This window comes from Lycorma delicatula, chromosome 1 (assembly GCF_047948215.1).
Source record: "Lycorma delicatula isolate Av1 chromosome 1, ASM4794821v1, whole genome shotgun sequence".
Classification (NCBI taxonomy): domain Eukaryota; kingdom Metazoa; phylum Arthropoda; class Insecta; order Hemiptera; family Fulgoridae; genus Lycorma; species Lycorma delicatula.
The window spans coordinates 396,386,964-396,531,142 of NC_134455.1; the positions used below are offsets into that span (position 1 = coordinate 396,386,964).

General features: G+C 29.8%; 3 protein-coding genes and 1 pseudogene across 9 annotated transcripts; 2 read left to right on the top strand and 2 right to left on the bottom strand.

Moving 5' to 3' along the window:
• The first annotated feature begins 639 nt into the window (after nucleotides 1-639).
• On the top strand, nucleotides 640-88,031 carry LOC142317382 (methyl farnesoate epoxidase-like). The gene is made up of 5 exons (XM_075353896.1): nucleotides 640-838; nucleotides 78,267-78,447; nucleotides 82,252-82,369; nucleotides 85,621-85,762; nucleotides 87,710-88,031. Exons 1-5 carry the CDS (start codon nucleotides 655-657, stop codon nucleotides 87,889-87,891), a joined length of 807 nt encoding a protein of 268 aa, XP_075210011.1. The 5' UTR covers nucleotides 640-654; the 3' UTR covers nucleotides 87,892-88,031.
• Nucleotides 6,334-33,757, bottom strand: LOC142317383 (DNA polymerase delta subunit 2-like). The gene is made up of 9 exons (XM_075353897.1): nucleotides 33,279-33,757; nucleotides 32,475-32,602; nucleotides 26,463-26,704; nucleotides 22,746-22,891; nucleotides 14,768-14,892; nucleotides 13,106-13,198; nucleotides 12,503-12,695; nucleotides 9,630-9,740; nucleotides 6,334-6,579 (listed from the first exon to the last, which is right to left on the bottom strand). Exons 1-9 carry the CDS (start codon nucleotides 33,490-33,492, stop codon nucleotides 6,431-6,433), a joined length of 1,401 nt encoding a protein of 466 aa, XP_075210012.1. The 5' UTR covers nucleotides 33,493-33,757; the 3' UTR covers nucleotides 6,334-6,430.
• Nucleotides 34,277-55,434, top strand: LOC142317380 (uncharacterized). Of its 7 annotated transcripts, none has more exons than XM_075353888.1 (4): nucleotides 34,277-34,356; nucleotides 43,993-44,160; nucleotides 46,883-47,005; nucleotides 54,149-55,434. In XM_075353888.1, the coding sequence occupies exons 1-4, from the start codon at nucleotides 34,303-34,305 to the stop codon at nucleotides 55,415-55,417; spliced, it is 1,614 nt and encodes a 537-aa protein (XP_075210003.1). In that variant the 5' UTR covers nucleotides 34,277-34,302; the 3' UTR covers nucleotides 55,418-55,434. The 7 variants fall into 7 exon arrangements, with proteins under 7 accessions (XP_075210003.1, XP_075210005.1, XP_075210004.1 ...); XM_075353890.1 differs by having other exon boundaries at nucleotides 34,349-34,465; XM_075353889.1 differs by lacking the exon at nucleotides 34,277-34,356 and adding an exon at nucleotides 34,474-34,902.
• A 15,577-nt stretch (nucleotides 88,032-103,608) lies between the features above and the next one.
• On the bottom strand, nucleotides 103,609-142,499 carry LOC142317384 (neurocalcin homolog; annotated as a pseudogene).
• Between the last annotated feature and the right edge of the window lie 1,680 nt (nucleotides 142,500-144,179).

Below are 144,179 nucleotides of genomic sequence, written 5' to 3' on the forward strand. Positions count from 1 at the left end.
AATTATATTGACTCTCCTGTTTGTTAGATGATCGATAAAAATAAAGATTATAAACTAAATGAATCATTTTAATTAGGGAAAACATAATGACTTATTAAATTTGGAAATATTCCTCTTCACTAACCTAACTACGGAATGAATTCTATTATAAATTTTACTACAGTTATATTTACCTGCTGAAAATCGTAAATGTTTATTGATGAAATATATATATATATATAAAAGAATTAAATATATATAAGAGGTTGATAATTGCTTTAGAAAATATATGCTTTTATTAAGTTAATAATTTAAGAATACTGATATAAAAACTAAATGTTTAAAAATTAAGATTTTTTTCTTTCTTCAGTGGATGTGGAGTGAAGTCTGCTTTATTTTTTATTAGAAGTGAATGAACTAAATATGTTAGAATAACTATTACTAGAACTTGGTAACTGTATTTTCGTAAATGAAAATATGTTGATTCTTGAGAAATTGAGTAAAGGTGCGAGTAAGGATGAGATATTTAAATTTAGAAATAAGTAATGCATTTTTAATGATGTACTTTTATGAAATTTAAAAAGTGAATAAATAAATAAGTAATGATTACTCAGAATATTTAAATTAATAATATTTTTTACAGTACATTTTTAAAACTTGATAGCAGAGTACAAGATGTTAATAGTAGTTGTAAAAAAATGGATGACTCTTACAAATTTCATTAGTTCAGATAAACTATCTGGATATGCTGTAACATGGATGGTATTATTTTATTTAATGCAAGATGAAAACCCCATCATACCTCCAGTTATTGTTTTACGAACAAATAATGATGCTAATAACAAAACATTTATAACAGGTAATTAAAAAAATATACAGGCTGATTCAGGAACAAAGAGAAATAATTTGGAAACTGATTCTAGAGCTTGAAATAAGAAAAAATGTTCATACATACATTTGTCCGAAAACACTTTATTATCAAGTTATGGCTAGCAAGACTTTGCCAGTGAATCAGTTCTCTGGTGAAATAAGATTGTACTGAAATTTGTAAGTCATTTCAAGGGATAAACTTGAAAAACACATTTTTTTAGGTTTCAAGTATAATAACTTTGTTAAATGACTAATAAATTTGTAAATTCTATTTATCAAAACTTGTAGACAATTTCATTCTGAGAAAATTGTTGTACTATAGTCTAAAAAAAACAAAAAAAAGTAATTAACTTTTATTATTAAAAACAACAGAGAACAAAATGTTATGTTATAAAGAAAAATGTTATGAATTTGTAAGAATTATAAACAGCTGTTTTTAGTTCAATAAATTTAGATCTTTGAAAAATTAAGTTGGCAACACTAACTGTACGCTTCAAAATTAATTTGAATTCAACTCGTTGTCATAAAATTGTGGTTACTTATTAATCAACACTAGGCGGTTTAGTTGTTTTTGATATAATTTTGAATATGTTTAATTACTTTTCAGAAAAACGTTGTGGAGTTTTTGTGTTTGTTGTTCTCTAAATTGAATTCACATTTTCACAATTGAATCTGAATTTAAAAAATTGGAATTCAGCTTTGAATTCTTTGATTTGAAAAATACTGTATCTTTTCAGTCATACAGAATAAGTTTTAATTGAATAATTTTTGTGTACAGCTTTTGTGACAGAAGTGCTCCAGCTGTGGTGGAGCAATACCGATGAAGTTATCCTGGATGAGAAGTTCCAAACTATAAAGTATTACGCTTCCCAGTGCTCTTGTTTCATTTGAACATCAGCTGTTACTTGGTGATGAAAGAGAAAATATTCTTCTGGTGGTACAGCATAGTCCTATAACAAGCTTGCACAGAATTCTACATGACTCAACATACCACAAAGTAGAGTATGAAGGACTTTACATGGTCACAAACTGTGTCTTTATCATGTTCAGAACGTTCTACACCTCCAGCTTGGTGACCATGCCAAACAACTGCAGCTTTGTCAATGGGTTAACAATAATTACCTCTTAATTCTGTTCATACTATTTTCGGAGTAAACTACCCATAATGGCATAAAAACATAGAGAATTCACATCAGTGGTCTGAAGAAAACCCACATACTGTAGTCGAATCAAATTTTCAGCAACAATTTTCGGTGAACATTTGGTGTGATATGATCAACCACCAAATAATAGGTTCTTCCATACTAGAAAAATGTGTCATGGGGAGAAATTATCTGAAATTTTTAACAATGAATTTCTTGCAGTGCTTGAAAATTTGTCATTGGTGAAACAAATTGAAATGTATTATCAATTGATACTATAGCAAACATATTTCATGAATGAAGAAAACAATTCTTAGATAAAAAAATTTACTGGTAAATGGATTGGATTTTGAGGACCAGAAGATTGGCCACCTAGATCTCTGGACCGTACTCCCTTAGATTACTGTTTAAGGGGATAGATGAAATACGATGTATACAAAAAAAGAGTAGACACAAGTGATGAACTGATTGCTTGCATTTTCATTGCTGCTGAAGATATCACATTCCTTGTTGTCGACAGAAAATGTAAAGAAAAAGTTGAAAAGTACATCGATATCAGTGGTGGAATTTTCTAATATTTATTGCAAATTAATATAGTATAAACCAGTGAGTGAGTTTTTCTTAAAAAAGTATTTTAAGTTTTCAAACATCTAAATTTGTTGTACTGAAAACAGCTGTTTTTAATTTTTACAAATTCATAACAATTTTGTTTTTTTTTTAATAGACTCTTAAATCAGTTTTCTCAGAATTAATTTTCTACAAGTTCTGATAATAAAATTTACAATTTATTAATCATTTAACAACAAAGTTATTGTAATTCAAACGTGTTTTTGTCATAGAATTTTTCTATTTTATGTTGGATATCTTGAAAATTATGTGAGCTACTGTTCTGGGACCTGTTTTGTTCAATTTTTCAGGTCAATAAGCATATGAAACTTCAAGTTTAACCCTTATATAATGCTAAAAAAACCTCACTATGACCTCATTTCACCAGGGGAACTAAAATCCAGGTGAAATGTTTAGTTAACCATAACTTGATAATGAAGCATTTTCAGACATATGTTTGTATGAAATATTTTCCTCATTTTAAGCTCTAGAATCAGTTCCCAAATTATTTCCCTTTCCTCCTAACTTATACTATATATACTAGTATATATGTACACTATACTTGTATATACATTATATTATATATATATATATATATATATATATATATATATATGTGTGTGTGTGTGTATAATATATTGCAATGTAATTATCTTGTTATATCATAATACCGTAAAATAACGCCTTTAAAAATTTTCCATATATTTAGGCTTGATAACTTCACAAAATAAAGGCTTATATAAATTATCCAACTTAGTCAGGTCAACCATCAAACCAAATTGTATTGTATGTAGGTCTTTAATACAACTGGAGTAGTTGTCCTTCTACATCAAGGCAGTAAGTAGATAGAATCACCCACCAATTCTCCCTATTGTTAAAGCGATGTTAGTAAGAGTTGTCTGACGAACCGGCCAACTTCACTCAATATTGAAACATCAATGTGTTCATGTCATTCAGAAAATTTGAATTTAATTTTCAATTTTAGTTTTCAAATCATTAATCGGAAAGTGATAAAATGAGTATGACAGCAACAAATTTTTGCAACTTTTGAACTGTAATAAAACTTATATACATCTGTGAAATATATCTTCACTTACTGAGATGTACTGACAACAGAGATCTAATGAAAGATGCTTAACAAAATTTACTTAATTTTTTTTTTAGATTAATAAAAATGCCAACTCAAAATATTCAGAAGAAACTTTAGCTATATATTTCCCTTATGATCCAAGATATTAGCTGTGATGACATAGCTACTCTTAATTTTGTTTTAATAAACGGTCAAGCTAAGTAATTTCCTGAAACACTCATTGTCCATTTTTAGAATTATTCTAAAATTGCTTGCTACTAACTCTGGCAATAAATTTGTGTAGCTGAAACTCTTCCCATTTAACCACTTTTTGTCCAAATTGATAGTTTCTTCCTTGAAAGTGAAATAAAGTTTAAAGTAGTAGATGCGACTCCAATCTTTTGTAATGTAGACAGAGCCAGAGGTATAGTGAACATCTAATAAACACACACACTGCAAGTACTTATTGTCATTATCGATCCATTGCAAAATCTCAGTTGCAAAGGCAGCACGACGAGGGCCATCATCTGTCTGTAGATATTGTAATATCTGAACTTTATACACATGCAACCTTAGTTTCTTGTGTAAAACTTTTTGCACGTTGCCCAGGGAATCCCTGGTTCACGAGATGCACAATGATTAGATTCAGAAAAGTTATGTAGAAATGCTTGCTGCACAACCTCAACCTTCTCTTCACTAATGGATGACTGCCCTGTTCACAGAACGTCGACTAGACTTCCATTCTGCTTAAATTTTGCATACCATGCAAATGATACTCTTACTATCAGGTGCTGGTCTTCCATATTCCCTTCTAAAATCGGTGATTTCAACTCGTGATACCACAACACATATTGCACTTTCTCCTGGATTGACACCACTTTATAAAAAAATTGATCACAGTACCCTCTACTATGCCTTTACCTGTAACAAACTAATGTAAAAAAAAAAAATTGATAATTTTTGTCTTTCTTCTGCCACAAACCGCAAAACTGTTACTGTAATAGTTTTTTTGTAATAAATTTTTATATTCATGGAAAGACTTTATGGACATCCTGTATTTTAAAGTATTCATCAAAACTATTTTATATTATATTAAGTGTGTTATCTCATATTTGGTATGTTCAATTTATTAATTTTTTTCTAATTACACATAAAGCCAAGATATCCAGCTCAGGCAGATTTTTGTTTTTATTGGTGCCTAAATATTTTGATCTCAATTGTGCATTGTTTTTTCTTCACTTTGCTCTTATGACCTGTCATACATGCACAAGTGAATACATTTTTATAACTTTTTCCATACTCCTTTAAAGTTCTATCTTCAGTACTTCCTTTATCCACTAACCTGGATTAGGCACTGGGGATCACATCCCTTAGGAAAAGGGAACTTTTCCTAAGATCTATAGATTCTTCTAACTCTGCCTGTTACCTTCCCTCGACTAATCTTTGTTCTTTTCAATTTCTGATGGTATTAGAGGACTCTAGGGATCAGTAATTCATTTCACTGGCATAATAGAAAAGCATTTTCTCTCTACTGGCAAAAAATTTTAGTAATTTTAGGAGTTGGTGCCTTCATCGTATGTAAAGCCTAAAATGAATGTTTTTCCTTCATTTAATTCAAGTGTGTTAATTTTTCTTTGATTTTATTGTCAATATGTTTCAAAGTTAACACTTTGGTACAGAATTTATGAGTAAAAGTAATTAAACAGAATTAAGTTAACACTAACTAGAATAGGGTTTGCACCCTACAAGAATAAAAAAATAGATAAAAGACGGTGAAAAGAAAATTCTTGTTGACAAGTAAAAAAACAAGAGAATATATACGATTACCAATTTTTTTAAAAATGTCAGGATTCTATTTACTTTTTTTTAATGCATGAGGTAATGAAGAATATCCTGAGCTTTATTCTGATAAAAATATGGAAAACTCATTTTTAAAATTAAGTTTTCTGCTAGTAAGGATAATTTTTTTACTTATCCCATCAAAAGCTGTTAAGTATAATTATTTAATTTATAACTATTTTTGTAATTATCTAATAACAGAATCTGTTTACTTAAATCAAGAACTAATCTTTACAATTCGCTGCATAAATTGGATAATTTATTAAAATTGAGTTGTTCCATGCATGCATACAAATTGCTTACAATGTGCATCACGAAAAGGTTCACTAACAAGGGTCAGTAGGAAGCAGATTACGAATGTAATTATATAATATTTGGCCCAAAAATTGTGTAAAAATGACTTAACAGTTTCTTTTAAGTATAATAATGTAAGCATCAATATTCTTCATCTGATTTCTTGAATTTAACCGATGAAAATAGACTGATGATTCTCCAAAATACTTGCATAACAATACATAGAAAAGTAACTACTTACAGTTCATCAATAAATCGTCTCTATATATAAATGGTGAGACAATCAGAGAAGTATCACCTATAAGGTACGGTATGTGGCCATTAATATATTGTTCTGTTTGATCGTATGTGTGTTTGGCATGCCAGTTATTTACTAAAAACTATGTAAATAAAAATTTGTTTCTCCAACAAAAACTAAGTGAACATTTGTGCCTACATAAAATTTAATCATAAATAAATCACATTGTGCAGTATATAGATTTTTTCATGGCAGGTAACCAAAGGATTAAATGAATTCAACACTTCAACTTTACTGTGGAATAAAGTATATTTAAAAGTAAAATTATTGACTGATAGTTACACTTAACATAAAATAGTAACATAAATTGTATAGCCTGTAAAATAATTATTTCTACTTATCAGGTTCTGAACCACTTCCATCAAAGACACCAAATGAAACAGGGTAACAATCTAATGAGGATAAATTAATCACAGCTAATGTCTTTGAGTCTGCAAATCGAGGCACACATACCAGTCTAGTTTTATGAACACTACCATCATCTATAAAAATAGAATTAATACAGTTACAAAAACTAAAATATTACAATTTTTTTGGTTTACAATCCATAATCGCCAAATACTTTCTATATATGTTTAGAGTTTTAGTATTTCTCTGTAATGGTTCTCTTCAACATCTTGGCTATCCACTTTTGTTCTCAAATTCCTTAGATTACATGATGTGACCAATAAATGGATCTCTTAATTTTATAATATTTTTCCTAATAGAGATACTGTAAAATATATGAAAAACACATAATAGATAATGATAAAGAAAAAGATCAAAATAAAATAGGTCAATTGAAAAAGAAAAATATAGAACTAATCTTGTAATGAATCAGATTGATTACTTTGTTGGAAATAACTGAAAAAGTAATTAATATAATGTAACCATGTTAAAAAGGAATTATGGAAAAATAAAGATGAAACATGATGAGGCAAAGCCCAGGAAGAACCAAAAAGAAGACAAACCAATATGGAAATTAATAATGAGGATTACTTCTGTATATGGGGCGTTGATGCCATTAAATTTTCATTTTAAAATGTCAAGGGGGTGAGACTGTAGAGCAAGGTCACCCTAAGTATATTGAGATTTCACCTATTTAACAACATATTTTTCTTAGGCACATTTGTTAACAATTAAAAAATAACACTGCAAAAAAATATTTTGCAAGATCACACCACACCAAAAAATGCTGTTGAAGTCATCTGCTATGCTTTGACGTCACAGATGAGCAGTAGAATTAAATAAATGAATAATATTTACAACCTTAAGGGGATTCATTCAGCCTGGCTGGATCTACTCTAACCTGGTGTGTTTAGTCTCGCAGCTATACCAGCCTGCCAACTGTACAAGTGAAATTTATTCTTTGTAAGATGAAAATTTACATTAGTTTGGTTAATACAACCACACCTGCATGAATTAAGTACAGTATGCACGCATACTTTAGTTAGAATCACTGAATTAAATAAATGAAAAAATATTACATTTAAATAAAATTATAATTTTAAATTAAGTTGTGTGTGCAAGCCATGCATCAGAAACAATCCACAGTTGTAGGGCTTTTCCAGAATGCATCTTTAGCCATATGATGGGAAAGCCCTATAAGTGCTAACAGTTTTTTTTTTTTTAATTTAATTGACAATAACGAACTAGTAATCGATTTAAATTTTAGTAAAAGAAAAATACTTTTCCAACAGGGTTCACATTCCCTCCAGAACTCCACTTAAAAATCACTTCTTAAAATTTACCAAAGATCATCCAGAAAGCAAGTTCCAAAGGGCTAATTAAAAGATCAAGAACATTCTATAATGTAAAATTTTTATTGCTCTGAAGTACAAATCTTATTTTACTTTTTCACATAGTTCCCTTCATTATTGAGGCACTTACTACAGCAGGACACCAGAAGTTACATCCCTTTATCATAAAATGATGCCACCTGTGATGCAAGTCACGTACTGACAACTTGTTTGACATCATAGTGATGGAACTGTTGGCTAGGAAGGAAAGGAAGGTTTTAAGATACAAGAATGGGTGATAGTCACTTCGTGTAAGGTTCAGATTGTAAGGGGAATAAAATTATTGAACTATTCCTAGTCGAAGGCCATGAGAAACTTATGTTGTAGCAGCAAGGTAAAGATAATTTACTCTAATATAAGCAGTTACTTTAATACAGATTTGAATATTATATAGTGGATACCAGTGTTCATTGGTGGTTCTTTCTTTCTGTTTCCTGTTTAGGTTTTAAGATACAAGAATGGGTGATAGTCACTTCGTGTAAGGTTCAGATTGTAAGGGGAATAAAATTATTGAACTATTCCTAGTCGAAGGCCATGAGAAACTTATGTTGTAGCAGCAAGGTAAAGATAATTTACTCTAATATAAGCAGTTACTTTAATACAGATTTGAATATTATATAGTGGATACCAGTGTTCATTGGTGGTTCTTTCTTTCTTTTTCCTGTTTAGCCTCTGGTACCTACCGTTTAGATAATTCTTTAGAGGATGAATGAGGATGATATGTAATGAGTGTAAGTGAAGTGTAGTCTTGTACATTCTCAGGTCGACCATTCCTGAGATGTGTGGTTAATTGAAACCCAACCACCAAAGAACACCGGTATCCACATCTAGTATTCAAATCCATGTAAAAATAACTGGGCTTTACTAGGACTTGAACGCTGTAACTCTCGACTTCCAAATCAGCTGATTTGGGAAGACGCATTAACCACTAGACCAACCCGGTGGGTTCATTGGTGGTTGGGTTTCAATTAACCACACATCTCAGGAATGGTCGACCTGAGACTGTACAAGACTAAACTATTTACATTCATTCATACATATCATCCTTTGAAGTAATACCTTACGGTAGTTTTGGAGGCTAAACAGAAAAATAGAGCAAGGTGAAGTTGTGTTGTCATGAAGTAAGCTACATTACTTGGCCAGAATAGCATTGAAATTTTTTCAGTGTTAAGCAATGGACATCACTATTGATTGTGCAGCCTTGAGGCAAGAATTCAACAAGCTAAACCTCTTTATTGCCCCAAAACAATATACATATGATCTTCCAAGTGGAAAACAATGAGTTTGTCTTTCTGGGTAATAAAGTGTGTTGCCACATTCCGTAGAATGTAGTTTCATTTCAGGTGTAATGTGTGACAACCATGTTTCTTCCCTAGTTAACACTTGAATAAATTGTTCTGTATAAAGTTAAAAATTCCAACATGTTGCCCAACTATTTCATTTTGTGATTTTCCGTGACCATCTTAGACACCTAAAATGCACATAGTTAACTAGATTTCCTGAAACATTATAAAAACATAGTAAGAAGTGTACAGATTAGACAACTGAATAAAAATGGCATCAATCCCTTCATAACATATCAGGTGACTCAGCACGCATGTGATTGTAGAATCATGATCACAGCACTGAAGCATCTATATTTAGAAATGGAACTTACTTTCTGGATATAACTTGTATAATTTTACATTGTATCACAAAATTAAAATTGTTAGAATTAACATTAAAACAACAGTTGGGTTCTAAAATATACTTACTACAATTAACATCAATGATTTTAGTCTCAAACTTAGGTTGATTTCCAGCAAAATAAATATCAGGTTGGGAATCCAATATAAAAGGATCATCATCATAGTACGGATAACAACCTACAAAAAATAATTCACAATTTACAAATATATAATACAAATAAACTTGAACCAAAAAGTATTTTCAACAAAATGATTAATGTATTTAAGTAATAAAAGTCAATGTAATAATAGTAGGGTCAATGCAGTAGTTTTACTTTGGGCAGGATAATGGTAAACAATGGTTTCAGCCGACAAAGGGTAGATGAACCTCCAGAGATGGCTGGACAATAAACGCAGGAAATTGGGGTATGAATTGATAAAGTTCCTTACCAGTCACAGTTGTTTTAAAGCATATGTGTGAGCATGGATGTAGAGACCCTCTGCAGTATGAGATTATTGTAGGGAAAGGACACTGCAGAACACACGTGTTCATGTACTACCAGTTCCTGGAGGATAAAAAAGCATTCTGGAGAGAATTCAGGGTAGTTACCCCATAAAACATCATGGGAACTATGTTATAGATTGTACGGGATAGCACATATGGTATCCATAATATAGGTCAAGATCATCTGTACAACAATGGCAGAGAAAGTACAGGGGTGAATAATTTCCCTGGAATCTCCTTGAGGCTGCGTTTATATTAAAGCAGGTCCAGCCCCAAGAAGTAACTAAGAAAAAAAGGGGTAGGTAAACAGCATGATGATTTTGCTCTATACCTCAAATATTTCAAGTAGCAAAATGGAAAATAAAGTGACAATTGCTGATGTTTAAAAAAACAATTCCAATAAATCACTGAAGCTAAACAACATTGGTTTTAGTTTTGTTGCACGATGCTATTAACATTTATTGATGAAAGATGCTCAAACAGTTAGCAACCTGTCAACTTCTGCAAATCGTTACAGAGTCTGTACACTTAAAAATCAAGAACCACTGAGATAATCTGAATGGTACTTCATTGGATGTCAGTAAAACTTAAACAGAATGTTACATTTACAGCTATTTTTCATGTTTCAATATTTTGAGTTACTAATAAAATAATGCTCTATAAGAAATAGTTAAGCTGTATAGGACGAATGAGTAAAATTATAAAGATTATTTATTTTAATATCTCATTCATCAAAACTAAGTTCACTGTTATTAGGAATTAGCTATTTAATATAAAATTTTATTGTTCAATGATTTTTGTAAATAAATGAGTATGGTAATTCTTCTAAGTACTTGCAAGGTTTAATAATAAAAAAATATGGAACATTTTTAAATTTTCCATGCTGTTTAAGTCCAATTGTCAGGTTTTTTTTTGTTGGTATACTTGTCCCTAACTAATATTTACATTGGTAGCCATACTGGATGCTTAGTTTATTTTTGGCTTTTGAAAAGGCTACACATCTTTTTCTAAGGTCAGCGTTTTTTAACTTGTGGAAAAATTGAGCAAAGAATTTAGGTTAAAGTTTGCTTTAAGAATGGAATAAAGTACAGCATCAGATTGGAAATGCTGAATGCTACTTTCACCAATTATTCTATGAATAAAACAAGTGGTAAAAACATTTCCAAGAGGGCCTTGAAGACGTTGAAGATGACGAGCACACCCTGTATGTCTCAGCACATCAGCAATCAATGATAACGTCAACAAAGTAAAGAAAACGATTATGGACAATCACCAAATCATTAACAGATGCTGATGATGCTGGCATATCATTTGACTCATGCCAAGCAACTTTCTCAGGTGTTTTGGACATGAAACATGTGGCAGCAAAATTTGTTCCAAAATTGGCAAATTACCAAAAGCAGTGGTGACTGAACATTGCACAGGAGAGTTGCTGAATGAAGTCAACGACAACCCAGCACTGCTCAAACATGTCGTAACTGGTAATGCATCATGAGTGTATAGGTATGCTGTTGAAACTAAGGCCCAAGGGTTCAAACGGAAGGTTCCTGAAGAGCCATGACCAAAAAACGCTTGTCACGTTCGATCCGCAGTGTTCTTCAATTTAAAAGTTTAGTGTATCATGAATTCTTGCCGGCACGTCATTCGGTCAGTCAGGAGTAATAACTGGTAGTTCTACGCAGTTTGCATGAAGCAATCCAAAGAAAATGCCCAGATTTGTGCCGAAACAATTCATGGCAATTGTACCATGGTAATATAATCCACCTGTTTACACTTCACTGCTTGTTCGTGAATTTTTTACGAAAAACACCATTATGATGCCTCAGCCTCTGTTTTCATCAGACATAGCCTCCTGACTTCTTCCTATTTCCCATGCTAAAAAGGACCATGAAAAGATAACAGAGGAGCTCGAAGATTGGAAAAAGTCGCTGGCACAAATGTATTATATCTGAAGGAGAGTACTTCGAAAGGGACAATAATAATGATGAATAAATTAAGATTTTTTGTGAAAAAAATCAGGTAGATATTTTTTCATGTTTTCTACCTGTTCCATACTAAAATAATGAAAAAGGATTTTTGCTTCAGAGTCGCTGTTTATTTCAATTCTTTTCTTTTACTGTTTTTTGGGGATAACTTATGAACATAACTTGTTTTAATGAGACTGAAATTTGACAAATACACTTATTTTCAATTAAACATGTATAATGTATATGAGTGAAAGCTCAGGAATAACTTGCTACTTCCTTTATTTGGAATATTTACCAGTGGTCGCTCCTTGACAAAAAAATGTATGCTCAGAATACACTACCAAAAAAAGACCGTTGTGACTGACTGAAATGTAAGTGGCCATTAAACAAAAGAAAAATTTACACCACACACACAATCAATCAAATATATTAACCATAAAGTAATCATTAGATAAAGACTACTTTAATTTAATATAAACAAATCTTACTTAGAGTATCTGGTGCTGTAGGAGCTAGGTGACCCCATTTTAGTGTACTCTCCAATATATTCAATGAGTCAGTAAGATCACTATAAAGTGAAATATCAGTAATCGGTTGGCCAGATGTTCCTATCACCAAACGGTCTTCTATTTGAAAACAATATGGATTTGTAACACCATTCAGTGAATTAAACTTAGAAGCCTGAAAAGATAAAAATAAATGTTCAATACCATCGACATAAAAAAAATATAAAATAAAATACTCTAATATTTATGAGACATTATGTAACACTAGAATTGGTTCTTTATCTTTATTTTTAAATGGTCAGTAATACTCATGGTAAACTAAATCCTAAATATTCAACTTGTTCTGCCTACATATATTTTACTAGTTTTCTGTGTGAGTCCATATGTCTGACTTGTCATATAGATCATTATTACTCATTTAAATTGTTTAGAAGTTATTTATTAACGAATTAATTATTCTATATAAAACTATCAATTTTTTAATCAATAAATATAATGTCATTACATTATTTTAAATAAAGAGGTAAAAGAATTTTAACAAACATATAAGGTAAATAATCTACAATATTTTACTCAAATACAAACCTTAGGAAACATGCAATAATGTAATGGCTGTTGAGGAATACTGTGATTTGTTGGATCAAATTGACCAGGCATGAGATCAACTGTAATAAATTCCTGTAAAAACCAAAAATGTCAATAAACAAAAACTGTATATATTACATAGCTAACTGTATTAGTTGGATAGTTCAGTAATATAGTGAACAATAAGTAAAAATTAAACAAAAATATATTACTGCAGACCATTTATGTAACGCTTCAATACTCCAAGGATAAACAACAAAACTATAGCATTAACCTTTTTTTTTTCTTGTGTAGTTACTCTGTAATGGTAGTTCTTCCTTTAATAGTATAGAAACAAAAATATCATCAGTATCCCTAAAAATAAGAGTATAGTTCTTAATACAAATATCAGTAAATTTTGATTTTAAACGATTCCCTAATGAAGCCAGTTTCCATTCAGTCTTCAAGTAGTATGTCTGAAATTCCGTAGATTGATAAATCAGAAAATTTACCAGAAATAATCAACTTGAAGTAAAATGGAAACAACAGAGAGTTAGTAAATTTTATACTGCTTAAGTTAAAGAATTTTGGCAAAATTCTCTTTAACAGTATTTTGATAACAAAATTACTGTATTTACTGACAAAGAAATGAGTCACATGATAATGGTTAATGAATTATAAGTCTTTTACTCTTTGTATGGTGTGTGTGTGTATGGGAAGGAGGGAGAGAGACAGTGTGTGTTGTGTGGAGGCATCATGTGTCTATGCCTCCACACAAGTGTTATCTTAAGTGTGTTCTTAGTTTTGTGATTCAAAATTTCACATACAACAAAATGCCTGTATTTAAACATCTTTTCTTAGTTTAAGTGTTAAAATAATTTAAAAAATAGCATAATTTAAAAAAAAAAAAATGGTTTATAATATAAGAAAGGAAAAATCATGGCTTATGATATATGAAAAAAATTTTTTAATTAACCTTGAAAGGGAAATTTCATTCAGAAAAAACATTACAACTAGCCAAAGATATTAGGGCTAGGAACAAGAGTAAAGGAATTTTTTTGGCAGAATTTATGAAGCCAGATACAACAATATCTGCATATGTTTATTGTAAAACATTAACAAAGCTTAGGAAAGCGATACACAATAAACTGTGAGGGATGCTAACAAGCAGACTGTTTATTTGCATGATCATGTAGTCTCACACCGCCACTAGCACTAGGGATGCAGTAAACAAGTTTAAGGAGCAGATTTTTTACCACTTCCCCTTATAGCCCTGATTTGTCATCACCTGATTTTCATCTGTTCCCAAAATTCAAGAACTGACTGGCTACTTAACACTTCAAAAGCAATCAACTCAAAGACTGAGTCGACGAATGAAATAGGTACTTTGTTGGCACTGTTCTTAGAAAAGGGAATAGACAAGCTGAAATTACAAAAAGTACTTATTTTGGCAGGGACTGTCAAAAATTTATAAAAGTATGCATGTATAACTTTTATATAAAGTTTCAATTTACTTTTACTTTTTCAAATTATTTTGTTTATTTTTATTACTTGACAAATATTAATTTATACATAACCTTTATATACTTTTGTATTGCATAGAAGTAGTACCACTGAAGTAAATCTAACTTAATTTACTATAAAATTTTTTTTCATTTAATTCTATAGTAGAAAACTACTTACAACAAGCTGTTCCAAAAATTCATCAAGTTGTTCAACTGCAGACAATGTACTGCTGGATTCTTCAATAGTCAATGTTTGTATTACTTTATTATTTTTCGCTTCAGGAGTCGATCGAACAGAATTTCCTGCATTATAAAAATTAAACATTCTATAAAACTTCAGTTATTTTTAAATTCACACGTAGTTTCTTTTAATTATGTATCAGAGTGAACATCATATTCACTTTTTAGCTAGCAAGACTGCATATCATTAAGCATTAGCTTGTAAGATTTGATTCCTAAAATGTCTTCATTTTACACAAATGCAGAATCTCAATTATACATGGACACCTACCAAAGTGATATAAATATTAATAATGAACACAAATAAATAAATTTCAATATGTATCCCATGTTACCAATGTTCTTTGTAGTAATATTTCAATAACACAAATAGTAACAAGAGATGGTTATGACATTACTCAGGAACTGTTACCCCTTCCTGGATAAAACCAACTATTGATCAGTAATTTAACTAACAATCTTTTGTGAGACCAGTATAATCTTAAAGAAATTTTCTTTGTAAAATTGAGTTGTACATAAAATTGAGAATCAATTTGATTAACTCATAGTTTTGTCATGTAAAGTTAGTATCATTGCTATTGTTTGATGATTAATAAGCTTTCTACAGTAAAAGAAAACAACTACAGGTGATTTTATTTTATTAATTTTTTCTCTTACAAAAACAGATAACCCTAGTTATCTGTTGTAAAATAAAGTCTAGTTATAGTTGTAAAGTAGTGAAAGTTTTTTAGAATTTTCTTTTTTAAAGAAATTATAAAATGCTGTCTTACTAACAATTCTAAAATAATGTCCTACTACAATAACAAATCTTTACTTACACACTGGTAATTTTTTTCTCCAAATAAAACTTGTTTAAGTCACGGTACCTCCTCTATGAATCATGAGACCTTGCCGTTGGTGAGGGGGCTTGAGTGCTCAGGGATACAGAGTAGCTGGACCGAAGGTGCAACCATATCGGAGAGGTATCTGTTGAGAGCCAGACTAAGGAATGATTCCTGAAAGAGGGCAGCAGCTCTTTCAGTAGTTGTTAGGGGCGTGAGTCACAATGACTTAAACGGCCATATCAACATCACTCAGTCCTCTGAGTACTGCGCAGCTGAAAACAATGGAAAACTACAGCTGTTTTTTTCCAAGAAAATGTAGCTCTCTGCATTTTCATTTAAAAAAAATGGAGGCGCCTTCCTTGGTAAAATATTCTGGAGGCAAAATAGTACCCCGTTCGGATCTCCGGGTGGGGACTACTAAGGAAGGGGTCACCAGAAAACTAAAAAATAACATTCTACGAGTCGGAGCGTGGAACGTTAGAAGCTTAAATAGGGTTGGTAGGCTAGAAAATTTAAAAAGGGAAATTGATAGGGTGAATGTGGATATAGTAGGAATTAGTGAGGTTCGGTGGGGAGAGGAAGGCGACTTTTGGTCAGGCAATTTTAGAGTAATTAACTCAGCGTCAAATAATGGGCAGGCAGGAGTAGGTTTCATGTGAACAAGAAGATAGGGAGGAGAGTGGAGTATTTCAAGACGCATAGCGATAGATTCATTGTAATAAGGATAAAATCAAAACCTAAACCGACAACGATTGTTAACGTCTATATGCCTACAAGCGCCCATGATGATGATGAAGTAGAGTGTGTATACGAAGTGATTGATGAAGCAATTAAACATGTAAAAGGAGGTGAAAATTTAATTGGAATGCTAGCATTGGAAAAGGCAAGGAAGGAAATATAGTGGGTGAATACGGGCTGGGCAAAAGGAATGAAAGAGGGGACCGACTTATAGAGTTTTGCACGAAGTATAATTTAGTAATTGCCAACACCCAATTTAAAAATCATAATAGAAGAATATACACTTGGAAAAAGCCAGGCGATACTGCAAGGTATCAGATAGATTATATCATGGTTAAGCAAAGATTTAGAAATCAACTCGTTGACTGCAAAACTTACCCTGGAACAGACATTGATAGCGACCATAATTTGGTGATAATGAAATGTAGATTGGGGTTTAAAAACCTGAAGAAAAGGTGTTAGATGAATCGGTGGAATTTAGAGAAGCTTGAGGAAGAGGAGGTAAAGAAGATTTTTGAGGAGGACATCACAAGAGGTCTGAGTAAAAAAGATAAGGTAGAAAATGTAGAAGAAGAATGGGAGAATGTTAAAAAGGAAATTCTTAAATCAGCAGAAGCAAACTTAAGCGGAATAAAGAGAACTGGTAGAAAACCTTGGGTTTCAGACTATATATTGCATCTGATGAATGAACGTAGAAAATATAAGAATGCTAGTGATGAAGAAAGTAAAAGGAACTATCGGCAATTAAGAAATGCTATAAACAGGAAGTGCAAACTGGCGAAAGAAGAGTGGATTAAAGAAAAGTGTTCAGAAGTGGAAAGAGAAAGAACATTGGTAAAATAGATGGAGCATACAGGAAAGTTAAGGAAAATTTTGGGGTACATAAATTAAAATCTAATAATGTGTTAAACAAAGATGGTACACCAATATATAATACGAAAGGTGAAGTCGATAGATGGGTGGAATATATTGAAGAGTTATACGGAGGAAATGAATTAGAAAATGGTGTTATAGAGGAAGAAGAGGAAGTTGAGGAGGATGAAATGGGAGAAACAATACTGAGATCTGAATTTAAGAGAGCATTAAAAGATTTAAATGGCAGAAAGGCTCCTGGAATAGACAGAATACCTGTAGAATTACTGCGCAGTGCAGGTGAGGAAGCGATTGATAGATTATACAAACTGGTGTGTAATATTTATGAAAAAGGGGAATTTCCGTCAGACTTCAAAAAAAGTGTTATTGTAATGATACCAAAGAAAGCAGGGGCAGATAAATGTGAAGAATACAGAACAATTAGTTTAACTAGTCATGCATCAAAAATTGTAATGAGAATTCTATACAGAAGAATTGAGAGGGAGTGGAAGAAGTGTTAGGAGAAGACCAATTTGGTTTCAGGAAAAGTATAGGGACAAGGTAAGCAATTTTAGGCCTCAGATTAATAGTAGAAGGAAGATTAAAGAAAAAAAAACCAACATACTTGGCATTTATAGACCTTGAAAAGGCATTCGATAACGTAGACTGGAATAAAATGTTCAGCATTTTAAAAAAATTATGGTTCAAATACAGAGATAGAAGAACAATTTCTAACATGTACAGGAACCAAACAGCAACAGTAACAATTGAAGAACATAAGAAAGAAGCCGTAATAAGAAAGGGAGTCCGACAAGGATGTTCCCTATCTCCGTTACTTTTTAATCTTTACATGGAACTAGCAATTAATGATGTTAAAGAACAATTTAGATTTGGGGTAATAGTACAAGGTGAAAAGATAAAGATGCTACGATTTGCTGATGATATAGTAATTCTAGCCGAGTGTAAAAAGGATTTAGAAGGAACAATGAACGGCATAGATGAAGTCCTATGCAAGAACTATCGCATGAAAATAAACAAGAACAAAACAAAAGTAATGAAATGTAGTAGAAATAACAAAGATGGACAGCTGAATGTGAAAATAGGAGGAGAAAAGATTATGGAGGTAGAAGAATTTTGTTATTTGGGAAGTAGAATTACTAAAGATGGACGAAGCAGGAGCGATATAAAATTCTGAATAGCACAAGCGAAACGAGCCTTCAGTAAGAAATATAATTTGTTTACATCAAAAATTAATTTAAATGTCAGGAAAAGATTTTTGAAAGTGTATGTTTGGAGTGTCGATTTATATGGAAGTGAAACTTGGACGATCGGAGTATCTGAGAAGAAAAGATTAGAAGCTTTTGAAATGTGGTGCTATAGGAGAATGTTAAAAATCAGATGAGTGGATAAAGTGACAAATGAAGAGGTATTGCAGCAAATAGATGGAAGAAGCATTTGGAAAAATATAGTTAAACGAAGAGACAGATTTATAGGCCCCATACTAAGGCATCCTGGAATAGTCGCTTTAATATTGGAAGGACAGGTAGAAGGGAAAAATTGTGTAGGCAGGCCACATTTGGAATATGTAAAACAAATTGTTAGGGATGTAGGATGTAGAGGGTATACTGAAATGAAACGACTAGCACTAGATAGGGAATCTTGGAGAGCTGCATTAAACCAGTCAAATGACTGAAGACAAAAAAAAAGTTACGGTACTTATTAATAATGGAATGGTTTTATTTTAAAACAAAAAAAAATTATTCCAGTACTGATGTCTGAGAAAGTAAATGTATATTTATACTCCTAAATTACCCACCAGCAATAACTAATCTTGCAATTTTTGCTTGTCTTTGCTGATCATCTGCATCTCCCAACCATCCTGTAATCCAATCAATCATTAACTGAAGTGAAAATAAATCACCATTCTGACTCATATCCAAACCACTCAGTATGACCAAATACCTGAAATCAATAAAATTACAATGCTTATTTAAAAAAAATGTAATATACGTATTTTACGAATTTTAATCCAGATAGTTACATTGTGATTCTGCCATAACATAGCCATAAATTAAACTTCTCAAAATAGCATAAAATAAATTAAGTAGAAAATAAATTAATTACTTTCAGAATTACAAATTTTTTATTTTTTTTAGTTGAAAGAGTGATGCCAACAGTATTCTATAGGAACTAGTCAAATGAGAACGACATCAACCACTAGGATAAATCCTTACTTCATATCATTTTCAATTACAAGATACTACCCACTTGAGATATACCATTTCTTCAGTAATGACTACAGTAAGGGATGAAATTATCATCCTTCCTCTAATATAAAAATAATTAATAACTAGTAAAATAATATAATACTAATATATTAATTTATTTAATTTACATTTTTTATAATCCGTTTTTTTCTTTATTTTTCCTCTGTACGTTTAAACAACTACATATAATAAAATATTTTTTCAGCCTCTGTAAAGTACACAATTAGAGAACACACTTACCTTTAATTCTTCATGTTCAAAATGTTTTCAGGTCTACTAAGCCCATCTTCAGTGATTTTTTCTAATAATTCTTATTTTTGTACATTTACACATTAAATTATAGCTTTTTACTTTTATTTTGTTACTTTTATTAATAAAAAAATTTAAAAACATTTTAAAAATTCAGAACAAATATTTGTTCAGTCAAGAGAATGAAAAGTATTGCAATAACTATTAATTTATCAATATCTTATCTTTGTATATCAAATAAATTAATTTGAATAAGAATGTTCCCATCAAATTTTGTTTGCAGATTTAAAAGGCTAATAACAAATTTATCCTTAAAATAAGCATAAATTATTAGGTTTCTTATTATTATTATTATTATTAAAAAATAGGTTTCTCATTGACCTTGAAAAACCTATTTTTTATTTTTAAATGATTAAAATGTTCATTAAATCTACCTTTAAAGGACCTATTCGTTTTAGTATATATTTATTAAAAATTGTTGCATTTTATTTTATAAATATCGAAAGAATCATATTTATTTTTTACTTTTTTATCATTATATGTGTTAATCAATTTATCTATAATTTCATTTGTATAAGAGTATTTTAAATAAATATTTTAACTATTTTTATATTTGGGTATTAATGTAGTAATATTTGTTATTGAAAAATTCTGGATTATATTTTTTATGTATATTATATTTTATCAATCAATGGCGTATGATACCCATTTTTTATAGCTATATTTTTTTATATTTTTATTTCATTATACAATTCCTGTTTATTGTTTATGTATTTTATTTCTCTATTTATCATGTTTTTAAAAATATTATTTTTTTTTAAATGTAAATTCACCCTTATAAATTTGCAAACAGAATTTGATGGGGACAACCTTACTAAATTATTTAAATTGGCATACAAAGATTAGATTAGAAATTAATAGTTATTGTAATAATTTTCATTCTCTTGACTAACATATATTTGTTCTGAATTTTTAAAATGTTTTAAAATTTTTTTATTAATAAACAATTTTTACAAAATAAAAGTAAAAAGCTATAATTTAATGTGTAAATGTTTTTTTTTTATCTTCAGTCATTTGACTGGTTTGATGCAGCTCTCCAAGACTCCCTATCTAGTGCTAGTAAATGTAAAAAATAAAAATTATTAAAAAAACATCACTGCAGACTTAAGGGCAGGGACTTAAAGGGGTTTAGGCCTGAAAATATTTTAAACATGAAAAATTAAAGGTAACAGTCTCTAATTCTGTACTTTGCAGAGGCTGAAAAAATATATTATATATAATACTAATATTGAAGAGTTATACGGAGGAAATGAATTAGAAAATGGTGTTATAGAGGAAGAAGAGGAAGATGAGGAGGATGAAATAGGAGAAACAATACTGAGATCTGAATTTAAGAGAGCATTAAACGATTTAAATGGCAGAAATGCTCCTGGAATAGACGGAATACCTGTAGAATTACTGCGCAGTGCAGGCGAGGAAGCGATTGATAGATTATACAAACTGGTGTGTAATATTTTTGAAAAAGGGGAATTTCCGTCAGACTTCAAAAAAAGTATTATAGTCATGATACCAAAGAAAGCAGGAGCAGATAAATGTGAAGAATACAGAACAATTAGTTTAACTAGTCATGCATAAAAAATCTTAACTAGAATTCTATACAGAAGAATTGGGAGGAGAGTGGAGGAAGTGTTAGGAGAAGGCCAATTTGGTTTCAGGAAAAGTATAGGGACAAGGTAAGCAATTTTAGGCCTCAGATTAATAGTAGAAGGAAGATTAAAGAAAAAAAACCGACATACTTGGCGTTTATAGACCTTGAAAAGGCATTCGATAACGTAGACTGGAATAAAATGTTCAGCATTTTAAAAAAATTAGGGCTCAAATACAGAGATAGAAGAACAATTGCTAACATGTACAAGAACCAAACAGCAACAGTAACAATTGAAGAACATAAGAAAGAAGCCGTAATAAGAAAGGGAGTCCGACAAGGATGTTCCCTATCTCCGTTACTTTTTAATCTTTACATGGAACTAGCAATTAATGATGTTAAAGAACAATTTCGATTCGGGTAACAGTACAAGGTGAAAAGATAAAGATGCTACGATTTGCTGATGATATAGTAATTCTAGCCTAGAGTAAAAAGAATTTAGAAGAAACAATGAACGGCATAGATGAAGTCCTACGCAAGAACTATCGCATGAAAATAAACAAGAACAAAACAAAAGTAATGAAGTGTAGTAGAAATAACAAAGATGGACCGCTGAATGTGAAAATAGGAGAAGAAAAGATTATGGAAGTAGAAGAATTTTGTTATTTGGGAAGTAGAATTACTAAAGATGAACGAAGCAGGAGCGATATAAAATGCCGAATAGCACAAGCGAAACGAGCCTTCAGTAAGAAATATAATTTGTTTACATCAAAAATTAATTTAAATGTCAGGAAAAGATTTCTGAAAGTATATGTTTGGAGTGTCGTTTTATATGGAAGTGAAACTTGGACGATCGGAGTATCTGAGAAGAAAAGATTAGAAGCTTTTGAAATGTGGTGCTATAGGAGAATGTTAAAAATCAGATGAGTGGATAAAGTGACAAATGAAGAGGTATTGCAGCAAATAGATGGAAGAAGCATTTGGAAAAATATAGTTAAACGAAGAGACAGATTTATAGGCCCCATACTAAGGCATCCTGGAATAGTCGCTTTAATATTGGAAGGACAGGTAGAAGGGAAAAATTGTGTAGGCAGGCCACATTTGGAATATGTAAAACAAATTGTTAGGGATGTAGGATGTAGAGGGTATACTGAAATGAAACGACTAGCACTAGATAGGGAATCTTGGAGAGCTGCATTAAACCAGTCAAATGACTGAAGACAAAAAAAAAGTTACGGTACTTATTAATAATGGAATGGTTTTATTTTAAAACAAAAAAAAATTATTCCAGTACTGATGTCTGAGAAAGTAAATGTATATTTATACTCCTAAATTACCCACCAGCAATAACTAATCTTGCAATTTTTGCTTGTCTTTGCTGATCATCTGCATCTCCCAACCATCCTGTAATCCAATCAATCATTAACTGAAGTGAAAATAAATCACCATTCTGACTCATATCCAAACCACTCAGTATGACCAAATACCTGAAATCAATAAAATTACAATGCTTATTTAAAAAAAATGTAATATACGTATTTTACGAATTTTAATCCAGATAGTTACATTGTGATTCTGCCATAACATAGCCATAAATTAAACTTCTCAAAATAGCATAAAATAAATTAAGTAGAAAATAAATTAATTACTTTCAGAATTACAAATTTTTTATTTTTTTTAGTTGAAAGAGTGATGCCAACAGTATTCTATAGGAACTAGTCAAATGAGAACGACATCAACCACTAGGATAAATCCTTACTTCATATCATTTTCAATTACAAGATACTACCCACTTGAGATATACCATTTCTTCAGTAATGACTACAGTAAGGGATGAAATTATCATCCTTCCTCTAATATAAAAATAATTAATAACTAGTAAAATAATATAATACTAATATATTAATTTATTTAATTTACATTTTTTATAATCCGTTTTTTTCTTTATTTTTCCTCTGTACGTTTAAACAACTACATATAATAAAATATTTTTTCAGCCTCTGTAAAGTACACAATTAGAGAACACACTTACCTTTAATTCTTCATGTTCAAAATGTTTTCAGGTCTACTAAGCCCATCTTCAGTGATTTTTTCTAATAATTCCTATTTTTGTACATTTACACATTAAATTATAGCTTTTTACTTTTATTTTGTTACTTTTATTAATAAAAAAATTTAAAAACATTTTAAAAATTCAGAACAAATATTTGTTCAGTCAAGAGAATGAAAAGTATTGCAATAACTATTAATTTATCAATATCTTATCTTTGTATATCAAATAAATTAATTTGAATAAGAATGTTCCCATCAAATTTTGTTTGCAGATTTAAAAGGCTAATAACAAATTTATCCTTAAAATAAGCATAAATTATTAGGTTTCTTATTATTATTATTATTATTATTATTATTAAAAAATAGGTTTCTCATTGACCTTGAAAAACCTATTTTTTATTTTTAAATGATTAAAATGTTCATTAAATCTACCTTTAAAGGACCTATTCGTTTTAGTATATATTTATTAAAAATTGTTGCATTTTATTTTATAAATATCGAAAGAATCATATTTATTTTTTACTTTTTTATCATTATATGTGTTAATCAATTTATCTATAATTTCATTTGTATAAGAGTATTTTAAATAAATATTTTAACTATTTTTATATTTGGGTATTAATGTAGTAATATTTGTTATTGAAAAATTCTGGATTATATTTTTTATGTATATTATATTTTATCAATCAATGGCGTATGATACCCATTTTTTATAGCTATATTTTTTTATATTTTTATTTCATTATACAATTCCTGTTTATTGTTTATGTATTTTATTTCTCTATTTATCATGTTTTTAAAAATATTATTTTTTTTTAAATGTAAATTCACCCTTATAAATTTGCAAACAGAATTTGATGGGGACAACCTTACTAAATTATTTAAATTGGCATACAAAGATTAGATTAGAAATTAATAGTTATTGTAATAATTTTCATTCTCTTGACTAACATATATTTGTTCTGAATTTTTAAAATGTTTTAAAATTTTTTTATTAATAAACAATTTTTACAAAATAAAAGTAAAAAGCTATAATTTAATGTGTAAATGTTTTTTTTTTTATCTTCAGTCATTTGACTGGTTTGATGCAGCTCTCCAAGACTCCCTATCTAGTGCTAGTAAATGTAAAAAATAAAAATTATTAAAAAAACATCACTGCAGACTTAAGGGCAGGGACTTAAAGGGGTTTAGGCCTGAAAATATTTTAAACATGAAAAATTAAAGGTAACAGTCTCTAATTCTGTACTTTGCAGAGGCTGAAAAAATATATTATATATAATACTAATATTGAAGAGTTATACGGAGGAAATGAATTAGAAAATGGTGTTATAGAGGAAGAAGAGGAAGATGAGGAGGATGAAATAGGAGAAACAATACTGAGATCTGAATTTAAGAGAGCATTAAACGATTTAAATGGCAGAAATGCTCCTGGAATAGACGGAATACCTGTAGAATTACTGCGCAGTGCAGGCGAGGAAGCGATTGATAGATTATACAAACTGGTGTGTAATATTTTTGAAAAAGGGGAATTTCCGTCAGACTTCAAAAAAAGTATTATAGTCATGATACCAAAGAAAGCAGGAGCAGATAAATGTGAAGAATACAGAACAATTAGTTTAACTAGTCATGCATAAAAAATCTTAACTAGAATTCTATACAGAAGAATTGGGAGGAGAGTGGAGGAAGTGTTAGGAGAAGGCCAATTTGGTTTCAGGAAAAGTATAGGGACAAGGTAAGCAATTTTAGGCCTCAGATTAATAGTAGAAGGAAGATTAAAGAAAAAAAACCGACATACTTGGCGTTTATAGACCTTGAAAAGGCATTCGATAACGTAGACTGGAATAAAATGTTCAGCATTTTAAAAAAATTAGGGCTCAAATACAGAGATAGAAGAACAATTGCTAACATGTACAAGAACCAAACAGCAACAGTAACAATTGAAGAACATAAGAAAGAAGCCGTAATAAGAAAGGGAGTCCGACAAGGATGTTCCCTATCTCCGTTACTTTTTAATCTTTACATGGAACTAGCAATTAATGATGTTAAAGAACAATTTCGATTCGGGTAACAGTACAAGGTGAAAAGATAAAGATGCTACGATTTGCTGATGATATAGTAATTCTAGCCTAGAGTAAAAAGAATTTAGAAGAAACAATGAACGGCATAGATGAAGTCCTACGCAAGAACTATCGCATGAAAATAAACAAGAACAAAACAAAAGTAATGAAGTGTAGTAGAAATAACAAAGATGGACCGCTGAATGTGAAAATAGGAGGAGAAAAGATTATGGAAGTAGAAGAATTTTGTTATTTGGGAAGTAGAATTACTAAAGATGAACGAAGCAGGAGCGATATAAAATGCCGAATAGCACAAGCGAAACGAGCCTTCAGTAAGAAATATAATTTGTTTACATCAAAAATTAATTTAAATGTCAGGAAAAGATTTCTGAAAGTATATGTTTGGAGTGTCGTTTTATATGGAAGTGAAACTTGGACGATCGGAGTATCTGAGAAGAAAAGATTAGAAGCTTTTAAAATGTGGTGCTATAGGAGAATCTTAAAAATCAGATGGGTGGATAAAGTGACAAATGAAGAGGCAAATAGATGAAGAAAGAAGCATTTGGAAAAATAAAGTTAAAAGAAGAGACAGACTTATAGGCCACATACTAAGGCATCCTGGAATAAGCTTTAATATTGGAAGGACAGGTAGAAGGGAAAAGTTGTGTAGGCAGGCCACGTTTGGAATATGTAAAACAAACTGTTAGGGATGTAGGATGTAGAGGGTATACTGAAATGAAAAGACTAGTACTAGATAGGGAATCTTGGAGAGCTGCATCAATCCAGTCAAATGACTGAAGACAAAAAAAAAAAAAAAAATACTAATATAGCATATATTAGTATAACTAACAGTAATATAATATAATACACACAGGTATAAAATATATTTATAATAATAATTTAACAATAACAAGATGACATCTGTTAGGTTTATCACAAATAAAACTACCTATCAGATTCTACACAAGACAAAGTTCTTGTAGGAGCAGGTGCACCAACCCAGCAAACATCTTCAACATGAAATTTCCCTGATTGATCTTCATTTCCCATAACAGCACATATAATACCAGTAACAACTGAATGAATATCTATATTACCCAGTAACATAATACGCTGTAATTCATCTTCAAGAATTAATTTATCAGAATCTGATGTAAAATGCGATCTTGGGGGCTGTGGTACTAGCTGTAACTAAGAAAAAAAAAAAAAGAAAATAATCTGAATTATTTTGATAACATATATATTTTATATTACCACTTTGGTAAGACTGAGTAATTTACTTGATCAATGAATGTCAATTTTTTTCATACTGACATATGATGTTTACAATAGAAAAAGTGAAGATAACAAATTGTCAGAAATTCAAAATAAACCATAATCTAATCTTAGTAGTCATCAGAGTCAGACTCTTAGACAGCTGTTGAAGATGAATGTGCATCTTGTAAGGTGATTCTCTGCCATACATATTACTAATAGCATAGAATATGTGGGGTGGTTTGTCTCTGTTGTGACTATATTTCAGAGTAAATATAAATTTGGCCAAATGTCCTACAACGTGGGGTTTGGTATTGCAATACCTTGGTGCTTTACCCCTAACCTCTTTTCACAAAATTCTAACCTTAACCTCTCTCTGGATTAGTATCTGGACAGATCCCCATAACTTGCAAAACTGATTGCTAATTGAGTAGAATAGAAATAATGGGGCGCTCAGACTTTGATCTTGCAAGCCACCAGGTTGGTCTAGTGGTGAATGTGTCTTCGCAAATCAGCTGATTTTGAAGTCAAGAGTTCTAAGTTCAAATCCTTTACTAGGATTTGAACCTTAAGATTTTTATACAGATTTGAATTAAAGATCGTGGACACCGGTGTTCTTTGGTGGTTGGGTTTCAATTAACCACACATCTTAGAAATGGTTGACTTGAGAATGTACAAGGTCTACACTTCATTTAAACTCATACATATCATTTTTCAGCGAGTCCTACCAATGTACACCAACTGTCTGTATTAATGTTTCTCTATTATTACCAGAGATGCATTTTGAAAGGCGAATTACTGTCTGCTTTGGCTTCTGAAGTTTTTTTCTTTTGGTGACAGTGTAAATCCATCACTATTTTTGCCGAGTACAAGTAAGCATTATAAAAGTACAAGTGGGCATTAGTAAGGCAAAGCATTTTTATGCTGCATCTGCCAGCTATTTAGACATATACATGCGAAATTCAAATCTTCCTCTAGACAGAATTAGAATTTCATCTAAGGATACGTGGGAACTAGTTGAATAAATTATTTATTGCTGCAGCAGGATCAGTTTTCCGGCGCTCTTCATGAATTGATGAATCATCAAAATGTAATCCCAATAACAGTGTTTCATAACGCTTTAATGGCACTGTTCCTCGAAAAATAAGATGCCCAGTTGTGTCAGTGGAAAAACAGAAGACAAACATTCATGGTTTGATTTGAAAACACAACACAGAATTAGGAAACCAAAAAGAGCCTTGATTTCATCTTTATCTCTGTTTTTGTAACTAGATAAATTTTCATTTTTTATTTTTCTTCAAGTGCTTCAAGTTTTTTGTTTGTCTTTGTAACAATTTCCTGCATGATACAAGTAAAAAAAAAACATACGCCAAACAGTTGACTTGATCCATATTTTTTTTAGCACCTAAACATGTTAACATTTTATTTTTACCATTTTTCTTTGGCTTCAGTGGGTGATTCAGATTACCAGATAAAAAAATTCCTTTTACCATAGTAAATTATATTTGTTTGTAGTGAATCTTTAACACTACAACCGAATTTAGGATGTTTTCAGTGGAGACCTCTAATGCCTGGAATGGTTCAGGAGGTTCTTCAATTGCTGGGGCGTCGTTAGTTTGAACCAGGCATCAAGTAGTTATATTGTCAACATCTATTTCTGAATCAGAATCGTGATCAGATTTGGATAATTCAGATAAATGGTCTTTATCGGGAATATAAGAGTTGTCAAATTGATAATCATCGTCACTTATCACCTGAAGAAACAGCCATTTTGAAATTTTTCTTTGTCCTTTCAGATACATCAAGAATTTTTTTAGACTAACTCATTGTAACCTAAAAAAAAAAAAATAGAGAATAAAATAAATAATTAATAAGAAGAAAACAGGTAGAAAATATGACAGTAACTAGAAGTTTCACAAAGAAAGTAATATCCATCTGTGAGACGAGGCTAGTACATACCTCTTAGAGTTTTACCTATCTGGGAGATGGTGGTATTCTTTGTTCAACAAAATACAAAGCAATAAGCAACAGAACAATGCAATCAGAATAAACAGCCAAGAAAATGGAACATGTAACTGAGACCCCAGCAAAAAATAACTAATATTACCAATTCCTTATGCAAAAACGGAAAATGTACCCACCCGCCTGAGAGATGGATAATACTTGCAGAGGGTAAATGCAAATTCAAACTGACAAAAAACAAAACAAATTCAATAGTATGTATATATGTCAAGTAAATTAGTCATCATATTAGTAAGCAAAAACCACTCTATAAGAGATCTGCAAATTTTAGTTGAATCAATGTATAGATCTCTGATTTTTTGTAATTCTGATCAAAAAATCTAATGGGACACCACATAACTTCCTTCTACGCCTATTAAATTATATATACACATTTTTTTTTAAATAGAAAGTACAATAAATTTTATTTCATTAACTACTTCTGATATTTTTTTATATATATTTTTTATTGTTATTATATTATTATTATGTATTGTATATATTTTTTTTTTAATCAGAGGTTAATAATAATTATTAATTTTTTTTTTGTCTTCAGTCATTTGACTGGTTTAATGCAGCTCTCCAAGATTCCCTATCTAGTGCTAGTCGTTTCATTTCAGTATACCCTCTACATCCTACATCCCTAACAATTTGTTTTACATATTCCAAATGTGGCCTGCCTACACAATTTTTCCCTTCTACCTGTCCTTCCAATATTAAAGCGACTATTCCAGGATGCCTTAGTATGGGGCCTATAAATCTGTCTCTTCGTTTAACTATATTTTTCCAAATGCTTCTTCCATCTATTTGCTGCAATACCGCTTCATTTGTCACTTTATCCACTCATCTGATTTTTAACATTCTCCTATAGCACCACATTTCAAAAGCTTCTAATCTTTTCTTCTCAGATACTCCGATCGTCCAAGTTTCACTTCCATATAAAGCGACGCTCCAAACATACACTTTCAAAAATCTTTTCCTGACATTTAAATTAATTTTTTATGTAAACAAATTATATTTCTTACTGAAGGCTCGTTTCGCTTGTGCTATTCAGAATTTTATATCGCTCCTGCTTCGTCCATCTGTAGTAATTCTACTTCCCAAATAAGAAAATTCTTCTACCTTCATAATCTTTTCTCTTCCTATTTTCACATTCAGTGGTCCATCTTTGTTATTTCTACTACATTTCATTACTTTTCTTTTGTTCTTGTTTATTTTTATGCGATAGTTCTTGCGTAGGACTTCATCTATGCCGTTCATTGTTTCTTCTAAATTCTTTTTACTCTCGGCTAGAATTACTATATCATCAGCAAATCGTAGCATCTTTATCTTTTCACCTTGTACTGTTACCCCGAATCTAAATTGTTCTTTAACATCATTAACTGCTAGTTCCATGTAAAGATTAAAAAGTAATGGAGATAGGGAACAGGTCTATAAAAGCCAAGTATGTTGGTTAGTTTTTCATTAATCTTCCTTCTACTATTAATCTGAGGCCTAAAATTGCTTCCCTTGTCCCTATACTTTTCCTGAAACCAAATTGGTCTTCTCCTAACACTTCCTCCACTCTCCTCTCCATTCTTCTGTATAGAATTCTAGTTAAGATTTTTGATGCATGACTAGTTAAACTAATTGTTCTGTATTCTTCACATTTATCTGCCCCTGCTTTTTTTGGTATATCATTACTATAACACTTTTTTTGAAGTCTGACGGAAATTCCCCTTTTTCATAAATATTACACACCAGTTTGTATAATCTATCAACCGCTTCCTCACCTGCACTGCGCAGTAATTCTACAGGTATTCCGTCTATTCCAGGAGCCTTTCTGCCATTTAAATCTTTTAATGCTCTCTTAAATTCAGATCTTAGTATTGTTTCTCCCATTTCATCCTCCTCAACTTCCTCTTCTTCCTCTATAACACCATTTTCTAATTCATTTCCTCCGTATAACTCTTCAATATATTCCACCCATCTATCGACTTCACCTTTCGTATTATATATTGGTGTACCATCTTTGTTTAACACATTATTAGATTTTAATTTATGTACCCCAAAATTTTCCTTAACTTTCCTGTATGCTCCGTCTATTTTACCAATGTTCTTTCTCTTTCCACTTCTGAACACTTTTCTTTAATCCACTCTTCTTTCGCCAGTTTGCACTTCCTGTTTATAGCATTTCTTAATTGCCGATAGTTCCTTTTACTTTCTTCATCACTAGCATTCTTATATTTTCTACGTTCATTCATCAGATGCAATATATAGTCTGAAACCCAAGGTTTTCTACCAGTTCTCTTTATTCCGCCTAAGTTTGCTTCTGCTGATTTAAGAATTTCCTTTTTAACATTCTCCCATTCTTCTTCTACATTTTCTACCTTATCTTTTTTACTCAGACCTCTTGTGATGTCCTCCTCAAAAATCTTCTTTACCTCCTCTTCCTCAATCTTCTCTAAATTCCACCGATTCATCTGACACCTTTTCTTCAGGTTTTTAAACCCCAATCTACATTTCATTATCACCAAATTATGGTCGCTATCAATGTCTGTTCCAGGGTAAGTTTTGCAGTCAACGAGTTGATTTCTAAATCTTTGCTTAACCATGATATAATCTATCTGATACCTTGCAGTATCGCCTGGCTTTTTCCAAGTGTATATTCTTCTATTATGATTTTTAAATTGGGTATTGGCAATTACTAAATTATACTTCGTGCAAAACTCTATAAGTCGGTCCCCTCTTTCATTCCTTTTGCCCAGCCCGTATTCACCCACTATATTTCCTTCCTTGCCTTTTCCAATGCTTGCATTCCAATCTCCAACTATTATTAAATTTTCATCTCCTTTTACGTGTTTAATTGCTTCATCAATCTCTTCGTATACACACTCTACCACATCATCATCATGGGCACTTGTAGGCATATAGACTTTAACAATCGTTGTCGGTTTAGGTTTTGATTTTATCCTTATTACAATGATTCTATCGCTATGCGTCTTGAAATACTCCACTCTCCTCCATATCTTCTTGTTCATCACGAAACCTACTCCTGCCTGCCCATTATTTGACACTGAGTTCTAAAGTCACCTGTCCAAAAGTCGCCTTCCTCCTAATTATTAAGAAATCAATATATTTAATAAAAAAAAAAAAAGATGAAGTCTGATTCGAACCGATGTGCCTTTGTAAGATCCAAATATTTCATAATTGAAATTTTATTATGCTATAACTCTGGAACAAATGAAAATAAGAACCGCTTATGATATATCGTTGAAAAGCTCTCAATGAAGGCTTATTACTGCAGTTAAGAAAAAGCCCATAATCCAAATTTTTTGGGCTTTTCTGGGCACTTTTGGTCCAGTCGATTGCAATCAAAGGGGGAGATGCACAAACTAGATGTTACAACAGTCCAAAATCAACTTATCCTATTCAACAGACTCAGTTTTATTTCAACTTTCTACGGCTAATTGTTTTTTTAGTTATGCAAGATACACATGTGTGTATCTTGCATACACACATGCAGAACTACACATACATGCCAGAATTAGTCAAAATGGATTCAGGAATAATCAAAATGGATATTTCCGTTGAAATCTGAAATTTAATATGTCCTCACATTGGACAAATAGCGATTTTTTCAATAATTACTTTACATATACAAAGAATAAATTAGAACCTAATAGTGTAACTAACACCAATTATGTATATAATTTATATTACTTACCTCTTCACTAATTTCCTTTAGAATGCTTGGTTTCAATTCTTGATGTTTAAACAAAGTTCCAATGACAACACATTTCTCACCATTTATATCAGGAAGATCCATTAAACGTGCTATCCTCACATTTGAACCTATAATATAATTTACACATTATAATAAAAAATAAATATCGTAACATATTGTAAAAAATAACAAAACAAGTAATACTAATGCCAAATTATAATAAGGACTATAATTAAATAACAATAGCTACACTTACAAGCAAAACTCTGTATTAAAAACCAGAAACAGAATATGCTTCAAGATGAAAATAACCGTGTTACAAGTAGTTTACACATATCACTGGCAATTCTTTTTCAGGTAAAGCCAAAGGAAGGATGTATTGCATTAGAAGCAGATCAAAAAAAAACTTCTTTATTCTAATTTATGTAAAAAGTACAGTTAGTTCCAGAATTATCTTACTGTTTTTTTACTTGTTACTGTTATTGTACATAAGATTCTATCAGGAATGTGTAGCTGTGCTACACCAAGCATAGAAAAAGAATTACATCAGCCTCTTTCTGGCAGGATCAAGGGAAACCATGAGAAAATCTTAAGTGTTATCACAAGATATAAACAATAATAAAATAATCAAAATCAGTGTAAAACAAGTGTATAAATTGAAACTATAAAAGTACTTTCTATTTATACATGTTAAATGAAGTGGAAACACGGGTTTTGTTTCTTTGATTTTTTTAAATTAGTATTAATACATTATTAGAATGAAATCTCATCAAAGTAGTAATAATGATAATCAAGCAAACTTACCCCATTTTTGACCAATACATTTAATAAGATTGTCACGCATCTTACTAAGTCTAGCTGCATATATGTGAGCAAATTGTCGGGTGAAGTCTTTAGACTGATGGCGATACTTAAACGATAAGTTGTTATACGAACATTGAACTCGAGAAAAAACTTCATCCACCGATATTTTATCGGCTGAATTGGGCAAATTTCCCTTTTTATCGCTTACCTTCATGATATCACCTAGTCAAAAATGTTCCCCCACCTTGATTTCAAATATTGTAGTTTTACAACAAAAAACTTCCACGAACAAACGTCATTTATATACTTTGTGATGTAATTTGGAGGTTAAGCAAACAAGTAATACTCAGATAAAGACCAAATTCAATTACTAACAAACACATCATCAAAATTAGCACTTCTGAAGACAATTAATTAATACACGAACAACTACCCGCCAACTTAAGTTTGACAATCAATGTCGCAAACATACCCAACCATACCGAACCACAAACTCTGAAAGAGCCACAAAAATTAATTATGTTTAAAAAGTGAAAATAGAGAAAATCTAAATAAAAAACTATCCAAAGTAAAACTTCCAGATTAAATATGTTATTTTTCAAAACGATTTTTTTTGCACATATGATTTATCATAAAAATAATGGCAAGAAGTTTAAATTCGATACTAAACAATTAATAAATACTGACTATGACTTCAATTTGTTCTTAAGAAATTATCTTTAGGTTAAGATACTACTTGTAATAAAAAGTTATAAGAATCTTATAATACACATGACTGAATTTATGTTTTTTTGCCATTAATATACTCCTTATCAACATTATAATTCTCGATTCTCTTTCAGAATATCAAATAAATTTTTCACTGTACTTGCACAAACTGAAAAAATTATAATCTGTTGTATTTTATAATAATTTAAAATGTCGTAAAGCTAATTACATAAATTTTAACAAGTCTGAATTATTATATTATGTTGACTTGTTAGGTTGGCCCCATTAACGTTGGCTGGTGTGAGTGTTTACGTTAATGTGTAAAACTCTTACTAATATAAAGTTTATTTCTCCTGTATCAATTTTTATTGTACATATTTTTATTATTTATTTATTAAATAATAAACATTATCGTTTTAAGTATTTGCTTCCACTCAAACAGATAGATAAATTTTGGAGGGCTTCGTTAATTATATTTTGTTAGTAAATATAATTTTTAACACAATTTGGGTATAGCTGTTTAATTTACGAGAGGGTTTATTTTAATGACTAGCCATCTTATTGTTGTTTATTACAGTTCTTGTATTAGTATATATTAATTCCTGCTCCAGCTTCTCGGCATTTGTTAAGTGAAAGAAAAAAATACTTTATCAACTATTGAATTGTTTGTTATGCATACGCCCTTAAGTTAATGTTAATTTAATTAAAAACTATCGACGTTGGTTGTTCAAAACTGACTGTTTGAAAATATTCTTTACTATATAACATTTAATATTATACCAAAAATATGTTACATTAAATGAGGAAGGTGTTGAAATTAATAGGGCATGCTAGTACTATTACTCTGAATTATCCTAATTCATTTTCAATTCCTAAGGCTCTTGAAAGAATGATAACTGATTAGTAGTATAATAATGTAAGTAATCTAGTTTTTATTACTGATATCAAATTCTTCCCCTTTCCACTAGGTTACTGTTCATACAAGATACATATAGAGATCACATAAAATTTATGTGAAGTTAACTTTATAAAATATCTTAATCATTTACAAACATAAAATTGATGGTGATTTAAACTGTTAAATGCAACTATTTGAGAAAAGTATGCTTTTGATTTAATTAAATTGATTTTGGCTTATATCATCAAAATTTTGGTTTTTAATGATAAAAATCTTAGTTTTATTGTAACTAGAAAAATTACTACACTTTGCATTCTGCATAGACTGTAGCTAGTTGTAAGAGGCTTTTATTTTTGTTGGCTTGTTTACTGTTGTTAATTAAATCACAAAAAAGAACTTAAAAGTGGTGGCAGTGAGAATATTTAATAAAAAGACATGTGTAGTTCGTGTACAACAATGTTAGTTATTGTATTAACTGTAGGAGATGCTTCAGCGTTTAAAAACTACTGGAAATTTTAATGGCTGTAGGTTGGCCCATTAATAATAAAATACAAGATTATGAGAAGTTACTTAATCAGCTGACTAACTAGCAATAACACTGGTTTTTACAGATTGTGATTATTTTACATTTTTGATGAATCTGCTTAGAATTTCCCAAAGTTCAACGTGCTACGTTATTATTGTTTATGAGGCTTTAGTGAAGTCTGTCTTAAAAGAAGTGAATGTAAGAAAAAAAATTTTAAGTAATTATTTTTAAGAGAATTTAAAAATTTTCCTATATTCAATTAATTATTATAGTTTTACTTTATCTTAATTGTTGTGATTGTAACAAGAAAAATAATTTGTTACGTTGTAAGTTTTTCCTGATGTATTGGTGTCTAAATCAACATTAGAAATTTCAAGTTTATAGATTTGCTGTGAGATTATGATAATGATTATGGAGTTGATGAATCAGGTGAGGTTTCAAATCTATGTGGAAATACAGTTACACTATGTATTTTTATGTGCTCCATTTCTGCACATTGTAAGGCCACAGTAATTTTTGTTTTGCCACTCCCAATTTCATTGCACACTTCAGGTAATTTTCTGTGTTCACGTATTTACAAAATATTTGAAATTCATCCTGTGGTGATGTATCTGCAGTACTCACTCCTACTGCAGATATTTGTGTGACCATTATCTCAGATAATGGTCACTAATGACCATTTTTTTTTTTTTGTCTTCAGTCATTTGACTGGTTTGATGCAGCTCTCCAAGATTCCCTATCTAGTGCTAGTCGTTTCATTTCAGTATACCCTCTACATCCTACATCCCCAACAATTTGTTTTACATACTCCAAACGTGGCCTGCCTACACAATTTTTCCCTTCTACCTGTCCTTCCAATATTAAAGCGACTATTCCAGGATGCCTTAGTACGTGGCCTATAAGTCTGTCTCTTCTTTTAACTATATTTTTCCAAATGCTACTTTCTTCACCTATTTGCCGCAATACCTCTTCATTTGTCACTTTATCCACCCATCTGATTTTTAACATTCTCCTATAGCACCACATTTCAAAAGCTTCTAATCTTTTCTTCTCAGATACTCCGATTGTCCAAGTTTCACTTCCATATAAAGCGACACTCCAAACATACACTTTCAAAAATCTTTTCCTGACATTTAAATTCATTTTTGATGTAAACAAATTATATTTCTTACTGAAGGCTCGTTTAGCTTGTGCTATTCGGCATTTTATATCGCTCCTGCTTCGTCCATCTTTAGTAATTTTACTTCCCAAATAACAAAATTCTTCTACCTCCATAATCTTTTCTCCTCCTATTTTCACATTCAGCGGTCCATCTTTGTTAATGACCATTAGATAATTGATACTGATAATCATATCTGTATCCCAAACACTATTACAGTGCCTTTCTATGTAATAGAAAAGATCTAAAGGCATACAGTGGTGGTCTATGCACAATCAGTGAACTTGTCATCAGGCAAGATTGTTTTTAACCAAGATATGTATAATGTTCAACATGTATCCAAGAAAATTGAAGTAATTTCTGAAGTACATTAAGTAAAAATAATAATTTTGGAATTAAATTAAGGGTTAGTAAATTTTTCTTTTCCCTTTTATATATATGTATATATATTTAGATTTTAAGAGTTTAAATATTTATTTTTACTGTATTTTTTAAATGTTCATTTAATAACATTAGTAAAAAACATTACTAATGAATGTAGAAATGTTTGTTTAGTTAGCTTTCATTGTGTTGCCTGCAACATTAATAATATTTAATGACAAGTAATTAGATTATTCACTGGAAATAAATAAATAGATCTCTGTATGAGATGTAGCCATAAAAACATGCCCGTATTCAAGATTTGAAAATCCAGTAGCGTGAATTTATCAGAGATTCTAAAACTGAATAATGAAGAATAACTGAAGAATCTAAAACTGAATAAGTTTAAACAACTTATTCAGTTTTAGATTTTTCTTCCTTTTCTTATCATAGTTCCTGCCTAGAGGTGGAGTCTGCTGATATGTAATGCGCCTGTCATTTTGTTTGGTTTGCCATGTTCTCTGGCTGGACATTGACATCTAATCAGCCTTTTAGGTTGTCCTGACTCCAGATGGAATGTAGTTTTAGCCACTGATTGGTTGTCACTGCGCAAAGCATAGCCAAACTGTCGCATTCACGCTTCTCTCATTTTCTCGGGTATTGGTGCAACACCAGTTGCCTTTATTGTACATTCGGGTTTGTGATGCGGTCAAATCGTGTGGTCAAGTGACCACCACAGCATGTGCATTTCCATGGTGTGCCTTGTTCATGTATTTTTGTCATAGGTCAGCACTCAGCTCTATACAGCATTACCAGTCTTACTCTCACAAACTTTTAATTTCAAGAATTCTAGAATTCAAGGCACAAAGAATGCCGGTGACCGGGTGTCGCTTCATCCATGCTACGTTTACTCTCATCCACGTGACCTGCAATGCATGATTTGTGACCCCAGATACTTGAATTTGTTAAGCAGCTGTTCATTGATCATTATGGATCTGTTGGTTTATTTGTGTGTGTGCTGATTTTGAGAGATCAAGCAGTCCAAAATGCATGCAACTTCTATGACTTCGTCACGTAGCTGATGGCCATGCCATTTATTGTGCTCTTTGTCTGTAGTAGTAGAGTTTATAACCCTTGCATATGGCACATGCTTTGGCCCCAGTCTACTTTGTCCTGTATGCAGAGTTCAACATGCAATGTGAACTAGGGTGGTTGAGGTTGTTAGGTGCTGAAAAATTTATTTATTATTCAGTTTTTTGTTTGTTTTTAAAAAGTTTCTTAACAGGATTCATTAGTAAGGGATTGGATTTTGGTTTTGTATAGTTTTTTTAAGTGATTAGTATATATATATATTGATATATAATTTCTCAATTTTTGGTTGTGAAGGTACCCTTTATTAGGCCACTTGTATAAGTAATAGTTTGTTTGGACTTTTTGTGACTGGGACTGACATGGACGGTTTAATATTTAGATATATTAAAATTATAAATATTTAGTTGATTTAAATCGTTTAAATCATTATGTTTATTATAATATTTATTTTGGTATTTATTAAAAGTTATTGTTTATTGGCAACCATTTTGTTTATGTTGTTTCTTATTGGTTGTCATCTTTGTTTACTTGTTTTTTAAGGTGTTTCACCATTGCCTGTTGTTTATTTATAACATCAGTGTGCTTTTTGTGTTTAGGAGTTTTTTTGTTGTGTTTGTGATTTCGAAAATGTCTAAAACTAAGGGAAAATGGGTAAGTCCAAGAGGGCTAAACCTCACAAGGAGATTGAGGTTACTCTCGATACTCTTCATCCTCTGGGGATGAGAAGTAACAAGCAAGTGTTTCTAGTTCTTTATGGGCTGGAAAGAGTAAAAATTGTTAATGATTGGGTAGTTTTCTAAAGGTAATGGGAGGGCTGGAAGTTCAGTCCCATTAGTACAGGCGTTTGAATTCAATTTTTGAAAAACCCAAGAAGTACTAAGCTAATGTGCAGGGTAAGATTCTTTTTCAAGTCAGTCAACTCAAACCCATTGTTGAGGTTCCTGCTCAAGGATATGAAAAATTGTGGCTACTAAGCCTGAGGTGAGAGAGGTGCAGGAGAAAGTTTCCTCCCCTCCCTTGGTTCCACAGCAGGGATTGCCTCAGCATAAACAGTACGCAAAGGTGCTGAAAGACAGACGGAAGGCTAGTCTGTCCCGTAAGCAGCTAGAGGTTGTGTTCTTCAACCTAAGGGAGGGGGCAACTACTAAAACAACTAAGGAGATAGGCGAGTTTCAGGTCATCCTTCGACAAAAGAGGCAGGACCTGAGAATTGGTAATAATAGAGACAAAGAAGGAGTTAGTCATCATTGCTGACGACAAAGAAACTGTGAAGGTCATCTGTGACTCCTTTCAAATCAAAAAATCTGACTTGAAAGTCAACTCTAAAGGGGTGTTATAAAGTGACTGTCTGCAACGTAGATCGACGACTTTCTGAAGAAGAATTAATGGCTCTCATTATAAAATAAAATATTTTGATGGATGAGGCTGTATTCAAGTCTTGAGTGTTTATATTTTCAGCATAGAGATCCTGCTGATCATAATCTTGAGGTCTGGGATAAAATCCTACAATTATCTGGCACTGGTCGAATCCTTATTGGTGTGGATGTGAATGCTAAGTCACTTTTGTGGCATAACGATTTCACTGATGGCCATGAATTAATAGAGGGCTTTTTAGCTCAGTATGATCTACAGGTATATAACATACCTTGTGAGTTACCCATCTATGTAGGTATGGTAGATGAGCGTCAATTGTTTGGTGGAACAAACATCGATGTTACCATTGGTAAGTTTATCCCTGCCAATGTTTGTAATGTGAAGGTGTTGATGATTGTTCAAGTGATCAACGATTGATTGCCTATGAGATTGCTAATCCGGATTATAATTCTATGAGATTGTAGCATTCTGGTACAGCAGGATCGTTTCCTGCACAGGCATGCAGACTGGAAAAAATTTGTGGAGTTTCTTTCAGCCAGGCTTCGAGTTTTGGATCAGAGTCTTTATTGTGAGTGGTGGAGTTTGATTCTCTCCTGCGGCTGAGGTTGCCCAGCAGTTGTAGCATCCAGGCTTATGCTGTGGCGGTGGGCTCCTGCTGGTCAAAGGATGTTCACGGAGGGAGGTTGAACTCTAATCCACTCAAGCTGTAGCATCAACTCAAAGATGATGTTTAGCCCAGAAAAGACCATGATGATGCTTCTCAAAGGCTGTTTTGCAGTGAGTTGGCAAGTCCATGTTTCAATGGCAGGCCAGCATATAAAATATGTTCCGGTTCAAAAGTACCTCAGGATATTTCTTGATGAGAAACTGCCATTTAAGAAGCACCTTCAGTATGTCACAGAGAAGACCTGTAGTACCTTCTTTGGTATTCAATGTGCGGTTAATCCTGATTGGGGTCTTAATTCTAAGACCGTGAGCATACTGTATAAAGCATGTGCGAGGCTATTATGCTATATGCAGCGTTAGTTTGGGTGGACAGGCTAAAATATTAAAGCTCAGGTCATATTATTAAGGCAATATCGTTAATGGTAATTGGTGGTTACGGTACTACTTCCTGAGAGGCAATCTTGGTGATTGCAGGTGTGAAACTGATAGACTTGATTGCGTCTGAGAAGCAGCAGCGATACCTTGCTAAGAAGTCCAGTGAGTTGACTTCAGATGCAGTTTGAGAAATTGAACAACATTATAATTCCTTATGGCAGGCCAGATGGGATGAGACAGAGGGTGGGTGTTTACGTATGATCTCTTTCCAAATGTTGTTGGTTTGCAGAACGCCTCTTTGGTACACCGTAATAAATATATAACATAATTTCTTTTCAGCCGTTTGATGACACTTACCATGTTCTTTATGAATGCTCAAAGTATGAGTTAATGCACACGGAGACCACCTGTCTGCTTGTTCTTATCAGGTCGACATTGGATCTTTGTGTAAACTGGAGGAGCCAGGCTGAATGGGCAATAATGGAGAGTTTTATAGTGTACTTATTAAATGCTGCTGATTGCTGTGGGGATCTAGAGCCCTGCTTGAATTTCTCTAGTATTATGTTTTTGTTACTGTTTTGTCTTATAATTTTGTGTTTTCCTTTGTTTTGTTTCAATGTTATTGTTCCATGTAATATTTTTGTTTCGTGTTGTATGTATAACTCACTCTTACTTTCTATGGATAGGTAGTTCAGTTCCTTTGTTTAATTAAGTCCTTTCAGTCTTACGTAAGACTCGGTAAGATGTGTTTTGTTTTGAGCTCATTAAATAGTAGTACACCAAAGGGAATATCACTCATTGCATTTACATTGATGGCATCGTGGCCGAGGCAGACTGAAATATGTCAAAAGCTGAGGTTTTGTAGATGACCTCTGCTAAAGTCCATAAGGGCTAAGAACAGAGGGGGCGGCAGAGAGGGTGTCTTTCCCTATTGTGGGGAGGGGGTCAGAATGTCTTTTATACAAGCGCCTTTGTCAACACACCATTGTTTTAAGACGTCTGCAAGTTCACAGCTGCAACCAATTAGCATACCAGTATTGATACTGGCTAGGCAAATTCAGGGGACTTGTTTATTTAGCCTGGCCTGCCCTTGTTCAGGTACCTCTTGCCCACTGTTTGCATCGTTCAGGCGAAGATGGTGTAAGTCACGTACAGGGTACATCCTAGCACGCCACATGAAATTTTAAGGCAGTCTGCATTGAGAACAACGTTCAACATCCAGCTTGTCCCGCTACATGATGTTAAGGGCAGTTATGAGCTACTGTTAGCAAAAAGAGGCCACCACCAGCCATGAGACTTTGTTCTAGGGGCGGCTCACACTCACCCCCATCATGATCTTTTATCAGCTTTGTGGTATTTTATAGTGGCACAAATGCCACCAAGTACCCCATCATGTCTGAAGATCACCGATCCTTATTTGGGTCACCCCTTATTCACAGATAACCATCATACTGATCCACAGCCTAGGGTTGCATCCTCTTGTCCACAGGTAGGCTCCCAATCCATAGGGAAGGAAATTTTAGATTGTATGCTTAAAATATTCTTAAAAGAAAGATTTTTTTAAATTATTTAATTTAAAAAAAAGACGATCTTGACAAATCCGAACAAAACAGTCAATTACATATTCTATTAAAAATAAAAATATCATTTATTTATCTTATATTTTTAACAATCTTTGTATAGATTAAAAGAATAATAGTAACAACTGAAAAAGTATTATTTATATTTAATCCCCATTCAAACAAATTTATTTCTTTTAAAAGATTAAGCCTACATAATTTTATTCAAAAGATTATTGATTTTCTTTATTCCTTTATCTTATTAATTTTTAAAATGTAATAAAATCTGAAATAAATAAATCAATAAGAAGAGAAAACTATCAAGATCTTAACTGTTATTACTAATATGGCAACTTAAATTTGTTTTCATCTTAAACCTTGAAAGATTACTTTCAAGAAATTTACAATGAAAAAAGTCACACACTACATTATTAGGAAAAAAGCGCTTAAAAATTGCCAAAGTTAATGTTATTTATAAGAAAGTGTTTTCAAAATAGATCAATGTTTACTTATCTGATATTTCACAGATTCCTAAAATACAAGAAGAATGAAAAAATTTGTATAAAATATTTTTGATTCAAATTTGAAATTAAAAACTAACGTGATTAAATATCAAAGCGAAATAAATAATAATTTTGTATATTATAAATTATTGTTTTTTTTTTATACTTATAGAGAAAACGTAGGAAAAAAACAGTTAAAAAAGTATCTATTTATTTTTAAATAAAATATTCTTGTTTTGTATTAAAAAAAAAAATGTTAAAGAAATGTAAAAACATGATAATATTACAAAAGTAATTCGTAGCAAAATTTTGAAATTGTTTATTTTTTTTTAATTTCATGCAGTTGAGATGTTTTAGTTAGTTTGTATCATTAAGACTAAACATTTGATTTTATGGGAAAAGGAGATTTGAATTACACCTAACGTCATTTGACTTGAGTAATCTATTATAATTGATCTTTTAAGTGTAACTCCACCCATTAGCAGTTTATTCTTACTTCACACACTTTAATTTCCAAGTAGTTGTCAAAAAAATCAGTTCATGAAGGACACAGTTTATATTGTTAGTAGGAACCAGTTATTTATTCCCCTTGATGTAACATACAAAAATAGTCTACATGTGTGTAGGTTAATTTACAGCTTACAGTTAAATTAAAATCAGCTGACAATAGAATTATATCATTTATATATGTCAAACAAACAGTTCGTCATTTAAGAGCCTAATCATAAATGAAAGAATTTTTCAAATTTTAAGTTTAACAATAGCAAATATTACACTAACCTAGAAATATTATAAATTTTTTATTTAGACTAAATATTAAGAAAAGCATTTTATAAATGCAAACATAACCACATTTTTATGAATGAGCAGATAATTTGAATATGATAACTCTTTTAAATTGCAACACCTCTTTAATAGCTTAATAATAATTAATATTTAATTCATTGATCATATAGTAAACTTATAATTGAGCATGATAGAACCTGTTCTAACAAGTAATGAAGCTAATGCATTACCTGATATATTATTTTATAACAAATAATGAATCCGTGGATTCAAAGATTTTATGTATTGGTAAGATTATATTTAGCATGCCATTTTGTAGTATGCACAGGTGATTTGTATTGATGATTATTAATTGCAATACTCTAGACAACATATTTAAAAATTATATCTTTAGTTGCACATTTTATACAAATTCAATTGGCTATTACATAATACAATTTACAAAACACTAAGAGTGTAACAAATTTATCTTATCTTTCATGTAAAGTTAGAACATTAACAGAAATTTCTCTTGTATAGTATTATAGAAGGACAAGTTAGACTACTGCCTCAAATCATTTAACCTGTTATCATATTATTGGTTGAACTATGTTCATAAATGCTGAGGTGGACAATTTAACACAGGCTGGGGTCTTAAAAATTACTTTTAATAGTAGTAAATTTTTCATTATTTTCAAAATATTTTTTTAATTTTGTTAACCATTACAGAAAATGAGTGCAACAGATGATGTCTTAATTGCAGATGAGACACTTCCATGCAAGTATCTGAAAGTAGAAATTGCTGATAAAGAAGAAGAGTTTGATATTGGAGAAAATGAAATAGATTGTTTATCATCAAACAACATTAAAATGGAAGATGATGTTTTATTTGAGAATGTAAGTAAAATATTATAACATGATCTATTTTAAAAAAAGTTTTTGTAACAAGGGGTGGGGGATACTCCCACAATTCTCTCTGTAGAGGTTTATAATAGAAAAGACCAAAATGATAAATGTTTTTTTGGTCAAATGGGTAAAAAATACAGTATTCTAATCATAATATTTTTTTCTATAACCAATTATTTTGTAATATAAATATAAAAACTTTTATTGAAAAATCATTAATAATGTAAAAAAATAATAATGTAAAAATACTTTTTCCAATAGAAAAGGACAACGGATTTTAAAAATAAACATTTAATTTTATTGTGAGTATACACTACAGTGGCTTCGTTTGTTTATATTAGATTTAATTGCAAAATTTCTGTACAATTATTTATTCAATATATATATAAAATATAATTAATTACAATTAATATAAAAATACACAGAATTTTAGTTTTTCTCAAAAACCCTTTATTTATTCATCAATATGGATTTTGTTTTCTTCAAAGTACTCCCTTTCAGATATAATATATTTGTACAAGCGCTTTTTACAATTTTCGAAGCAAATCTGGAATGCAATTTTCAGTACAACGTTTAAGCTCCTCAGCTATTTTGTCTTTATCTCTTCAGTGTTGGTAAAACTTCATCCTATCATGGTTCTTTTCAGCTTGATGAATAGGGTGAAGTCACAGGGAGCCATGTCAAGTGAATATAGAGGTTGAGGCATCACAACAGTATTGTTTTTGGCCAAAAGTTCATGAACGAGCAGTGAAGTATGTGGACTGGTGCATTATCGTGGTGCAGTTACCATGAATTGTTTCACCACAAATCTGGGTGTTTTCTTCGGATTCCTTCATTCAAACAGCGTACAACTTCACTTAGCCGTTGAATTCAAAGAACACAGTAATCAGAACCTTCACATTCGATCTAACTTGACAAGCTTTTTTCAGTCTTGGCTCTTCAGGAAGCTTCCATTAGAACAATTGGGCGTAAGTTTTGACATCATGCCCATACGCATACATGTTTCATCACCAGTTATGACCCTTTTGGGCAGTTCTGGATTGTCTTTCACTTCATTCCTAAGCAATGTTCATTCACCATTACTTTTGTTCAAAATTCAATAATTTTGGAACAAATTTTGCAGCCACATGTTTCATGCCCAAAACATCCGAAAAAATTTCTTTGAATGAGCCAAATGATATGCCAACGTCATCTGCAACCTCCTGATAATGATTTGGCTATTGTCCATAATAATTTTTTTTTACTTTTTCAACATTATCATCGGTTGTTGATGTGCTGGGATGTACAGAGTGCTCGTCATCTTCATCTTCATGGCCCTCTTGGAAACATTTTTACTACTCATAAACGTTTGTTTTATTCATAGAAGAATCGCCAAAAGTAACATTCAACATTTCCAGTGCACTGCTGCACTTTATTCCATTCTTAAATCAAAATTTAATGCAAATTCTTTGTTCCATTTTTTCCATGAGTTAAAAATAGCTAACATATAACACCTTTTTACCTTTGGCACCGACATATCACCTTTGTTTTGTAACATGTCAACACATGTAATGTTATCAACAGCCAATAATAAACTAAAAATCCAATATGGCTACCAATGTAAACACACAGTAGGGATAAGTGTACCAACACAACAACAAAAAAATTATACAGAAATAAAAAAAATTCTGCATATTTTAACTTTGTACATTATAATTTGTATATATATATATATATATATATATATATATATATATTACACACACACACACACACAGTTAGAAGCATTACAAAATTAAAATGATATCTGTAATATGCAGTTCTGCTAGAGAACTAACTGTCAAGTGTATGAATGGTTCTCACTTTCAAAAAAAGTGAAATGTCAACTGATTCTAATTTCATTCTGAATATTCTTCAACTTGCCAAAAGGATGAAAATGTCAAAAAAATTCATGCAATTGTGCTTCTTTTCCAAGATCATTACTGGTGATTCATCATGATTTTATGGTTAAAAACCAAACAGCAGTGAAGACAGTGGAAGGCTGCAGTGTCACCTTGCCCAAAAGCTCATCAAGTGAAGTCAAACTTCAAGGCAGCAGTCATTTGTTTCTTTCAATGTGAGAGGGGTGGTGCATTTGGAATTCATTTTACCAGGTTGGACTTTTAGCCGGGGTTTCTATTTGGAGATTCTGAGAAGATTGCCCAACAATTTGTGGCAAAAATGTCCAGTTTGTGGCAGGTGGGTGGTGACTGGTCTTTTCACCGTGACAATAATCTGCTCACACAGCTCTCTCATTACACTAATTTTTAATTTTAAAAAAAACACATGATTCCCTTGCCCCTCCTTTAGTCACCTGATTTAGCTCTATGTGATTTTATTTTTTCTTTCAAATGAATAGGGACTTGAAAGAAAAGTGTCTTGCTGATTTCTAACACATTGCTAGAAATTAAATTAAAAATATATACCTGGCTTAAATAAAATGCTGTAAAAGATAAAAAGTAATACTTTAAATTATTGAGATTTCTACTTTTAAAGTAAGTAGCTAATAGAAAACAACATTCAACTACTTATAAACTTTGTTTGGTTTTTTTAAACTATTAATGAATGGCTATTTTATATATGCACATTTAAAGATTTGTAGATGTGTATACGTTTATAAAAATATTGTATCTTGTTTATTTACTTGAACTAAATCAAATTATTTTTGTTTTACCATATTTATTCACTTTTACAGGAAATTGATGATAACTCACAGTCATCTTTTCTTACGGAAGAAGACCCGCTGCGTATAGAAATTGGTGATATTAAGTCAGATCCTGACTGTAATGGAAAATTGTCAGTTAAACATGAAGAATTGGTAAGATATTTTTAGTTGTTTTATCATTTTGAATACATACTGGAAATTGTACTACTTGGTTTTTAGTTTATAAGATTTTTAGTTTTATACTGGATTCTCATGTGATTGTTTATGAAAAAACAAGCTTAAATGCTACTGAACTCCAAAAACTTTTTTTTTTTAGTGTTATTAATTCATTTTATTGAAGTAACTTTTTATAATACTATTAAATAATTATTTTACTCTTAGTAATTTTGAAAGATGGTTAAATTAATATTATGGTAAACCTTCTTTTCTCTGTATACTTTGTGTTTATGTGTTCTTGTCAGTAGTTTTTGAATGAATTTACTCTTTCCCAATAAAGCCTCATTAAAAAAAAATATTATACTGTCAAAGCACTATATAACAAAATTGAGAATCCCATTAAATAGAGGTAGTGCAATTTAAGATTTTTGTTACCCTCTGATCCGTAGGTTGTATAATTGACAATATACGACTTTTGGAGGATGTGCCATACAATTATCAGTAAAAAGTATAATTTTTTTTTTGTCTGGTAATCTCTTTGTTCAGCTTTTTTACCCAGTCTGTAAAAATGTTCATAGTCATCCACACCTTTTTGTTAAATATGTAGCCTACCTATAGAGATTTAACTCCTCAAAAACAATGCAGAGTTTTACTTTTGCTCATTACCAATATTTAAGTTTTTCAGTCCCTAGCATTGATGCAGCCAATAACACCGTAATTTTTAGCGTACTCTGTTTACCAAAAAAAAGCATGGATAATTTTTAAAAGTTAATGTTTTGTTGGGTAAACAAAATAGATCCGTTTCGTCTATGATGAAAATGTCTTTTTGCAGATATTCTTCTAAAATCGGTTTCTACACAGTATGCTTCCAAGTTTCACAGTCACTTATGGTGGCACTTGTACTTTCTCCAGAAATTATTACTGTATGACTAATACAATGACTTTCTTAAATTTCTCTAACCACCCATTGGTGCCTGGAAATCTTTTTATCTTAATGCAGCTCCAAATTTCAGGGCTTTTACTTTAATTAATGTCCCAGATAATGAAAGCTTTATTTTGCACATCACTGTCATCAATTTTAAAATGGCTTTGTTGATATCACCATATGTGCTACTTTTTAATTTTCTCTATATTTTCTTTATTCTTGTCTAGTTCTTGTAGTACAGTATCACGACCCATTTATTGAAATTGTTAACAATGAACTTAGTGGGATTCCAAATTTTTGCACAATATTTTTTTTTTAACACCTTTGTCAACTTCATGTATAACAGTAATTTTTTCTGAAACACTAAGGCACTTCCGTTTTGACATTGCGTATGGCACTCTTAAGAAACAGTGCAGTACAGTACTGTATAACATGAGTAATGTAATCCAAAGATAGAAACCAATTGAATTAATCCCAGGAAAAGTTATTGTTGAACTGTATGTATGCACTGAACAATGGAGGGTGTGTGTGTTAAATGTTTTCTAGGAATTCTATTTATTATGTCAACGTTCTGTAAGTAAATGAATAAAAGTTTGCACAGTAATTTTAGTGCTCTGTGTTAGTTAATGGATTCCAGGAAATTCCGCTACTTAATGTAAAGGCAGACAATAACACGTGTTAAAATCATTTATTCAAATTTTATTGTTAATGGGTTAAGAATCTTGGAAATTTTTCCATTATCAGTTCTAAAAATAACCTGTAATTTTTTAATGTTGTCAAAAATACTTGGTTTTTATATACAGGTGCAATTTACCTTATTAGTGTTAAAAAAACATTCATAAAAATTACTATATATTATGTTACTACGCAGTATGTCTCAGTTTCATTATATAGAGGTATAAATACGTTAAATAGAGGTAAATTTTTACATTGATTTATTAAAATATCATGGTGCAATAAAAAAATTTTATAAAATTGAGGTTTGACTATTAGTATTATTATTACTTCTAATTGTAATTTAAAAAAAAAAAAAATAATAAAGAAAAATGTAAAACAAAAATTATGCCATTCTAACATATATTATTTATAGCAATATCTATTTCTAGTTGATCTGCAGCAGAAATTTCAAAAAGCTGTAACACGTGCAGAATTTTTGTTATAAGTAATATTGAACTTATTCCTAATAATTAATATTACTAATTGATTAAGAAACACTTTTTTATCATGAAATATTTTATTCGACTAAATAAGCATATGTTAGGCTATATAAAATGAAGATTACAAATAATGTTAACATACCCTAAACACTGTCATATTAATTTAAATATATATTTTCTCATTTTTGCATTTATGTGGAGTCCAGTCTTTTTTTATAGAAACCAGCATGAGTCATCAATTATTGCTGGATCCCAGCACCATTGGTATCTGGTCTCCATAGTTCTATGTCCTTATGAAACCTCTCTTATTGTTCATCTCTAATTATGCCAAGATTTTCCATTAAGAAATTGATTTGGAAAATGTATTTTTAGCAACATTCAACATCCCACAATTTGGTGACTTGAGAAGCTTTGTAGTTCGTTTTTTTAATTTTCCTTTAAAAGCAGATTTTACAAGGTAAGTCAGTCTTAAATATATAAGGCAGATCACTCAGGCCCATTAAATATACCTAGTTCGGCATCGCTTAACTGTAAAAAAAATTATCTAAAGCCTTCACTTTCTTTATTCACAGCCTTAAAAATAATTTTCATCAATTTTAGCTTTATTTGAACTAGAAGAAGAAGAATTTTGGGTTGAACAGGAGGGGCATCTTGATCAGTTTAAAAAAATCTGTTTTTTTTAAAGAACACTGCGATTTTGCTTTACTATTTTATAAACATAAAATACCACAATATTTTCTAAACCATGTTGAAGGCCCATTTGTATAGTTATGACTGTCTAATCGCCTAAACTGCTTATATTAAATTGCATTCCATAGAATGACCATTCTATCATCAAAACCTAGTAAGTGACTTCTTGTTTTTATTGTGGATTAAAACTCCTTGTAGGCTATACTTAGTTGAATCAATTAAAACATGCTATTCTGTAAGTTTTTGGTCTTCATGGTTCAGTCATTAATTCATCAGTATCAAAACATACACAAAAAGAACCCTCCATTTCATAAAACACTAAAAGCAGCACTTGTTTTGTAGAAATTTTCAGCCTTCTGTTTTGATAAGCTGAAGTCGCACACCAAATTGTTTAATTAAATTCATTTTGATGGATAAGATGTCTTCACTGTATATCTGAGAAGTGGTATCTAAGTGGGATAACAAGTGTTCTCAGAAAGATATGCATTTTTGTCAGTTGATATCATCACAGTCACTATGTTCTAAGAGTAGGTGGCACATTCAGTTATTTAATCTTATGTTTTTTTTTTTAAATCCTTTTGTGTTACATCAAAATAATTGAAAGGCTCACGTGGCACTAAGGACAGCTAATGACATAGAGTTTCTGTTGTCTCATTCACTGAGCTAAAGGCACGTTACAGCTTACACAACAAATCTGTGAAGCCCAATTTTTATTTTTATTCTATTATTACAAATAAAAAATAATTTTTCTTATTTTTTTTGTTGTTATTGATCTAACTTTAATATTAAACTTCCACATATATAACAAAATTTATCTGGTGAATTTTTACATGATCTGCTATGAAAACTTGACATTTTGGGAGTAAAAAGCACACAACTGCACTAAATGAATGCCATTTCTCTACTGAGAATAAATACAGACCAAGACACCGTTACATTGCCCCCACCACTATACTGCACTTGTCAACTGCAACATAGTGAAAACTCTAAATTATGGTAAAGAGTGGTAATTAATGATAGGGTAATACAGAAATGTAATCTGCTGGACTTTATTAATTGTTAATATTTAAATTACAAAGTGAAAAATAAAAATGATAATTTGTTCTTTGCTGACAAGTGTTTTCATTGAAATTAGTGGCTTGTGGCATGATGCAGGAAAATTTGTAAAGTTTTATGTGGCTTCTCTTTATCAGTGAGTAAAAGTCTAAGTGTGGGTCAGTTTCTTTTGAATGATGTTAGACATTATATAAAAGAATCTTGTTACCAGAATTGCTACAGAAAAACTCACAACATTGCTAAGAATGAGGTCTCTTCAGAAAATAACCAAACTTTAATTTTTTAATCTTTATTATTAATTTTTACAGATTATTGGTCCTTGTCCCCTTCAGAGTACTCTCCTCCCCTACTCACACTTTTCCCAGTGATGTTTCCACTTTGCGAATCAGTCTTGGATAGCTTCATTTGAAATGGCCTTTAAGATGTGTAACAAATTTGCCTTTAATTTTGGAAATAAGAAAAAATTGCAAGAAGTCAGGTCTGGTGAGTAGGGAGGCTGAGGGAGGACAGTCATCTGATCTTTGGTACAAAACTGACAAATTGACAATGTTGAGTATGCAACTGCATTCTCGTGGCGAAGGAACCATGAGTTGTCTCACCACAAATCCGGTCTCTTTTTGCAGATTTTTTCACGTAACCATTGTAAAACACCTTGATAGTATGCATGGTTCATTGTTTCACCTTGAGGCAAGAATTCAAAATGCACAATTCCATTAAAATCAGAAAGCACTTTGACATCGGATCAAGACTGACGTGCTTTCTTGGGGCGTGGAGATCCTTTGCCACTCCATTGTGATGATCGAACTTTTGTCTCGATGTAGCCGTAAACCCAGCTTTCGTTTCTTCTTATGACCCTTTGCATGAATGTTTCATCATCATCGTGTTGTTCAAGAATTACCAACAAACATCCACTCGATGTTCTTTCCGCTGTTTGGTTATCAAATGAGAAACAAACTTTGCTGCAACTTGATGCACGTTCAATTTTTCAGTCAAAATATCTTGGCGTGATCCAGTTGAGTTGCTAACCTCTTCTGCAAGTTCTCTGACAGTCAGTGATTTGCATGCACCAGGTTGTTGATTTTCTGATCGTGGGAGTAATCAGTTGAAGTCAAAGGCCTTCCTGATCGAGGATCTCTTCAATTGACTGACGACCACTTCTAAATTGTGAAAACCATTGTATCATTGTGTATGACCCAGAGCATCATCTCCATAAGCTTGTTACAAAAGTTGAAATGTTTCTGTTAAAGTTTTCCCCAGTTTCACGTAAAATTTTATGTTGTATCCTTGCTTCTGAAAATCAGTTACACAAGCAGGACACAATGCTGCCAACCACACTTCAATAAATATCTGTTGGTGCATAATTAAAAATGTTCAGTTACTTTACCTCATATACAGCAGTTTTGTAAAAAATTAATCTTCTAAATGATTATTTCTTCAATTTTGTTTATCTCTGTTTAGAAATCTGTGTTGATATGAGAAACATACTCTAACACTGTCCTAACTGATTGATGCAAATCTCAGTTGCAAAAATTACCATACACATTATAAAAAAGGAGATTATCGGACATTTGGGAAATAGCCGCTTTATATTCATATAAATGAAGTCACTTAATTGAAATTTTGTACCATAAGGATTTGGATGATTGTTCGAAACAGCTTCAACATTCTCTTAACTGACTGATAGTCTCCATGTTGATTTCGTTTAGGTTAAGGAAATGTGTTTAAGGATGATGAGCCTGGCATACCAAGTTAATTATCCTGTTACTACCAGGTGATTGCAAACCTATCTATATTTTATCCTGTATGTGTGTACCTCCAAAAATTGTTTTGCATATTTTTTCTAGTAATTTTGTTATTTAATGAGGGAAAGACTTCATGAACAATCTTCATAATTCATTTAATATAATGAACAGTTATTTAATCATTACCTGAAAATGATAGATTTATATATAAAACTATTTGGACAAAAAGGAAAGTCCATGATATTGCTAACAACTAAGTTATTTATTGCTTTAGTATTGAGTAGAAATAAGCTCCCAGCATATGGAATAGAAAATACCATTCACTATCTTTGAAACAAAAAAATTAATATACAAATTCTTTGTAATTTAATCACACCATGACTGAATTATTTCCAAATAAATCATTTTAAATAAGTGATTTCTTGTTTACTTTTTCTATATCCTGATAAATTTAGAAGTTAAACTGTAAAAACAGTTTTTCTAGAATTTTGCTTCAAGTGTTTTTTCGTAGTAATAAAGTTAATTTCAAATATTAATATACAAAATATTTCACTGAGGGAAGATCAAAAAATACAAAAAGAGTGTGATAAAAGATAACTTATTTTTTATCACAAGTAATGTATAAGCAATTGTTGGCAAAACAAAAAAAAAAAAATGTGCAGAATTTTTTAATCTTTAAAAAGGTATAACTTTTTTTTTGGTAGATCAGTAGTTTTTGAGATAGTTTGCAAAAAAAAAAAGATTTTACCTGATTTCCCATTACTACAGATATCTTATTAATTCTGGAATCTTAATGAGTAAAATGAAAAATCTCACCAAAAAAGTTGTCAGTGGCCCCTAATTATTTCCTTTTTCAATATACTATTTTACTTTACTATTAATTTAATTTTTTTAAAAGATAATTTTTCTTAGAGACTGATTATTGCTAATTTTACAATTACATGTGTACAAAACAATCCTTCGTAGTTCAAACATGCCAAACCAGAATTTTTTTTCATTTTCCCTTGGTCTCAATTTTACAAAGGTGTTACTATAATAAATTAATACATATTGTTCCTGAAGAGTAAACCTTGTGTAATAAATAATTAAATTTAAAATTGCAGGTAGTATTGAAAGATATTCATGTACGAAAAAATGTAATGTGGTCTGTTTGTTCTGAAATATGTATAATCGGTCATGAGTAATCAGATATAAACAAATTTAGCTCATCAAACTGCTGGTTTGCTTCTTTCCTTAGCCACCTATTAAATACCCAAAGGAAGTCTTTCAAAATGATAGGGCATTTGAAAGACAATTACACGGGTAACATTTGCATGTTAGAACAAGTTGTTATGCTGTACTTTTACATTTATAAGCCAGCAAATGCATGTAGCCACTAGATTGAGAAGATGTAGATAAAAATAGAATAAGTTTTAAGACTGATTGACAAGTAGCATAGTTTTTTGATAGAACTATCTTCTGCATTAGTAATAATCTGATATCAAATTTTATAATTCGATCTACTTCCTTGTTGTTGAGGCTTTAAATTGTAATAAAATTAAAATCAATTACTTTGTATTTTCTGTTGCAGGATCTTGGTGTAGAGACAGTGTGTGATGTTGATACAGTCGATGAAAATGTAGACCATTTTCTAATGAAGTGTCTTACATTTAGTAATGATATAATGTTAAATGAAAGTTATTGTGAGAATATTGCAAGTGAAAATGAGTTTGCTCAACAGAACCAAAGTTATACAAAATTTAAATGTGAACTTTGTAAAAAAATCTATAAACATGAACGTAGTTTGAAGACTCATTATATAAATGCACATTCTAATACATTTTTTTCATGTTCTTATTGTAAAAAGTCTTTTAAAAGTAAACAGTATTTAATCAAACATCTAAATATTCATACCAATGAGAAATTATATGATTGCAGTTATTGTCCAAAGACATTTAATCGGAAAGATGCCTTAACGATACATCTTAATATTCACACCAGTGAGAAGAAATTTGTGTGCAGTGTTTGTCTTAAATCATTCAATAATAAAGGTTCTTTATTACGACATATCAGACTTCATACAGACCAGAATGAGATATTTTCTTGTAATTTTTGTCATTACACATTTAATCGAAAGGTTGCTTTAATATCACATCTTAAAACTCACACTGATGAGAAGAATTTGGTATGTAATGTTTGTTTAGAACCTTTTGATGACAAACATAGTTTAATAAAACATTTAAACAGTCATTATGATCAGGAAACAAGTTTGCTTAATTCTTATCAAAATTCTTTTCCTGGAGAAAGTGAGTTAACACGTATTCCTAAAGATATTATTAGTGCCGATGAAAAAAAATACACATGTGGTTTTTGTCGTAAGTCATTTGGTCACAGAGATAGTTTAATTCTACATATTAAAACTCATTCCAGTGATAAAAGACATGTTTGCCATTTTTGTCAAAAATCTTGTATTCAAAGAAGTTCCTTGATAGCACATCTTAACAGTCATACATTAGAAACAAAGATTGTGTGTAGATTTTGTCAAAAATCTTTTAACCGTAACTTCAGTTTAGTAAGACATCTTAGTATTCACACTAAAGAAAAAAACTATGTTTGTAATTTTTGTCAAAAAACATTTATTTCTAGTGGTGATTTAGTGAGACACGTTAATATTCACACAAATGAGAAATCATTTAAGTGTAATTATTGTGGAAAATCATTTCGTGATAAACGTAACTTAAATAGGCATATAAATTTGCATACTAAGGAGAAAACATTTTCATGTAATTATTGTAACAAGGTATATTATATGAGTGAGAGTTTGTTAGACCATGTAAAAAGTAAGCATAAAAATATATAATAGCCTGTATGAGTTAATTTTTTTTTTCTAATCAGACCAATACAGCTGGAATCTAATCAAGAAAAAAACTTCATCTTATATCAACTAAAAATCAGACATTCCCTGAACACGGTTCCCACACTGTTATTATGGATATCTAGCATTTACCAGTCTCCAATCCGAAGGATCCAATGTTTCCCACGAGTCACTGGCAGATAGCAACCCAAGGGTGCCCCTGCTGCCCACCCATGAAGACATACACAGGACCAGATGCCCAACATCTGAAGCATCACTCCTCCTCAACTCTTAACATGACTCTACAGACCACCCACTGATCCAACCTGTTACAACATTGATACAATTATTAGTAAGTTGTAACACAGATACTGTTACAACTGATACAACCTTGTTTTTTCCTAACTGTCTCACTTAATACATTGCATACCAACGTGACGAATCCGATACATTCGTCTGTTTATATTAGGGGTCACTGTATCGATCCCAAACATCAGACAGATGTTTTTTCTATCGTCTGTCAAAAGAGCAGCATTTCTCGGATATTTTCATTTTACTAGTGGTTATTTGTCATAGTTTATAGAGTGTTTATTATCCTGATTTCTAAATCAGACTTCATTTTGTCCATGTCATTCTTGAACGTTTTTCACAATCTCTTCCCATTTTTCCTCAATGATATTTATGAGTGTAGTGTTGTACAGTGTAATTTTAACCATTCCTGAGATATGTGGTTAATTGAAACCCAACCATCAAAGAACACCAGTATTCACGATCTAATATTCAAATATGTATAAAAGTAACTGGCTTTACTAGGATTTAAACACTGGAACTCTCGATTTCCAGATCAGCTGATTTGGGAAGACATGTTCACCACTAGACCAACCCATGGATTAAGCTGCACCTATCCTTTCCTTTCTTTTTCCTGTTTAGCCTCTGGTAATTACAAAATTAATTACAACAAAATTATTTTCTTATTTCTGTACAAATGAAAATTCGCCCATAAATAAAAATTTTGATGTATTCGCGTACATTATTCTGAACTGTAAAACCCAGTTTCAAATAATAATATTAACAAAAACCGGGTTACGTGATAATAACGATTCTGATTGTAATTTAAATGGATACTAAATAATAATAAGCCGGGTAATTTAAATAAAATAATAAAGTATATTTTATAAAGACGAGTAGAAAATAAATAGATTAGATTAAACTATGAAATTCTTGGAACTAATTCGACAGTCATAAACGCGATGATACAGGAAAATGTTGACATCGCTTGAAACACACTTTATCGTTTTCCTTCAGCTTCTATTGATATTTTATTAAATTTTCTCAACGAGTGCTTACAAAATTTTGAAAGATGTAATAATACTCTCCTGATTGGCAGCTGAACATTAAATTTGCGATAGGATTCAAATATCGCGAATTTATATTCCTGTACAATGTCCTCACAAGCTTCAAATCATACATTAATAAACCTATCAGAATTTGAAATGATTGAATGGTTTCGGAGGCTAAACAGAAAAAGAGAGATCTTTGATCTGGAAGTAATATAGAATATCTTGCATTGTCTTATGTAGACCTTAGGTACACTTAGGTAGACTTAGGTACACCGGGAACAAAATTTTAAAAAAACTTTGTTATTTTCAAATTTTAATGATGGTATTCTGGAAAATGACTGAAAAATGTCAACAGAAAAACTTTAAAAATTAAAAACAAGTACCATAATACATTTGATTTTTTTTAAAATCATCTATTAATTGAATAAAAAATAATTATTGTTGTCTCCATATTAATAGGAAAAAAGTTTACTTTCCTTTAAAATTCCTGCAACAGTTAATTCATAACTTTATGAGAAAACAGCAATACTCCAACAATGACAGCATCAGGGTCAACTTAAAAAAAAACAAGTGTGTCAAAATCAAGGTATCTTCAAAATAATGACCTTAAAACTTAAAAGATCGGGATTTTCATTGGTACAAAACCTGTCACTACATTTATTTTGTCAACAAAAAATTTGTTTAATTCTATTCTTTATATGAATCATTACAAGGTGGACAAGACTTCTCTCATCTACATGTGTGAATTTTGATTATTATCTCCAGACTAGCCCAACATAAATTCTTTGAAAATGATGATGGATTAATAATATGATATTAATTGTTAAATATGATTTTATAAATGGCATTAAATTTTGGGAAAAGTTAAAAAAAGAGGGAATGGTTGTTTTCATCACTTTGAATCTTTGAATAGTGGTCACAGAAAATTGATCTTTAGTATGATGAAAATACTTCAGTTATTTAGAATTCCAAAAAGTGTAAGTCAATCAGAATTAGTGGTAGGAGAATAATTCAATATTATTCCTTAACAGTTTTCACCTTATCTTAAAACCAGTTCATTAAAACGTTGAAATTTGTCACAAATAATTGTCTAAATTTATACATATATCCTCCAATTTTGGCCTTATTTTTTGACCACATTGGACAGGGGGCATGAAATTACCAATTTTCCCCTGAAAGGATATCTAGGAGGTGTTGGCCAAATTAAGGGACTGATTTAGGACATAAAAAACTTCATGTAGATAAATGCCCATTCTTGATTTATTTTACATCTGTTCACCTCAATTTGTAATTTTCTAATAGCTCAGTAAATATTAGTTTTATCGAATGCTTTATTTAGATAAATTGCGTTTCCTTTTCTTTTGAACAAAATGACATCTAATTTACTCAAACAGATTGAGAAACAGCAGATATGACTGAAATTGTTTAAGAAGTGGAATGCAAAAAGTATGAGTGAAAACAGCCACAAAATTATCAGACTGCATAATTTACAGTCTGAATTTTTACAAATGAGTACTTGATTTCACAATTATTAGTTTCTTCTAATATAATTAAACTGATTTTATATTATTACTGCATGAAAATAACTACAAAGGATACCTATGAATGATCATAATCATTCATTATAATCAATCTATATGCTTCCTTAATTTTATTTTATATTTTTACTTTTATTATTATGACTTTGGCATATTCTTTTATAAGTATTACAATGAAAAATAACATATGAAAAAAATGTCAGACTCTTGTCATAAATTTATGGGTAATAAGTAAAAAAATAAAGATAAGAAAAGAAAGAAGATGAAAAATACAAAAAATTTAAAGAATAACAAAACTTACTTTCTCTCATAAACTTTTCCTTGTAAATTTAATTCAGTGAATCCAAACAGTGTATAAAATGCAAACTGAACAAGAGGTCAGGTACCATCCATATGCTTGATAACTATCAATCTCTATTGTAAACAACAGTTCCTGCAATAAATAAAACAACTTCACAATTTTTAACTCTATTTTTTTATCACAAACTGCAAACTGCACAAGGGTTGCACATGGGAATGTAATATTTATAGATAATGAATAATGACAAACCTTAGTAAGATTTGAATCCAGAACATCTTTAATTCAAGAAAATAGGATGAACAGGATCCACAAACTTCTAAGGAAGTCAAACTTTCTAAGGAAATAGGAGCCTGAAACTAGATTTCAAAAAAATATGTCTGTATGTTAAATAAACAATATCAATGTAACATTTTGACATGAAACAGTTAGTAGTTAAGTATAAAAAAAAACTTAAGTAATGAGGTTATTTTCCAGGTTTAAGAACAAATTCTGTAGCAAAAATTTAATCTAAGGAATAACTGCTGCTATTTAATTTCAAGGCATTGCGGTACTGAATCACATTAAATTTCTGAAATATTAAACTGTTTTCCTACTGCAGATGAGTGTATGTACAGTTTACTAATTTTATCTATTAGATAGATCTAGAAAACATTTAAAAATGTTATGCTGATGCCACTGTAGTATTACCTGACATTCATTATATTTTTTACGAAGTTTACAATAAAATAAGCCAATTAATTATTTCACAGAAGTGTAAGAAAAAAATGAATAAAGGAAATAAAAGTTAACTTTACTGAAATCCTTAACTACAAGTTTGGGTAATTATTTTTTTAAATATTCTGTTTTCTTATGCACAAAGAAGAAAGATAAGCAAAATAAATATTATTTGGAATTAAAAGGTACATGGAGATATCACTGACTGTCACAATTTCAACAGACCTATCAAGGAGTATTGAATGAAGTATAAGAAAAATGGGATGGCAGAGGAAAATGATGTCCAACTCTCTAACTATTTATATCTGTCTACTTTTTTAAATTAACCTGAACTTTGTGATAATATAATTTTTTTTCACAAATGAAGTAAGCTATAGTAGTAACTTTTTAACTTCTATATTAGACAATCATCCAAGGGAATTGTCTGAGCACTCTATTTCATATCCATTATGAACTAGACTGAGATGCCTATCTTCTAAAACTTGACCTCCTACTCCTAACTATTAAAACCAAATGAAATTTCAAGTAAATTCTCTGGAGAAATTAAAATATATAAACTGTTTTACATCACAATATAAATAAACACTGGCACCTATACACATATGATTTGTCATAGGAATAATTATCAATAATGAAAACACTTTCTTATCACTGAACATATTCACAAGCACAATGTTAGGGATTTGGACCACAAAAATTCATATGAATTTATTGAACCAGCAACAAGATAATGTCATTTTTCCAAAGGTTATGCTCCTTCATGCATATGGTATTAAAAATTTCCTCAATAATAAATCACAACAGGAGGATGGAAGTAATGATCTTTCGGTCCTACGATTATAATAAAAGGGACAATGGTGTCGTGCTGGAGGTGGTAAATGAGCAGCAGGTGAGCCGCTGCTGGAGGCCGACGTTCTGAAAAGGAACGAGTTGAAGGCTCAGTTGCTGGCCGAGCGGCGGCCACAAGTATTGGTATATGATCAGCCAAGAGTGAGAAGGGTAGAAGAGCCCAAAATCCTCAAGTCTGCGCACAGTCAAAATCCGTTATTGGATATGGCCGTTGAATATTTCCTTCGGGAAACCAAGGAAGTTCGGCAGCCCCAAAGAGTCACTGGGTGTTGGAGACCACGCCAAAGATCCGGCAGGTCTTTGTGGCCGGTGGACGTTTGTTTTTCAGCTGGACCTCATGTAAGGTCGTCGACCAAACAGAGGTTGCCCGATGTTTTAAGTGTCAGGGCTTTGGTCACGCCTCTATCCACTGCAGAGGGCAGTCGGAGATGTGTGGTCACTGTGCTCTTCCGGAGCACAAGGCACCCAATTGCCCTGCTAAGTACGCCGCCTGTGCCTTGGTGAAAGGAAGCAATGCTGGACACCGGGTAGGCAGTGCAGGGCGTATGATACTGCTCGGGGGAGAGCTGTGAAAAATACAGCTTATGGTGACGCCTGAATTGAGGAAAGCCTTTGAGGACGCTTGCGCCTGGGGCAGTTTAAAGCTGCATCATTCCCGGGCGGCCACCAGTGAAACCATGAAGCTCCTTGAGGATACAACCTCGAGGCCTCTTGGTGCAGGAACCGTACGCGGTCACGGATAGGTGGTCGGCTTCCGCGGGGTGGATGTTATTCATTCTCATGGGGAACGGCCGCTCTCCGCGATCGTGGTTGGCTCAGATTCGTTGGGTGTCTTCTGGATGTCCCATTGTTCTGATGAGCAATTTACTGTTCTGTGAATAACGAGGGGTACACTCCGTGTCGTACTGGTGTCTGGATACTTCCAGATTGGATGGAGTATCGATGGCTTGCTGGCGAAATTGGGCAGAATTCTGAACGGCCTTCCGGGCACCAGAATGCTGGTTGTTCTGAACTCTAATTCCAAGTCTCCGACCTGAGATTCACCACTCACAGACTCCAGAGGCGCTGGTCTCGAACAGTTTGTGGAAGCCAAGAACCTCTACTTGATTAATGATGCAGAACCGCCAACTTTCTCTTGCGAACTCTGAAAGTTTCATAGACGTCACTTTGGTGACAGGCGACTTGCTGCGAAGTACAAGAGTTGGATTGTCTGGTCTGAGGACAGTGTGAGCGATCATAAGCTTATACCCTATGAGATCGTTTATAGAAGCGGTTTACAGACCATCAGGTTACATGATCCTTTGGTTCACGTCAAGCCATAGGTACACCAAATGGCAAAGCCTTCCGTATACCTTTCATCCATCCTCTTAAATATACAGAACAATTAGTGCATACTATATAAGGAGCCTATGTTGTATCTTGATCAATTTTACACTGAAAATACAAATGATATGCTTTTTTAATTAAAGGTGTAATGTTTTTTCAATTTAATTTTACAGTAAACTCGCCACATACATAAAAAAAGGCATCCACATCATTTGCACAATTTTGAATCATTATGACACTGCATTATTAACAAACTTAAGACAGCAATAAAACTGAACAAAATTAATTCATTCCTAAATCCAATGCTTTATACAAACAACATAACAGTGCTTTCAGCTACATATTTTGACCAGCACAGACGTGATTAAGCTTGTCCATGACGGCTCACTTTTCAGTATTAGATATGATGTCATAGTATGCGATTATTATATGATTTAATTCTTTGTCTAGTATTGTTTATTTACGGCTTAAAAATTATGTTAATAAAGTTAAACAATAAAAAATGAGCTAACAAAATACAATATAGGAGCTAAAAAATGCTAACTATATGTTGAAAAAATGAAAAAAATGTTTAATTAAAATTTAAATTTTTTTCAAAAATTGTAGGTGATATAAAGATTCTGAGTTCATATCCGTTTTCAGTATAAAAAAACAGATTAAAATCATGAATCACATGTTTGGAAACAAAAATTATGTTTATCAGTGTAATTGGATGATAGTTTATTGTTTTTTTTTTTTTCAGTAGAAATGATTGTTTCTATACTTCTCATATTTTGTATACTAATAGGAATCGGTGAGTCAAAAACGGAAATACAGTATGTTGCTATATATTTCATTTCTTAATAAAATAGTGATTAATATAAAATTTTTGAGAAACTAAATTTTCTTGGCTAACATTACAAATAATTAAAATATCTGCCAATAGTATATATATCATTGTAAAAAGTGATCTCCAATAAATCCAAAAAAATAATAAAAAAAGTTCTGTAAGAAAGTAGGGTAAAAAGGTTGATAGGTTAGAAAATTTAAAGAGGGAAATAGATAGGTTAGATGTAGTTGGAGTAGGAATTAGCGAGGTTCGGTGGGAAGACGAAAACACCTTTTGGTAGGTGATTTTAGAGTAATTAACTCAGCGGCAAATAAAGGGCAGGCAAGAGTAGGCTTCATAATGAACAAGAAGAGAGTAGAGCATTTCAGAAAGCTTAGAGAGAGAATCATTGTAATCAGGATAAAATCAAAACCTAAGCCGACAACGATTGTAACGTCTATGTGCCTACAAGTAAGTGCCCATTATGATGATGAGGTTCAGTGTGTATACGACTGAAAGAGGGGAACAACTTATTGAGAATTACAGGAAGTATAATTTAGTAATTGCCAATACCCAGTTTAAAAATCATACAGCATACATACGTGAGAAAAGCCTGGTAATACTGCAAGTTATCAGATAGATTATAAAATGGTTAAACAAAGAGCATATCCAGGAGCAGACATTGATAGCGACCACAATTTAATGATGATGAAATGTAGATTGGGGTTTAAAAACCAAAAGAAAAGGTGTCAGATGAATCTGTGGAATTTAGAGATTCTTGAGGAAAAGAAGGTAAAAAAGAATTTTGAGCAGGACATCGCAAGAGGTCTGAGTAAAACTCATATGGTAGAAAAAGTAGAAGAAGAATGGGAGAATGTTAAAAGTAAATAATTAAATCAGCAGAAGTGAACCTAAGCGGAACAAAGAGAACTGATAGAAAACCTTGGTTATCAGAGGATATATTGCAGTTGATGTATGAACGTAAAAAGTATAAGAATGCTGGTGATGAAGAATGTATTTACTTTATAAAATTTGCTTTTGAACACTCAGAATTGAAATTAAAAAAAAAATTATTTTTATAACAATATAGATATTATGCTTATGTTCAGGATTTTAAAAAAATTAAGGTTCAAATACAGAGATAGAAGAACAATTGCTTGCATTTACAGGAACCAAACAGCAACAGTAATAATTGAAGAACATAAGAAAGAAGCCATAATAAGAAAGGGAGGCTGACAAGGATGTTCCCTATCCCCATTACTTTTTAATCTTTATATAGAACTAGCAATTAATGATGTTAAAGAACAATTTAGATTCGGAGTAACAGTACAAGTTGAAAAGATAAAGATGTTACGATTTGCTGATGATATAGTAATTCTAGCCGAGAGTAAAAAGGATTTAGAAGAAACAATGAACTGCACAGATGAAGTCCTACGCAAGAACTATCGCATGAAAATAAACAAGAACAAAACAAAAGTAATGAAATGTAGTAGAAATAACAAAGATAGACCACTGAATGTGAAAATAGGAGGAGAAAAGATTATGGAGGTAGAGGAATTTTGTTATTTGGGAAGTAGAATTACTAAAGATGGAAGAAGCAGGAGCGATATAAAATGCCAAATATCGCAGGCGAAACAACCCTTTCAGTCAGAAATATAATTTCTTTACATCAAAAACTAACTTAAATGTCGGGAAAAGATTGCTGAAAGTATATGTTTGGAGCGTTGCTTTATATGGAAGTGAAACTTGGATGATTGGAGTACCTGAGAAGAAAAGATTAGAAACTTTTGACATGTGGTGCTATAGGAGAATGTTAAAAATCAGATGGGTGGATAAAGTGACAAATGAAGAGGTGTTGCGGCAAATAGATGAAGAAAGAAGCATTTGGAAAAATATAACTAAAAGAAGGGACAGACTTATAGGCCACATATTAAGCCATCCTGGAATAGTCATTTTAATATTGGAGGGACAGGTAGAAGGAAAAAGTTGTGTAGGCAGGCAACATTGGGAATATGTAAAAAAAAATTGTTAGGGATGTAGGATGTAGGGGGTATACCTAAATGAAATGAGTAGCACTAGATAGGAAATCTTGGAGAGCTGCATCAAACCAGTCAAATGACTGAAAAGAAAGATAATAAAAATATGAAACTTTTAGAGTCATCAATTCCACCCAGAATCACAGGCCAACCAATTAATCTATCTTCAATCGACAACAACCAATCATAAATTGATGGTGAAAACCATCACGTATTTACTCTTCTATGGATTTAAATTCCCTTGGTAACTGATTAAATATTTTTAGACCTAAGAAAGAACATTTAGATAACTCAATTCTTGTCCTAGCAGGAACTACATTATCCGCTTCCTGCAAAGGATTCGTAATCAAAGTACCAAGAATCCTTTCCTGTTTACAGCCTTCATAATATGTCTTTGGTATTCTATAGAAATACATATGATGCAGTGGCAAGATCTTAGGCCTCTGAATAATGGGAAGGATTCATGTCATCTACTTTTAACCAATATTATACGTACTACATGCTTCTGAGCAATACAAACAGATCTAAAAACACTGTAGTGAGCTCCACCACATAATTTAATCTTGACTCTACAAAAGCGTAATACAGTGATAACTAAACTCTGTATTACTGGTGAGAGCACTAAATCTCACAAACTTACTGAACTCGAACTTCTTCAAAAGGAGCACTACCATATCAGTCACCAAAACGTTTTCCTTACACGATAATGTAGTAGCCCATACGGTGATGATAGAAATTCTTTGTTGAATTCACTAGAGCACCATAATCCTTAAACCATTATATTACACCTATATCTCGGTTATACTTACTGCTTTGTTTTATGCAACTGAGCTTATACTTCATTCCCCTCTTATATTTCTAATTTCAACGTACACTTTACTCTCTTTTTTCTGTTTAGTCTCCAGAACCAATGTAAGGAGGTATTAGTTCAGAGGATGAATGTAAATGAAGTGTACTCTTGTATAGTCTCAGGTTGATATTTTCTGAGATGTGTACTTAATTGAAACCCTACCACCAAAGAACACCAGTATCCATGATGTAGTATTCAAATCCATATAAAACTAAGTGCCTTTACTAGAAAAATTCTTCCTAATTTGTAACTTTTACAATTTTTTTTTTTAATAAAAATACTTTTTATTTTAAATTAATACATTCTTTCTTTACTTTAAACCTGTTCATTACATAACTTACTTCTAAAATACAAACCTGTCTATAAAACTATAGTATGGTTGTGCTGGTTCATATCAACATGCAGAGCCTGTAGATATACATGGACTTGTCAATTGAAGATTTAGGATTACGTAAACTTTTAATAAGTGGCAAACCAGATTTTAGTCATTTTTGGAGCCATCTTCAGCAATTGGTGATTTTGTTTATCAATTTAGATGCACGGTTTGCATTTGAAACTAGAGTTGTAAGGGGTTCTGCAATCCCTTACACCTCTTTTGTACTGCAGAGAGCATAGTGTGTGAAAATGTATCATATGCTTGTTCAAAGATGATGCTCTCACAGTGAATATTATGCAAGTAGACCAAATTACAAGGAGCATGTATACATAAAGTTGTAAACTGTAATTTGCTCATATTTATACACTATATACATGCATGTCCATGCCCATCATATCAACACAGCTAAAATATTTTTAACTAGGTTTCATCGAGTTGTGGTTGGGGGGGTTGCAAAATATTCATCATATATATTTTTTTTTTACTTTTTGGAGGTTGTGGAGATGAAAACATATAGAATCACTGGTTTAAATGATTTAAACTGGTTTAAATGATTTAAATTGGTTTAAATAGGCAATAATAACTCATTAGCTCATTAGGGATTTTAAAACGAAAGTAAAGAGCATTTTTTTTAGTGACCATGTCAAAGCAAAGTTTATTAGAAAATACTTTTATTATAAAACAACAGATTATAAAACTCCAATAAATTTGAATGTGGTATAAACAGGATACAGCTGGATTCATCAGATGGTAGTTGTGCAAATTATAAGCAGATGTTTGTATTCTAGTATTTATTCTAATAAATATAGATTAATAAACCATTTCTTCTAATTTGTATTTAATAATGCATTATACACATCACATTTGAAATGCATAGATATACTACTTCATGGATAAAAAAGGAACTGTGCAGGCATTTGGCTGGATTGATCAAGGGAAACCATGGTAACACTTTGATAATAAACAATAATAAGAGTAACATAAAATAATAATAATAATAGCATCACAAAATTTACAGTTAATTATACATATATAGTTATACATTTTCAGCACCACAACTTAATCCATTTTTCTAATATATCCTACACTGATAAATAAGGAATTCTTCCAGATTTTGGCTGGATAGATTAAGAGAAACCATGGTAAAATTTTGATCAGAGCAGCATCATCAGTTTATTATGAAGATTTTATATCAATCTGACAATAATTTGAGTTCATTTTTCTATTAAACAACAGAAATATATATAAAACAGTAATACATTAAAACTAACAGTTGAGGATTAAGGCAATCAAATACACAAATAATAATTAGTTAAGTATTTAATAATATTTTATTGTTTAAAATATAAGGAAATTTATTTAAGTCAGGGAATGGAAAACTAATTGTTCTGGCATTTACTCTACTGGACCAAGGGAAACCATGGTAAAACCTTGGTCAGAAGAGCTTACAATATTTTATATCTGTAATATGCTGCAGTATTAAAGGCATATAAATAATAAAAGAAATTTATTGGTGATACATTCATTGTATGTTATTTATATATTTAATTAGCTTTTAAACAATAAAATTTGATGAATTTTAATTGTTACTTCTTGAATATCATCATCATAATCCTTTAAGTCCTGTAACAAAAAAAATAAATTTTAATATGAAACATTTAATAAAATACTGTATTATGATAGCCTGACATACTACACACAAACTCAAGGATTTAAATGACAGATAAAAGGATACTAGGTCTTGGCAAGAATCGAACTAGGGATCACAAGAGAAAAAATAACAAATATCTAATTCAAATCCATTTAAAAAAATAAGAAAATTTACTTTTTATCAAGCATTAATATCACTTTACTAATATAAATTAATCTCATTCAATTTGGAACTGTCTTGCATTGATTAATATAAGATTGGTTGATTAAGAGCAATTATCAGAAGAATAACTTTGTTTTGTAACTCAACTTGTAATTTATTAAGAGACAGTACAAATCAAACAAATTCCACTAAAGATTTTATTATAACCGTTTTAGTTACACTTCAAAAACTTGTTTTTGTGGAAAATAAAGAGTTGAAAATTTACAGCTGGGAGTAAAAAAAAATGTTAATTAATTCTGTTGATAATAAATACAGAATTTTCATGTTGACATTAATTAGTTCCTTTTTTGAGCTTAGTGAACTGAAAACAAAAAATAAATCTTTGACATCATAGAAGGTGATAAAAAAGTCACCACTGTTATGATGTTACCTATCTTAAAAGTGGTCTGGAAACCCCTTAATATGTAGTCAAATAGTTTATTTAGTCCGCATGATGTCACATTGTATATGTTGCATTTGTCAAATTTAGTGCAAATTTAAATTCCATTCTGTTCCATCATATTTGCAATTACAATAACATGCTGTATGTTAAGTTTCCTGTTATCGTAATAACATTGTTCATTAGTTTTAAACCTGTAATAGGTGATTTACAAAGTTTGATCCTGATGTTAATTGTAATGGTTTTTAAACAAGAAACTTGGGCATCCCACTATGTTTGCTACACATGGGTTTAAGGACTTAGATGGTGTTCATATTTCGAGTTCCAGTGGTATGGCAGGAGCCATGAAATCACACCAATGATTGTTACTTCTGTTCGATTGGTGTTCACAGCTTTAATTTGAAGAATAAAAAAAGAATCATCTATCCAAATTTGCCATTTGCTTTACACCCGGTTCCTTATGGTCTAGACGTACCAGAGCCAATTCCACCAGAAAATTAACCTGAAATAGATGGTTCCATAAGTGAGATTTAAATGAAGATAACATTGATCTGATCAAAGAAAATTCCGAATTGCTTGGTTTGATGCTTAAAGAGAAGAACCTGCTAGCAGTCAGCACCTCATTTTCCTGGTTCATGTACAGAAAAAACGGATAGGGACAAGTATACCAACAAAAAAAAAACCTGACAATTGGACTTAAACAGCATGGAAAATTTAAAAATGTTCCATATTTTTTTTTATTAAACCTTGCAAGTACTTAGAAGAATTACCATACTCATTTATTTACAAAAATCATTGAACAATAAAATTTTATGTTAAATAGCTAATTCCTAATAACAGTGAACTTAGTTTTGATGAATGAGATATTAAAATAAATAATCTTTATAATTTTACTCATTCGTCCTATACAGCTTAACTATTTCTCATAGAGCATTATTTTATTAGTAACTCAAAATATTGAAACATGAAAAATAGCTGTAAATGTAACATTCTGTTTAAGTTTTACTGACATCCAATGAAGTTATCTTGATAAATTTACATTTTAAAAGACCACTAAGTTCAATGATATAAGTACCATTCAGATTATCCCAGTGGTTCTTGATTTTTAAGTGTACAGACTCTGTAACGATTTGCAGAAGTTGACAGGTTGCTAACTGTTTGAGCATCTTTCATCAATAAATGTTAATAGCATCGTGCAACAAAACTAAAACCAATGTTGTTTAGCTTCAGTGATTTATTGGAATTGTTTTTTTAAATGTGGTTTCAGCAATTGTCACTTTATTTTCCATTTTGCTACTTGAAATATTTGAGGTATAGAGCAAAATCATCATGCTGTTTACCTACCCCTTTTTTTCTTAGTTACTTCTTGGGGCTGGACCTGCTTTAATATAAACGCAGCCACAAGGAGATTCCAGGGAAATTATTCACCCCTGTACTTTCTCTGCCATTGTTGTACAGATGATCTTGACCTATATTATGGATACCATATGTGCTATCCCGTACAATCTATAACATAGTTCCCATGATGTTTTATGGGGTAACTACCCTGAATTCTCTCCAGAATGCTTTTTTATCCTCCAGGAACTGGTAGTACATGAACACGTGTGTTCTGCAGTGTCCTTTCCCTACAATAATCTCATACTGCAGAGGGTCTCTACATCCATGCTCACACATATGCTTTAAAACAACTGTGACTGGTAAGGAACTTTATCAATTCATACCCCAATTTCCTGCGTTTATTGTCCAGCCATCTCTGGAGGTTCATCTACCCTTTGTCGGCTGAAACCATTGTTTACCATTATCCTGCCCAAAGTAAAACTACTGCATTGACCCCTACTATTATTACATTGACTTTTATTACTTAAATACATTAATCATTTTGTTGAAAATACTTTTTGGTTCAAGTTTATTTGTATTATATATTTGTAAATTGTGAATTATTTTTTGTAGGTTGTTATCCGTACTATGATGATGATCCTTTTATATTGGATTCCCAACCTGATTACAACCCAGCACTGCTCAAACATGTCGTAACTGGTAATGCATCATGAGTGTATAGGTATGCTGTTGAAACTAAGGCCCAAGGGTTCAAACGGAAGGTTCCTGAAGAGCCAAGACCAAAAAACGCTTGTCACGTTCAATCCGCAGTGTTCTTCAATTTAAAAGTTTAGTGTATCATGAATTCTTGCCAGCACGTCATATGGTCAGTCAGGAGTAATAACTGGTAGTTCTACGCAGTTTGCATGAAGCAATCCAAAGAAAACACCCAGATTTGTGCCAAAACAATTCATGGCAATTGTACCATGGTAATATAATCCACCTGTTTGAATTTTTATTTTATTCTATTTAATTAATGCACACTTATCATTAGAAAAATTACTTTTATTTAAAAGCTACTGTGTTAATATTAATAAATCAGAGAGTTTTAAATATTAAATTCATGTGAAATTTCTCTTTTCAAAATGTAAATAATGTTTTAGGTTTGTATAACAGGCAGTATGTAATTTTGATATCTTATTATTACAAAACTGCCCAAAAAGGAGTGTGATGTATTTAGGGTATATGTACGAGGGTTATTTTTTATTCAAGATCCGTTCGGTCACAAAATTAAAACCACAGTGAAAATAAAAAAAATTTTTATTTGTAACAAGTACTTACATAGTTACGCTATTTCTCTACATAGTCACCACTCCGATTTAGAAATTTGTTGTAGCATAGTACCAACTTTCCAATACCCTAGTCATAGAACGGAGCCGCCTGTGTTTTCAGCCATGTTTATACGCTGGTCTGCAGCTCGATATCTGTGCCAAAATGTTGAAACGCTGGCTAGGAGAGAACTTTGTGAAAAAGCCACAATTCAGAATAAGTGGAGAGGAATGTTGTCTTCAGGCATTGTCTTTCTCCATGACAATGCTTGGCCGCACACTGCAGCTGTAACAAAGAAGCTTCTGCAGCGTTTTTGTTGGGAAGTGTTTAATCACCCATCATACAGCCCAGACTTGGCTCCATCTGATTTTCACCTCTTTGCTCACATGAAATGCCGGCTAGGAGGACAACATTTTGGCACAGACATCGAGCTGCAGACCAATGTAGAAACACGGCTGAAAACACAGGCGGCTCTGTTCTACGATGAGGGTATTGGAAAGTTGTACCGATACCCTCATGAAAAAATGAGGGTACATTTGTTGTTCCATGCTACAACAAATGTCTACCACAACAAATGTTGTACCACTGTACAAGCCCAATGGAACAGAATTAAATGTATGACTCCGCATTGGAATCCTTACATTATAAAAAGTGTCACAGGCTATGTAAATATGTATATATATTTATACATATGTATATATATAAATATATATGTAGTAGTGAAGATTTTCCGGTTGAAGCACAAACTTTAATGAATTGACTTAATGAACTCTGAGTCTCTATCACTGTGTTTGCTGGGTTTGAACTGAATAACTCAAATCAATAGAATGAATAATATTATAAAAATAATAGAATTAAATTGATAAGTAAAATAAGACAATATTAAATAAATTAAAAGAATTTCTGTTTAATAATAATCGGCTCCCGTGAGGACTGCGTGTGAGGCTACAGTGGTAAGGTGATCTGAGCACCTCTTGAGAGGCTGACTGATCATCATCATCAACTGGTAACAAATGAGTTGCCTCTGAGGCGCTATTTTGGTAGGTGCTCTTATAATATCTCTGCAGTCACCTAATTTTCAAAATTTGAATGGTGTTTTTGCTAGTATAATACAAAATCATGATGGAACCAAACCAGAACAAAAATTAACTGATATACTCAGAGAATTTGGCCCTCACTATGTCAAGACCAGCATGACATTGATGAGCTCACACAAATGATCTGTGTAGAGTTTGATGACAGTAAGATTAGAGGTAATGCTGTTGTCATCGGATTGAGCCCATATTGTTGAATTTGATGCTTTAGGGAGACAGGGCAAAGTAGAATGGCATATGTGCCACTAATATTGTGCTGGGCTGTGACTGTGTATAAACTAAAAGGGACTACCTTAGATAGAGCTGTCGTAGATCTGAGCACTCGCATCTTTTTGCCACGGGCCAGCCTACATACCTACATAGCACAGAGTTGCATGAGACAATTGGAGATTTTAGCCATTAGTTATTTGGATTCCAGAAAATTGCTGTGTAATCCACATGGTAAAAGATTTCTCAATGAACTCACTCATTTGAGAAATCTGTAAGTTTAAATTGGTATATGTCAATTAAATAAATAAAGTGAAATGTTTACAATTCTCTTATTTTGCTCAGAATGTTAATACATTATATCCAAAAGTTTTTAAACTGTAAATTTTTCTCTATGATAACTAAACAGTATTAAATAATAAAAACAATTATAAAAATTAAAAAACACAACTACCAAAAAATAAAAAATAGAGCTATAAAAACAACAATAAATTGAACTAAAAAAATAAAACAAGGTGTGAAAATAAAGGACTAAATATTATCATAACCAGGATTGCTTCAGAGGATGAGATCAATGATATGTAGCATCTGAAAATGCCATGCCTGACTGGGATTCGAAGTCCCGGGTTTGAATCCTGATCAGGCATGGCATTTTTACATGCTACATATCATTCATCTCATTCTCTGAAGCAATACCTAAAATGGTGGTTCTGGAGGTTAAAAAAAAAATCATCATGCAGTATTTAATTAAATAAAATAATGGGTAATCAATCAACATTCACACAGTTTTAATTTGTTTAAATATATTTTTCATGTTGTAGAAATAGCAGGTTTTAAGGTTGTCTAATGATTAAGTTTTCACCAGGTCTTACATCGATAAGAAAATTCTTTCCTTCAACAAAAATGCAGTTGGTAGGCTCTAAATAATAATTTTAAAGAGCTCTAAATAGTTGTTGTAAAGAGTTCTGAATAGTCATTATTTTATATTAAAGAGCCCCCTGACTACATTTAAATATTTTCATTGAAAGACAAAATTTTCTTATTGATGTAAGACCTGGTGAAAACTTAATCGTAAGACAACTTAAATGACTGCTATTTCTACAACATGAAAAATATATTTAAACAAATTAAAACTGTTTGAAAGTTGATTGGTCACCCATTATCTTATTTAATTAAATACTCCATAACAATTTTTAGTTCTTTATTTCCACATCTTGTTTTCTTTTTTTTAGTTCAATTTATTGTTGTTTTTTAGTCCTATTTTTTTTTTTTTGGCAGTCGTGTTTTTTATTTTTATAATTTTATTTGCATAAAATAAATATGAATTTGCTTAATACAAGTCACGGTCATGGAATAAGTAAGTTTGATGTAGAAATCTATTATTTCTTTATCCTTTCTTCTTTTGATGTAATCTATTCTAAATCAGAAAATGAAAGCTTATTCTATAGCCGAGTTGAAATCCCATAGCTGTGAATGTACTCATTTATATTAAAGTATATAATTGATTACTTGTCCCAAGATCATGATTTCTGATATTTGTCCCATGATCTTATGTTTTTGTTTGCCTCATATCAAAAACACTCCTTTGCATACTCGGTTTATTTGGGTAATATACACCATTATTTATATGTACTATGTTATATAAGATAACAGTCTGGATTCAGTCTGTAAAGATACTGCTCAGAACTAGTTAGACATGTCCAACATTGGAAAACATCTCTGAAAATAAAAAATTTGATGTAACAGATAATTCCCAGGTAACCAGTGCATGAATTACCGACAATTGACATCTTTTCATGGAGATGATCCAGATTTTCAGAAATTGTATGATGTACAATTAATAATATTTTACATCATGCAATTTTTGCTAACATCTTTTAACTGATAAATCTAATAATTCTAGTACACTGTTTGAATTCTTTAAGCCAGTAATTCTTGTGTCATGTTTATAATACAGATTAATAAAATAAAATACGCCAAAAGAAATGTTGACAGGAATTTATTGTGTACTTAGTAGAAATTTCACATCATGGTTAAAGGAGAAAGTATAGTTTGCCAATTTCTTCTGGTAATTAAGAATGATTAAAAAAAGATTTTTGATTTCAGTGAAAAAAAAACCAAAATTATCAACAAATACGTGCTATTTCCAACAATGCTAAACATAATGGTGTAAATAGGAAGCATTGATTTTATAAGACATGATTCACTTTCATTGAGAAGAATGTTTCAAAAATATCACTTATTTGAAAATTACAGGAATTTTTAACATAAATTAATCATTATAATAAATTTTAAAAAAGTAGTGGAATAAGGAAATACACATTGAAAAAGTAAATATAGTTATTTCTTTTAAATTATAGCAAATACATAAGTATGAAAGCATAATATTAATGATAGGGGTTGGCAAGCAAAAGAAATGACAAAGAATAAATTATTACCAAAGTTTTTAATTTTTTGCAGATAAGGTTAAACAAGATACAATGTCAATACAAGTTAATAAAGTTGTTCAATTGTTTTTTCTTCTTTAATGTCAATAGACTTGATGAAAACATTCATGAATGTGTAAGAGCATTACAATTACAGAAATTGTAATAATTTTAGCCTGATGGTTGGTAGGGGTATCTTTAAATTTTTTTTTTTTTGAAAATTTAATTAATTTATAAGTAATGATTTAAAAAGAATAAAAAAATTAATTATCATGTCATTTTATGCATTGAGCAAACAGTGTAAAGCAATTATACTAAATATGAAATAATTTCTTTAAGAGAATGTAAAAATGTAACATGCTATCATATAATTTACATAATTTTATTATTTGTAGTATTTGATACTATAAAATTTTATAATTACAATTCATAATATTTGTTAATTTCAAGGAAACAATTGAAGAACATATAAACCTGAAGAAACAAGAGATGTGATAGATGCTTTTCTTCATGAAATCGAAAGGCACAAACATGAAAAGTTTACAATATACCATGGTATCAATTCTGTTCTTTCATATGTCTAATTTTAAATATTCCCTTACAAATGGGCACACAGAAATGGGTGTACTAATCTTTTTCTTTACATTATCTACCCCAGTTTTTCTTATGCAAGGAAATTATCTGCTGTATAAGTGACTACTGTCACTTATACAGCAGATAATTTGGTATTAATTCCCATTAATTAATATTTATTGTAGAGATTTATTGTAGAGATATCAGAGTATCCACCTCATTGCTGATGGCTTTTGCATGCTGATATGTTCTATGCATTAGGTTTTGTGAAGAAGCCAGTGGAAACCACTTCACTTCTTACTTCCTCTAATTAGCTTACTGTTAAATTCTTGTTATTTTGGAAGTGCCTATGTTATTTGCATGAATGACTTGATTTGAGTTGTCTGCACCTGCACCTATTAGAGTACAGTACCTGATATACACAAAATTGATATTTAATTATAATTATATTTAACAAGCTAATGATTAAAAGTTAAATTTTCAACTATTTTGTAATGTGTACCATTTTTTCACATTAAAGAACATGTATTAAATGTCAGTACTTTACAAAGACAAGTTAAAGACTGTTTATATATATATTAGCAGGAGCACTTACTTTTGTCTCTGTGACAATGTGCTACCATCATCACTCATATAATCTGTGAATATTGTTCTTGGAAAAAATTTGTAAGTACAAACTAATTTCAAAATAGAGTTTTCATAATTTATGTTATATACAGTGAAGGGGTCATTTTAATTTTTTTTTATTGGAGAATGTCCTCCCAGAAATATTTTGTCAAAAAAGGATACACTGCAATCATGGTTTACGATTTTAAATTTGAGTTGGTCCTATTTAAATTTTATAACAACTAGTATTATGGTTATTAGCTTACAAACTATCAGATAAAAAAAATTAACTAATTGAAATATAAAAACATAAACATATCAGACAAGAATATTTCTTGTGGAGAGAAAAAAATAGAGCTTCTATTACCAAATTAAACAAATCTCATAAAAATTAAAGAAAATATAAAACTGCCTTAATAGAAAGGAGATTTTTTCTAAATTAAAAAAGGATTTTTTTTATTGTTCAATGAATTTTTTACATAAATTTATTAGTTAATAATGTAATTGAAATATTAAATTTTTATTTTTCACCAAATATTTCATGATTTTTGTTCAATTGTTTAATGTATTTTGACAGAAGGAAGATAGTGCTAGTTCATTGATTCATTTTTTCTTTTATTGAATAATACATTTTCAGAGATACTTCATCAGTAGTCATCATTATTATTGTTATAAATAATGCTATTGCAAAAGAATACAATTAATGGACAAAGTTGACAAATTAATATGGCATTTTAAAATTAAAAGAAAAGCTGGCAATGAATTGTATGTATTCATTTTTTCACTTCAATCATTTTAAGCCCTATTTGAGTCCTCTTCCGTCCCATCCATATTATTTGAAATTGAACATATATATATCTACATAGCTCTGTAGATATATTTTTCCATGTAGTATATTTTATCCATTCATAGACCAAGGAGAGAGATTGTCTTTTAATACATCCAGTAAGAGTAAGTGAATGATCATAGTTTGGCATCCAATAAGAATAAAATTCTTTCAGTCTGTTTTTTAAAGGCTTAATAATACAAACATCTAAAGGTTGAAGGAGAGTAGTTAATCATCCTGTTACAATTACTAATTCAAAATTATTTTTTGATAGTGAATTTTTCACATTTTCAGTTAAATGTCCCCAAAAGCTGTCATGGATGAGCATAGATTTTATGTTTCACAAGCTTTTGGGTCTATGAAACCACACCGGTTTCAACAATTCATCCATTAAATGAATATCCATCCATCCATAACTGCAAAATAATTTTCCATTTTTTTTTTTTAATAATCAAACACAGTTAGTTGTTGCTTTAATTCAAGGGATTTTCTGAATTTCAATTCACAAAACGATTGTCTTTTTGAATAATCATCAAGCAATAAATCCTTTTTCTTTTGCAAATCTTGAATGCACAACTTATTGAATATTTCAGCTACTGACACAACATTTAATTTTTCAGCAATGGTAAATGAACAAAGTTTTTTTTGTTTGAAAACATAACTTTTAATCAAAAAATATTAAAAAAAAGAGAGAGAGGAATGTGACACATTTACAATTAATAGATAAAAAAAAATAAATAAATAAAAGGACCAATTTTAAAAACAAAATAAGTTAACAATTATAAACTAATCACTAAGTAAAGGATTTTTTTTCACTTTTGAAATCAACTGAATACTGAAAGGTAAAGGAAAAGCATGAAGAAGTTAAAACTAAAAACGAATAAAACTAAAAACTACAATGTACCATACTTCCAGAAACCTGTTTTATTCTATGTACTTTGTTACAGAAAAAGGAACTAATAATGGACACATAACAATATTAACCCCTGTTATTATTCTTCCTCTAAATCAATACTTAAATTTTAAAAAATTTTTTGAAAAATTAAGAAGATATCTTTTGTTACTCCAGACCATTGGAGTTGGATGGCCAAAAAGATTTTATGAAGAACCTGTTGGTTTGAAGACCTATTGTAGAAAATATAGATTTAAAAAACTCCCTTTACACCTTTTCTCAAGCATTTCAAAGGTAAATAAGTAAAAATATATAGTCATTTTTCAGGGAGGGGGTGAATATTAAATAAAAATTTTTGGCAATTTGTGATCTTGATATAAAAAGAAAACTTTTGTAAGAAATTTTTTTTTTTGCTATACCACCCAAATAAAAATTTGAAATTTTATTTTATTAAAACACCCTCACCCCTTTTCCAGTTTTTGCAAAAATTTAATACATTTTCCCCCAAACAGGATTCAGAGTTACAATATAAGCCAACATAAATATGTACAAACGTCCATCTGACAAAAATAGATTTTTTGGACCTGGGAGCATTGGAATAAAAAATTTTTCATAAATTATTTACAATTTACTTAAATGTACCTTTTTGTTAATTTTTTTTTAATGTATCCTTAAGGTCAAAACTTAAAACAAGACCTTTTTTTACTGATCTACATATTTCCCATTAAAGCTATAGCAGCAATAACTTTATAGCTGGGAAAGTAATGTAAGTATTTTTAATTTCAAAATTTGTCATGATTTGGATATGTTTATATAATATTTAATAAAACATGTCCTATGAATATACCAAAATAATGCTTTAACAGAATTATTGTGCGTTTTATATATATATATATATATATATAAAACATGCTTGCACATGCATAAACATAATTTGACCTTTTAAAATGTAGTAACTAAATGACTGTAGGTGACTTGTCAGGAGTCATGAATCACATCTGAAAATAGATTGTAGCAGTTCTCAAGAAAATGGTTTCCAGACATATAAAGAATAGTTAGAATTGAAATGGTTCCCTGCCATCCTCACCTATGTAATAACATTAGTATTTACAAAAAAATAATTCCTTAATGTATTCAAATTCTTTTTGTTTTATTTATATTAACAAATGCTAATTTTTCTTTCTTATTTTTTCAGAAAACCAACTGGTTGTGTTACTTCTTGATATGTTTATGGCTGGTGCAGAAACCACCAGCAGTATACTATCATTCGCAGTCCTTTATATGTTACATTATCCTGATGTACAAAAACATGCGCAATCTGAACTAGATATAACGGTTGGCAAAGGAAATCAACCCGTAATGCAACATCTTTCAAGGTTTTTAGTATTATTCATTATGAAATCTAAATAAAATATGTTTAATTGTTAGATAAGTGGTTAGTTAAAGGCAGGCAGTGGTTCCCAAACTATGCCCATGGACGCCTTTTTATAGCAAAAACCTGACCATGAATCCCGAAGTGAAATAACTACATAATTGTGTAATAGAAAAATTACAAATTTAACTTTGATGTCTTGAATGGTAAATGGTGATGTATTTATGCAAAAATAACTTATTAAATAAGTATTATAACTTATTATATATAAGTTATATATTATAACTTATTAATAAGTATTATATATGCAAATTATAATACTATTAAATTAAATTAATATAAATTATTTGTTTTAAAATATAAAATCACATTTATTTTTTTTGAGTGAGATGGGTGAACCTGATGGGATGATATGAGATTATGTTTAGCTCTATGTTTGTGATAACAGTCATAAGTCTCCACGAGCTCTAATTTCCAGTCGATTTCTTTTTTTTATGATGAGGATCATAATTGCACTAAATCCACGTTCTTCTAAATAGTAAGGTAGGAAAACAATTGACAGCTTCTGTATTGCGACCCATAATGTAGGATGTAAAGTTATCTGTTTTTGTAACCAGAATTTGTGGTATCCTTGTTCAAACATTGATTTCAGCTTCTCATTTGTGAATAATTCAATAAGTCCCTCTAGTATTAATATGGATTCATCTGAGTTTGTGGATCTACTTGCAAAAGGATTTAGCATCCAATTGGAGATAACCAAGTGAAGAATGTCTTAAAATTTCTGGCTGAAGTCAGAATGAAGACCGTTAAGTTTTGATAATAAGTAAGCAAATCTTCATCTTGTTTTTTGCAATTTTGAAAAATTTGGAAACTGAAAGCATTCTCCTCTCCCCTAGTTTTGTTTGTATAGAAAATGTTTTACAACAAACGCAGATATTATACCTTTAGTTTTAATTAAATTTAATTGATGACTTTATAGCTTCAAATTGGTTTTGTTAAATCTGGCAAATAAGGCAGTCATATAAGCTATGTAATTTTTCAAATTAATTAAATTGAGCTATATATGTAATTTTCAGGAATTCCAACAATGAATCAAAAAGTGTATAAAATCTATCCAAACATGCACTTTTAGATAACCAGCAAACTTTTGTGGTAAGTAGTAAGTAAAAGAAGACTGTAATCTTCATTATTTTCCAAACAAAGTTGAGTAAATAATCTCTCATTTAAGGCATTCCTTTTGATTTTATTAACTGCTCTAATGACATAATCTGGTGAACCATGCAAGCGTTCACTAAGATTTTTGGCTAAACATTTTTTTTTGACTAAATGTTGTTGATAAATGGCATAATGTACAGATAATACATTTGGTATAAATTGTTTTAAGTATGCCAGAAAGCCTTGATCTTGTCCTACCATTGTCAGAGCACTGTCACTAGCAAAGGAGAGGATATTACTCAAGGGTATAGCTTTTACATAGAATAAGTTGTTGAATTCATTAAATATTGTTTCACCTTTCATATCAAGTTTCCAAATATTTGGCGGATAACAATTCTTTGGAAATTTTTTCTTCTTTCACAAATCTCACATAAGCTAAAAGTAAAGTTTCATTTCCTGGCAAAGTTGACTTGTAAAGCTGTATAGGGAATTCAGTTATTAGACTTATATAAAGAAATTTTTACACACTGAGCCATTTCATCAATCCTTCTTTGTACTATATTATTACTCAGTGGAATTCTTTTTAAAACATCAAAAGCTGGTTTATACAGCACAGTGCATATTACCTCATTTACAGCTGGTAGAATAAGTTCTTCACCGATGGTGTGCGGCTTTCTGGACTTTGCAATCAGTAAAGAAATGTTACAAAAAGCACGCAGTCCATCGTCATCTCACTCAGATGTTGTCGCAATGATTGTGTTTTCAAATATTTTTCTTTTACTGTTTCAAAGAAAATTAAATTTTTTTTTGTCGCTATAGACTTTTGTCTAATGTTCCTTATGCTTAAAAGGTTTCATTGATTTGTTTGATAATGTTTTATCGCATAGAAGGCACATAGGTAAAGTACTATTTTCTGATAATGGAATACAGCCATATTTTAAATATTCAATACTATATTGTCTGCATTTTTTCTTCGGCTCACTTATACTCTTATCTGTAAAAGAAGGACACAAATTTAAGATACAAGAAAATAAAAGAAATTATTTCTTCGCAAAAAATCACTATTTATTAATTTTTTGTTTTATTTTGAAAATGAGATTCTATTTGTGTTCAAACCTGCAAAGATATATAGATAGATGGCTGTGGTCGGCTCGACTCCCACCACGCAATATTTGTCATTACTGTTATTTTATGTACCTATCTATAATATTTTACTCAGGACATAAAAATTGCTACCAATTTATTTTAACTTTTATAATAATGAAAATGGGTTACAATTATTTTACTTTATATTAAACCTTTCACGAACCCCCTGATGTTGTCCACACACCCCCACATTAATTTTAATTTGCCACAGACCCCCTCAGCAGTCAAAGGACCCCAAGGGATCCATAGGAACCGGTTTGGGAATCTACGGTTTATGCAAACATGTTTTAATGAGTCTGTATTACTCACTTCATAATGTAATTATAATAATTAATTATTGACAATATGTTCACAGGACTCTCAGTTAGCTAGCCATTTGTGGTAGCCAACTCCCAATCCACTAACAACAGTAATAGATTAATAAAATGTTTATTATCAGTAACTTTTAGAAAATTTATTTATAGAATTTCCTTCTAAACAACTTTTTAAATTTGAAATGTAGATTTTCTCATCTTGTTTATTTCTGGCTGCTTACAATAATGCAAAGTTCAATAAAAAATTATATATGATAGGAAGTATGTTCTTGTCTATGTTAATCAATAAACTAATGAAATTATTCAGCATTATTGAAAACCATAAGTGTAGCCTTTAAATTTCATTACATATGTAATTCAAGTTTCATTGAGTTTTTCAACTGAAATATCTGCAATGACATGTCCAAGATTATCCAGCATCCTTTTGTAAATCTCAAACACAAGTTCATTTTCTTTAAAAAAGTAAGCATTATTAGTTAAAATTTAACATACAGACTAACACTTTTAATTTGTATATTTTTTAATAATGATTTTACACATATGTATATTTCTTGAAAGTTTTACTTTTGGTGAATATTATCTCTTTCTATATTAATATAGAATTATCAGTTAGTTTAGTATGTTTTTATTACATATACATATTTGTAATTTATTTTTATTTTTTTTATTCTCTATATTTTTTTTGCATTTCTCTAGAACCCTGTTTCAAATTCAATAAAATATTTTATTTTTAGCAGGATTTTGATTCACTTACTATCGTGTAATTTGATAGTTTCGGGGTTCAACTCTCAGAAATGTTGTTCACCCTAAAGATCACTATTTCTTTCCATTTTGAGGTTGGACAAAAGAAAATTCAAATTGGGTTTTCAGTCTGTTATAAAGCAGAATAATTTTAAAATAAAAAAATTTAAGTCACCTTATTTACATCAAAACAATATATTAAAAACCAAAGTGATCCCAGGATAAGATTAAACTGCCTCACAACATTATCACATTTTTGCTATTGTTTCATTAGTTTTATATAACATATTAAATTGTAGCTAAAAAATAAAAATAAACTATTTTAGACAATTTTCTTGTTAACAGGAACACATAATTTTCTACAGTGTTTTAAGACTTTTTTTAATAATATGTACGTAAATAATCTGTAATTTATAATAGTATTATATTAAATTTGTATTATTCTGTTAAAGATTAAGTTACATTGAAGCTATAATAATGGAAGTTCAAAGAATTTGTAACATTGCACCTATAACTGCTGCACATCGAGCAAAATCTGACACTAAAGTATCTGGATATATTATTCCAAAGGTAATGAAAATATGTTATTTTTTTCTTTTATATTCATTGTCTACAGATTTTTCATGCTTCTACAAGAAGGACCTGACAAAAACAAGTTGAATAAGAATTATTACACTTAAATTTTTGAACAATTTTTGTCTCAGACTTCCTTTTAAAATCACATTATAAGGAGTATTTTAGATAAAATTAAAAAAAAATTTCTCAGCAATAAATTTTGTAGCTTAGGTATTTTAACAGTGAAATTTTTTAATATATTTTGCACATTAATGTAAAACACACTATTTATTTGTATGCATTTATACAGAATGTATCACAAAATTCTCCTAGAACTATTCTATTCTTGAAAATAATGGAAAAGTTCATATAAATATATGTCCTAAAATGCTTTGCTAGTGAAAAATTTAGCTCAGGTTTCAGCTACCCTGGTGAAATTAGGTTGTACTGAAATTTTTAGGACATTAATTAATGGGTAGAATTAATGATTTTTCATGGTTTTTGATCTGAATAGGTCCCAGAACCGTATCTGCAGTAGCTCTTGATAAATCTGGGGTCAAGACCAAAAATTAGGGTAAAAAACCTTGATTTTTATGTTTGATGTACAATAACTTTATTAAATGGATGATAAACATATAAAACTTTTAAACAAAACTACTAGAGAATTTAATTCTAAAATAGTTCATTGTTTTGGGAGGACTTTCATGGTTTTAAGTATAATATTCTATTATTTCAAAAATTCAAACTTTAAAGAAATGAGAAAATGTACTATAAATAAAATATACTATAATAAATAAAATGTACTATAAATAAAAAAAAAAACTATTTTATCTTTCCTTAAAATATGGTAGGCCTACAAAAAATGCTTCCTCTATGAAAACAAACCATTAGAAAAAATAGAAAGGTCAGACACTTTTGTGTCTTGATAACAATAAGAAAAGGAGCAGAATAGAAAGAATATTTTTTTTAAAAATGTTTAGAAACAAAACAGTGTGACTGTTACAACGTGTGAAGTAAGATCCTTGGAACCCGTTTAATATTTTACTCATAAGTTAACTAAATTTTCATGTAAAAGTACTTTGAATGTCTTCAGATCTAACAGACAGACAATATGACTTTTTGTTTCCATTTTAAATAGTTGGAACAACTTATAATAGGACTAAGTTAACAATAAATATTTATTTTTAAAAAAATTACAGTTGAATTGAGAACTTTCTCCTTTATTGAAATCAATTGAAACAGCAATTATTCATTCTGCCATACAGTTTAATAAATTAAAATAAACTTTATACGGCATTGATTGATATAGTCATTAGACACTAATATAATAATATACCTTAATTCCTACTTTTCAGTTTCCAGAATTCTATTTCCTAATACATTGTAGATATTGCAGAAGACTTATCAGTTTCTACGTGGGGTACAGTCTTTAATAATACTCAGGACCAAATTTCTTATTTAGAAACTCATGTGTTTTTTATTTTGTTTTTACTCATACATTATACTGTTATGTAAACTATTGTTCATTTACAGTTATTACTATTATTTTTAAATCATATTAAAATTATGATTCTATGTTTAATTTTGAATATTTTTTCATTAAAAGTAACTGCGGTATTAAATAACTCCAATTTTTGAAATGCTTTAAATATTGGAGTATTCTTTTTTATTAACTGCTGAGTGTGAATCTGAATGTTATGCACTCTATACATGCAATATTTCTTGTTACATTTATATATGAGTATCTCTCTATAATAATTATTATTATTTGTGTTTTAAAAAAAAATAAATTCATTTTTATAGAACTCTATGGGCATTTTTGGAAATATATGGTTTCTTAGGAAATTAATACAAATTACTATATATATTTTATATCAAATGATTGATATTTCTGTTCTATGCTAATCTTCTCACCTGAACATATTTACTACATTGTACATCAGTACTGTTTTATAAAATACAATGTCTTGATGTATGACTCATCAACCTAATTCATCTTCCTCATAAGATTCTCAGACAAATTTTTCTCTTCTCTTATTCATTTTGAATTTATCGACAAAAGTTCATTTGAACTTTATCAACTCAGATGATTTCCAGCATCTTCCTATATATCATACTTCAAAGACTTCTTTCTATTCTTGGTCATTAATAGTTTTCCTCTTGTCAATATTTCAATACCATAATACTCCACAGATGTTTTATAAAATTTCTTTGTAATGCTTTAATTTTTGTTTGCTAATAAAAATGTCTGTTCTCCTTGGAAGCTTACCTAAGGTTCTGCCAATCTGCTTTTAATGCCTTCCTTACTTTAACCTTTAAAATTTTACTACAAAAAAAAATAAAATTCTGTAACTTCTAATATATTATTTAATTCATCATTATACTTCTTTCCATACATGTATATAATTTTTGTTTAATATTGTTTATTTATTTTCAAATTAAATTTCTTTCTCAGAAATAATCAGTCGCATTCAAGATTTTTTTTAATTCGTTTTTGGTTGCACAAAAAAGAAAACAATATAATGAAATATAACAAGTTTATTTTACCTCCTTGAAGATAAAATTGTGCAAACCAAAAATCAAGATCCTGCACTGTCTTTTGAATATACAAATTGAAAAAACAAAAGGATTGTCTTACCTTTTAAATTAGGCTTGCATTTTTTGCCCTCCAATTTCAAAGTGTAAGTTAATAAATTGTAAATAATGTTTCATTTTAGTTTATTTTGTTAGCCTAAATAGTTTATTTCGTTTTACAATCATGGCTTCTCCAGACCTACAAATGCCATATAAACCTTAGTCTTCTTATGCTTGCCTTTCAAGATTAATCCAAGAGCGAAATGGCCTCCCTTGTACCCTTGCCCTTTCTGAAAACCAACCGCTCTTCATCTGCTACTTTTAACATTTTATCATCATCTGTAATCTAACTATGTATTTTTGTATGTGTTATTACACAGTAATCTGTGCTTCTTACATTAATTATTCCTGCTTTTACTAGTTATCAATAATTACCTTTTTTTAATGTGAGAACACTTTTCCTGTCACATAAATTACATTTACAAATATATACAAACTAATCTGTACAGTTTTATTTAGTCCTACTTTTGAATAATGAATTTTTTTGCTGCTTCATCTTATTTATTCACACTATGTTTTATGTGATTTGTGCTTCAGGGTGTATTTTACTTAGCAATGATTTGGCACTATATGTTATGCTTAAAAGCAAAATTAACCAAGTTTACTTCTGTATTTTCTTTCCTTTTTTTTAGGATACAACAGTTTTAGCTAGCATCTATAGTGTTCATATGGATAATGAACACTGGGGTGATCCAGAAAATTTTCGTCCAGAAAGATTTATTAACAATGAAGGAAAAATTATTCAAGATGAGTGGTTTATACCGTTCTCTTTAGGTAATGTATTACCTAAACAACAAAACAACAACAAAAAGATAATATTCTAATCATTAAATTAACTTATGGACATGACATGACATATTTTACAATTTAAACATTAGATACTGGTATTTTTTAAGAATATTATATTTTAAGTTTAGGGGTTTAAGTTTTACAATCTTTTGAGGGGAAAAAATAAGTAAAATCAACTTAAAAAACCAAACTGAAGCCAGCCCAAATTAGAGGTCTGTAAGTTGTAGGGCATATTTGTTTTTAATTTGGTGTCAACTACAAAATGTCAAAATTTAAACAGTTAAAAAAGTACTTATTACTTTTTAGTTTTAGTGTTTTTAAGTTGATTTTATATTTTAGGAATTTTGATTTATTTAATATTTTTCAATTTGTACTAAAATTTATATAAGCCTACAAAAAAAGGGGATAGAAGATTAAAGAGGAATAAGAGGCCTGATGAAAAAGTAATGTCTGGAATAAACATAAAAGATAAGAATTTACATCTTGATAAAAGAAGAAATACCTAGAAGTGGCCAGAAGTTGTCTTTTTCACTCAGCAGTAACTGAATGTGAGCTGACACTCTAGAATGTATACAGTTTTTTGAAAACAAAAAAAAACCTTAAGTTTTTACCTTAAGTTTATACACATACATTCATATAAAATACAAAGTGACAAATATTTTTCTTTTTATTTCTAATATTATGTTGTAATCTGTTTAACTAGTGAACAGTAAGCAACCTCATCATGGCCCAATGAGATGAGGATGATCTGTGTGATATGTAATTGAGGTGTATATTTTCATACTCAGATTGACCATTTCTGATACATATGGTTAACTGAACCCCAACCTCGGCCTTTCATCCAGAGGTCCCAGGTTCAAATCCTGGTCAGGGATGGCATTTTCACATGCTACAAAAATTGTCATTCATCACATCCTCTGAAGTAATACCTAACTGTAGTCCTGGAGGTTAAAATAAAATCCACTTAAGTACACTGGTATCCACTATCTAGTATTCAAATCCATATAAAAGCAACTAACTTTTACTAGGATTTGAACCTCAGAACCTTAACTTCAAAAATCTGTTAAGAACTGATTTGTGAAGACTAATCGGTCTTCACAAAGACTAATCTTTGTGAAGATTAGTAAAGTTTGCTTAGTAATTGCTTAGTTGCTTTAAAGTTAATTACTAAGCAACTCTGGTGGGATATGATTTTCTTTTTCTTTTTTTTTTTTTGACTAAAGGTTTAAATCTCTTTAAATATATTTTCATCAATTCAGGGAAATTGATGAAATTTTCTTTAAGTTTCATAAAAATACTTGAAAATATCAGTAATATCAGGCTTTATATCAATAAGGCTTAAATACTATCAGACTTTAAATACAATGCTGCAGCAATACAATATTAAGGTAGCAGTCTGACAAAAAAATTTTTTATGGAACGACAAACTAAAAAAAATCATCAAAATTATTACATTTGGCTTGAACTCATAAAAAGAAAAAAAACATGGGTTAAATTGAGGACCTCTTTTTGACTTCTTTGATGAAGAATTGATGACTTCTTTTTTGAAGAATTCTAGAAAATATATTTAAAAATGTTCCCTCCTGAGCAGAAACATATACGTAGTACATAGATTCCCAACAGAAAGTGAAACGTTAATTTGATGTGTTAGTTTACATAACCTACTTTTTTCATCGAGACACTTGTAAATTATATGAGGTATATGCAGTAATATTTGGATTTTTTTTAAACAATGATTTTCATTATGCAGTCAGTCTCTGAGTAGAACAAAATGAACAATCACAATCATTTCCATTTTATGGCCAGTATGCTGTTACCAGCGTAAGCCAGGCTTACTCTGGAAAGCCTTAGTGGGATACTTTTTCTTCCCGGAAATGAGTATACATTTGTCATATTATTTTTTTAAATTAATAATCAATTGAACTGTTTCAGGTAAAAGGCGATGTTTGGGAGAGACTTTAGCAAGAGGAAGTTTGTTTTTATTTTTTAGCACTATTTTACACAATTTTATTATTTCATCACCACCTGCTGAACCTCTTCCCTCACTCGAACAAATTGATGGAGCAACACTTTGTCCTTTACCATTTTATGCCGTTTTTACACCACGATTTTAATTAAATTTTAGCTTCTCTTTTTAAAATAATGCAACGAAATGTTAAAGTATTTACGAGTATTAATGTTTATAATTTTATGAGAATAATCTAATAATAAAATAATTACAATTTAACTTTATGGCATGTTAATATTTTTTGTTTGCTATATTAAAACATATTATCAACATATTTATATTAACATATTTTTTGGAATATCTCTTAATTTTAATTTGTTGAGTTTGTAAAGCAATTCAGCCTTTGATAAAATCTTTTCAAGAACTGAACTGATAAATAGACAATTAGAATTTGTAACAAGATAAAAATTATTTTTTATGTACATGTTTCTACGTAAAATACAGGACAAAAACATTACCTGAAGTACGTGTTGACTGTTGAATGAATTGTTTTTTGTTAATTAACAGCAAAAGCTGCCTAAGCAAGTGTAAAACATGCAGAAAGTATTTCTAACTGTTTTATTTAATTTTTTAAGTCAAATTTACCCATCATTTTCATGTTCTGGAAGGAAAATAATTCATTGTTAAGTGAAAATTTAGTTAACACATCTGTGGTTTTTCATCATTTTTATAATTATAAATGATTATAATGATTTTTATAATATTTGATTGATTAATTTACCCCCTAATTTTGGGAAGGGTTCTTTTTTGAAGTAACTTTAAGTTATCTTGATTTTATTTATTTTTATTACAAAAAGACGTTAAAAAACTATTATTTTTACATTAAAAATAAAATACAATAATCTCCTCAATATAGTTTTTTATAGACCTCAATATTATTGTACAAAATACAATGAGATTTTAACTGTCAGAAGAAGTAATTTGTACGTACAATAATAAATAAAATTTTTACAGGACTTTTATTAACCGATGAAGATTTATGGGTCGAACAAAGACGATTTGTTCTTAGACATTTAAGAGAATTTGGTTATGGACGTAGAACCATGTCCGGTATTGTTGAAGAAGAAGTGATAGAGATGGTCACATTATTTAAAAAAAAAGTTGAAAAAGGAAATGGTAAAATAGTTATGGAAATGGATGAAGCATTTGGAATATTTGTAATCAATACGTTATGGAAAATGCTTGCCGGTCTTCGATACGATCTGGAAGATAAAAAAATGAAAAACTTACAATGTCTTTTAGATGACTTATTTAAAAGTATTACCATGGTTGGTGCCCTTTTTAGCCAATTTCCAGTACTTATGACTATCGCACCGGAAATCTCAGGTTATAAAAAATTTGTCAGCATTCATCAGAGCATATGGGTGTTCTTAAACATAAGTAAATATTTTTTTTATAAATATGTTATGTAATTAATTAATAGTTGAAATTATATTTACCTCTAGCCACGAATAATGTTTAAATTGTTATCAGAGCACGGTGCAATATGTTCATTTTTATCTGTCTGATATATAAATAATGAATGAAGTATACATTAAATGTAAATACATACTTCTGAGGGAGGAAGGAAACTAGCATCTATCATATTTGTATTAGTCCTGGTTCGAGACTTTTTTTTTGCGTTGTCTAGCTTTGTATTATAATTGATTGAAAAATTTAATCGATCATATCAGTGGATCGTTGACCAAATAACTGAATTTACATATTGAATTACCACAATACTATATTTTATACAAACATTTTGTGATGTATTGGAAAATATCTAACGGTTTGACTAAACTGTTGTTTCTCAAGAAACAAAAAACGAACTGTTGTTTCATTTTGGTACAAACTATTTTTCCTACCCAATAGTAATAATGCATAGCAAACATGTTAACTCAACAAGCAGAGCTATTATCTCACGCTAATGAACATTAAGTTAACGAAAATAAAATTGAATAAACTGTTTGCTGTTTGCTGAGAACAGGTTATTTGCTCAGCAAATTGTCATTTTATCAATATTAAATACCCTGTAAGTCTAAGATTGAACAGTTTCAAAAACCATACAAGTTTTGTATATGAAAATAACGTAATATTAAAGTGCAAAATAAAAAGGTCTTAAAACTGTTAATCTTGTGATAAAATAATAAATGGTATTTCCCAGAGACAACCAAAGCAGCCGGCAACCAATGCCTTAAGAAAATTATTAAAATGAAACTGTTGTTTTTAAACGCAAAAAACATGCAGTTTAACAATGTAATGGAAGAAAGAGTCATGAACATTAACAGATTAATAATTCAAGCTGTTTTTTTCCCAAAAGTTTGTGTGAACAGTTGCTTTTTTTTTTCAAGGAACAATTTGTTTTCGTTTAGCAGAAACAGTAGAACTGCTCACCTCTACAAACATTAATCAAAAAGTTTTTGTCATAAAGTCTGCAAGACACTATTAAAAAAATTACATTTTGTTTCAATTTTAACTGTTTTTAATGTGATAAACTAAAAAAAGTATCAACACCCAATAAATAATTAACTATTTAGGATACCCACTCTGCTTGAAGATTACGTAGAATACATTTTACCTGAAGATCAAAAAGAATTTATTATCGTATAATACAGACTTTACACGAATATTTGTAACAACACATTCACTGATTGATTCACTCTTTTTAAAAAAATAAGTAAAAATTTTAAAATAAATAATGAATATAAACAAATCCACAGCCACACCAATATGCATTAAAAAGATTCAGAAAATTTTTTTTAAATTCTGAAAAGATTCAGAAAAAACCATCTATCAGTTATGGAGCACTTTCTAACATATACAGTACAGTCCACTGAATTATATAAACTGCAATCCACTGGCTGCATAAAGTTTGACATTAAGCAAAATAATAATGAATATTATGACTAAGCGACCTTCACAGTAAACAGACAGTTTGATTCAGTGTCATTATAAACCTTTAAATTTCAAACCCCAAAATTCTAATTAAACAAACAATTTTTTTTTGTTCCAGTAATTTTTATATTTTGTGTGGTAAAAAATGATTAATTCATTATCTAATGGCATGAATAACAGTACAATAAAAGCAACTGTATGCTTTTTATAAGAATATAACATACTTGTATATGACTGATCGGTTCTCCAATTGGTGTTGCTAAGGACTCACAGCTATCTATCAATTTGTTTTTATTTGTTTGATGTGTTTGACCGACATAAGGCGGCTATCAAAAAGTAAACCTAAAAACTTGGCATCAGGAGAGATTGCAATTAGCTCTCCGTTAAGAAAGACTTGTGGAATAAAAGGGTCCCACGGGCGAGAAAATTTTGTTTTCTCAAGTGAAAACTTGGACCAAGCTTCAAGCCAAGATATAGTGTTCTGTAGTAATCTCTCTGTGGTGACTTTGAACGGGACGTAATACATACAAAAAAATCATTAACAAATAAAGAATACTAAACAGGTGGTTGCACACATTTAGTAATACTGTTGATGGCTATAACAAACAAGGTGGACTTAATACATTTCCTTGAGGCACTCCATTCTCAAAGGTAAAAATTCTCCAACATGAACTCGGAAAGTTCAGTCATTTAAGAAACCCCTAATAAAAGCAAGCATATTGCCCTTGACTCCCTATTCTTTACGTGTTTTAGAATATCATGTCACCAGGCCATATCATACACCTTCCTTATATCAAAGAAAATAGTGAAATGGCTCTGGGCGTAGTAGTAAGCATTTTGAATAGCTGTATGCAGTGGCACTAAATGGTCAATGGAAGATCATCCTTGGTGGAAACCACATTGTTCTGGAGATAAACCCAATGTTTTTCTAAGTACCATGTAAGCTTGTGGTTCACCATTCTTTCCATCACTTTGCATAAAATGCTTGTCAAGGATATTGGGCGGTAGCTTGAGGGGCATGCCTTAACTTTACCAGGTTTAAGTAATGGTACGACAATGACTTCTGACCAGATGAGTAGGAAGACTTATGCAGAGAATAAATCACTATAAATAACAGGTGTTGTAGTGCTGCATTGGGATGGTGTGTGAGCACACACAGACAAATGTTGTCAGGTCCAGGGGAGGTGTCACATGAGTTTTTAAGTGCGTGTGGATAAATTTGGGTGTGCTGGTTAGACTGCCTAAATTTAGGAGCTAATTTTAAGGTTGACCTCTTGCTCTAGAAACTTTGCGACCAGGAGTAGTTTATTAAAAATAAAAATACATGAACTAAGTAAGTAAAGATTAATACAAATAGTCACAGCTTCCTAGATCATTACAGTTAATAACTAGTTCTTATTTCCATCTGGCTGAGTATCTATATACTAACGGCCAGTCCTCTGAGTCCATGATTTAAAAATAAAACCGTATGGAAACATAGTATCTAAAATAAAAGGTGTACTTTTGAGATGTATTATAAATATTGTGCAATTTATGAATCAGGAACAGTTTGTTCATTTTAAGCTGAAGAATTAACAAATGACAACCTCTGATATTTTTGTTTACTTAAAACAATACAACCTCAAAACAAAACCCGTCGAGTTGGTCTAGTGGTGAACATGTCTTCACAAATCAGCTGATTTGGATGTCAAGAGTTCCAGCATTCAAGTCCTAGTTAATCAGTTACTTTTACATATTTGAATACTAGATCGTGGATACCCGTATTCTTTGGTAGTTGGGTTTCAATTAACCACACATCTCAGGAATGGTCGAACTGAGATTGTAAAGACTACACTTCATTGACACTCATACATATCATCCTCATTCATCTTCTAAAGTAATACCTGAATGGTAATTCCCAGAGGCTAAACAGGAAAAACAAAGGTATAACCTCAAAACAAAACTGTACTGTATTAATAATAAATCAATTCATTGCCATTATGCATCTAGGCTTCATCAGCACAATACATCATCACTATTATTAGTTTCCTGTCTTATACTACTATAAAGAAATTTTCTCTTGTATTATTTTTTATTTACATCTAGAAAAAATATTCAGTGTTCTCATTGCATCTGTGGTAATTATGTAAATATATATTAAGTATTATTATTTTTTTATGTTTATGGCTCCTTCTATTAGTGTTTTTTAAACTAGTGTTTATGTTTTTATTAATTTTGTTCAACAGTATCTTGATTTTATTTATACTTTGTTGTTTAACTTTTTAATGTTTCCTTTACAAGTCTAGATAATGTCTAGATTAGGCGGTAAAGACATTCATAGCTAAACAAACAAAAAACGTTACTATAAATGTTGTGAAAATTATGACTGAAGAAGCAAGTCAGTACTTTTATTAATTAAAAAAAAATTACAACAGACTATAAATGGTACCGGGATGTCTAAAAGAATTGTTGTAAGAATTAAAAAAGAGCCATTAACTTTAAAACCATTGTCATCTCAGAAACAGAAAAGCACTGAAAAGAAAGCAACTGGCACAAGCAATTTCATTAGTGCACAGTAATAAATTTTTATTCATCTGAAGATTGTTCAATTAATAAACACAAGACCAACAGTACCATTACACCCAAGAAGATAAGGTAGCAAATGCTACCTTAAACCGTACCAATGCTACGGTTACACTTACCAAATTATCACATTGACTTAAATCCCATAGTATTAACATGTAAGCTCAAGTCAAAAATAAGGTTGCATGTCATAATGTTCTATGTCAAACAGTTGATGCAGGTACGCCAAAATTTGAATACTTTACTGTAGATATTTGGAGAAAACGCTATCAACATGTTGAAAAATTGAAGGACAGTATCAACAAATGTAAGGATCTATTGAAACTCAAAACAAAAATTATATTTTAAATTTATATGAAACAATAGTAGAACTAATAGTAATATACAAAGGTTATTTTTTTTAAGGTCCGATCGGTCACGAAATTAAAACCACAGTGAAAATAAAAAATTTTTTATTTGTAACAAGTACTTACATAGTTACACTATTTCTCTACATAGTCGCTACTCCAATTTAGACAATTGTTGCAGCGTGGTACCAACTTTCCAAAACCCTCGTCATGGAACGGAGCCGCCTGTGTGTTCAGCCATGTTTCTATGCTGGTAGGCAGCTTGATGTCTGTGCCAAAATGTTGTCCTCCTAGACAGCGTTTCACATGAGCAAAGAGATGAAAATCGGATGGAGCCAAGTCCAGACTGTATGGTGGGTGATCAAACACTTTCCAATGAAAACGCTGCAGGAGCTTCCTTGTTACAGCTGCAGTGTGCGACTGAGCATTGTCATGGAGAAAGATAATGCCTGATGACAACATTCCTCTCCACTTATTCTGAATTGCTCTTCGTAGACGTTGAAGAGTCACGCAGTATGAGGCTGCAGTGATAGTCATGCCACGTTCCATGAAGTCCACCAAGAGAACTCCATTCTGGTCCCAGAACACAGTAGCCATACACCTTCTGTTGGAGAAGGTTCGCTTGAACTTCTTTGGTCTACTGGGAGAATGAGAATGCATCCACTGTTTACATTGTTCTTTTGTTTCGAAATGGACCCATGTCTCGTCCCTGTGACAATTTTGTTCAAAAAATCTTCTCCTTCGTTGTGGTAGCGCTGTAGAAACGTTAAGGGGGTGTCCATTCTCATTGTTTTGTGATGGTCAGACAGCATCTTGGGAACCCATCTCGCACACAGTTTGCGGTACTGAAGTCTCTCACTCACAATGGTGTAGAGAGCTGACCTTGAAATTTCAGGAAACAAATCACTCAATACAGAAATTGTGAACTGACGATTTTCTCGAATTGCCTCATCCACTCGCTCAATGAGATCATCGGTTTATACTTGCTTCCTTCCCTGATCGCCTGCATCATGTACATTTAAAGCAGGACGTATATCTGTACGTCCTGCTTTAAAGTTCCTGCACTATTGTCGCACTTTGCTGTCACTCATTGAAGTTTCACTGTTCACATTACTTATTCTTTGATGAATTTCAGCTGCATTACACCCCTCAGCCTGAAGAAATTGAATTACCGCACACACTTCACACTTGGCGGGAGATGTTATTGTTGTAGACATGTTTACGTGCTAGCTGCATGTTCAGAACTAAACGAAGTGGTGTGATTGAAGGCCACACTAGAGATGCTGCGCAACATATATGAGCAAAGGTTCATTCGATTTTTGCCCGGGTTTTTATTTCGCGACCGATCGGACCTTGAAAAAAAAATATCCCTCGTACTAGTGAAGGTAAAAAGTACTATTTAATTCATGTGTATATTTAATTGCAGTTGGTTTCATTTATTAATTTATATTTTTTATAAAACATGTTCCGTATAAATAAAAATGAAACAAGAGCATATACAAAAAAAAAACTTTTTACTTTGAAAGGAGCATATACAACAAGGCTAACAGGTAGTAATATATGTCACTTTTCCAGATTTTTTAGCAAAGTTACATTACTTTTTGATTTTACAAAACATTATTATTAAATTATTTTTAATCTTTAACCAGGAGTATAAACTAACTACTAGTAGCAGAAAATTTTATTTGTAAGCATAGCGTCAAGTGGTGAAGAGATTTGAATGCATGTGCTTAGGTTATATATTGAGTACTGAATGCGAGTGTGCAGCTATTGAGTGCCATCTGCCAGTTTGAATTAAACATACTGTTCATGAATAAGGCTATAGTACTGTAAATTAAAATTTATTAATTCTTTTCATGATTGAAGACCTTTTTTTTATAAATGTCAAATACATCCCACGATAAAGTGAGTTGAATACTGACCAATTAATAAAGAAATAAACAAGAAGAAATAATTTAGAATTCAGTCAAATGAATATATTCTTAAAATCTGATTTAAAAAAAAATTATTACAAAGAATTACTTTTGTATGTTTAATTACACAACTCATCTTGGAATTAATAATATTATAAAAAAATAGTATATAAGTAAGCATAGCAATGTCTAACAGTTTTTAAAAGAAAACTGAAAATAATCTAAATATGAGGGTAAGTCAATTATTATCTGCAATTTAGTTATATTTTTGTTTATGTTGGTAGTACTGTCGTGTTGCGTAGATGACGCATGCGTGGTTTAATTGTTGTTATGTCTGTGCAGGTTTCAGCTGCTAGGTTAGTTCCATTATTGCTGCCCTGCTATTAACCATGGCTGCTCCGCTTTCTGTTTGCACCAAAGAAGAGCAACATTCAGCGATCCGTTGTTTGTGGTCAGAAGGTGTATCAGGGGCCAAAATTCATCGAAGACTTTTGGTACAGTACGGTAACAGTGTGTTGCAGCAAGGGAGTGTCTATAAATGGATTGAAAAATTCAAAAATGGTCGCACAAGTGTTACGCACGATAAAGGAGCCGGACGACCAATTACCACCACAAATGAGGAAAACATTGAGCGTGCACATAACATGATTTTCTTAGACAGACGAGTAACTATTGATGAAGCGGCACATTATCCGCAAATTAGTCACAGTCCTGCCTACAAAATCATCCACAACAGACTTGGGTTTCATAAAGTCTGTGCAAGATGGGTCCCAAAGCAACTCACACAGTCGCATAAACAAATGTGCTTGGACATCTGCCAAAAACATTTGGATCGCTATGGTAATGAACGGGACAGATTCTTCTTAGACAGAATCATCACCGGTGACGAAACATGGATCCATCATTACGAGCCAGAGAGTAAACGGCACAGTACGGAATGGAAACATCCAAATTAGCCCTGCAAAAGAAGTTCTAGACCCAAACATCCACAGGAAAACTGATGCTTATGGTTTTTCGGGCCCAGTAATGAAACATTATGATGAAAGGGGCACGACAATAAACAGTGCGCATTACAGTGACATGTTTACTGCCAAGCTGAAACCTGCAATTCAAAGCAAATGCCAAGGACTGCTTTTGAAAGGTGTTGTGTTGTTGTACGACAATGCCCGTTCACATACTGCTGAAACGCTCCAGAAACTCAACTTTGAAGTAATGGCTCCTCCGTATGATCCTGATCTTGCCCCTTCTGACTACCACTTGTTTGGTTGACTCAAAGAGGCATTAAGGGGCCATCAATTTACCTCAGATGAAACAGCGAAAGAAGCGGTGCATTCCGAAAAGAAGCTCGCAGCTCAACCGAAAATCTTTTTTTATGAGGGCATCAGGAAGCTTGTGCAACAATGGACCAAGTGTGTTGAAATGCAAGGGGGACTATGTTGAAAAATGATATACATGTAAGATTCCTATTTGCAATAAAATTTATAACTACATAGCAGATAATAATTGACTTACCCTCATATTATGAGGTCTATCTTAACTATGAGAGCTATTCTAGAACTGACTCTCAAAAAAAAAAAAAAGAAAAGAAAATCTGATTTTATGTATCTCTATTATTACTTGACACAGTTGCCATCCAAATTTGAGGCACTCCACTAGCAGGTCATCCATTCGTTCAGTTCTTCCAGCTAAATAAAAACAGGGTAGTCATGCAGGATCACGTTTGGGATGTAGAGGAATCAAGAAAATTGTTTGCATAACTTGAAGGGAAAATGGGTAAGTTTTCCCTTAAAATAAAATCTGGATCTTTTTTCCCTTAAAAATAATCTGGAGTCCATACACAATTTTTGAAGCTGTTGGTAGGACTGCCTGATTCTTATTGTATAAAATGTAGTAAGTTATTTGGCATATGTTTATTACCTTTACAAATCGGTCTTTGTCATATGGATAATATTATATAGACAAATATTTTATCAAAATGAAAACTAAAATCAGAATAAATTAATAAATATTTCAAAATGATCGCTATTTTGCTGCCTTATTATTTTTTTTTCTTGTTGCAAGCACCTTTACTCTGCATTACTAAATTCATCAACTAACAGTTTCAGCCATATTTAATTAAAAATTTTAAATTTTTTAAATTACAAAACTGCATAGAACAGTTTTTGATGAAGAATTTGGGAATTATATGGGTGCTCAGAACAAAAAGTATAAAATAAAATAGCAAATTAGCGAATATTACAAAATATTTATTAACATTTTATTGGACTGGACTGAAAATAATAAAACAAAAAAGTAATGAAAATATTGATATTAATGTCAACACTTTAATGCACTGAATGGTAATAATTATTAAGTATAATTAGTAATTAATTAATTAATAATAATACATAATAATAATTATTTATTATTATTATTATTATATTTATACCTGTTGCAATTTGCAATTATTTCTTAAAATTATAAATTTTAACTATAGTTAATTTTAATTTATACACATTAATAATAATAGTAAGTAAGTAATGATAAAATACTGGCAATTTATATTACATTATATCAAGTGTCAAATTGGACTGACACAACAATAAATTATTACATACAAACACATAACGACGATTGAAAAAGAATCACATGTGCATTCCAATTTGTGCTAAAGAAGAGAACTAAGTCGGCATCACACATAACTGAGATATGTCATAATACTAATACGATCAATTTATGTACGTAATTAAAAAAATAATAATAAAATTAATTTGAAGAAATAAAGGACTGCCGAAATTTTTTTAATAAAATTTCTCAGGGCCAAAAAACAAAAAATGAGCGTATAAAAAGATAATAAAAATAAAAACACTGCTTGTCTGATTGTTGAGGTCCAAAATTTGGTTCTACCAGTATAATTCACTGACTCTTCAACAAGAAATGAAATAATGGTTTCTCTCCTTTTAATGCTTCCTAACAATGGCACGCAAACAGATTATAAAAAGTAAAATAAATAAATGTTACAAAATTTTACAACACTTTTATAGTTTTATTCATTTACCAATTATTAACATTTTTTCATCTGTAATTAATTTCTTCAATTCTACATTTATGCAAATAGTTAACATGTCATCAATATTCATAAATGTACTATGAATACTAATTTAAGAAAAAAAGGGAAACAGCAGTGTAAAATTGTTACGGCTAACCTCCTTCATAATAAACATTTTATTCCATTTAACACAGCAATAAAATTAATATAGCTGATGATATTACCTCAATTTTTAAGAGACTGGTTTTTCTTATGCGACAGTAAATTCAATTCAATTCAATAATCATTCAGAGATGATTGTTGCATTTAATTTGAAACTAACAGTATTTAACATGATTGTTTAATGATCAATAATCGTCTTCTACCTACTATTGTTTACTAATCAAATTTAGTATAGTTTACAAGCTGTACTCTTCTCATTATCATAATCTATAATATTCATGACCCGCTATGTGATCAACATAAAAGTTAGCATGACAGTTTCTTGTTTTATTACAAAAGAAGCTATTCTTGTTTAGTAGAAATAAAGTTGGAAATAAAGAATCAATCCTTCATATGCAGGGAGCAAACCGGTAGTAATTTCCCAGTATAAAAGTTAAATTATAATCAGGTTCTGTGTACATTGTAGATTGTACACAGTGTAACCCTACAGAATTTCTATTATTATTATTATTAGGACAGCTTGGTTAATAATAAGCCCAGTTTATTAAGATTTTCCCTTACTAAGTGCGATCAGATTTTCAAGTTAAAAGTTAACTAAAAATTTATGAACACTTAAATATGGAAACATTACAAAACAAAATTTAATAAATTTTTTTTATTTAGATAAAGCTATAATGTTCCTTACATTCTAAAAAATCCATTGTTATGTTACTCCACATATTCAAGAGCTTTTGTATTCTAGCATGCTACCTAGTGTAAAAATATTACATGCTACATCGTCATCTTGTTTCATTCCAATCAAACTACTCGTTGTATGTCTATTGTAACTTTGTTAATAGAACCTAGTTTATTTAGATATATAGTTTAACCCTATTTATCTGTATAATGTTCATGTGGAACACAATTCATTCAATGTTGGATTATTTTAAATAAATATATTATTTATTTTTTATAAAACTTAACATAAATTTATTTTTATAATTTTGGTTAGACATATAATTTCTATTTGTTAAAGTAACTTAAAATGATTTATTAATTTTTTCATATTGGAGAATTCAGACTTTTCTGAATTGAGATATGTCTGTTTATACAGAAGCATAAGCTGTTGCAGCCACAACAGCACATTAAACTTATCCATCCCTTGTTTTATTTTAACTGAATTGTAGACCTATTTTCTTCAAAACTGATCTTACTTTAAGTTTGAATTTATAATTACTACATATACTTCTGAATTTTAAATTCTATGCTTATTACGGTCTCAACCACATCATAAATTTTTGATATTTCCAGATTATTCAGATTTTTATTCATCGACTATGTCAGGATGAAAATGGGTTAACCATATATTTTGTTTTCTTTACAATTTCTTTCAAAAAATATACAAAAATTGACTTTACAATTAATCATGTCCAAATTGGAAATTAGCTGAATTTTTAATTTAATTATTCAACTGGAAAAAAAATCACTCCTCCTGAAAATTGTCTGAATTCTACCCCGGTTTCTTCTATTTACATAAGTGTAATTTTATTTTTGTAGATGATTTCTAGATAAGCTTGCTTAGGTATTGAGATGAAATACAAAAATATAACGAATAAAAACCAAAAATAATGTTAACTTATATAAGTGGTAGTGCACAAAAAAAAAATAGAGAAAATTTTCAACTAATTAAAACTGAAAACTTTAAGCAAGAAATTAAATATTAGACCTAATGAACTATTTATTAAATTAGCCAGTTGTTCTACTGGCTGAGCTACCAAGATTACCATAATATTTAAAGAAGAAAATAACAGAAAAGTAACATTTTCAAATATTAACTTCAAATATACCTAAATTTATAACATCAACATAACATTCTACACTTTCTGAAATTTTTGTTATTTTTATCTGATATTTAATTTACAGTTTATATAATATCTGAAGGCGGGCCCATAGTAAACTACGGCATCCCCTTCACTGTTCTTTACATCACTTATCGACTTCTCCTCACACCAGCAGCCATAGTAGTGTATCCCAAAAGTCACATAAATTAATTTGTAATGACTTGCACCGTACTAATTATGATGCCACTATTGTAGTAATGAAATATGTTCTGGTAATTTATTATTACAAATAAAATTATTTATGCCTAATATATTGTCCAAGATATATGAAACAATTTTTTTTTTTCAAGTATATTAAACTTTGGTTTTGCTATAAATCAATAGTAACAATGATGTAATAAAAAGTATATGAAATGAGTTATTTATTGTAGGCAATAATTTTATAATTTTCTTTGACGTGGTGTCAGTTATGAGAATTATTTTTTTAATAGCATGTATACATTACTTTTGTTGCAACCAGTAGCACACGTTACACATGCCAGGTTAGAGGAGTAGGGTAGAGGCAGCTTAGAGGGAGAACCCGCCTTTAGATTTTACATATACTATAATAATTAACATAATAAATTAACTTTCTTTCAGTATTACAATAATGAAACGACTTTTAAATTCATTTCACTAACATTTTAGAACTTCAGAACCAATAAACTTGTCCATTTTTTGTTTTAAATACATATTTTTTAATTCTTTGATTTTTTTCTTAAGAAAGTTCCAATACAATCCAATCCTCTTTTCTAGGATTTTGAATTCAATAATTCAACTTCAGTTACCTCAATATAAACAGATCATCTGTCACTAACCGCGATCGATTACAATAATGATTGAAATTCTTGTGAGTGAAGTATTTATTGTCTGGTAGCTTTACTCTTTATCATATCCAATTTCTTCAACCTTTAGACTGAACAGAGGCTTAGGACTACATTCTATTTTTCTAATTGGTGGAAATTGCCACCAATGAGATTTTTCTCTGATGTAAAAAAAAAAAAAAACTGGTACAGTTACAAGTATTTAAAAATTTAGGTCCCTGTTAATTATATTCTTTAGATTTCCATGAATTTCCTCAAACAAATGAAATTATTGTAAATAAAAACATTTAAGATAATAAATATATATTTATATAATCAATATATATAATTCCCTAATTGCAATTAATGTTTTATTTAAATTAATTACTTAGTTAATTTGAATATCAATTAACTTAATTCAAAATAAACAGAATAGTATCCGATTGTGATTTGCTTCTAATAAATTTATAAGGTAAGTGTCCAGTATCCAGTACATATGATTAGGGCAACAATGTATGTCATACAGTAAAATGCTATCATTTAGTATCAGATTTAACAAAATATAAAAATGACTTCTTTACAGGAGGTAAAATATTTTACTACACAAAGGTGTAATAACTCACCCTGAATTCAAGAGATTATTAAAAATAATAATAGTGTGGTTCTGATGAAAGGCACTACTAACTCAGGCTAAATTTTACTGAATACAACCTAATGAAGAAAGAGGACACGATCATCATTTTTTTGTAACATGAGTACTGTAATATTTTTTAACATAACATATTCATATTTAAACAAAAGTTTGTTTAAATAAATAATTACTTCATTTAAAGAAAAAACTGATTATATTCAAACAAAAATCAATACATCCATAACATTTTTATTAAAAGAAAAACCTGTAATTTTTGAAGAGGTGTTTTGAAAGCATCTTAAAACATATCAAATATAACTAATCTTCTTAATTCAAGAATTAACAAAAAATGTATAACCTGAAATAAATGTTAAAAAATAATAAGAACAAAAACCATGTAGTTATTTTTCTCCTTTAAAAAACAAAGAGCCGACAAAATTATATGCAACTAGAATAATGAATTAACAACAAATTTTCATTTTAAATAAATTTTAATATAATTTAAATTACTTAAGACAAAATATTTAAATTATAAAACTTAATTTATACAAGTACAAATTTTTTCTTAAGTAAAAAGCAACAGATCAAGTGATCCGCATTAATTGCATATATCACTTGCATCTATGCCTCTACATAAGTGATGTCATCAATAACAAGTAAAGGACATATACCTTAAAATTTAAATTTGTTAATGATGTAACCATTAACCAGTTAATGCAACAAAAAACATCGTAAATGGTTAACGACGTAACCATTTATCAATAAAAAGTAAAATTAAAATTTTATTTAATTTTGTTGTTATATAATATTCACTCATTTCCTACTTAGAAGATGGCCTTCGTGAGAGATCACCTATTTTCCCATATATACCAGTTCACTTGGTGAACATCTCAATGTAGTACAATAACTATACTCTTATCGATGATAAAAATTCAAAAAAGTTCAAATTATATACAAATTTATAAATAATATTGTATTGTAATGGTTTCAAGAAGACATGAGTCATGCCGATTCATGGCTACTGTTCAGAATGCGGTGTTAAAAGCAACAGATATTTCAGTAATGACTACCTTACCTCACAGTTTGGAAACAGTAGCCACCCATCCTGATGTTAATTTGACTTTATCACCAACAGATTCTTTGTTGTAAGAAAGAAATTCTATGAATTTCACATTCAATAAGATATGTTTGGTTAATATACAAAACTGAGGCAGCAAATTTAAACTGTTTGTATGAATATAAATGGCATTCTACATCAAATTATACATATATATTTGTTATTAAACTAGTAAATTCTGAAAAAATTATCTTCCTTGAGTGCATTTCCTTCCAGGTACAAAAGATAATGTTTTTTTAGTATAAGAGTGGATGTTAACCCTCGGGCAATTATTTTCTTCAAAACACCAAAGTAAAACTAAACTTATCACTAAAGTGATAATTAATAACGATGATAATTAAAGCATTCTGTAGATGTAATTATGAAAAGAAATTCTTTTACTGCCGACATAGAACTCAAAAAATAAAAATTAACAAAATAACATTACAAAATATTACTATTTATGCACTTAAGCACCAGAAATCACAGTGACCTTTATTTTAATGCTGAATTATATTAATCTGCTACAATCAATCTATATATTAATAAAAAGACACAAATAAAATGAAAAATTATTTTATTTTAAAACAAAAGGTTTACAAAAAAAAAATAAGGAAAACCAAACAAAAATCTTAGTTTCAAATGATCATTAGGTTATAGCATAAAAATTTTACACTATTATTTAGTGTAACAATATATGCATTTTTTATGAGCACATCTGTAAAATTTTTACATAATTAAATTTTCCTTCAATACACCTTCAATAAATTCTTCCGATGATAACTTTCCATCTTGATTTTTATCCATTTGTCGGAATATTTTATCAGTTCGTTTCTCTGGAGTGGATTCATCTTCAGGCATTTTCATTACTGATCCAACCGTTTTGTAAATTGCCTACAAAAACAAAAAATATGCTTATTAATAAAAAAACAACTTTATCCTAGAACTACCCGACTCAATCAATTTTCTTTTTATTCATATTAAGATATCTTGAATAGTAGCATATAAAAAAAATAAATATATAAATTTGACATATATAATGGGTAATCAAAGTCAAGCGACCCAAATGATATCGAATGCATGCATCGACAAGTTTTCTTGTATTGCACATGATGTTTTTCAGTATAGCAGCAGTGATATTTGATATACATTCCTCAATATTTTGTTTAAGTTCATCAAGTATATGCAGGTTGTTTGAGTACACATTATCTTTAAAAAAACCCCACATATAAAAATCAGGAGGACTCAGGTCTGATGAATGAGGAGGCCATAGACCGCAATAAATTATCCAGTTATTGAAGAAATCATGAAGAACTTGCATAATTTGCTGTGTGTACAGTTGCTCTGTCTTGTTGTAGCCAGCAATCACATTCATCAGCATGTAGTAAGGCTATAAACTGCATGATTATTTCTTGATACCGTTCAGCGTTGCCTCTGAAAAAAAGATAGGCTCGACAATTCTCCAGCGACATACACCACATCCCAATTTTTTACGAATGCAATGACTGTTCATTGAGTATATGTGGGTTCTCTGAAGACCACATTCTGTAATTTTGGCTGTTAACATATCCGCTAAGATGAAACCGTGCTTCATCACTGAAAAAAGCCTTTGTCTAGAACAGATGTGTCATTTCAAATGAAACTTCTAAACCGCTGACAATACTGCATTTGTTTCTCCTTATCTGGTTCTTGGAGCTGATGACTTATGTTAATCTGATATGTAATTATAGAAATTTAGTAGCCTAATGAACACTTCTGTAAGATAGCTCAATTTGGTAAGAAAGATTTCGAAGAGAATATTTTGGAGAAGAAAGAAGTGTTTCATTTATCGTCTGCAGACTTTCATCAGTTAAAACACTTGGGTGGCCGATATACTTATGATCATGCACACTACCTGTATCTTGAAAATGATTAAATAAACAAAATGTTTCTGTTTGGCATATTGGCATCTGGAAAAGCATTTAAAAATCTTCTTTTCTTGACACTTCGTGTATGATTTCAATTCACAGTAACTCCACTAAACAAACTGCTTGGTGCAATGCCCACTGTTGCCTGGAAGTGTGATCTAGCAGAGCTAACATACACTATTCTGTCACACAAAAAATTACCCTAATTAAAACATCTTTTACAAATTTAACTATAATTCCTACAAAAGGGAAAAATTTGGGTTGCATGACTTTATGATCACTCTGTATTTATTTATACATTGTTTTACAATGTTATAAACTATAATAAATATTACAATTTCTTTAATCAGGAAAATCTATACTGTAAATGCTCTTCCAACATTTTTTTTTCAAAAACATTTATTTGATATTTAAATCTTGAAATTCACTTCATATTATTTAAATTATGAGTTCATGATTTTTCAGTTCTGCGTACATACAAATCTTCATTTTTCTTAGAAAAAAAGCTTTGTAAAACAGCTTCTCCTATTGAAATTTTAGAAAACGTATATAATTTGATGTATATTCTTTTTTAGTCGTAAATTGTAAAACAAAAAATTACCAGTTTTTGGTTGGAGAAGATATGTTGCTTAACAAAGTTTTTTTGAAGATTGTAATATGATATTTATTAAGTAGATTGATAAATATACTTGAAAAAATAATTTTCTTTTCTAACATGTACGTTGCAATCTGTTCAACTAGTGAACAATAAGCAACTCCTCCATGGCTCAATGTGATGAGGATGATTTGTATGATGTGTAAATGAGGTGGAGTCTTGTACAGACTCAGACCAACTATTCTTGAGAAATATGGTAAATTGAATCCCAACCACCAAACTACACTGATATCCACTATCTAGTATTCAAATCTGTAAAAAAGCAATTACCTTTTACTAGGATTTGAACCTCAGAATCTTTGACTTTGAAAATCAGCTATTAAACAGGTGTTTTTCTGATGATTTTACCACCAGCCCAGTGGGCAAAATATATAAAGTATTTTGCTCCAACAAACATCTTTATTTTAAGATTTTTGAAAGGTGTTTTACAGCTGGTTAGCAGTATTTCAGCTGCTGGTTCTGTAGTTAACCTTTTAGCTGTTTGACAAGTATGCCTTTTGTAGGATTTTTGGGAACCAAGCATTAAAAAATAACTTTTTGATAAATTCGTAACAGATGTGAAGAATAAAAAAAACAAATTTCATACATTATGTTTTTAGTTATCATAGCATAGATGGTCAAATCTCTCTTTTTGGAAATTTAGAAATCTCTTCAATGCCAGGATTCTTAAACAGGAAATTTTATTATTTCAGTCAACGGATCTGCCACAATTTCTGTACAGGTTTGGCTGTATTTTTAACACTGTCAGCCAGTTTTATTAATGTTTACTTTTAGCTTGTAATAGAAACTTTCTATTCAAGATTTTATGACTTACATATAGATACGATTTTATGAATCACTGATGATACTTATTTTTCTCTTATACGAGGAGTGTTCAAAAAGTAACGAGAATTTTTGTTTTTTGGAAAGAATTTTATTTATTCATCTACATTAATGTTATCCGCATCAAAATAGTCCCCATTAGATATTATACACTTATGTCAGCGCTATTTCCAATCCCCGAAACTCGATCTTTGGAATAGCGTTTAGATCTTTCAGCTATTCACTTTTAATCTCATCTATGCTTGTAAAACGAAGACCCTTTAAGATTCTCTTTATTTTTGAGAGTAGAGAAAAGTCACACGGAGCCAGGTCTGGCAAATATGGCGGCTGGGGTATCATTACATTGTTGTTGTTTTTGGCTAAAGATTGACGAACAAACAATGAAATGTAAGCAGGCGCATTATCATGGTGCAAAAGCCATGAATTGTTTCACCACAAATCCAGGCATTTTTTTGGATTGCTTCACGCAAACGATGTTAAACTGGTAGGTAATATTCCTTATTGATTGTTTGACCTTGTGGCAAGAACTCATGATGCACTATGCCGTTAAAATTGAAGAACAAGATGAGTATAACCACATACGACCGTACTTGTCGACCTTTTTTTTGGTCTTGGTGATCCAGAATGCTTCCACTGGTACGATTGAGCCTTAATTTCAACATCATATCTGTAAATCCATGTTTCATCACCTGTTATAACATTTCAGTAGTTCTGCATCATTGTTGACTTCATTTAGTAACTGCTGAGCAACATCCATTCGCCACTGTTTTTGTTCGCAATTCAAAAATTTTGGAACAAATTTTGCTGTCACACGTTTCATACCCAAAACATCTGAAAAAATTTTATGGCACTAGCCAATTGATATCCCAACATCATCAGCAACTTCTCTGATTGTGATTTGGTGATCATTCATCATGATTTTTTTTTACATTTTCCACGTTTTCATCGGTTGTTGAAGTGCTAGGGTGTACAGGGTGCTCTTCAAGGTCTTCACAACCTTCTTGTTAACACTTATACCACTCGTAAACCCTTGCTTTACTCATAGCAGACTCACCAAAAGCAATATTTAACATTTTTAAAACATTGCTACATGTAATTCCATTCTTATAGCAAAATTTAAAACAAATTCTCTTATCCATTATTTATACAAATAAAAAATCGCTGATTGTATATCAAAACATGTGTTATCCTTTTGACAGCTGACAACAAAATAAACATCAAATATGTCTAAAAATGTACAGATACTTTTCAGACATGTTTACCAATACAACAACGAAAATCCCAAGAATCAGACTAATACAACCTGCTAAATTTCAAAATTCTCGTTACTCTTTGAACACACCTCGTATCACCTAAACCCAGTCTTTTTAAAGACACATTATTCTTTATTAAGGATATTTAAAACTTTCTATTTCTAAAAAAAGAGAAATATTAACATGATAACTGCTTTTGTTATTTATATACAAAGTACAGTAATTATTTTTGCATGCAATTTATGTACAACATTAGGGGGGAAAAAAAATTCAGCTTACAGTAAGGTATAGAAAAGTTAAATCAGTAATGTTTACAGTAATGGAATAGACCATACATGATCATAAAGTAAACAATTCAACACATATCATAAAAAGATAAACTGTTATGATACCACCATACAGCTTACAGTCTGACTTTGATTTTTAACATTATAGAACCATATAAATAATCCATCAATCAACTTCTTTGAAAAGTGATAATTTTTATAATTACAGTTAAGAAATGGCACAAACAAACTTACAGTAACAATTTCAAGCATTTCTTGTCGTGAAATGAACCCGTTACCATCAAGATCATACATACTAAATGCCCACTTCAGTTTCTGTTTGAGTTTTCCACGCGATGTCACCGAAAGGGCGCATAAAAATTCCCGGAAGTCAATTGTTCCATCTCCATTAGCATCAAACGTACGAAACACATGTTCAGCAAACTGAAATAACACAAAAAAACAAAAATTGTGACATATGTAAATCAACATGTCAATAAAAGAAAAACTACGAGAATCAGTAATGAACAAAATAAAATGTATAATTTTTACCGATTTCAATAACAGTTGATTTTCAGTCAACAGCAAAAACAGATAAATCTATAACTTGTTATATTAATTCTAAAAATTTTAGTATACTGCATGCTCAGTTTAGGGGTATGACATTGTCTTGTACCCAAATGACTGGGCTAGCGAATTTAAAGGACGGCATGAAAATGTAGCAAATAAGAGTTGGAGTAGATGTTCAAGGACAAGTGTGATGGATTACAACATTCAATCGATTCATGACCTCAATGAAGATGACCGGCACCTTAAGGTTGATGAAATTGCTTTGGAAGTGGGTGTCAATGTTTGACTGAAAATCAAAAACAGGACTGATAGGGAATTTTCCAAAGGCTCCTGAATTGATTTCATCAAGGGGAAATAATTGTTTTGCATTAAATAGTCACATATGATAAGACACAGGACTATGATTACACTTCTGAATTGAAACCTGTGGGTATGGAATAGAGAACTTTCTCCTGTAAAGGTAAAAACACATCCATCACCTGGAAAGGCTTTTGCAACCTTTTGAAACTGGGAGAGCTGACTGCTTGTCAAATTTCTCCATCAATTTCACAGTGAGAGTTCTGCATAGTACAGCTCTTTGATATAGAGTGAAAGATGCCTATAGTAACAAAAGGTGCAGTCAGTCAATTATAGATGTGATTATTCTTTATGACCAGAACTGTATCAATGATTTTGGCACCCTTGGCAAATATAAATATGGTGCCCTTTATGACTATTTTTTTTTAAATAGCTAAATGGCAAAAACATAATTAAAGAAATAATGTTATAATGAAATTTTTTATTACAATAAAATTAAATTGTACAAAATTAAGCTTGTTTTAAAACAATAAAAATGTGAAACACAGATTTACAATAAAACATACATTTATTTGTGGTACTAATTTGACTAACCATGCTTAAAATTTAAATAAAAATATTCATCAATAGTTTTATTTTTCTCACTTTTGAATTAGTGAAATCATTAATGATATCATCCAATTTCAAATCATTAATTAATTTACATTCTACTGATAAAAGCTTAAATCTGAAGTTTGATCCTGATTACTTGAAGCTCTCAAATAATTTTTGTTTATTTCTGTGTTAACTATTTTTGTCTATTTCTGGGTATACAGCTGACAACAGATTTCCTTTTTCTTCTAATTCTTCTATTGATGATGAAATTAAGCCTTTCCTGGTTAAAAGAAAAAGACAACTCTTCCACAATCTGTTTAATGTAGTGAAAGCATTCTTCCAATTGTATTATTACTTCACCTTATAATGCTCTAACACTACATTTTAATGTAATCTAAACTCAGTGATTCATTATCGACAAGTTCATCTGTCATTTTCTTTTATCTGATTTGGTATTAATGTTTAATTTATCACAAAGATGAACAACCTTAATGAAAATTCTGATCTCTTTTCTTAAGTAATATACGAGTATTGACATTATTTAATGTATTTAGTACCAGATTCCAGAGCTTCAAAATATAAGAAATTTATAACTTTAAATTTGCTTGTACAGTGATTTGGCAAGCGAATGCAAGTCAGTAAAAGAATTGCCATCTTTCATATTTCTCAAGACTGAAACAATATCCTCAAATCAATCAAAAACTGCCTTGACTGCATTTCCTTGGTTAAAAAAAATGACCTGCATGAATAGATACCCATTATGGTCCTTTTAAGTCTAAGCTTTGAACAAAACTTTTAATAAATGTACTGTTTACTGTTTATATTGTATTTTTCGTTGTAAAAAAGGTTTGTTTCATGTTCTGAGCGCCCTTGGTAAATGTTCCGTTGACAATGCCTTGGTATGGTCCTGTTTATGACTAACACATAGCCTCACACAGCTATTAGCATTTGTAAACTGAACAAAATTTACTGGGAAATCTCAGAACATACTCCATATAGTCCAGATGTATCCCTCTGCAATTTCTTTTTATTTGGACCATTAAAGAAAGCACTGGAAGGATATCAATTTACAACAAATTGCGCAATTGGCTCATGACATGTCCTTAAACTTTTTATGAAGAAAGAATCCACAATCTCAAAATGTGTAAAACTTTAGAAAGAGTACATAGAAAAGAATAAATCATAAATATGTTTTATATTTATATTCTACATTAGTAATGTTAAAAACAAATCTCCGGTTTATATTTGATTGATCTAGCAATTGCATAGAAGCATGTATTGTGTGTAGTTATGTGTGTGTATAATTTATTTTAATGTATTTTTTCTTTTCCTTTCTTTTATTTTTGTTTAACTTTAAATTGAAATAAGAAAAAAATAACTGGTTTAATATTAGCTTAAAGTAAAAAGAAAAAATGAAAAAAATTGAGAAAAAAAGAATAATTTACTTGAATAAGCAAAGAAAACAAAATTCATTAAGGGAATCAATTATTAAAAATAATGTAGAATATACTTTATATATTCTTACATTTTTAAAACATAATTAAAGTTAGAATAGAAATTATATTTTTTAAATAAAAGTTAATTGTAACTTTAAGTAAATTAACTATTATTGTATGAAACAGATTACTTACGTGCAATAAGTTGTGAGAAAATCCAATACTTTAAAAATAGTTATTCCTATAACTAAGTTTGGATCTATAAGTAAGAAAAATATTGAGCATATAGCATATTGAGTATTGAGCATATAATAACTCAATGATATACCTGCTATATCAACATACATCTCTTTGATCAACACATTATAAATTCATGTAACTGAAATATATATTTATTTTCATAATGTGAAAGAAGTCTTGTAACAGCTAACAGAAACTTTATTTTCTAAATATCTATTGTATTTCATAAAATATAATATTTTAATAAATATCACTGCTTTATTAATTTATTTATAATTTAATAATAGTAAATAATGAATCTTTTGCACAAATAAATTGTTTCAAAAATTCAATGGTTTAAAAAAGCTGCATCGTCTTGATGAAGTTAAACCGGTGATAGAATATATTAATTTATTAAACTACATTTAAACATTTTCCTAATTATTGCTTTTCTAGTATGTATCTCTAATGAGTACAAAACAGAGATCTGTACTTCTTCAGAACAGATTTTCTTTTGTAAGCATAATAAATTAATTAAAAACATCAGTCTCAAAAATTTTAATTAAAAAATTATTAATAAATTTTATACATTAATAAATAAATATATATTTATATTTTAATAAAAAATATTTTAAATTGATTAAATTAGGATTATTCGGAAAGTTCTTGGCCTGACACAGAGATGGGACATCTCTGGAAACATGACTAGGTATTCTTAAACGACATGCTGCAAAGTTTCAGACATGTTGTTTAGTTGCTTGTGGAGATTGGTAAAGGAAACAGATTTTGACATTTTCTGAGAAATGTTGAAATAACTTCAATAAAATTGAAGTATGAGCGATTATAAAGTATTGTCTTGAAAGGTTTAATCCTGACGGTCAAACAAAATGAGTTACATAACACTTTAAAGAATTCTTCCTCTTTAATATCTGACGATAGAAAAATGGACTGCTGGATTTAGACATAGTCTACATTCAATCAAGATGATAAATGCTCAGAATGCACAAAAACTGCTTTGACTGATGAAATCATCACAAAAATCTACAATCTGTATTAGATGATCGGCAACTGAAGGTACCTGGGCTTACTAACATTACAAACATCTCAATAGATTATGCCCACTATATTTTACATGATGTTTTGGGTATAAAAAAGCTTTCCACTCAATGGGTGCTATATTTGTTAACAGCTGACAAAAATGCATTAGACTGAACCGATTTAAATGCGGTTTCAAAGAGTTTTTTTAACATTTTATATCAGTAGATGAAACACAGATTCACTATTATATGCAGAGATCAAACAGTGGATGAGAGCAGGTTAAAATAAACCAAAAAAAGCAATAACAGTTTCATCAGCAGGAAAAGTCATGGCTACAGTTTTTTGGAATTCTTGAGGTGTGTTGACTCCCTGGAAAAAGGTGTGTTGACTACCAGATTACCTGGAAAAAGAGAGCACCATTACAGGAGTATTACGGTTCACTACTGGACTTATTGAAGGGTGTTGTTTAAGCTAAACATCCACATCTGGTTGAAAAGAAAAAGCTCTTTCATCATGATAATGCACCTGCACACAAGTCTTGAGTTACTGCTACATAATTCCATGACCTATGCTTCATAGTCCTTTCGCAAGTGCCAAATTCACTAGATTTGGCTCCCACTGATTACTTCCTCTTTCCAAACCTGAAGAAATGGTTTGCTGGACAAAGATTTACTTCAAATGATGAGTTCAAAGCTGAAACAACCACTTATACTTGTAGCTGTACAAATCACATTATACTTGGGTAATAAAAAGTTAAAAAGTCATTGGTCTAAATGCATTGAATTGAAAACTCTTGTGCTTTCTTTGTAAAGCCAAGAGTTTTCCAAATGGCCCACATAAATAAAAAAAAAAATGATTTAATGCATTTTAATAAAAAAGTTAAACACTAAATAAAAATAAGAGAAAAAAGGTATTAATGTACGGAGGAGTCTATCTACCTCTGTAGTTAGTTACTTAGTTCTTAGATGGTGCCACTGAAACGCTATTCTGAAATATGAAAATAAATAAATATAATGTAATCAAACTTCACCTATGCTCGCTTATTCAAGGTTAGCGAGTGAAGTTTAAGTTTGGTTAGATTATGTTAAAAATTTTATTTATTTATTTTCTTATTTCAATATAGCATTTCAGCGGCGCCATCTAAGAACTAACCAACTAACTACAGCAGTAGATCACCTTCTACATTAATACTGAAAAAAATTGTCGTTTTAATATCATTATTACTTAAGTAGAATGAATTTTCAGAGTAAATTCAATCATCAGATACAGTATTTCACATATTAAGTGTGCATCATGAAATTGATTGCTTAATAAAATTAAACAACCAGAGTATTACTATTTTAGTACCTTTGCAACAATACAGTCAGTATTTATTATAAATATGCGGCAAGTAATCCAGTATAATGAAATTTATTATTTTTTCTGTTAATTTACATAAAACACACCTCTTATAGCCTATAAATTTATTGATCTGTGAGTATTGTTAAAACTGTAAAACAATTTTTTTTAAATTATTTTACTTTGTGCACACTTTTTTAAAAAAATTACAAATTGTTCTTTGTACTACCTAGGACAGTTTAAGTTTTGGTAAGGTGCATAGTTAAGTTAAATATTTTTTTTTTTTGAGCTCACATATTTTCTAAAAATTTTGATTCAAATGACTTTACATGATTCAAAACTATTGACTTATATCAGTAAATGTCCTTGCATCAGTAATTATCTATTACACATGTATAAAATAAATGAATAAGAAATAGAAAAAATATATACAACAGGAAGAAGCATCAATAATAAGTGTCACAACAAGATTACCTTTGAAGCATCACCATATGGAAAGAAATTTCCATAAATTTTTTTAAATTCTTCAACACTAAGATGTCCACTTGGACAATCCTTCAAGAAACCTTTGTACCATCCTGTATTTCAGCATCTAAAATAAAAATAAATTAATAACAACATTTGTTTTGATAGCTAATTGATCCACTCTTTTATGACCTACAAATATATGTAGAAATATATGAAATGTATTTTACCTAATGGATTACCAATCAAAAGAATGAGGCTGCAATATATGTTTTTAAAGAAATTCATTTCCTCTACAGTATGCTAGAATCCAACAACAAGCATCTGAAGTGATTCCAGCTTTTTGTACGGTTGAGTATACTACTGTATACTGAACAGCATACTGTATACTGTACACTTCAGCAAGCCTTCAATATTCCTTTTAGCAGTTGGTGTTAATCATGAACAATTAGGCATTTTAGGGGTCACTAAAAATGTGTAATTTTTCTTAAAATGCAAAGACTGGTATAATAACATTATAAATACATGGATTAAGTTGTACAAATAAATTTTATGTTGACAGTCATAATTTCTAAGGTAAAATTCTGGGAAGAAATCAGCAAAGAATATCTTCAAATCACCAATATGTCATTTTCAAATTAAAACAGGTCTGGCACATGGAGATGGATTGTCTCCCATCCTATTCAATCTAGTTTTAAATAAAGACATGAAAACCTTCTGGAAAAAAAATGAAAAAAGCATTAAAATTGGACCAAAAATCAAAATCTAAAAATCAGCAGCCTTGCTTTTGCAGATGAACTAGCACTTCTCCCAAAATCAGAAGATGGGAGTTTCCAAAATTAACAACCTGCTAATTCAACAGAAAAAGTAAGCTTGCAAATTTCCTTCTCAAAAACAAAAATCATGTCAAACCTAAAAAATGTATGCCAAAAAATCAATAAAGAAAGTACGGAAAAATTAATGTAACAACTCAATTTAATATTCAGGAAAGTAAGTAAGCAGTAAAAAAGAGTCGCACAAAGCTGTCTGGATCCTGAAATCCAAAATAGAAAAATTGTATTTACTAACAATCGAAGATACCTAAAAAATAAACAAAAAACAACCTTTCTATAAATGTAAAATTCAGGTGTTACAATACTATAGTCAGACCAGTGATCTTGCTTGGAATTGAAACAGCAAATCTGGCTGCCCGTAAGAACGTTTTCTCAAAATCAAAACAAAAATACAAAGAAGAGTCTATAATTCCAGAAAAGCAGAAGAAGGGTACACATTAAAAATCAAATAATAACATTTATAAAACCCAAGATTTGAAAAATGCAATTACAAGTCATATTCATAAAGTAATGGCCATCAGCTTATATTTAAATATTAGCGGGTCTGAACACACTTACAAGTATGCAGGGCCATCTATCGGCTATTTACAAAGCCACTGTAGTTGTTATTTTGATTCAGTAATCATTTGCCTGCCGGTGAATGCAGATCGCAATGTTCGCGACAATTGTTTCTCCCGCCAGTTGTGAAGTGAGTGCTGCGATTCAATTTTTGTATACAAAAGGATCTTCAGCTGCGAAAATTCATTGGGAGTTGTGCCTAGTGTAAGGATCTACATTAATGAGTGAAGAATAGGTTAAACAATAGTGTTGAGACTTTAAAAATGGCTGCACAAATGTGCATGATGAAGAGCGGAGTGGCAGGCCCATTATTCAGATCGATGAAATCATTGAACAAGTGAATTAAAAACTGCAATGTGATCGGCGACTGATGAATCTCGGCATGTTGGACACATCTCTACCTACACAACAGTCACAGAAAAGCTCAGATATCACAAATTGTGTGGCAGATAGGAACTGAAAATGCTCACTGACCAACACAAGAGCAAAGAATGTGCAGTGGACGAGTGTTTTTGGACCGCTATAGAAAAGATGGCGATAATTCATTTTCCCACACTGTTACAGGCAACCAGACATGGATATCCTATACCAACACAGAATCGAAACAACAGTCAATGTAGTGGCGCCATTCAAGTTCCCCAAAACCAAAAAAGTTGGTGTCAAAAAATGTTGTTACTGTTTTCTGGGACGAAAAGGGCATCATTTTTGACACCCTGGATTCTGAATGTGTGCTGCAAAACACTCATCAAACTGAGATGTACGACCCAAAATCAACGACGCAGAAACTATCATCCAGCATAATCCTCCTTCACGACAACACGCATCCTCATACCACTGCCTTAACCAAGAAGATTTGAGATTTTCATTGGGAACTTTCTGACCATCCTGCATATAGTTCCAACCTTGCACCTAGCAACTACTTCTTCTTCTTCTTGCATTTGAAAAAGTGGCTTGGTGACCAACAGTTTGAAAACGACAAGGAACTCAAGACTTCCGTTGTCAATTTGTTGAATTTCCAGGTGGCAAACTTCTATGCAGAGGGGTTAAAGAAACTGGTGCAGCGTTATGAAAAGTGCTTAGAACTGAATGGTGATTATGTGGAAAAGTGAAGTAGATGTGTAGTAAACTAAAACTGTAAGTAAAAACGTTTTCTAACGAGTAAATTTTTTTAATGACCAAACATTTCTTACTTTATGAATATGCCTTGTATAATTCGTCAGACAAATGAATCCAAAAAGGCTAAATAAACAACATTTTGAAAAATTTTTGAAAATAAGATGCTAAGTAGGATACATAAAGCAGAAAAGCAGATGAAAGAAAAGATTAAAAGAGAGAGGGCTACTTGAATTTTAAAAAATTAACATACAATACAGCGGTTCTTGTTTGAAGTAAAAGCACCACAGAAAATGGACAAAGAGAATGGGTGCTTCGAAGAAAATGCAAGAATATGGAAAAGAAAAAAAAATTATACTGGCATGGTCCCCAGTAGGCCACTTCAAAATAAAAAAATATCCAAAAATTTTACTTTGCTGCTACTTTTATCATAAGTATGATTAACAATGGTAAAACTACCTCAGAAACACAATCTATAAATTATTCTAGATTTGTTTGACAACAGATGTTAAAGGAGTTTTAAAATAGTATTTAATTGGACTCTTAACACCACAATTCGCCATTATTTTTTTTTTTCAATATAAATAAATAAAAAGTGTAGGGAATTGTAACGAAAATTGTAAAGAAAATGGCTTCTACAGTTCCGGGTCTCATTGTCTGGTTTGTAACAGTTCTAATTTACATTCAATAACAGTAGGTTTTTCACGCTCGTACTACTCAAATTCCTAATTTCTTCTGACTACTTGTTGCTTATTTTAGCTTCGCTTCTATGACTTATCTGATTTGTCCTCGGCCAAATTTTAAATATACATATAATTAATTATAATTAACATAAACACATATAAAAAAAAATTGTATTTACACATTATTTGTTAATTATACAAGTGAGCAAATATCTAACATAAAAACTACAAAACAAAATAGCTATTCTAGTACCTATTTTCGATCAATATAAAAGGCAGCTTCTTATAACAATACCAGTGCCACTTGTAAACATAGAAGGACTATATCACAATACTCGAAGAGATAGCCCCCAAATTTATGTTAGCGAATGTTAATTCCCACCTACAAGAAGAGATAAGGATGAAGAAATTGAAATATTCACTTCAATTGCTGAACAGTGTTTTAGTAATTCTAGAGTTTAATGAAGTTCTAAAAATTATTGCTAAAAAATAAGTAAATGCAGGAAGTAAACATTAAAAGAAAACCAAAAACTCAGCTTTAATCAAGAGGTCTCTTAAATTTCAGGACACAAAATTTCACATGACAATACGCCTGTGGACATAACAATTTTCATGGGAGTAAATCTACAGTGATTTATTAAGTTTAAACTGATATAAAAACTGCAACTATAATAAAAAAAATTTGCTAGTCAAATGTACAGAGCATCTTGGCAATAGGTACTTGGTTTTTTTTGTGGTATTCACAATGAGACTTCATCTAAAAGAAAACCCTGATAAGTGCATATAATTTCAGTGTATGTAGTTTAATTCCACAATTACTTGCACATAAATGATAACCGTCATGTAACTTGACTTCAGATTTTAAAAAATCTGATGTGGATACCACATGACTTACTTGTACGCCAAAAAATAAAACAGTACATAAAATTTTATTTCATTAACAGCTTCTGATATTTTTTCATATTTTTTTTTTATTGTTATTATTGAATTATTATTTATTGTAATTTTTTTGTGCAATCAGAGGTTAATAATTATTAATAAATCAATATATTTAAATTAAAAAAAAGGAGATGAAGTCCGATTCGAACTGATGTGCCTTCTCCATATAAGATTCAAATATTTCATTAGGCTAGAGCTCTCGAACCAATGAAAATAAGTACCACTTATGATACATCGTTGAAAAGCTCTCGATGAGGTTACTACTGCAGTTAAGTAAAAGTAAAAAAAAACAAAATGTTTTTGGATTTTGGGCTTTTTGGACCAGTATTGCAATGAAGAGGGGAGGTGCAGAACTAGATGTTACAAGAGTCCTAAATCCAAAATTTCAACATTCTATGACTAATCCATTTTGAGTTACGCAAGATACATATGTTCAGACGTCACGCTGAAACTAGTCAAAATGGATTAAGGGATGGTCAAAATGAATATTTCTGTTGAAATCTGAAATTTTTCATGATTACAATACTTCCTTGTACTTAAGCTTTTGTTTAAGTATTAATCAAGTGATTGAGGTCTTGTTCACAAAAGAGTTTATTTTTATCAATTGATTCTTAAAACAGCAAAAAAAATATATAGTTAACCAAATCCTGATCTACGACACTAACAACTATATCAACAAATAAAAAAAAAATTTCTTTACCTATAAGGTAATGTTCGTTTCATGTGATTATGAAGGGACTAATTAAACATTTTCCAAATAAAAAAAGTCATGTAATTTGGTTTGGGGATTTTTGCCATGTAACAAAGACAATATACAGAGAAATGACATCAGCAATCAAATAGAATTTATAACACAAAATAAAAAAAAATCATTACAGTACCAACCATTACCATATTAAAATACTAACCAGAAAACTCTGTATTCTGCCTAAGATCCTCCAATACTTCTGGCTTAAGTTTGCTGTTCTGTTTTCCCATTGTCTGCTATATACAATTCTTTATCTATAACTGAAATGAAAAACAAAGCAAGTAATGAAGAGATGATACAGCTAGTATAATTTCATGTATGGAGCATATTTTATTTATTTTTAAGTACTAATACATTAATTTAACAATGTTTGATTACTCACCATTATATGTTAATACTTGCTTTAGTTTATTAACAGAATTATTTCCACTTTCTTTGTCTCCACTTTTCATTTTACATCCATAACACTAATCTGTTACCACTACAGTCATAATAATGTTTGATTAAATTGTGAAATATATATATAATATATTCCTTTTTAAAAAAATTACCTTTAAAAATAATTAATGTTTTCAAATAATCTGCAATATAATTAATAAAGGAATAAAAATAAAGAATATATAAATGATCTGTAAATATAATTGTCATTTTTATAATTTCATAGGGACTCCTTATTAGCAGACAGCTTCACAAGTACACAAAAATTTCCACAAGAGGTGTTTTGCACTCAATAAAAATTCTGATCTTGTAACATGCAGATTAAGTTTGTGATAATAAATAACAGTTTTGGAAAAAATAAAATCTAAAAGTTAATAAGCTAATAAAAATAAATGAGTGCTGCCCATTAAGTCTTTATTTCTTAGTCTTATTCAACACCATATATACAGAAGAAACCCAGTTTACATTTTTGGACAATTTCATCTGGGCACTCTACAATGAATTTAAAATCAATTTAAGGAGGGGTGTCTTTCATGGTCATAAGAAACTTCTCCAAGTCATTCATAGAGAAAAGGGAGAGAATTAAAATAGATCTGTACATTCCTAGTGCCAGACCTCAAACAATGGAGTCAAACAAAATAAATCGTTTGAAAAAACTAGACAGAAATAAGGAAGACTTAGTAGGTTTAACTGTTAAAAAATTTGAAGGAAATAACTTTCCAGATATAACCAATAACCGAGTTAGATTATATTTTGAAAGTGAATAATAATATATATATCTATAAAGCAAAAAATAAAAGAAGCAAAAAAGAATTACTAGTCCCAATTTACCAAGAGTATTAATTATGAGCACCAGAGTTAATATATCCAAAACTGAAGAATTCCTACCTGAAATGACTAAAAGAAAAGGCTAATTCCTACACAGATGACACAAAACTATGTTTGTTTTGATATCATTTTAAAAAAAAAATTAAATTTTAGACAGCAGTAAAAAGCAATTAGATATAAGTTGGACTTAAATGTAATTTCTTAATTTTTTATTCATGAATAATATGCTGACAGATTATACAAAAACTATAAAAAATGAAAAACTATTATTTGAATTCAAGTCATTGTTATGTAGGTCCAAAATTAATGGAGGAATTAACATATGAAATTAATACCACCAGTAACATAATTAAAAAAAAAAATAGTTTTTAATTGAAAAATATTTTTATTATTAAAAGAATTTGTTTCCCTCCTCAATACTCAATAGGTTTAACCCTAAAAGATTCTGCTGTATTCAGATATAGTATCACAAGGAGATATATAAAATTACAATCCACTGAGATTATAATGCCTGACCAAGATGTTAAACTTCAGCACTGGAATTTGTCTGCTATTGGGCCACACAGTTCTGAGTTAATCCTACAGAAAATGAACTCTTGGTGATTTACAGGCTTCTCTATCTATTGTAAATACATTAACCACAAACATACATCCAATTGTAAACGTACAGATGAATTTTTCTTAGAATGGATACAGAGTAGGTAGACAGAGAAAGTAAATAAATAGATTAATAAATGTATTAGAGGTAAATACGAGGGTTATTTTTTTTTCAAGGTCCGAACGGTCACGAAATTAAAACCACAGTGAAAATAAAAATTTTTTTATTTGTAACAAGCACTTTGATAGTTACGCTATTTCTCTACATAGTCGCCACTCCGATTTAGAAATTTGTCGTAGCGTGGTACCAACTTTCCAATATCCTCGTTATAGAACGGAGCCGCCTGTGTTTTCAGCCATTTTTCTACGCTGGTCTGCAGCTCGATGTCTGTGCCAAAAATGTTGTCCTCCTAGCCAGCATTTTACGTGAGCAAAGAGGTGGAAATCAGATGGAGCCAAGTCTGAGCTGTATGGTGGGTGAACAAACACTTCCCAATGAAAATGCTGCAGGAGCTTCTTTATTACAGCTGCAGTGTGCGGCCGAGCATTGTCATGGAGAAAGACAATGCATGATGACAACATTCCTCTCCACTTATTCTGAATTGCCCTTCGTAGACGTTGAAGAGTCACGCAGTATGAGAGTGCTGTGATGGTCGTGCCACATTCCATGAATTCCACCAAGAGAACTCCATTCCGGTCCCAGAACACAGTAGCCACACACTTTCTATTGGAGAAGACTTCTTTGGTTTACTGGAAGAATGAGAATGCATCCACTGTTTACATTGTTCTTTTGTTTCTTCATTTTTAAATGGACCCATGTCTCGTCCCCTGTGGCAATTTTGTTCAGAAAATCTTCTCCTTCATTGTGGTAGCGCTGGAGAAACGTTAGGAAGGCGTCCCTTCTCATTGTTTTGTGATGGTTGGACAGCATCTTGGCAACCCATCTCGCATACAGTTTGCAGTACTGAAGTCTCTCACTCACAATGGTGTAGAAAGCTGACCTTGAAATTTCAGGAAATGAATCACTCAATACAGAAATTGTGAACCGACGATTTTCTCGAATTGCCTCATCCACTCGCTCAACGAGATTATTGGTTGACACTCCCTTCCTTCCCTGACCGTCTGCATCTTGAACATCTATACGTCCTGCTTTAAAGTTCCTGCACCATTGTTGTACTTTGCTGTCACTCATTGAAGTTTCACCGTACACATTACTTATTCGTCTATGAATTTCAGCCGCATTACACCCCTCAGCCTGAAGAAATCAAATTACCACAGGCACTTCACACTTGGCGGAAGATGCTATTGTTGTAGACATGTTTACGGGCTAGCTGCGTATTCAGAACTAAACGAAGTGAAGTGGCGTGATTGAAGGCCATACTAGAGACGCTGTGCAACACATAAGCGCAAAGGTTCATCCGATTTTTGTGCGGGTTTTTATTTTGTGATCGATCAGACCTTGAAAAAAATTAACCCTCGTATCATGACAGGTATATCTTTTTTAAAAAAAATGTGTCTAAATCATTACTGAAATATCACCTGCACCTAAAAATTTTGAACCATCACTTATTTTCAATCATTATTTACAGATTAAAATAAAACTACTAATATTTTACATGAAACTAACAATTAAAATTAGTTCAGTACATATGTCAATTATGAAAAAAGGAATCTTTGTATATGGCAATGATTAAATAATTATAATACAGCAAATTCCATCACTTCAATCATTGAATAAATGTATCAGAAACACTACTAAATCAAATTGGAAAATATCAATTCATTTACACAATATAGCACAAGAAATTTTCATATTTGTCAATTTTTTTTATATTACTGAATCATATGTTTTTGGTAACTGATAATAAAACTGGCAACGACATGTATTGCGATGAGTTTAAAATACTTTTTAGAATGAATTATCAAAAAATGATTAAAGACTGTAAAGAAAAAAATCACTTGAGTGATCGAGATATGGAAAATGAAGAAAATGTATAGAAAAAATTCATCTTAATCAAATGAATGTTAAAAAATGCTTGGAATGAGCCGACACCTTCAACAATTAAACTGGTTAAAAGAATCAGTATTTTATTTAAAAGTAAAAACAAGAAAATAACTGAAGCTTCAGTTTCATAATAATAAAATAATTCTACAAAATACTATTGACTGTACCCATTAAGTTTGACATATCTAGAGACTGATATATTCCTAAAGTTTTAAATAAATAAATCCAAAATAGGATAATAATGATGAACAACAAATTGCAATATCAGCGTAAATTTGAAGGAAATTCATATTATTTACTTTTGTTACGTAGCAACTTACATAGAATTGGTATAGAGTTAAAAGGAGGAAAATCAAAAATGTTTATTAATTTTTAATAATCAGAATATTACAGTGTTAATCTTTGAAATAACCATGTTCAAATCTTACGCACAATTTAAAAAATTGTTAGCTATTAAAAAGTAACAAAAATTATACTGTGTTGATTACTGAATCCATATTTGTATGGTACAGATGATTACTCAAGAAAAACTAAGTTAAAATTAATAATAAATATTGTTTTATACAATCTAAGGTTTTTGTACGTTAGGTGAGATGAGATAAAGTTAATCTCATAAATGAGATAGCTATTATCAAAAATAACAAGATTACAAAGTAATATGAGGAACAAAGTGGTTTCTGTTCCGACTGGCTTCTTTACTGAGTCTCACACACTACTTCAAATCAATAGGTCAAACCCGCAAAATGCAGATTACCTTCAACCCTAAAAGTCAAATCTACTCTCTATTCAATTTTATTCTCATAGAGAAAGGAACTCTTATAGAGATTAGTACCTCTTATAATATAAATGTTTCACTATGTCAGTCAAAAAAAAGATGAACTGTGATATATTGTTTAAAGCAGCAACAAATGTACCTGTTTCTGTAGTAAAAATGTATTTTATGTATTTACTAGTAATAATAAACCAGTATTAGTTAATTGGACATTAGTGCATTAATTTAATAAAAATTTAATAATTTAAAAAAAATATAAATTATACTAAATCATAATTATGGTAACATTAATTCAATTTTTTTTTCAAGTATCAAACATCCACACACCAATAAAAGTTATCATTAATTTTATATATATATATATATAATGAAAATCCTGTTAAGTTTTTTTTATGACAAAAGTATTATTGAATAAAAACTGTGTTTACATGTGACTTTGTTTATCATTAACTTATTTAAACACTAAATTTAACTACAATTACTTTAAACATCATTAACCAAATAATTAAATGTTGATTTATTTCCAAAAATAATCTGAGTGTAAAAAAAAAATTATAATAAAGAATATTTATCATAATTACTTTTTATAAAGATATAATTCACAGTAATATCTGCCCTTAACAGAAACTTTTGCAAGAATAGAAAATTTACATTAAACAGAATTTGTTACTTTGTAAGAAACATTCTTTTAGAATGTACTTCTGTATCAGGCACTGTTACTTCTCTACTGTACTAAGTTTATGACATTATAAAGTATCAAAAAGTTGTATCCGATTTGTTAATTTTGTCCATTATATAATATTTTGCAGTTTATAACATATAGCATAGAAAAGAAATTTAATACATAAATTTCAAAACTTACTTATCGATTGCATTTTACAAAGTTTTCCAAACATCCCATAAAACTAGTAACATCAAAACAAATATCATTTGGAAATATTTAATGGCTGATAAAGATTGGAATATAGTTTTAAAAAGAACTTCCCACTGGCAAACATGACTCTGAAAGTCAATCATAATAAATCTATTCAATTAAAAATTTAATAATATGACTTTTAATGATGAGTAAGACAAAACAAAGAGTTATCATGTAGCACATACGTTACATCACACTGAAAATATGGAGATTTATGCTGTGCACCACATGTAGTCAATACTTCTTTTACCTGACAATTAGATCCATATTCTTAAATAACTATTAATTAGAATGTGTTATCAGTGAACAAAAAGAAATTAATATTATTATTTACATAACAATTTATGAAAAATAATGATCAAACATTGAAACAAGTAGATTTTTTAATCTAACATAATAGTAAATAATTTATTAAGACTAAAACAGAAATGGTGTCTGCAAATAGTAACTGTTTACATATTCATTGAACCAAACAATACTAACTACATTAAAAAACAGTTTTCTAAAATTACACTTATTACTTATAAACCCCCTCACGTCAAATATGAGATCTAGTGCAGAAAAATAAATTCTGTTAAGGACAGCTTTTACAACTATTACTGTAATTGTTTTAGTAAATATGATTTATTTTATTTTTTAAGATAAGTTTTTATTACATTTTATTAGGCCATTATTTATTATTTTAATTTCATTTTAAATGGAATAATTTAAAGAGATGAATGGACACTCTAGTAAAAGAATCAGAAGAACTGAATTGAATTTTAAACATTGAAATCTTATTTTACATTTGAAATATATGATACATATTGATTTTTATTACTTGTTTACAATTAATAAAAATAATAAATAAATAAAAATATATTACAAAAAATTACTTAAAAATACAACATCCAACACAAATAGTAATAATTAAATTTGTTATAATAAAGATGACAACAACAATAATAATAAAATAATACATTTCATTTTAAAGAGAAGTAAATTACAACAATTAATTAAAATGATCAATTTTATTATTACTGTACAATATGTATGTATTATAATATATATTTTTTCAGGAAAGTATAAAAATACAAAAAGTATCAGTAATGAGTGCTGCAGAATTCATAAATACTTCTATAATAATAATAATAATCCACAAAACTCTCAGTGCAGTTTTAAATATTAAACAATTAAAATAAACAATCATAATACTAAATTTCAGTTAAAAGTACTTTTAATACAATATAATAAATTCAGAACTTGACCACAGAAATCGCTAATTATTTTTATAATGGTATAACCCTTAATCAGCTGCTATACATCTAATGTCAATATGGTCTAATATTCATCAAGTGAATAGATTTAGCATTATAAACTGGAACAGTTTTAACTTTATAATAAAATTCACAGCTTATTTCTTACCAAGCTATGTTTTATCCTTAGTTTAATTAGTCAACAACAATTAATATGTATACTGTTTAAAATATTTTATTTTTCCAATCATTATGTTATACATGAAAACTCATCATTATTCCAAAAATACTTCTTGTAGATGCTCTGGAACTATTTATAAAACAAGAATAGTTTGTATAGAATGTTTTGCTCATAGTTAAATGGATATCTCTAGATTAAGTTTATCACAATCTAACAGACTGTATGTCTATTGAATTTTTTTAAAGATTAGCAGAATTATAACAGAACTGAAACATTTTAAACGTTTGTAGTCTGTGGATCAGTTTTTAACTCAAAACTCGAAAAAAACATTACTATAAAGAAATCTTTTCCGCAATATTTTGGATATCACAATGATAGTTTCCTAAAAAATAAAAGAGAATTTGTGAAGAAGGATTAAAATGCAAAAAGGAAACTGGTTCTTATAGATTACTTAATACATGTGATCTCGCTTATGTTAAATAATACCACATATGCAATCATACTTTGATAGATGGCTGCATGCCATACTTGTTACTGACCAATAATCACAGTGATCAGAGCTATATAATTCTTTAGTGAATTTACAACTTTGCACTGTGCATCTTTCCTTTTATCGAACAACTATAATGAAAAAATATAATTAAACTAGATATTATCTATGTTTTGTCAACTCCAGATAAAAAAGTTTATCAAGCCATCATATTATACATAGGTGGACTAATTTTTGTTAAAAAAAAAAAAAAAAACAAAAATAGAGGTTACCAAATTCTCTCTAGAAATGTGAAATTCTCTACGATATTTTGGAACAAGAATATTGGTAACACAATCCAAAATTATTTAAGCTCATATGATTAGTTTACATGAGGAATTAATCAAAATTTTATCTAATTATAGAAATTAATCAGATAGTAGGGTATGAGTAGGAAGGGAGATGACTCATAATCCAATCATAGTGCAAGAGGAACTGATGTTAGAATCGGATCAATCGCATTTTAGTTCAACATCAATGAAGTTATGTATGTATTAATTACATCTTGATATGTTTAGAATATTAACATTTTCAAAAAAATGATCCAACTGATAAGGACTCGGTTCAAGACTGCAACATTGCATTAAAATAGTTATGTTTTTAGCTATACTAAGGTATCGAAGTCAATCTCAGAAAATGAAATAAATGACATATTTTACTTAAAATAATTTGTCTCATAATGTTCCTATGATATTACCAAAATCTGCAAACATGACATAAAATAAATTATGTAATAATAATAATTATTATTTACTGAAAATATATTTATAATTTCAAGTTATTTTTCTTACAAAAAACTGCCGGCAAAAGTTTAAAACCTTAATTTAAAACATCTGATGAATTAAAAAATATAAAATTACAAACAAAGGAATGACTAAAATCTCTGCAGCAGCTATTCAGAATATTTACTTAAATAATAAATCATGATTTCTGGTTAAAATACTTATATTTAACTATTTAAATATTTTTATTTCCAGTATGTGGGTACATGCAATTAGCCCAACGGGAGGTTTAACCTATTTAGTGCTACTATAAGCTGCTAACAAGCCTAAGCGAACTAGAAAGGTGTCCTTGGTCAGGATTAATAGGATGTGGCCAGTTTTTTCTCCCTCAGAAGCATAATATACTAACTAATAGTCCATATGTTCACCATGCTCTGAACAACAAGCACAGGTTAATAATCAGAGGGTATTTTCATAGCAAAAATTAAATACTCTGTTAGCAATTATATAAAAATCTATTAAAATGAAATAAGCAAAAGCTCTGAAAAAGATTATATATAAAAAGTAATTTCTGACTTATACTCATAATTATAAGAGCAAGTACATAACAGTTATAACAAATTAGAATGTAAAATACAAGACGTCAATAAAAATTAAAATCCTTAATTTGTCAGGGAACTCTCATTAAAAAGCTACAAAACTAATCTCCTGGTATCTGTGATAAACTCTTAAGAAAAAAATAAATTCCTATACATAAGTAATGCATCAAAATACACTTTCTAGTGGAAACCCGATAGAGAATTTATTTAGAAACAAATAGTGAATATTTGTATTGCCTGAAAATTCATCTTATAATAACTATAATAACAATTCTGGAAGAAGAAAATTACCCACTTAAGTAAATACACAATCAAATTTTTGACAGTATTTAATAATTTTCCTGGAAAGAATGAAAATCAGTTAATAATTTCTCTGATAAAGTATTCATCATACAATAGGCATTAAGTTTTTTTAATAAAAAATTGATGAACCTCTGCTAAGTAGATGCAAGTGAAACAATGAATTTCAGATCTTGCGTGGATAAAAATTATATAAGAACTGAAATAAAACAAAATACTGAAATTTGTAACTAAAATTACAAAAGAGAAAGTTAGGAAGCTGTTTTGAAAACTGTATAAACTTTAAATAAAGTTAACAAGCCTTCTCTGAAATATTGAAATTTATTTATCTTTTTGAGTTCCTGTAGGAAATCCTGGAAAAATATTTAATTAAGATCAGATTTTGAGAATAATAAAGGGGCTGAATTGGCTACTGACTCGACGAATCATACTAGGATAATGAAAATTTAAGCAACAGAACTATCTTCTGATATTCACCACCATCTCTCTTTTTCATTTTACAACCAAATAACCCATCAAAATCATAATTGTTCCTTTCATTCTATTCACATCAACAAAATTCAACAGATCTGGGTTATAAATAATTCCTGAAATACATCAATTATAAGATCAATCATACAACTCAGGAAAACATTACATTTATTTATTTTTTTCTACACCAAAGTAGGCATTTCTGCCACTTTATTCCTACAGCCCAATATACAGACGCCATATTAACACGGCTCTTGCCAGTTACCATATGTAAAGTTGCTGGACATAAAAATATATGATCCACTATCATTTCTTCTTCACTGCATAGGACGCATTGTGAAGTCTCAGCCACTACTCCTATTCTTAATCAGATATTAATTGCATCACGTTTATATGCAATTAATATTTCATCATTACAATTACTAGAGGAGACTAAGACCAAGTTTCAGGCATTATAAAATATTTTTATATAACCATAATTTTTATTTTAAAAATGATTAATGTTAATGTTTAATGATTATTAAGCAAACTACTTTTTAGACATTTTTTTTATAAGAATCTATAATTATTCTAATAAAATAATTATTTTATTAAATGTTTCCATTAAAATTACAAATAGGAATTACATTTAATAAACACATTTTAATATTTATTAATGCGACTGAGCAAGTTCTGAACTATATGCATAATCTGGTTTTATAAATATTTTTTATACAAGAAGCATTAAAAAGTTAACTTAATTTTTCAATTATTAGTAAAACAAATAATTTCTAGTGTTTGTTTAACTGTCAATTATCATTATTATTTTTGGGTAAATTAAGAGATAGAAAGAAAGAAAGAAAGAAAGAAAGAAAGAAAGAAAGAAAGAGAGAAAGAGAGAAAGAAAGAAAGAAAGAGAGAGAGAAAGAGAGAGAGAAAGAGAGAGAGAAAGAGAGAGAGAAAGAAAGAGAGAGAGAAAGAAAGAGAGAGAGAAAGAAAGAAAGAGAGAGAGAAAGAAAGAAAGAGAGAGAGAAAGAAAGAAAGAGAGAAAGAAAGAAAGAGAGAAAGAGAGAAAGAGAGAGAGAGAGAGAGAGAGAGAGAGAGAGAGAGAGAGAGAGAGAGAGGGGGGGGGGAGAGAGAGAGAGAGGGGGGGAGAGGGAGAGAGAGAGAGAGAGAGAGAGAGAGAGAGAGGGAGAGGGAGAGGGAGAGAGAGAGAGAGAGAGAGAGAGAGAGAGAGAGAGAGAGAGAGAGAGTTTCATCAAGAAAAATTCTTTAGTGGTAAATTAAAATCTAATAAGTTCAAACAAAAGATAAAAATAAACCTTCTACAAATGGGGTTATCTATATCTATTAGGCTATACAGTACAGCACAATAGAAAGTAGACCTACTGTCTTCTTAGTGTGAACGGTACTTAGGTGTACTTATATGACCAATAAGTGGATATACAACCATTCTTAGAATCAGATACAAAAAAAAAAATAAAGAACATTTTTAAAAATGAGGAGTAATAATAAAAAAATATAACTGTGTTTGCAATCAAAATGAATTTATATAATATTACTTGCTCAAAAAGACATTTTAAAAATGTATTTCTAATGTAAAGACAGCTACCATATTAAAAACCTGTAAAAGGCAGACAGACACAATACAAATTCTAGATCATGAAAATATCTGCATACGTAATGATGTATTTAAACTGCTATGAAGTATATTTTGGTCAGGTAATTAGTCTACTTCTGCAAGAATTTTGAGTTGAAAGCATTAAAAGCCATTGAAAGCCTTAAAAATACCCTGATTTTTCAAAGGAGTGATAGTCCAATATTATTAATATGCATTTTAAGAATCTGAGCATCCCATTTAAAAAAAAACATTTGAAACCAAGTTAAGAAAATCGTAAAGCAAACCAGTAAGCTACATCTTTTACAAACAGATGACTCTGTTAAGTACAGAATATTTCAGGATGAAATTTCCTACAATATTTCAAGGCTATTGAGAGCATAAATGATAAAATACAAACTGCTGTAAACTAGTTCCTGAAAATAATAAAGTTTCATGGCATGTAAAGCTTCCCTATATGTGAACAACTCAAACACACTGACGATATCAATGATCTGCAGCAGTAACCCAACTAAGGACATTTAACATAAATTAAGAAAAAAATTAATTGAAAAGAGACCCTTCCTTCATGGTATCCCAATGTTTTATGTGACAATCGATCCTTTGAAGAGAATTGAAGGGAACCCTCATAAAATAAAAAAAGATTTGGTTCAAGATATAAAATATTAAAAACGCTTTGTAATAAATGCATGAAAGATGAAAATTAATCTTAAAAAAAGATATTCAAATTCTTTTAATTTTGTAATAAAACATAAAACAAGATGAACAGTAAAATTGCAATCAACTTTTTACAATGATGCTGATATCCTGTTTTTGTTTTAATTCTCTTAACACTTTTACAATGTTTTATAAATACTACTGAAACCATACAAAAATAAACATAGCTGACACTGTCACTACTTTAGCATGCTAAGGTGTTATGTTTTTTTTTAAATTAATGTGTTCATAATTGAAAATAACTGAATTAATTACATATTTACAACAGTGTTAAAAAAATTTCTTTAGTAAAAATTCAATTGTGCTTTAAAAATATGAGTACAAATGTATTAAACAATAATACTGTAATGCAAAAATATTAAGTACACACAACTTTTAGAAGTTCTAATAACATGTAAAAAAAAAAACACACACAATTACTTCTGAATAAAATAAAAATTTGCATACTTACATTTAACTATACATTTAATTTACAAAATCTTACTGATAAATCGTTATAAATATATTAAAACTTGTGCAAAACAGAATAGAGGAGAACAATGCAAAAGTCCTCAATTTAATAACAGTAATTTTCTATACAGCCTTACTTCGATGAAGTAAATCCTATCCTTAAATCCATGAAGTAACAGATACATGATGAAACTGGTAATTACATTTTCTATGTATTTTAAATATGAATTACGTTTAAAAAATAATTATCAAATTAAGATATAAAGATTAAAAAACATACACATGAAATCAGAATACATAACCTAAAAATACCTCAAGTTTAGAATATTAATAACTCCAGTATTTGGCATTAAGTTTTATTTCTCTAATTATAATTAAAAACTTTTTACGTTAATATTATTAAATTATAAGCATAATAATTATGCAAACACATAAGATGATAATACATAAATAACCGGTTTGTAATTCAGTAAACGATTTTTTGCAAGTGTGTCCCAATGTGGAAAAAATTGTATTTTTGTTTTATATGAAAACCATATGAAATAATGATTATGTACCAAACTTTCCAAGGTTTGTAATTTGCATAAAAAACTTTTGTTAACGGTAATCCCTAGTTTTGCACAAAAAAGATCCTCTGATCAGAAATTCTGTAATGGACAAGTTTCAAAAATTTTATATTAAAGAATTAATTTAAAATTAAGTAATAAAAAAAAAATTGAACTTCACTAAAGTATATAAATCTGTGCTTTAAAAAATATAACATCATTGTTTTTGGTAAGATTATTATTTTTATGATTTAAAAACTACAAAACCTAGTATGCTTATTTTCTAAGTACTGGATATAGATTACACATATAATAATTTAAATATAGATTCAAAATTCTGCATTACGGTACAGAGATTCCTCACTTATGGTAAATAATCAGTTTCTAAAAATTCAAGTGTTAAATGTGTCTACTAAACGAAACACTATAGATATATGCAAATTAAAAATAAAAGAAATATACTTTTTGAGGAGAAAAGCTACATACAGAAATACATTACATTTACTTCTTTGCAAATTTAGTTATGATTGATAAAATTACTAACTGAAATTAAAAAAAGAGAATATTGTATTGTATATTAATCTATACTACTGTGAGAATTATATATTACTTAATATCCTACGTAATGTAATTTACAAATTTAATGTATAATAACATTGATTCAATCAGTATTTAAGTAAGTATAGTGTTATAAATTTAAGTTTGTATCTGTGTATGTAGTTATTTCTAAAATAATTTATATGTTACACCATAACATAAAAATACAAAATAATATCATCTGTGGTTTACCACGGTCTAATAATATTTAACAAAAAAGATTCTACAAGGTAAACTATTTATTAGTTTCAATGGTCGGTTAAATCCTGATTATTTACAAACAATAATTTTTATTTATGATAAAAGAAAATATCATATATTCTGTAACAAGAATTGAATATGCAAGTTGTTATTATTAATTAAACTCAAGGAAATTAAATATATAGCCATTAATTAGATAGCCAAGAAAGCAAATATGAATAAACGTTTTAGAGGAAAACTAACTGGTGCTTCGGTAATGCTAAGAGGGATAAGTATACTGAATGGGATGTTTAGTTGAAACTACAGAGTAGCACACACTACAGTAGCTGATAACTACTATTCACAATAAAACCATTCTATTCAGTATCGGCAGTTCATCACACCAGTGCCTAAGTTATCGATATAATTTCAACAACATATTTGTAACATTATAACTACAATATAATAACAAAGTATAAAAATACAGATTAAGATTTATATGTAAATGAAAAGATTTCTGTATGAATCTGAACATTATAATAAGTCGTTAATCACAATTGACTGTCAAAGTCTATCGACTGATTTATAAATACATATGTATTAAAAAGAATGATGCAATACTTGTTAATGTTAAAAATAAATTCACATGGATATGTTAAACGATATGCGATGAAATGTAAACAAATCATTTTCTCTTCCCACAGCCGACCATAGATCGCAATCTTTTTTAAAAAGAATAATACTTCAACTCATCTTCATTTCAACAACAGTCTCAACTAAACATGTCATTTAGTATAAAAGATGTCACAATCAAAGAAGCGATTAAATGAAACTCAGCAAGGGTGTTAATTTGTTACATATTTGGCTATGTGTAGAACCATATTAATTACCACCATTAAATGCTTTTGTTAAATGTTGAAATGAATTATCATTTATGAAATATTGTTAATCGCATAATTTATAGTAAATCATATGAAAAATTTATTAACTTTTTTATAAAGCTATTTGAATCTTTTAAAAAAGATTATTCTTGTTAAAAATTATTATTTTATTTACTTACACACTATTCTTTCTTTTAGAAAATACATTTTTAATCATTCTCTTTATATAATTTTTAAGTTTTAAACAAAAAGTATTTTAATGCCTTTTATTATATAACCCTGCATTTAAAAAACAAAATCCTTAAAAACTAAGTTTTGTAGATAATTTGTGCAAACTCATATAGTTTATTATTCTATATTTCAATGAAGAAATAGAATTACCACCATAATTATTTAAAGTAAATTTATTAAACATAATGTATGCTATTAGTATTAAGAAACTAGTATTTTATTTTTAATGATTTCAAACATGTTATAACTTTTAATCGTCCATTTAACTAAATAAAAATAATATGTTATTATGTCATGCTAACATATTTTAAAGACAAAACATCTCATTTATTAAAATAATTTTGGTAATCTGTAACATATAACACAATTCAAGACATTACTATATTTTATACACATGCAGCAAAGTATTATTTTTTTATTTTTTTTTTTGTATGATTATACGGCTTTAGCATCATACAAACAGAACTACTGTTGCTTTCTCATCTACATATATATGCATAAACAACATATATATATATGTTTAGCTTTGTCACAAAATATGTACGTTTATAAACAAACAACAATTTACATATATGGCTATTTATATATCCCTGTTCATGTATCATATTTTTTATATTTTTTATCAGATTTTTTTTATACAAAAAATTTTAGTCTTATAAAAATTTGGTACTTATTTAAATTTCCTTTAAAATAATAATATTTTAAAGCTATCATAACTACAATTCAAAAATTTGTGCAGAAGTATGGTAATAATACATAAATTTTAAGATTCAATACAACCTAACTTTACATTACAGAACATATTTATGATGGATATTTAAAGTTATCCAGTCAGGCAACAATCTCAAAATAATATTTCCAAAATAATTATTCTATTGGATAAATTATTTAAAACTGGATAAATAACTAAGATTAATCCAGAATGATAAAACTTCAGTTTAAAGGAGGTTTTTTGCAATTAAAGAGATATCAACCATATAAATCAAATTTAAATTAAACCGATAACAGTATTTTTATAAATATATATATACTAATTGCTTAATTCAGGACTATGACAGCAGTAGCAACAGCTCATTTTACTATTACTAACACATATGCATATAAAAATAATAAAACCCAAAACCATCATGAATCCAGTTCTGTAAACCAAAGTGATAATTTGAACAATGTATAGTAATGAGATGAACCTACAGAGGTCTATCACCTTAAACCTTAAAAATACTCTTTTGTAAGCGAGATAGATAGTAGGTGGATCGTTAAGCTGGGAAGACCAGTGAAGACTATTTAGTTAATGATATATGACTTCTCACAAAGGAAATAAACATTTCAGGTTTTTGTTTCCACGCTGGAGATTGCAAAAAAAATCTAACAAGTACTGTTACTTGATGGATAAACTGAAGAATAAGATTATTTTTTCAATAATCTCATATAATCAAATCCTTAACATGGCAAATATAATTAATTACTTTAATTCAAACAGCCTAAAAGACAAGCTATGTAGCGGTATAAATAGTTGAAACGCCTACCTGACTGATCATATACTACTAAACATACAATAACCACACACTATGTACACAGCACATAACAAAATAAAAATATTATACTACTTCAAGAAACATTTTGAGTATTAATTAATAAACAGAGGGATTTCTCGTTCCTAAATTCCTATTTAAAATTTATTATGACAATTTTACAAAAGAGAAAGAATAATTTTAAAGTAATTTTACTGCAAATTAATAATAAACATTTTCTATTATTTTGAAAAATATAATAATTAAAATCATTTAAATAAAATGATTTAGTCTTATAATGTTTTAATCAGTCATTATTTGCATTAACATTTTATTACATATCATATATATATTTTTTCAATCAATCCCTGTTAATGACAACAAACTAATTTTTAGCATGGTGTTTAAGTAATCAAGCGTGAAAAAGAATCTAGCAAAATAGAAATTCACAAGACTTACTTCAATCAATAATTGTAATTATATACATATAATATAACAAACACAACACACCAAACTTATTAAATGTATATTAATATGACACTTATATACAAAATAATGTGGTGTTTGGAAAACTCATTAATCTTACATAAAAAAGGGATTACTATATATATATTTCTTAATATACACTCACAAATGTCTTTTTTTTTGAGTAGTAATATTATTATATATTTCTTTTTTTTATAGGATAATTGTTTGCAAATAAAGTTTGACAAGGTCATCATATGGATAGAGCCATTAAAATAAATTAAATAAATTAATATGACTGGTGATATCTGTAACTGATCATCCCACACATTCTTAACTAAAAAAAAAAAAAGAAATGGAATTTATTAAATATAAACTGTTCTTGAATTCTAATAAGATATATTAGTATATATATTGTTTCTGATGTTAAGAATTAAATTTTAAAATAAAAATTTACGGCTCATAAACATTTTCCCCAAAATATTTTCTGTAGATAAAAAATCATCATATAAAAAGGTTATTTACATACTTTATTTTACATTATATCAAATTATAAAAAAAAAAAATTAATTAATAAACCATTTTGCATAACTCTAAATGAATGTAAAAAACAAAAAATAGTAAATATATATTAATGAAAGACCCTCGGTGATTTATATTTTACAAATGGCACAAAGTTAAAAATATCTATGAATCAAACATGAACTGTTAAACTAACCATAAATTCAAATGCATTTAACAAATTTTATAATTTTATTTAAAAAAATTGTATAATAAATTATCACAGCTAAAAGATTATATACCTCTTTTAACCCTTAAGCTGGTTAGTATCTGTTACATCAGGTGACATGCATTTATTCAACTACCTGGCGTCAATATTTTAAAAAAATTTACTACTAGTTATAATTATATATTGCTCAAGTAGTACTGTGAAACAATTAAATACATATTTCTTGCATTCCACTTGTTTGTAGAAACTTTACTTCTAAAATTTGATAAAAAAAATTTGATATGAATTGATCAAGAACTCTTTTCAATGCGCTAAAACTAAATTACACTATGATAGCTATTTTTTTAGAAAAGAGAAGGTTCAATCTTAAAATTTTCAATACACAAACTTTAATTTTTAATTTACTGTAAGTTCTACAATACAATCTAGCTTCACTGTTAAGAATTAGCTTTCATTTAATTAACTTCAAATTACACAGGATGCCAATAAACATTTTTTTAAATTAATGAATCAAGGTGTTTTATAAAACTAGTAGACATGCTGGCCCAGGATATTTGATTAATTTTATTTTTCGGAGCATTTAAACATTATGAAGCATTTAATACAATACATAAAAAATAAAATAAATAAATATACATACATTTCAGAAAGATTGTTTGTGTTCAATAATGGATATTTAATAAATGTATTAGTATTGACATTATTAATACACAATTAAGTCAATAAACATGTTTCATAAATTGACTGCTCAAAATATGTATATTTCAAATATTATATTATCAAAAACACTATTCTGTTATTTTAAAGCTGGAACAACACTGTGATCAGATATAATTTTAACTTATTTTTAATTAAAATTAATAGAACTGAACCAGTCCAACAGGATTAGTACAAAAAAGTAACAATTTTTTCTTCGGCTGTTTAAAATAAAATTTATATGTTAAAACATAACTGGTTTACATACTGAAAAAAAAAAAAACAAAAAAGCAACAGTAGGTTAACTTTCGCTATTAAATGCAACCGTGACAATTTATAAATCAAGTGGTTTGATTACTCAAAAATCTGTTTATATGGTAGACAAGCTTTTGAAAAGGTAAGCTCATAAAACAAAAATTATTATAGAGAGGAAATAGTAGAACTCCATCAGCAAACTATTAAGACTCTTAAAGTTATTACTGATGTAATGGATATAGACAGAGGTTAATTAGATGACAAATACCAGCTCAAGGATAAATGATTAAGAATATAATATCTTTTTATAGATAAAATTTTTATTTTTTGTTATCACTTTAAAATATTATTACTTCAATTTTTTTATTAAAGCAAATTAAGATAAAGCTAAAAAAAGGAGATGTGATAATATATTTTACTATATGAGATGCTTCTTAACATGAAATTTAAAAAGTGGAAATTATAATAAAATATTTAAAAATAGAATGTTTATCAGTTTATATTCAAGTTGGACATATACTAATTAATTTTTTGATTTTCTTTGAACAATTTTATCTTAAGTTTTATAATGTACAAAAAAAATTCACAAATAATGACCGTTAATAAATAATATCAACTTATACTATACCTACATAAATAAGTAAATGCTTTATTTTATCATTTTTAATATATATATATAAAAATTATTTATAATATTAAAAATGTATTATTTTACTTTACGTTAACTAATAATAAATTTATGATTATCAAGCAACAGTTTATAGTATGAGAAATAAGAGGCGCAACATACATATTTTATTTATTATAATACTATATAATGTGATATAGTAAAGAAGAACATCGATGTTGGTTAATCTTTTTTTCCTCAAAAAATAAGTTGAACAAAATATTACTAAAAACAACAAAATTACTGATAAGTAAAAACTAAATCCGTATAAAAAACTTATAAAAAAAGAAGATTTTATTAATACAGAATTATTTACTTTCTCTATTTCCCTGTTATAAAATTCTACAAATGAGGGGCAGTGATTAGTAAACAAAATACTTGTTTTTGTAAACCAGGTGTAAAACAAAATAACAAATCTTGTATAATAAATGAAATTGAAATAATCAAGTCCTCATTTAATTTAATTTCATTATAACTGATAAAGTTTATACTGAACTATTAAGCAATGCATGCTGTATTACTGGTTTCCACTTGTTCATTGATCTTTTTCATTAAGATGGAATGATAGAGTTGATAAACCTTGAAATAAAGATGGCTATAAATTAAAGCTCAGTGCTGCTATCAATCCTTGGATTTCAGGATTAACAGCATCGTTAAAAGTTAACACTGTCAGGATTAAGTTAACAGCACTATATTAAAACTGGTAATGCCAAGTTTACCAAACTATAATTGAACCGACAAGATTATTGTAAAGCTTATAACCAATCTGTTAAAGAGCAAATAAATAAGGTCTTTTAAAGACTGTGAAAAATAGTTATTACTTTTTAATGGAGTACAATCCAACTTATAAAAACACAAAAAATTATAAAAAAATAGAAATTTATGAAACACAAGTAACAGTAACGTGTAAGATTAATTGTAATGGTACTATTTTAATATATTAAGTCTCATATTGAATAAAACTAGTTAACTGATATCTTTTAAAGAATACAGGCTAATCTGTATATTTATTCAAATAACTGCAGATATTAAACAAATTCAATTTTCACTAATAATGAAAAATGGATGTTTTTAGCCGGTGAAAAGTGCCATGTTTGATCAGAATTTAAAACTAGAATCTTCTGGATAAAAGGCAGAAGCACTACACTCTGGCATGAACTTATGTCCTTAAAGTTCATTATAATAAATGTGAATAAGTCATTAGCTTGGTAAGAAGTAAATTTGTTTTAAACATCTTCTAACATTTTAAAATATATGATGTCATCATAAGGAACAAATAGCACTTGTCATTAATGTAAAAGTTCATGATACTTTTACATTGATTCTGTAATCGACTCAAAATTTATACAATTTAAGGATTATTCTTAAGCATTTTTATGTCTGAAACATACATATAATGTTTTTGTAGTAAACCTTTTTCTAAAATATTAATAACTATACATAATAAACAATAGTGCACAAATGACAAAAGGCAAAGAATAAACATTTAATCTGCATTAACAATGAAAGCAAAACAATGTTAGAAAAACTCTTTACCAGGTGACTGTATTTCTGTTGTGGTAACATTTAAAAAAAATAAAATTGAATAACATTAAATTCTTCAAAATATATTGTTTTAAAACTTTGAATTATATAATGGAAAATATTGCAGAATATAAATTCCATAAAAAATTGTCATTACAAGCAGTAAAAATCAGTTTCTGCAACTCTATCAACCATTTTCATCAACTGTACATTAATTTTCAATATTCATAGATTCACCATCCACTTCATAAAAACCAAATTAATTTTTTGTAATATAGTCTTGGTATTTCATTGTTAGAAATAAGTAGTTAATGATACTACGAAACAAAAAGCAAAAACTAACCGTGGCAAACCGAGTAAAAAGTATAACAAGCACATCTTCAAAGCATTTAAGGTAGTAACAAATTGAACATTGTATTCATTGATCTGTAGATAGATGTTCTAATCAACATCTATGAAATCATAAGATATAAATAGTGATAACAAGAGATAAAACAGGTTCACGATGAAATCCTTTTATCATTCAAATAATAACAATCACTAATAATTGTAAGTTAATCTACACAGCATCAAAGTCATTTCAAAACCTTAAGCAATAGAATTAGTTTTCATAAAGGAAATGATGTTTTGCTAATAACTATTTAAATTAATGTTATAGATTACTGAAATATGAATAACATATTAAACGAGGACTTAGGTAATTTTTTTTAGAATTACGTTACCTGGGAATAAAAAAAATAATATCTTAAGAAGAAACGGTACAAGTTATAAACACTGAAACAATAATAATAACACATTGTAAAAATTTACCAGGACTCATGACATGTACTGAAAACATTCACGAAATTTACTTCCAACATGACCCTCCACCACATTACACCACTGCAGTCTGCAATTATTTGAATGAAACATTTGATAGAAGAGCGATTGGTCGACAGGCAGACATCGATATACCTCCAGATTCACCAGATATTACGCCAATAGATTTTTTTTCATATGGGGTGTCTCAAGGAGTCTGTTTATTCTAGAAAGCCTCATACTATTGATGAACTGAAAGATTACATTTACGATGCATTCGATGATTTGGACAGTGATAGAGAACTTTGCCATAGTGCATGTTCCCAAAAGACTGCAAAAATGTATTAATGAATATGGAAAACATTTTGAACATAAAATATATTTGTAAGTACTGTCTGTAATAAATAAAATAAAATAAATTCAGTACTTTTATAAACAAATGTTAAGTGACTTTTGTGCCACTCTGTATTATCTTCAAAGGCAGTCAATAAATAAAATAAAAACAAACTTGGGTGATAAATTTATCTAATTGCAAAACACTTAATTGATTTTATGTCTAGAAGTTTGACATTTTCTTACAAAAAAAGTATCCTGTTTAATAATTTATGTTATTTTAGAGACATATTTTTTAAAATCAATTGGTGTCAATATCATACAAACATAATACGACAGGTAATTTTTATAACAATAGGAGTACCAATAAAAATAAGTGTAAATAAAATATACCACATTGATGACAATAAAGAAAAATAAAATAATTAATAAAATGGAATAATTATGATTCATAAATGGTGTTATTATATTTTTTAAACATTTCTTAAAAATAAATTAAAATTTTAACTTCTCTGTTAAAACTGTACTTAATGCAAGGTATTTGAACCAGGTTACTCCTTACAGGATTTGTCATACTATAATTACCAGTGCATTTATAGAAGATTAATTATTTGAAGTGTTTTATGAAATATAAACAAAGGGTAATGCGTCATGTAACATTAAGCTAATTGATGTCTGTCAGTATGGTTTGGTGTACAATTTCAACTGAGCTGAAATTAAATGCACCTCAATCGACCATTTGAAAGAAAACTAGGCAAAAATTCTTTACAAAATCCAATTTTACAAATTTCACTCCATAAATCTGCATAATTTTTAAATCTCTTTCAAATCTATTTCTCAGATTCAGTTGTTTAAAAACTCAAGTGGAGTATACAATTAGTGATTTTAATATATAATGACTGCTGGGTAGTACTAACCTTTGTATTTTATTCCGGTAATAATATCCTTTACCCCAGCTATTCCACAGGAATCGATAGATTATAACATTTAAATAATTCATTAAAATTTTAATGATAATTTCTTAAAAAATGTAATAATTTCTAAAACTTCTGCTGCTCAATTATTTTTTAGTGAACCTATTTTAACAAAGTGATAAGTAAAGTAAATAAGTAAGTAAATAATCCTATTTCATGCAATCATAAATTAATGAAGAAGATATAATTTGCTTTGTAACCGGTGTTTCTAAAGCATTAATTTGTGGGATCATTAAAATATCACTGTTTTAAAGCAATTTTTTTTTTTAATCATTAAATCTGCTTATATAAATTTTTTAATGGGAACATTAAACAATAATTCTGAAAAATATGCTTCAACAAACATCAACAACTGAACTTGAATTTTAAATTAAAAACTTAGTATTTTCATAACCGATTATGAAATCAAAAATAAGCTTGTAACATGAATCAGTTGGTGGTTAATAGAAGATGAAGATCTCTGATCTCTGATTCAGGTAGAAATAAGACGAGGATATTTGTAATCTGTTCCTATTGACTGTCAAATTATATATAGGAGCAATATGGAAATTGAAAGATAACAATTTAAGAGAGATTTTGAGATTAATTACAATTTAAGTGAATTATATAATAATATATCAAGTTTACTTAATTTGTGAGGGATGTTTAAAGGGTAAAGACTATAAAGAAAGACAAAAACTGTAAGTATGCTGAAGTTAATTAGCACAGAACAGAAAAAGAAAAGAAACAATGAAAATAACAGATTATTGCATAACTTTGTAGAACTGACAATAAATCTAATGTTGCAATTTAATCCTGTAATTTTAAGATAAACTATTAATTTTGCAGTTACCTGAACAATTTTGGTCATTTCCTGTATATCAATTACACAGTTTCCATCAACATCATACATTCTAAATGCCCATTTGAGCTTTTCCTCAGGTGTCCCAGATGAGGTAACATCTATTGCCAGCAAGAATTCCTGCACAAAGAAAAGTTAATTTAAATATATTTAAAATTTTAACATTTATTTTCAATACTGTTAATAGCATTAAATCTACCTAAACTGTAAATTTATCACGACTGAAAAATTTATTTTTTTACTTTGCTACTACAAAGTAGCTTAAAAAAACTCAATTTTATTCCACATTTCCTATTAAATGTTTAACTGCTTCATCACTCTTTGAGCACTTCCATATGAAATCTGACAGTGTGCTGATAGTCTCCTCAAGCTTTTTTAAGGTGAATGATGCATCATATTCTTAACCTTAGCCAGTTTAGCATCAGTCAAAATGGCCTGTCTTCCGGTTCTCTTCTTGCCTGATACACATTCTCTTCAACTGATTTGCATTCTCTAAAATGAGTGATTAATCTCATTATGGTCGAATTGTTAGGCACTGCCACACCCGGGTATTTCCCATGAAATTCATCTACAACATATGCATAAGAACGACTGAAAAAGTAATGTTGACTGAACAGTTAATATGTTCAGCCATAAAAATGGATGAATTTCTTTTTATGTAGATATAACTAAATTTATTCTTCAGATTATAGAACATTATATATAAAGATTATCAACATTTCAAAATGTCAAATAAATAATGACAGTAAAAATTATGGCGACTATTAAATTTTTGATATGTTAACCTAAGTAGATTTAAAAAAAAAAAATCATTTTTTTATCGCAACTGTAGATACACTGCAAATATTTCAGTAAGGAATACAGGTTGAATGAAATGATACATGAATAATCAAGCGACATAATAAAAATTATAATTTTATTTATTTTTTAAATATTCTAAGATGTTTTAAAAAATAAGTAACACTTTCATCTTCATTAAAAGAAAATCCACAAATTTAATTTGATCTGTAGGAGTGAATGGGTTATCAATCATGGGTGATAGTGGCCACACATGGCTTCAATCACCTAGAGGTTTATTTTTGAAAAACTGTTAGCAGATCAGATGAATGAATTTTTACTATTATTACTTAAAATATTTAACCAAATCTAACTAATAAAAACTAAAATACTGGTTAGATGTACCAAATACTAAACAAGATCAATATATGGGAAAATTAAAAATTAATTCCAGGAAATATTTCATAATTAAATCATCATCTATAAAAATTATGTCTTTAGTGGTTTTACATTACTTTTTAATAAAAGAAGACAACAGATTAGAACTGTAACTAAGAGAAGAAACATGTCCTAACATATGAATAACTTATTCATCAAACCAAGTCACTATTGTATAATGTAACACTAACAATAAATACAAAGAAAAAGCTGATTTTAAATACAGTCAAATACAGCCACAACTGCCAATTCTTATTTCAAAAACTAAAGTTATATATAATCACTTATTTGGTAAGTAATAAATTACTTACGCTAATTTTACATAATTCTATTTACTTCTCTCTCTTTTTTTGTTTAGCATCCAGAACCACCATAAGGTATTACTTCAGACGATGAATGAGGATACTAGGATTGTTTACATAATAATTCGATTTATTTGCTAAAATTTTACTTGGGCTTACATCAAGTTCCAAACTAGATTAAATAACTAAAGTCTCATTACACAATTATGTTATTTCGAGAATAAATTTAATAAATATTAATTTAATTAATTAATGCTACAAACTGCTTACGACTGCAATATGA

Excerpts from the sequence above, each read along its gene's own strand:
- LOC142317382 (XM_075353896.1), top strand. The coding sequence starts at position 655 with ATGTTAATAGTAGTTGTAAAAAAATGGATGACTCTTACAAATTTCATT. Across the intron at positions 839-78,266 it reads TAACAAAACATTTATAACAG|AAAACCAACTGGTTGTGTTA; the intron begins GTAATTAAAAAA and ends TTATTTTTTCAG. Across the intron at positions 85,763-87,709 it reads GTTTATACCGTTCTCTTTAG|GTAAAAGGCGATGTTTGGGA; the intron begins GTAATGTATTAC and ends GAACTGTTTCAG.
- LOC142317383 (XM_075353897.1), bottom strand. The coding sequence starts at position 33,492 with ATGAAGGTAAGCGATAAAAAGGGAAATTTGCCCAATTCAGCCGATAAA. Across the intron at positions 14,893-22,745 it reads TGCAAGATTAGTTATTGCTG|GAAATTCTGTTCGATCGACT; the intron begins GTGGGTAATTTA and ends TTTATAATGCAG. Across the intron at positions 6,580-9,629 it reads AATCATTGATGTTAATTGTA|ATGATGGTAGTGTTCATAAA; the intron begins GTAAGTATATTT and ends CTATTTTTATAG.
- LOC142317380 (XM_075353887.1), top strand. The coding sequence starts at position 35,519 with ATGAATCTGCTTAGAATTTCCCAAAGTTCAACGTGCTACGTTATTATT. Across the intron at positions 44,161-46,882 it reads ATGATGTTTTATTTGAGAAT|GAAATTGATGATAACTCACA; the intron begins GTAAGTAAAATA and ends TCACTTTTACAG. Across the intron at positions 47,006-54,148 it reads CAGTTAAACATGAAGAATTG|GATCTTGGTGTAGAGACAGT; the intron begins GTAAGATATTTT and ends TTTCTGTTGCAG.